Below are 140,129 nucleotides of genomic sequence, written 5' to 3' on the forward strand. Positions count from 1 at the left end.
TTTGATGTGCATGTGATAAATAAATCTCAATCTGCAGGAAAGGAATTACTACCTATTACCAGATCTTTGTTTATGAAGCGAAGAGACAGGGAGGGAGAAAAGAGAGTGGAGGTTAAAGTTGACAAGCCCACGGGATAAGCTGTTGAAGAACTGGGGGCAAAGGAGATGGGAGAGGTGACTGAGAATAAGGAGAGGGGTGAACCTTAAAAAAATCCTTTAAAACCAAACTTACTTTCCATGACCCAGATATGAAATTGGGAGTCCTGTCCGTGTATGGGAGGGAGGATATGGGGCTTTCTTTGCTGTCATTTTGTGGCTTGCTCTGTTCTGTCAAGTCTGGTGGGACTACCATGTTGACGCCGGAATGTATGGTGACACTTACGGGCTGCCCCCAGCACATCCTTAGGTTATATCGCTCGTTAATGCAAGTGACACTTTTCACTGTATATGTCGATAAATAAACAAAGCTGAGTAAGAACGACAGCTGTGGTCCAGTGACCAAAATCAAAATACCATGCTAGAAATTTGAAGCCCAACATAGAATGTCCCTGAGTACCTCGCAGGTCAGTCAGGATCTGTGGAGGGAGAAATTGAATTAATATCTGACTTTTCAACAGATGGAGAAGTTGCTACCATTGGGCTTTATAATGTTTCATACTTGCCCCGCACTGTGGGCATGCTAGATGGCGATGCAATGTGTGCTGACACTCGCCGGCTGCCCCCGGCACATACTTAGGTTGTGTTGGTTGTTAACACAAATGGTCCAGTAACTGTAGGCTTCAAAGGACGTGCGAGAACTAAATCTGAACCTTGAATATAAAATACTGCAGATGTTGGAGAGCTGAAATAAAAGGAGGAAATACTCGGCAGGTTGGGCAGCATCTGCAGGGAGCAAAGCAGAACTAATATCTCAAGTCAGAAAGGCACCTTCTGAAGATCAAAATAATGAACAGGCTAACAGTGTTCTCAGAGGCACATTTATTCACCAGTTTGTGTTACAGAAGGTTTTGGAATGCGAAGGTGTACATACGCTGGGCTCCAGTGTGCGTTTGGGACACCATCGATCCCATATTGCAGTGCTCCACAATCACCTTCACGCAGCAAAGGGTTGGGGGGAGATGGTAGGGGTTGCGAGAGAGAAGGGGAAACGATAATAATACTCAGGTATGCTTAATGATGGAAGCAGAGAGGGGGGCAGCACACAAACACACTCAAACCAACAGCACTTTCAATTCTGTGAAACTAACTCCAGGAAACCGCTTCCGCTTTGTCTCTAGTGCAGGGCTTCTTACCAAAGCAACACACACAAAATGCTGGAGGAATTCAGCAGATCAGGCAGCATCTCTATTTCAGGCCACGACCCTTCATGAAAGGTATCGGCCTGTCACATTCAATGTTCATTCCTCTCCGTAGATGCTGCCTGACCTGCTGAGTGCCTCCAGCATTTTGTGTGTGTTACCCTGCATTTCCAGCATTCCTCAAAATATCTGGTGTTTATACTTCCTACCGGAGTGCTGTGATTGAGGGTTACTTTGTTAACTCCTTGCTACAGATGCAAAGCATGACGATGGGTTTAGGTTCTAAAAGAACCTTCTTGTAGAAGATTCTACAAGACCAAGGGAAGTCTCTCAGCCCACAATGTCTATTGATAAACATTCAATACTGCCTTAGAGCAACACTTTTCGCTGCCCTTGTAATTCATTTGCTCTGTGGCTAATCCCATCGGTGATTGGCTTTTCAACATCTTAGCTAACATCTTAAAAAACTAACACTACCACCTCCCAGTTACCGTGAGGAGCTGAACTGCCTTTTCAACTCTGCTACTTAATTAATGAAATAACCCAACTAATGTCTCTTGCATAAACTAGTTTAAGTGAAAGTGTGATTCCCCAATGAGTAAACAGTTGGTTGTCCACATCAATATTTATTGTTCTTTCACTTGACTCTTAATCCCTACTATCATTACACTATCTTGATTCCTTGCACCTCTTGCTAGATCTTTCAACTCCATCAGAACATTTCCCACTATATCAAATGATTGACATCTTTCATTTTCCCTCTAAGCATACCTTATGCTAGCAAGTTCCATAGTCTGACTGCTCACTGGGTAAAATAATCTCACTTGAATTTCCTTTTTAGGTTTGTTTATTTTATATAGAGATACAGTGTGGAACAGGCCCTTCTGGCCAATGGGCTGTGCTATCCAGCAACACAGCTATTTAACCCTAACCTAATCACAGGACAATTTACAATGACCCATCAACCTTTGGAACGTGGGAGGAAACCGGAATGCCTGGAGGGAACCTCTGAGTTCGTGGGGAGGAATGTACAAACTCCTTACAGGTGACGTCGGAACTGGACACGGAACGTCAACACCCTGACCTGTAATACAGTGTCACGCTACCGTGTTGCGACACGTTGTCAAGGCGGATACAGCTAGGGGTTCATTGGTGACCTTGATGGATGGTCTTGTCAGGATATTGATCCAGGTGTCCCAGTGGTTAACATTACCGTGCCAATAACATCTAAATATTCACTTCAATGCAGCTTGAGGTCTGTTCATTCTTTGTGTAAACACTACCTCCTTTTACACCAATGCCAACTTTCAGAATAACTCGTAAACGTTTCACCTCTTGGTCTATAATTCTACTGTCTCATCCATGTAGTGACAGTGCCACTACCCAGGACGTGCCCTCTTCTCGCTGTTACCATCAAGGAAGAGGTGCAGCAACCTGAAGGTTTTAGGAGCAGCTTCTTCCCTTCTATCATCAGATTTCTGAATGGACAATGAACCCATATGCACTACCTCACTTTCCTTGCTTTCTTTTTGCAACTACTTATTTAAATATGTATATACTGCGACCACAAAGAACAAATTTCACATCACATTACAGTGATATTAAACCTGGTTCTGAAAGAAGCTAGTTAGTCACACTGTTCTATAGTATTAGATGTTCCGTAACCACTTATTATCCTATAAATGGGAAAGGTGATGATTAATCTGTGCCTTCAACTGGAATAAGTGGGTCTCCAAATTCAAAAGAACTACCAATACATCCTTTAAATATATTTCCAACACAGGAACAGTTCTACTGATCAGCCAGGCATGAAGATTGAACAAGTGAATCTGTAAGCTAATAGATAATTCCACAATAAGTCACAATGGACAAAGGAGAAGATGGATAAGAGAGGTTAAAAGGAGAGACAAAATACAGAAAGGGATGTAGAGGACCCAATGAGCAGGCTCAGGCAACACAGTGTAAGGTAGGTAATGCAACTGGGAGCTAGGTGCTACCATGGTTCCCAGAACCACTTATATAAATACTTTTTCGAGAAGCTACATTATGGAATTCTTGCGATCCTTCCACGCTCCCTCAGCACCATTCTTCATTTCTTAGCTTTCCCCTGGGCTGCCACGGCAGCCATGGCTGCCTGTACGGTCTCCTCGTCTCCCAGGAACTGCATGGGCTTGACCGGCTTCAGGTTCTTGTCGAGCTCGTACACGATGGGGATCCCCGTTGGGAGGTTCAGCTCCATGATGGCTTCCTCGGACATGCCTACCAATCAAAGAGAAGAAAGGGAAGGAGCAATCAGGAACAGGACTCCAGCTTCTCAGACCTGTTCTACCATTCACCGAGAATACAGCTTATCCCAGTTCCACCCACCTGCCTTGGTCTGATAAACTGTTAGACCCTAGCCTGACATGGGAGCATAGCAACCAAAGTCAACCATTTAGCCTCTTGAACCTGTTCCACCATTCAGTCAGACTGTTGTTGTTATAGAGGAGGTGAGGCCTGGGGCAGATCAGTCATGATCTCATTGAGTGGTAAGATGTACCTGAGGGGCCGAGGGGCCTACTCGTGTTCCTACTTTCTTGTGCCCTGTAAACATTCTCCCACAAAGATATACAATCCATCAATCTCAGTTTTATTAAATTCCCAAACCTCAGTTTACATAGACAATTACAGCAGTCCAGATATTGTGTTAACCTTTTAACCTACTCTCAGAGCACAAGACATAGGGGCAGAGTTAGCCATTCACCCATTGAGTCCACTCCTCCATTTCATCATAACTGATCCCAGATCCCATTCAACGCCACGCACCTGCCCACTCACCATACCCTTGATGCCCCAACCAATCAGGAATCTATCAACTTGGGCTTTAAATATACTCACGGATTTGGCCTCCACTGCTGTCTGTGGCAGAGCATTCCTCAGATTCACAACTCCCTGGCTAAAGAAATTCCTCCTTACTTCTGTTCTCAATTTTTTGGGTGTGACCTCTAGTTCTGGATGCCCCAACCACAGGAAATATCCTCTCTTCATCCACCTTATCTAATCCTTTTAACACCTGGTGGGTTTCAATGAGAATCCCATGCATTCTTCTAAATTCCAGTGAGTACAAGCCCAAAGCTCCTCATATGTTAACCCCTTCATTCCCGTGAACCTCCTCTGGACTCTCTCTAACGACAACACATCCTTTCTGAGATAAGGGGCCCAAAACTGTTGACAATAATCCAAGTGTGGCCTGACTAGTGTCTCATAAAGGCTCAGCATTATCTCCTTGTTTTTATATTCCATTCCCCTTGAAATAAATGCCAACATTGCATGTGCCTTCTTTAACACAGACTCAACCTGTGAATTAACCTTCTGGGAGTCTTGCTTGAGGACTCTCAAATCCCTCTGCACCTCTGATGTTTGAACCTTCTCCCCATTTAGATAATAGTCTGCACTATTGTACCTTTTACCAAAATGTATTATCATACATTTCCCAACGCTGTATTCCACCTGCCACTTTTTTGCCCAATCCTCCAATTTGTCCTGCTACAATTGTATTGCTTCCTCAGCACTACCTATCGCTCCACCTATCTTGATATCATCCACAAACTCTGCCACAAAGCCATCAAGTCCACTATCTAAATCAATGTGAAAAGCAGCACTCCCAATACCGACCCCTGAGGAACACCACTAGTCACTGGCTGCCGACCAGAAAAGGCCCCCTTTATTACCACTCACTGCTTCCTGCCTATCAGCCATTCCTCTATCCATGCCAGTATCTTTCCTGTAATGCCATGGGATTTTATCTTGTTAAGCAGCCTCATGTGTGGAACCTTATCAAATGTCTTCTGAAAATCCAGGTAAATGACATCTACTGCCTCTCCTTTGTTACTTCCTTGAAGAATTCTAAAAGATTTGTCAGGCAAGGTTTCCATTTACAGAAACCATGCTGACTTTGATTTATTTTATCATCAGTCTCCAAATACCTTGAAACCTCATCCTTAATAATGGACTCCAATATCTTCCCAACCACTGAGGTTAGGCTAACTGGCCTATAATTTCCTTTCTTTTGCCTTCCTCCCTTCTTAAACAGTGGAGTGAAATCTGCAATTTTCCAGTCCTCCAGGACCATGCCAGAATGAAGTGATTCTTGATAGATCATGACCTATGCATCTGTTATCTCTTCAGCAACCTCTCTTGGGACTCTGAGATGTAGTCCATCTGGTGCAGGTGACATTCACCTTAAGACCTTTCAGTTTCCCCAGCAATCTAACCCTTCTCTCCTCCACTGCCCTCCATTCTTCTGTCATCCATGTGCCCATGTAAGAATCCCTTAATCAGCCTAATGTATCAGCCTCTACCACTACTCAACCTATCCTCCTTAGGCATGCTCTCTAATCCAGGCAGCATCCTGGTAAATGCTCTCTGCACCCTCTCTATAGCTTCCACATCCATCCTATTACGAGGTGGCCAGAACGAAAGACAATTTCATTTAACTAGTATAGATGAGATGGGCTGAAGGGCCCCATTTCTGTGCTGTATAACTAAAGCATCCAGACTTTCAGAGTTCTTTGTTGTACACAGAATTGTTCCTGACATCACTGCTGATTTTAAGTTTTTGCCATCTTGCCCTGAGGCAATTGCCTGTCTGAAGAGGGAATGGTTCAGTCATTTCACAACACCTCAATTAATCTTCCTGACTCAAGGCATCAGCTAATTCTGTCAGCCTCAGTTAATCTCACCTTCCTCCAAGGTCAGTATGCCCTTGCAGTGATCCAACAGCCATACTCATTCTACATGTGATCTAAATAATGGAAGATAATTTCCTCCATTTAAATTCCAAGTCTCTTAGCCTTTTAAATTCTTTTGTGTACTTATCCATATAATGTCCTAACAAATTAAGGCAGTTAGCACAATGCTTTGTAGTGCTAGCTGTAAGATCAGTGTTCGATTCCCACCGCTGTCTGTAAGGAGTTTGTATGATCTCCCTGTGACCCGGGTTTCCTCCCACTTTCCAAATACATACTGTTAGTGTTAGTGAGTGGCGGGCATGTTGTGTTGGTGCCAGAAGCGTGTCAATCCTCGCTGATTTGACTTGACACAGAGGAGACATTTCACTCAATGTTTTAACGTACACGTGACAAAGAAAGCTCATCTTCATCTTTTCCGAATGTTGACTCTTCCAGGATTTCTAACAAATCCATAATAACCAGGGCAATCCGACCTCTCCCTCAAAAAAACAATAATACTTCCCTCCACGTCAACTAGAAATATTAACTTCACATTATCTTGTAGTAAATTCTACTTTTACCTCAATTTGATTGAGTTAAAATCAGGAAGCACCAAGCTCCCAACCCATGTGAAAGCTGGTCTCAGATTAGATTAATTACCTTTATTTGTCACATGGACATTCAAACACCAGCGTCAGGCACAAACTGTCAATGTTTCAGCCGAGTCCTAATGAAGGGTCCTGGCCCTGAAACAGCAACTGCTAATTTGTTTTTCCTTAAGGAAGTTTGTTCTCTCACAAAAAACATTATACAAGATTAAGCTATCGTAGCTATTTACAATTTTAAAGTAAAACGTAATGATTATTATCCAATATGCACTCAAACCCCGTTCTTCCCGGAAATCCCCCACTATGCCCATGGAGACTATGCAACTCCTTCTTCACAGATACCCAGGCACGGACGTAACCCCAGAAAAGGGGCAGGCTGTTGGCCCGGCCAGGCCCTCGAGTGCCCCCCGCCTGGACCCTGAACGGACATCTTGGCTCGGCCCAGGAGATCTCCCTAGCAACCCAGTTCCCTCTGCAGCAGGTTGCCACAGATCAGGGGCACTGGGGCTGAAGTACAGCTAGAAATCGAGGAGCAGCCCCCTCAGATGTTCAAATAGAGGGTGCGACCTCTCACACTCTATGCCAACTCCTCCCAGTCACAGAAAGAGCAGGCGGCTGGGGAGTCAGCGGACCAGCTCAAGAATCTGTCGTATGGCATTGCTCGACTCCTCTCCGTAGAGGCTACTTGACTTATTAATCGTCACGTGAACGGGTTAAGGAAATGACTTGCATTTTAACAGCGTGTGTCACCATCATGGGAAGCATCGAAGTGCTTTATGAACCACCCTCCCCGTCCCGACAGGCCTGCTGAATGTGAACTCAAGAGGCGACAGTCGGTCGCTGTGCTGGACCACACCAGGACTGGCTTACCTTCCAGATGTTTGACGATCCCCCTCAAGCTGTTGCCGTGAGCTGCAATGAGTACCCGCTTCCCCTCTTTGATCTGCGGTACAATCTCCTCCTCCCAGAAGGGCAGGGCACGGGCAATGGTATCCTTCAAGCTCTCACAGGAGGGCAGCTGGTCCTCTGACAGGTCACTATATCGACGGTCCTAGGGGAAACAAGCACAATTTGACACATCTGACAAAACCGGTTAGACAAAGAAGAGTCGGTGGGTGTCATTTACTTGGACTTTCAGAAAGGCCTTTGACAAGGTGCCATAGACAAGGCTGCTAAACAGGACCCCATAAACACAAGAGATTCTGCAGTTACTGGAACGACATAGCAACACACATAAAGTGCTGGAGGAACTCAGCAGGTCAGGCAGTATCCGTGGAGAGGAATGAACAGTCAACCTTTCAGGGAGAGATCCTTCATCAGGACCGATGAGGCTGTTCCGCAATTGCACTGTAACACCCTGGGACAGGTCTCACTGCTAACGTAATGGTCTTTCTGTAGAAGCAGTGTGTTTGGGTTATGGTTAGAGATAGCGGGTGCTTTGCAACGTGAGCCGTCCAAAGAGGGGAGTGTGCTTTTGTGTTGTGTGCCTGACCCCGGTGTGAGCTGGGGTCTTCTGTTCGGCAGGAAATGAAGAGAGAAGATGCTGGAGAGAACCGGTCGTAGGGTTTGACCCGGTGGGGGGACCGTGATTCGATGGAGCAAGGTGCCAGGGTCTACTGAGGATCGGAGAGTATGACTTTTGGGAGAATTGAGCTCCAAGTTGTGCACATTTGAATGTTTAATTATAATGGGCCCTTTTTTGTTTTTTTTTCTATATTTTGCTTACTAACCCTTTAGTTAAGACTCATAAATTCCTTAAATTGTATGCAGTGTGCTGTCTGCTATTTCTTGACACTGAGTTGTAACAGGGTTGCAAATTACACAGCAGCCACACAAACTGGGGTTTGGGGTGAGAGAGCCGCCTCACTCTCACGGGTTTGGCGGGACCAGAGTGTATATTCCCTAGACGAACGCAGCCAAGGAAACCAGGTGGTTTCATTATCATGGCTAATCCATTTCCCTTGCACCCCCAGTCTCCTGCCTTCTCCTCATAACCCTTCATGCCCTGACTCATCAAGAACTCATCAGCCTCTGCCTTAAATACAGTATACCCAATGTTTTGCCCTCCACAGCCACCTGTGGCAACAGATTCCACAGGCTCACTACCCTCTGGCTAAAGAAATCCCTCCTCACCTCCATTGTAAATAGACACCCTCCCATTCCGAGGCTGCTCCTTCCTCCAAACATCCTCTCCAGATTCACTCTGTCGAGGCCTTTCAACATCTGAAATGCTTCAAAGAGATGCTTTCTCTTTCTTCTGAATTCCGGTGAATACGGGCCCCAAGCCATCAATCAGTAACCCTTTCATTCCCAGAAACATTCTGGTGAATCGCTCCTGCACTTCTCCGGTGTCACCACATCCAGAAGAGTAAAGGTGTGGACTATTTTCCAAACAGGGGTGCAAAAGAATTTGGAAGTCCTTGTTTAGGATTTCCTTCAGGTTAACTTTCAGGTAGTAATGAAGTGCAAAGCTAGCATTCAGTTTGAGAGGACTAGAATATAAAGGCAGGGATGTAATGCTGAGGCCTCATAAGGCATTGGTCAGATTGTGTTTAGAATATTGTGAATAGTTTTGGATCCTGTATCTGGGGAAGGATCTACTGGCCCTGAGGAGGGTCCAGAGGAGGTTTTCAAGAATGGTCCAGGAGTGAAAGGTTTAACACAGGAAGAGCATTGGATGTCTCCAGGTGCTTATTAAGCAAAACTATATTAGCAATCACAAAATATTCACGCAATAAAGGGTCAATAGAGTCGGTAGAATTCAGAAGGATGGGGGGGGGGGGGGTTGGGGGAATCTCACTGAAACCTACCAAATACTGAAAGGCCTGGATGGAGTGGACGTGGAGAGGGTGTTTCCAGTAGTGGGAGAGTCTGGTTCCAAAGGCACAGCTTCAGAATAAAGGGATGTCCCTATAAAACTGGGATAAGGGGGTGGTGAATCGGTGGAATTCATTGCAAAAGAGGGCTATGGAGGCCGAGGATTAGGTTTTTTTAAGACAGAAATTGACAGGTTTTTGACTAGCAAAAAGGGTTAAGGGTTAAAGGGAGGAGGTGGAGAACGAGGGTGGGAAAAAAATCAGCCATGATTGAATGGTGAAGTAGGCCCGATGGGCCGAATGGCCTCATTCTGCTCCATCCTCTGGTCTAACTTCAGTTCTCACAAGAACGACTGAAGGTTCAGAAAGTACTTGCAAAAACAGAGCTGCATGTTTTTTTGTTTAGGTCCATGGTCAAGTTGATGAGCTCTGTTTGGAATTGACGTTGGTCTGTGACTGAATTTCCCCATTTCCATTTTGCATGTCCTACTGTAAGCATGAATCTCTCCGAGTCCCAGTCCTTTACACCGTGAATCACGGTTACAGGTTGACAGATTCATCGTTCAGTGAGTTTAGTCACAGCAGAGTAAGTGTAATGAGGCCTCCGGGCCTGCTGGGGGCGCCAGCGAGCAAAGGGCGCTGATGTTACTAGGGCACTTAATTAGTTAATCGCTGTTTTACGACTCGTTAATTGTTTAACCTTGTATTGCGTATTTTGATTGGCTAGGGGATTCTAGGTTTCTGTTTTATTGCATAGTTTATCGCGGGCTACTATCTTTGAGAAGATTGTGTCTGGGCGGTGTCGCTGGGACGAGCCGCCGATATTTTAGCGGAACTCTTATGAGTAAACCCTGCTCGCCTTCTCTACATTAGTGTGGTGAACTACATATACCTGTCTGGACAAGCCCCCCCGCTGACTGCTCCTGTGGCTCCTCCCACAGACCCCTGTATAAAGGCGATTGAGGCCTGAGCCCGGCCCTCAGTCTCCAGGATGTAGTATGGTGGTCAATTACTGCTTGTTCTTTCTTCCAACCAATATCTCGCCTCATGTCTCGGAGAGTTATTGATGGTGCATCAATTAGGGGCTATCTTTCCTCCACAGATGGGTCCAGCCAATGCCGCTGCACACCATGACAAACAGGACCTTTGGCCCATCCAGTCTGAACTCCTGCCCCGTCCTGTCGACCTACACCTGGACCACGTGCTCCTTCTATCCGTCAAACCTTGAATCTTGTAATAAAACCTGCATTCCACTCTTGCTTCCAGAGTTGAACAGGCGGGGGGGGGGGGGGGGGTACGTTTCCGGGAGAGAATACACTCCCGCCTTGCATTCAAACCACAAATCTCCCCCGACACCGAATTCCAAACCAAACCTTTCCCTTTCTGCACCTCTTGTCTTGTTTATTCCCCCCTAATTCTTTCCACAAGACATAAAAGCAGAACCAGGCCGTTCGGCCCGTCGAGTCTGTTCCACCGTGGCTGATATACTAATCTTCTCAACCCCATTATCCAGCCTTCTGCGTCACATTTGACCCTTACTAATTACACTTGGCCTCCACAGTGGTCTGTGGCAATGAGTTCCACAGATTCACCGCCCTCTGGCTAAATAAATTCCTCCTCATCTCAGTTCTAAAGGGACGTCCTTCTATTATGAAGCTGTGCCCTCTGGTCCTAGTCCCTCCCGGTATAGGAGGCATCCACTCCACACTCACTCTATCTCTATAAAATTTAATAGAGATACACCTCCCTCCCTCCCCCCCCCCCCCAATTCTTCTGAACTCCGGAGAGTACAGACCCAGCGCTATCAAACGCTCTTCAGTCCTGGTGTCATTCTCATGAATTCTCCAAACTGCTTAATACTCCAAGTGTGGCCCGACCAGTCTCTTATACAGCCTCAGCATTACATCCTTGCTTTTAATACCCTCGATTCTCTGGAAATGAATGCTGACAATGCATTAGCTTTCCTTATCGCAGGTCGAGTCGGCATTCTCGACATTTTAGGAACAGCTTCATCCCACCCCCACCCCCGCCATCAGATTTCTGAACGGATTACGAACCCATGAACACAACCTCGCTATTTTTGCCCTTTTTTGTACTAATGTATGTATAATGTATATATAGTATGTATACGTATATATACACATACGCTCTGTATATAATGACCTTGCTAATGATGGAATAGAAGTCATGATCGGATTCCATTGGAGGAGGGGGGACGTCGAAGGATCGTCTCCAAATCTTCACTTGTTTCTCCCCGTGCTTGGCCGCGGTCTCCGCCTTGTTCAGGCCGGTAAGGCCGCCGTAATGCCTCTCGTTGAGCCGCCAGCTCCTCACCACCGGGAGCCACATCTGGTCGATGCCGTCCAGCACCGCCCACAGAGTGCGGATCGCCCGCTTCAGCACCGAGGTGTAGCAGATGTCGAACTGGTAGCCGGCGTCGCTCAGAGCCCGGGCGCCCCTGGCCGCCTCCTGCGCGCCCGTCTCCGACAGGTCGGCATCGAACCAGCCGCAGAAGCGGTTCTCTTGATTCCAAGTGCTCTCGCCATGCCGGATCAACACCAGCCTGTGAGCCGCCATCTCTCCGCAGAGGATGAAAGAAGATGATCCTCTCTCTTTCCGTTAATCCTGTTTCCCACTCCTCCCCCTTCCTATTTATACCTCGCCGGCAGCTTTGCGTTTCCTGAACCCGCCTCCTTGCGTCTACAATATAAACCCAAACCGAGACTGCACGTAGCCGCTCAGGGTGACTTTCAGAACCCCATTTTACAGCACATAGCTGGATTGGACTATATACGCCGCACAGTCAGTTAATGACATGTACTCAGTGGCCAGATCGTTAAATACCTCTTGTACCTATTAAAGTGTTCGTGGTCTTCTGCAGCTGTTGCCCATCCACAGGGCGTGTTGTGTGTTCGGAAATGCTGTTCTGCAAACTATTGTTTGAGTTACTGTCGCCTTCACTCTCAGCTTGAACCAATCTGGCCGTTCTCTTCCGACCCTCTCACTAACAAAGGCATTTTCGCCCACAGAATTGCCATTCGCTGATTTTTTTGTTGTTGTTGTTTTAGCAACATTCTGTGCAAACTCTAGAGACTTGTGTGTGAAAATCCCAGGAGATCGGCAGTTTTGGAGATACTCAATCCACCCAATCTGGCACCAAGAATCATTCCATGGTCAGAGTCAGTGAGGTCACATTTATTCCCCATTCTGTTGCTTGGTCTGAACAACAAGCCACATGATAATGTCTGCATGATTTTATACATTGAGTTGCTGCCACATGATTGGCTGATTAGATATTTGCATCAACAAGCAGGGTACAGGTGTATCTAATAAAGAGGGCACTGCATTATTTGTACAGTACATCAGGCAGAAGATGTGGGAATCATACCAGCCTGGTAGAAGGGGAAAAGTCAAAGGCTATTTTCTAAGCAGGGAGAAAATTCAGAAATCAGAGGTGCAAGGGGACTTGGGAGTCATTGTGCAGGATTCCCTAAAGGTTAACTTGCAGCTAGAGTCAGTGGTAAGCCAGGCAAGTGTAATGTTAGCAATAATTTCCAGAAGACTAGAATATAAAAGCAAGGATTTATAAAAGCTGAAGCTTGGTCAGACCACACTTGGAGTATTTGTGAGCCGTTTTGGGCCTCCGATCTAAAAAACGATGTGCTGGTATTGGAGAGGACTCAGAGGAGGTTCACAAGAAGGAATCCAGGAATGAAAGGGTTAATGTATGAGGTGTGTTTGATGGCTCTGAGCCTGTATTCACCGGAGTTTAGAAAAACAAGGGGGCGATTTTCATTGAAACATGGAATATTGAAAGGCCTAGATAGATGGAAGTGGAGAGGATTTTTCATATAGTAGAGGAGTCTAGGACCAGAGGGCACAGTCCCAGAATAGTAGGATGCCCCTTTACGATAGAGATAAGGAGGAATTTCTTCAGCCAGATGGTAGTGAATCTGTGGAAGACAGGGTGATGGTTGGGACGAGAGACATTTTTGCTTGTGCTCTGCGAAGGCCATTTCCATGTTGCTATGAAGACTACCCCTGCTGCTGTGATTGGTGCCCACTAATATGATGAACCAATGAGCGAGGCTTTGGATCTTCAGCCTCAGTTTTCGGTTTGGAATGCTGTTGCTCCCTTCAATTGTTTGCATGATTTTTTTTTTGTGTCTCTTGTGCATTGAGTGTTGGTCTTGTATTTTCATTTTTATTATTCTGAATCGGGCTCTTTTGGGTTTTTGTCTTCATGGTTACCTGTGAGCAAGTAAATATCAAAGTCGTATAATTTGTGCATTATTTATAACAAATGTCCTTGAATTGAATTCATTGCTACAGATGGCTGTGGAGGTAAAGTACTGTTCCCTCGAAGCTGCATGGTCACACAATAACTCCCTTGCACGTAGCCTTTGTGCTGTGCAGCTGGAATTGTCTTTTATATAATGTTAATATAATTTTCAAATCTATGTTAATGTAACAGTGAAATGCCCTGTAATTAATCATTTATTAATATGATCCATAAATTTTCTATATGTATCTCAACATTCATCTTGAAACATATTAGAGCTTCAACATATTTACTTTGTCAGTGTTTCAAGTTGCAACACCACTACAAATTGTAACAATAAACACAGAATGGAAGTTGGTAGCACAGTCTTTCAAAAAGCAGCCAGCCTGCTGAATGCCAACGCCATCTAGTCAAAACAATTTATTTTTGTCATCGTGCCTGCCAGTGGTTTTGACTGCCTGACATTGTTTACTCGCATTGTGAGTTGTGGTTGTGTGTTTGATGTGCATATTACAAAAAAAAAATACTCATTTAAAGTGCCGCACAGTTTTCAGGTCGTGCAAAACTTTCCTGCTCAGAGCAATGGCTGGTCTATGCAGCTGTTTTTTTAAAAGAGAATACTGAGGCCAAGTTATTAGGTACATTTAAAATGGAGGTTGATATGTTCTTGATTAGTGAGGGTGTCAGAGATTACCAAGAGAATGGGGCTGAGAGAGAAAATAAGTGGCACAGACCCAATGGTCCAAATGGCCCAGCCCTGCTCTTGTGCCTTGTGGTCTAATTGGAAATGGAATTGGTTGAGTAACACACACAAAATGCTGCTTAGATTCCTAGCAACTGCAAAATGTCTTGTGTTGAATTGGTTTAATACTGTGAGATGTACCAAGGTACAATGGAAAAGGTCTTCAATACTGTTCATTCAGGTCCTGGACCCAACATGTTGATGCAATTATGAGGAAGACACACCAGCAGCTCTATTTAATGAAGAGTTGGAGGTTTGTTATGTCACCAAAGACTCTGCAGGCGTACTGTGGAAAGCAGCCTGCCTGGTTGCATCACCTAGTACAGAGGCACCCAGGCACAGGATCGGAAAACCTGCTGAGTGTGATAATCTGCTCCATCACGGGTTAAACCCTCCTTGCCATCAAGGATACCTTCAAAAAAAACTAATGCCACAAAGAGGCTGCATTTTCGGGTGATGGGTGTCCATCATTAAGAGGATATGTCCTCCACTCTTTACTACCATCAAAGAGGAGGTACAGGAGCCGAATGACACACAACATTTTATGAGCATTTCCCCCATTCTGCCATCAGGTATCTGACTAGTCCATGAACCTATTTTGCTCTCTTTTTGCACCAATTCTTATTATTTTAATTTATTTTGTGCATTGCTCCATACTACTGCAGCAGAAAGTCTACAATGATTCAGCACGTCTCTTTGCCACCATCTTCTCAAAGGCACGAAATGCTGATCAAACCAGCAGCGTTCGCACCTGCTGAAAGGGTAACGAACACAGCTAGAACCTGCCCGGGACTATTTCCAAGTGCCTTTTCCACTTGATCTGACAGTGAATGGGGCTGACTGCCCAGCGTTAACCAAACATGCGATTGTTCATGGAAATATTACCATCACCCCCGCCCTTTCGTGATGGGATACATACCGATTTATAGTCATGCGGTGTACCTCTCCGATAGCTCGTACGCAGAATTCGAGTGTCTTTCTGAGAGCTGGCCCCGCTCTGAGACAGCTGTAGACTACAAGCAACACGCACAAAATGCTGGAGGAACTCAGCAGGCCGGGCAGCATCCATGGAAATTCATAGACACTGCCTGGCCTGCTGAGTTCCTCCAGCATTTTGTGTGTGTTGCTTGGATTTCCAGCATCTGCAAATTTTCTCTTATATCATTACAACCTACAAAATTATAATACATAACCGTAAATAATAACTTGCATATTAATCTTAATCTGATTTTGTTCAAAATTCTGAATATATTTAAATGTTAATACCTAACACACACACACACACACACTCAAAGACACATACATATATGTACACACAAACAACTAGAGAGAGAGACACACACATACACTTGATGGGATATATCCGTGTGAATAATTCCATCTATGTTCTGTTGTATTTGTCGGAAATCTGCCTGGAAGAGGAGTCTGAACGTTTGGGCTCTGCTTCTGCAGTGCGGTCGTGCGCGGAGTCAGGTAGGTGTGTGGGATTTACTGTAAACCGGTGCGGACAGGGGACCGTTCTGGCTACAGCCGCACTCTGAAAATACAGGAGTCTCTGCCTCCTACACAAACCTCCGAAAGCATCTTCATTTTACCGAAACAAATCGGCAAGCACATGAACTGCATTGTCTACGCAAAAAGAGACAACGAAATGTCATTAAACGCATTTTTATCATTATGATGCATCACCAACTTTCACCCATTGAGAGCGAAGGGTTTGTTTTGGCGACTCTGTGACCAGGCCGTAATTTCACGTGTATAATACGACCATAAAATAACTCATAGACATGTTCAATCAATCGATTGTATTAATCTTCGGTTAATCTCCTTGTTTGGGATTAAAGGGTGAGGGTGAACAGCTGAAAAACTGAGCAAATCGACACAAGAACACATGAAAATAGGAACAAAAAAAGATTCTTCAGGGGCTGGAAATTCAGGGTGACACACACACATAGTGTCCCTCTCCCTCACACCCCCCCCCCCAGCACAGTGCTTTCCAGTGCAGGTGGCCCGTGTTCAATTCCTGCTGCTGCCTGTAAGGAGTTTGTACGTTCTCCCCGTGACTGTCCCACAGTCCGAAGAAGTACCAGTTGGTAGGTTAATTCGTCATTGTAATTTGCTCTCTGATTGGGCCAGGAATATATCAGGGGATTGCTGGGCTCGAAGGGCCGGAAGGGTCTATTTAGCGCTGTATTCCAGTACATAAAATAAATAGATAACTAAATAAAATGCTGGAGAAGGTCAGCAGATCGAGCAGCAACTATGGAGGGGAATAAATGGTCACTGTTTCGGGCGTACATCCTTCATCAGAACTCCCTTAAAAACAGGTGCAGCAGTAGCCCACTCAGCCCATCAAGCCTGCTATACCATTTAATACGACCATCAGTTATCCACCCTAGTTCTCAATTCCTCTTCTGACCCAGTTCTCAATTGCCTTCACTTCCATGAGCTTTCAATTAATCCAAACTGCACAAACTTGTGGGGCTAGGAACTACAGAGGTTTGCCACGTTCCAGAGGAGAGCATCCTGCAGACATGAGGTTTAAATGACGACCCCCAAAACGTGTACATACCTTCAGTGGCCACTTTATCAGGTACAGCTTTACACCTGCACATCTAACCAGCCAATCACGGGGCAGCAACCTACTGTATAAAAGCATGCAGCCATGGTCAAGATGTTCAGTTGTTGTTCAGACTAAACATCAGAGACCCGAGTTCTTTAGGCACAGAGGTTGGAAAGAGTAATGCAACAGACTTTTAACATCGCAAATCAGCAAGTTGCTTGTTATGTCTCTCCTCTTGCTGTGAAACAGGGACACCTCTTTTTCCCTCATTAGGGAGAGAGAGAGAGCCTGTGGTATGTCGGATTACTGGGTGAACGAGTAGTCTTTGGGGTACTGCAGATCTGTGTCTTTATTGATGTTTGGTTTCACGCTTGAGTGCTCGGTGGGGGGCGCCGATGCTTTTTTGCTGGTGGGGGGGGGGGGGGTTGTTGCTTTGCTGCTGCTTGTGCATGGGAGGGGGGAGCTGGGGGGCTTTGGGGTTCTAACATTTAACTGTCATTCATTCTTTGGGGCACTCCTCTGTTTTCGTGGATGGTTGCGAAGAAAAAGAATTTCAGGATGTATATTGTATACATTTCTCTGAAATTAAATGTATCTTTGAAACCTTTGAATGGCCAAGAAATGTGATCTAAGTGACTTTGACCGTGGAATGATTGTTGGTGCCAGACAGGGTGGTTTGAGTATCTCAGAAACTGCTGATCTCCCAATATTATTATTCTCTCTCTCTCTCTCTCTCTCTCTCTCTCTCTCTCTCTCTCTCTCTCTCTCTCTCTCTCTCACATTGAATTGTGTGAGAAGCAAAAAAAAATTCAGTGATTGGTAGTTATGTGAGTGAACGTGCCTTGCTAATGAGAGAGGTCAGGGGAGAATGGCCAGACTGGTTCAAGCTGACAGACAGGTGACAGCAACTCAAATAACCACACATCACAACAATGCTGTGCAGAAGAGCATCTCTGAACACACAACACTTTGAACCTTGAAGTGGATGGGCTATAGCAGCAAAAGACCATACCAAGTTCCATCCATGTACCTAATAAAGTAGTCACTGTACATACAGTATGTTCACAAACACTAGAAAATCTGCAGATGCTGGAAATCCAAAGCAACACTCACAAAATGCTGGAGGAACTCGGCAAACCAGCCAGCATCAACACCATCAAGCTGCCTTTGTAGTACGATTACAGTACACATCAACACTCAAAATGTAAATGTAGTTAGGATAAGGAATGTTTTAATAATTCTTTCAATTATAAACAGTCTGTGCAGAAATACAGATCACTTGTTGGATCCCAGGCTTGGCAAACATCGGTCAGCCATCATTAACATCACAACAGTACAAATACCCATGTTTAACCATCCCATAAACAAATATCGCACAGCTTTAATTTATATTAAGTAGATATTAATAATGATTCAATTGTATTAAATATTTCAATATAATATTGTTTAGTGATTTCCCAAAAAATTGCGAAGTGTAAAAGTTTCCCACACCCATCACCTCTCAGACAGACATGTTATCTTTGTACTCTTGTCCCCAAATGTCTGACATGGACACCATACATAATGATAAGCTCCCATGAAGTTATTAAATTCAGGATTCTGATGTACGTACATAAGTTGTTCCAAGGAATAGAAGAAATAGTTGCCTCTCGTGCTCCACTTTTAGTAATTGTTCTTTCATTATAAGTCCCCCCAGATCAGTGGGTAACCAAAACCTGGGCCTCTCTGACAATCGGCACTGGCGTACCTCAAGGATGTGTGCTTAGCCCACTGCTCTACTCTCTCTTTGTGTGCCTAGGCACGACCTAAAGGCTATCTAGAAATCTGCTGATAACACAACTATTGTTGACAGAAGCAAACACGAGGAAATCTGCAGATGCTGGAAATTCAAGCAACACACACAAAATGCTGGTGGAATGCAGCAGGCCAGGCAGCATCTATAGGGAGAAGCAATGTCAATGTTTCGGGCCGAGACCCTTCGTCAGGACTAACTGAAGTAAAAGATAGTAAGAGATTTGAAAGTAGGAGGGGAGGGGAAATGTGAAATGATAGGAGAAAACTGGAGGGGCTGGGATGAAGCCAAGAGCTGGAAAGGTGATTGGCGAAAGGGATACAGAGCTGGAGAAGTGAAAAGATCATGGGACAGGAGGCCTAGGGAGAAAGAATGGGGGAGGGGAGCACCAGAGGGAGATGGAGAGCAGGCAAAGAGTGATGGGCAGAGAGATAAAAAAATGGGGGGGAATAAATAAATCAGGGATGGGGTAAGAAGGGGAGGAAGGGCATTAGCGGAAGTTAGAGAAGTCAATGTTCATTTTATAAGGGGTTATCGGTGGGGGTGGGAGAGTCCTTGCTGAAGAACTTGTTGACAGAGTTTCAGATGGTAATAAGGAGGCGTACAGGAGTGAGATAGATCAGCTGGTTGATTAGTGTCGCAGGAACAAGCTTGCACTCAACGTCAGTAAAACCAAGGAATTGATTGTGGACTTCGGGAAGGGGAAGTTGAGGGAACACACTCCAGTCCTCATTGAGGGATCAGCAGTAGAAAGGGTAAGCAGTTTCGAGATCCTGGGTGTCAACATCTCTGAAGATCTATCCTGGGCCCAACAACATTGCCTAGATCCATCCTTGGCAATTACAAAGAAGGCATGACAGTGGCTATATTTCATTAGGAGTCTGAAGAGACTTGGTATGTCACCAAAGATGCTCATATATTTCTACAGATGTACCAAGGAGAACATTCTAACTGGCTGCATCACTATCTGGTATGGAGGGGTCACAGCACAGGATCAGAAAAAGCTGCAGAAAGTTGTAAACTCAGCCGGCTTCGTCATGGCACTAGTCCTCCCAGCACCGAGGACATTTTCAAAACACAATGCCTCAGAAAAGTGGCATCCATCATTAAGGACCCCCATCACCCAGGACATGCCTTCTTCTCATTGCTACCTTCAAAGAGGAGTTACGTACTTCTGAAGACCCACGCTTGATGTTTTAGGAATAGCTTCTTACCCTCTGCCTACCCATGCAGACTACCTCACTATCTTTTTGCTCTCTTTTTGCATGACTTACTTGTGTAGAAGGCTTGAGGGCTGGTGACCCTCTAACTACACGGGTCTAACCCTAACCCTAAACCTAATGCGAGAGTTCAAGGCCTGGAGTTTGAGGCCCTGTCACCAGTGAGTCCAGAGTTCAAGGCCTGGAGTTCAGAGCCCTGTCATCAGTAAGTCTGGAGCCTGGGGTCCCACCATTGGCAAGTTCTGGGGTCAATAGGGATGCCTGGAGGTCAGTTGGAGGGTGAGTCCCAATGGTTGAACCCCTGGGTCTGTAAGTCTATTGGGGAAATCAGAGAGGCCTAATGAGTGAGTATAGGGCCAGAGCCATCAATTCCTCCTCATACATTAACCCTTTCATTCCTGGGTTTATTCTTGTGAACCTCCTCTGGACCCTTTGGTGGTATGTGCTTTCAGGCTTTTGTATCTTCTGCTTGATAGAAGAGGGAATAAAAGTGAATGATTGGGGTGTGGGGCAAGGTCCATGAGGGTAGGTGGCTTATCTTGGCTGTTTGTTTGATCGAGCTTTCAGCAAGTTCTAGGAGTAAACTAGGAGTGAAAAGAGGTTCAGGAACAACGTAGAGGGAGTTTCACTTTGTATCTAACCCGTGCTGTCCCTGCCCTGGGAGTGTGTGATGGGTCAGTGTAGAGGGAGCTTCACTCTGTATCTAACCCGTGCTGTCCCTGTCCTGGGAGTGTGTGATGGGACAGTGTAGAGGGAGCTTCACTCTGTATCTAACCCGTGCTGTCCCTGTCCTGGGAGTGTGTGATGGGACAGTGTAGAGGGAGCTTCACTCTGTATCTAACCCGTGCTGTCCCTTTCCTGGGAGTGTGTGATGGGACAGTGTAGAGGGAGCTTCACTCTGTATCTAACCCGTGCTGTCCCTGCCCTGGGAGTGTGTGATGGGACAGTGTAGAGGGAGTTTCACTCTGTATCTAACCCGTGCTGTCCCTGTCCTGGGAGTGTGTGATGGGACAGTGTAGAGGGAGCTTCACTCTGTATCTAACCCGTGCTGTCCCTGCCCTGGGAGTGTGTGATGGGACAGTACAGAGGGAGCTTCAATCTGTATCATTGGAGTATGTGATGGGACAGTGTAGAGGGAGGTCCACTCTGTGTCAAACCCACACTGTATCTGATCCAGGAATGTTCAATAGGGCACTAGATCTTCTGGCTGAAATGGAGCATTTTTGCTTTGGACTTTGAAAAGCACTGAGGGAAAGATGCTGAACAGGGTGATGAGGAGCTGCTGCCCGAGAGGTCAGCACTGGTGCTGTTGGGTTCCACGGGCACTGGTCCAGAGTAGGAACCTTTTCCTGTCCTCAGCGTCTGTTTGCTGCTTTGAACAGCTCCTTCTGCCTGCGGCGGCCGGACACCAATCGCGCCTTTCTGCGTGCACTGAGCAGCTCTTCCTTGTAATCCTTGCTGTGCATCTGAACGTACCCCCGCGGTTCACAGAGTGTCTGTGTGACAGGGACAAGGAGGAAGGCAGCAACATAACTGTGTGAGCACGTAGATGCCATATCACAGCACAGCAACCTGCCGAGGGCAAAGTCAGTGTGTCTCTCTCCCTTCCCCCCCTCTCTCTTGCTCCTCTCTCTCTCTCCCTCTCCCTCTCCCCCTCCCTCCCTCCCTATTTCCCATTATCTCTCTGATTATTTGATGGAATTGATGGTTTTTGGCCAAGCTGATGGAGGGGCAAAGATACAAAGATAGGTGGAGGGGCAGGTAGTGTCGAGGAAGCAGGGAGTTTGCAGAGTGGTGGACAGACTAAGAGAATGAGGAAAGAAGTGGCAGATGGAACAGGGAAGTGTATGGTCATATACTTTGGTAGAAATAATAAAGGAGTGAACAGTTTTCCAGACAGGGAGAAAATTCAGAAATCAGAAGTGCAAACAGATTTGGGAGTCCCTGTGCGCGATTCCCTAAAGGTTAACTTGTAGGCCAAGTTGATAGTAAAGAAAGCAAATGCAATCTTAGCATTCATTTCCAGGATCGGAATAGAAGAGCAAGGATGTGATGCTGAGGCTTTCTAAAGTTTTGGCTAGACTGTATTTGGAGTAATGTGGGCTGTTTTGGGCCCCTTATCTAAGCAGGGATGTGCTGGCATGGGAGAGGGTGCAGAGGAGATTCACGAGGATGACCCTGGGATTGAAAAGGTTATCATATGAGAAGCCTTTGATGACCCTGAGCCTGTACTCGCTGGACTTTAGAAGAATGACTGGGTGATCTCATTGAAACCTATTGAATATTGAAAGGCCTGATAGAGTGGACAATGAGAGGATGTTCTTAATAGTGGGGGAGTCTAACACCAGAGGGCTCAAGTTCAGAATACAATGATGTCCTTTTAGAGCAGAGATGAGGATGAACTTCTCACCGGAGTTTGGTGTATCTGTAGATTCACTGCCGGAGACAGCTGTGGAGCCAAGTCATCGGGTATATTTAAAGTGGAGCTTGATAGGTTCTTGATTAGTAATGGTGCGACAGGTTATGTGGAGAAGGCAGGAGAGTCCAGTTGAGAGAGATAATAAATCTGCCTTGATGGAATGGCAGAGCAGACTCAATGGGCCAAATGGCCTAATTCTGCTCCTATGTCTTACAGTCTTATTACAAATTCTCTTTGTCTGGCTCCTTGAGTTCTCCTTCTCAATCACTACATCTCTCCTTCATCGCCAGTAAGCCCTTTTTCTGCATTGGTTTGTGCATCTCCTTCCTATCTGCTCTCCATCCTCTCATTCTCTCTATAACAGTCATTTCAATCTATGTTTAATGCCTTTTATATCCAATTTTGCTCTCTCTTCCTCCTCCTGTCTCGTTCCATTTCTGAACTTCACAGGATCTCTCTCCCTTCAGTCCCCACTTCCTATATCACCCTCTCCCTCTCAATGTGAACCTCTCTGTCCTATAGCGGTGTACAGGGAGATAGAACACAGAAACAGGCCATTTGGCCCACAAAGTGTGTGCTGACCATCAACCACCATTCATAGTAATCCACCATTAATCCCATTTCCACCCCCCCCCCATTCCTATCAATCCCCTCTCAGATTCTACCCTCACCTATGCACTAGGGATAGGGATAACCTGCAGAGAGTAATGGACTCAGCCACATGCATCTCAGGCACCTCCTTCCCCGCAGGAGATGCTATCTCAGCACGGCAACATCCATCATCAAAGATCCCCACCATCCTGGCCAAACCATCTTCTCCCAGCTACCATTGGACAGAAGCCTGAAGTCCCGCACCACTGGGTTCAAGAACAGCTACTTCCCTTCAACCGTGTAGTTCTTGCACCAACTGGCACAACCCTAATCATCACAGTTCAACAAAGCTATGACCCCTTTGGTCACCTTGCACTAAAATGGACTTTGTTTCTGTTCTAATTTGCATTACTTCTTGTATAACTGTGGATACTCATGTTCAGTTTATGTTTTCCTTGTGCATACTGTTAATATGATGCTTTATGCCTGCAATGCAAGTAAGCATTTCAGTGCACCTGTACAGTATATACCTGTACTTGTGCACACAATCTACCTCGTGCTTTTTTGGATGTGTGTGATATGTGTATATGCAATCTACCTTGCACTTTTTTGGAAGCTTTTATACCTTATTCATTTTCTTGTTCTAATTGCATTCCTTCTTGTACAAATAGTGCATAATTTATGTTTATATAACGCTGTGTATCTGAGATGCTGCCGCAAGTAAGTTTTTCATTGCACCTATGCACACACGTCCTCGTGCAGTGAACACGACTTTGATTCTGAATCTCCAGCAGGCAACTTGTGCATCTTCGGGACGTGTGAGGAAGCAGGGGAGAAGCCCAAGGGAAAACCCACACAGTCGCAAGGAACGGAGGGAACTCCATAGCTGACATGAGGGAAGTCGGCTGCTTAGGGCTCAGGGGAGCAACCTGTTTCTGTGGGGGTGAGAAGTGAGGACAACAAGGTCCAGGAACCTTGGACTACAAGGTGTTAAGTTTAGTCTAAAAGAAAAGAGGTTCGGGAAGATGAACCCGAACTGGAGTAATGTGAAAAGGAAGCGTTAAAGAACTAAAATAAGGAATTGGGGGATAAAAGAGGACAAGATAGAGAGTCATAGAGCACTAAAGTTTAGAATCAGGCCCTTTGGCCCATCCAGTTCTTGCCTAGTCCCATTGACCCACATCTGGACCATAGCCTTCTATACCCCTCCTGTCCATGTATTTATCCAAACTTCTCTTAAATGTTGAAAACAAACCCCCATCTACCATTTCCACGAGGAGCTCATTCCACACTCTCACCACCCTCTGAGTGAAGAGGTTCCCTTTAAATATTTCACCTTTCACCCTTAACCCATGACCTCTAGTTTAAGTCTCTCCCAACCTCAGTGGAAAAAGCCTGCTTACATTTACCCTATCTATATCCATCATAATTTGTGTACCTCTATCATATCTCCCCTTATTTTCCTGCACTCCAGGGAGTAAAATCCTAACCTATTTGACCTTTCTTTACAACCCTTTTCATCCACCTGGCCCCAAAGTTGTTGCGTTGACCGATTGTTAATTCAGGTATCTGTATTGAGTTACCTCAAACTGCTGGAAGAACTGCTTGTAGCCATCCTTCAGGATGTAAAGTTCAGGAAAGCAGAGCCTGGGATACTGGTTTACATTCCGATCAATCCTCCTCAGGCTCCGGCAGCTGAGGAAGTGAAACACTTGGAAAAATATTAGAGGAACAAGTGAACCGGGATATTGCAATACAAGAGATCACCGCTCTGCCACAGGGAATGGTTTGTATCATTCATTTATGACATGACTGTGTGTGTGTGTGTGTGTGTGTGTGTGTGTGTGTGTGTGTGTGTGTGTGTGTGTGTGTGTGTGTGTGTGTGTGTGTGTGTGTGTGTGTGTGTGTGTGTGTGTGTGTGTGTGTGTGTGTGTACCGTCCGTAAGGAGCTTGTACATTCTCTCCGTGACCATGTGGGTTTCCTCAGGTGCTTGAGTTTCTTTCCATATTCTAAAGATGTACATGTTAGAGTTAGTAAGTTGTGGACATGTTATGTTGGCACCAGAAGTGTGGCAACACTTGCTGGCTGTCCCCAGCACATGCTTGGACATAAATAAACACATTTCACTCTAGGTTTTGATAGTCTGATGAACATTTGACAAATAAGCTAAGCTTTATCTTTATGCTTTGAGTGCTTACATGCATGGGTACGGTGTGCGTGCGTATTGTGTGCGATCTGTGGACACTCGCACACACTGTACGTTAGGCTTAAGCAGGGTTGGGGTAAGATCGCCAGAAGAAGATGCTAAAAGACTTGTGGCTCGTCAGACGGAGAGTGGTAGCGAGGAGAGGGGAAGGTATGGGGCACTTACACGTTGGGTCCTCGCTGGGAGGAGAACTCGCAGTGAAAGATGATGACGTTGCGCCTCCTCACTGGCTGGGGTGACTGCTGGTGTGGGAAGAACGTATTGACGAGCTGCTCCTCGGTGTACAAGTTCAGTGCTCCCTGCAGACAAGACCCAGAATGAATTGGAAACCCAGAATGGAAGAAATTCTGCATTTCTCTCCTTGCTGGAGAAAGATCAACTTGCATTTCTATAGCACCTTTTGAAGGAGTTGTTACTAACTTCCTTGCAGTTGGTGAATTGCCCTGGAGTCCCTGAAATCCAGCTCCCAATCTAAACGCAGCAAGATCCCACAAGGAGTAGCGTGATAATGACCAGATGGTTAGCTTCCTGTCACGGTGTGTGCTGGCAGGTGATCAAACTCAGGTGCAGAGGAACAACAGACTCGCACGTTGAGACAGAAACGAGAGTTGATTCATCGGAACTCCAGCTGAACTCCGCTGGCTTGACCTAGTGACACTGTGAGACAAATCATTCTCGAAATACAAACAAGGACCCCGCAATGAATGCTAATCAGGAGTCCACTTTAAATAATCACAGAATGTGGAAAACCAGTGCCAGTCACTGTTTGACGTGACAAGATTAAACAGGAAGCACAGGGGCTTAAGACAACAATTAAATACAGCTGCTCGAGAAACTGAGAACCCCAACGCTCTAAGGCCCACCCCAGGGGCTTGCAGCCCTTATGGCAGCTTTTGGCGCTGTTGCAGAAGAGACCAGAATAAATGGGGATAATCCTCCTTCAAAAATGTACCAAGGTATCTCATAAGTCTAACTGAAGACCTGTGGGGTCTTTGTTGAATATCCCATGCCTATGGCCTTCTATGGTATGGGGTGGCACAGCAACATAGTGGTTAGCATTACGCTCTTGGGGTGCCAGCGAGCCAGTGAGGAATTTGTATGTTCTCCCCATGATCACCTGGGTTTCCTCTGGGTGCTCCAGTTTCCTCCCACATTCCAAAGATACACGGGTAAGTAGGTTAATTGGTCTCATGGGTCTAACTGAGTGGCGTGGTCTCGTTGGCTCAGAAGGGTCTACTACTGTGCTAGACCCCTAAGTGAAAGTACACTCCTTCCACAGCATTTTCAGTCATGCCTCACAAGTCCCAGAGTGAGACTTGACCCCACAACCTTTGGAGGTGATTGATTGACCCTTTGAACCCTGGTTCAAGTGAGGGACGCTGCCGGAAATAGGGGCAGGCCTGGTTTTCCCTTGCCAGAGATAACACTTGTATGTGTGGTTAGGTGGGGAGATGTTGGGCACGTCACAACCACAGAAGCCACAGCTCACGGCCTCTGCAAACCATTTGGTAGCATAGCAGTTAGCGTAACGCTTTGCAGTGCCAACAACCCGAGATCAATCCCCACCACGTTCTCCTGTGACCGCGTGGGCTTCCTCCCACAGTCTAAGACGTGTGGGCTAGGGTTAGCGAGTCGTGGGCCTGCTATGCTGGCGCCAGAAACGTGGCAACACTTGCGGGCTGCCCAGTACAATCCTCGCTGATTTGATTTGACACAAACAAGACTTTCCACTGTATGTTTCAATGTACGTGTGACAAATAAAGTTAAAGGTGAACAAACAGGACAGAAGTAAGTGCCCTTCGTCAGCCAGGGACTGATTATAGGAGTCCGGACATTCTGTTATAGTTATACGAGACATTGGTGGGGCTGCACCTGGAGTATTGTGTGTAGCTTTGGTCATCCCATTACAGGAAAAACTTCATTAAGTTGAGAAGAGTGCAGAGAAGATTTAGGAGAACGTTGCCAGGATTCAAGCGTCTGGGATATAGAGAGAGACTGGGCAGGCTAGGACTTCATTCCTCGGAACGTAGGAGACTGAGGAGCGACCTTGTGGAGGTGTGTTATAGAAATCACGAGGGGCAAGGTAAAGGCACAGTCTTCTCCCAGGGAAAGGGAACCAAATCACTACAGGCACGGATTCAAGGTGAGAGGGGAAAGGGACCTGAGGGGCAACTTTATGACGCAGAGTGGTCAGTAAATGGATCGAGCTGCCAGTGGAAGTGACTGAGGCAGGTACATTAACAATGTTTAAAAGACGTGTGGACAGGTACGTGGATAGGAAAGGTTTTTAGAGGGACATGAGTCAAGTCCTGGCAAAATTAGACGGGCATTTTGTTCGGTCGGACACGTTGGTCTGAAGGATCCGTTTCCACGCTGTGTGACTCTGTGACTCAAGTGAGTTGCCTGCTATGCAAATTAGTTGCCGTATTTCCTTCATCAGTGACCACACCTTGTTGCTGCAAGATATTTTGGCCAGGTTGGGCATCATAAATGCCGATGTTTAATTCCCTTAAGTACAGGCCAGAAAGATAAAAGGAAAAAAACTAAGACCATTTAGTGCTTGCTGTAGACAAGTGGCCGTCCCATCCTGGAAAAGGAGTTTAAAGCTGTAACACATCTCACCGCATCAGGCAGAGAGATACGGCAGCCCTCCCCACACCCACCTCTGACAGCGTCTATGTACGCAGAGTGCAGGTTCAAGAGCATGGTCTGTGTCATCAAGGACCCCCATCACCAGGGTCATTCCCTCTTCTCACTGCTCCCATCGGGGAGGAGGTACAGAAGCCTGAAGTCCCACACCACCAGGTTCAGGAACAGCCACTTCCCTACATCCACCAGGTTCCTGAACCGACCTGCACAACTCTAACCCTACCTCGGCTATGGAATATGACGGACCACCTCTTGCACTCCCATGGACGTGTTTGATTCTGTCTTTTATTTTTTTTCTGGTTATTATTCAAAGGAGAAAGAAAGTTTAATTAACCCAGACAGGACATCTACTAATGCCGTTTGGACTACTGTTTTACATGGCACGGTAGCGCAGTGCTTGGCGTAACTCTATTGCAGCGCCAGGTTCAGTTCCTGTTACTGTCTGTAAGGTGCCTGCACGTTCTCCCCTGGCTTTCCTTCGGCTGCTCTGGTTTCCTCCCACATTCTAAAGACGTGCGGGTTAGGGTTAGTGAGTTGTGTGGTTGCTATGTTAGCGCCAGAACCCTGACGACGCCTCTAGACTGACCCCAGCAGAATCCTCGGACGGTGTTGGCCATTGACGTCAGCAACACTTTTCCCTACAGTGTAGGAGAAGGAAGGCAAATCTTGTAGAGGGGAAATTTGATAGAGGTATACAACATTACGAGGGGTATAGACAGGGTGAGTGTATCCAGGCCTCTTCTCCTCAGGTTGGTCATAGTGTAAGGGTGAAAGGTGAACTATTTAAGGGGAACCTAAGGGCAAACTTCTTCACTCAGAGGGTGGTCCAAGTGTGCAATGAGCTGTCAGAGGAAATGGTCAATGCATGTTCAATTGATACATTCAAGAGGTTTGGATAGTTACATGGGTAGGCAAGGATTGGAGGGATATAGTATGAGTATGAGTGCAAGTAGATGGGAAGCAGAGGCAGAGGATCCAGTCAGCATGGACTGGATGGGCCAAATGGCCTGTTTCTGTGCTGTAGTAATCTATGACTTTATATACATGCAAGGTTACATGTACGTAAACACAAGAAAGTATGTAGGTGCAAACATGAGGAAATCTGCAGATGCTGGAAATTCAAACAACACACACAAAATGCTGGTGGAACACAGCGGGCCAGGCAGCATCTATAAGGAGAAGCACTGTCGACGTTTCGGGCCGAGACCCTTCGTCTGTAGGTGTTGGAAATCCAGAGCAACAGACCCAAAATGCTGGATGAAAACTCAGCAGGTTGGGCAGCGTCAGTGGGAAAGAGTAGGCAGTCAACGTTTCGGGTGAGGACCCTGCTTTGGGACTGAAAAAGAAGGGAGAAGATGCCAGAATAAAAATGTGGGGGGAGGGGAAGTAGGCTAGCTGGGAGGTGACAGGTGAAGCCAGATGGGTGAGAAAGGTAAAAGGCTGGAGGTGAAGGAATCTGACAGGAGAGGAGAGTGGACCAAAGGGGAAAGGGCAGGAGGAGGGGACACAGGGGAAGTGATAGGCGGGTAAGAGTTTAGAGTGGGGAATGCCCATGTTTATTTTTATTTTTTATAATTGTAGGCCCCTCCAGGGGATTGATCCTGCGTTTGCATCCATGTGATCAATTAAACTACCAACCCATTCATCCTTAGAATGTGTGAGGAAACCAGGGCACTTGGAAGAAACCCTAGCAATCACAGGGAGAACATACAAACTCCTTTCAGACAGCAGCCGGATTTGACCCGTGTAGCTGGTGCTGTATTAGCGGCTAGTGTAACACTTCGTCCATATGCATGTACACACAAGCAGAGTTCATGCATACACGCCACACACGCACACCTACAAAGAGCACAAATGCACACATTAACATGCACGAATAGGCACGCACGTGTAAGCAACATACCTTAATGTGTCCCCCCTCGTATTCATAAGGGTAACGACAATCCACGATCACGTAGCCATCAATAAGATGATCAAAGTCCCCAATGAGCAAAGCTGCCGCCTGCAAAACATCCCAGAACCTGTGTGAGACCACTGCTCCATCACGCAAACCAACATGTGACTTGTCAACACATACAACACGCTGGAGGAACTCAGCAGGTCGGGCAGCATCCGTGGAAACGAGCAGTCAACGTTTTGGGCCGAGACACTTCATCAGGACTGAAGAGGGAGGGGGCAGGGGCCCTATAAAGAAGGTGGGGGGAGGGTGGGAAGGAGAAGGCTGGCGGGTGTCCGGTTAAAAACCAATCAGAGGAAAGATCAAGGGGTGGGGGAGGGGAAGTAGGGAGGGGATAGGCAGGAGAGGTGAAGAAGGAATCTAAGGGGAAAGCACTCTGGGTAGTAGAAGAAGGCAGAATAATGAGAGGGGTGAGAGGCAGCTGGAGGAGGAGGCAGAATGAAACTGTGATGGGGGAAGGGAGCGGGAGGGAATTAACGGAAGTTGGAGAATTCAATGTTCATACCAAGGGGTTGGAGACTACCCAGGCGGTATATGAGGTGTTGCTCCTTCAACCTGAGTTTGGCCTCATCATGGCAGTAGAGGAGGCCATGTATGGACATATACAAATGGGAATGTGAAGCAGAGTTGAAGTGGGTGGCAACCGGGAGATCCTGTCTGTTGTGACAGATGGAGCGTAGGTGCTCGACGAAGCGGTCCCCCAATCTGCGTCGGGTCTCGCCGATGTAGAGGAGACCGCACCGGGAGCACCGGATGCAATAGATGACCCCAGCAGACTCACAAGTGAAGTGTTGCCTCACCTGGAAGGACTGTTTGGGGCCCTGAATGGTGGTAAGAGAGGAGGTGTAGGGACAGGTATAGCACTTACACTTGCAGGGATAAGTGCCAGGTGGGAGATCCATGGGGAGGGACGTGTGGACCAGGGAGTTGCGGAGGGAATGATCCCTGCGGAAAGCGGAGAGGGGGAGAGAGGAAAACAAGCGACTTGTGTTTCCCAAGTCAACAACCCCAAGGTCATTTACTGGCAGTCAGGGGCTTGTAGTGGAGACACCAGGGACCGCAGAGACTTGAATCTTGAGGGAGGAACATACCGTAGGAACTCAGCAGGTTGTGCAGCATCTGTGGAGGGGAATGGACAACTGATGTTTTGATCAGGACAGAACGATAGAGGGAAAATTGCCAGCATAGAGAGGTGAGAGGAGGTGGGGAGGTGGACAGCAAGAGCTGGGAGGTGATGGTTGGATCCAGGTGAGGAGGGGTGATGAGCAGATGGAGGAGGGGGAGAGTGGGAATAGCAACAGAGGCTGGGAGGTGATGGGTGGAGGTGACAAAGGGCAGATGGTGGAATCTATCTGGAGAGGAAGGTGGGGCATGGAACTGAGGGCAGTTGGGAACAGGGGCGGAGGAAACCCAGTGGGAGGAGTGCGTGTGGATGATGGGGAGATGGATTAGCAGAAAGAAACAGAGCGAAGGGGGCTTGGGTGTAGGATGAACTGAGTAGAACAGGAGGAGGGAAAACAGACCAAGAGCAGCAAGCAAGAAACACAGCACCATTCTATGCACAGCATGGGCTGTAAGTTATAATGACTGCATTTTAAATGATGTTGACTATGAGACAGATTATGGAGAAGCTGCTCCCTAAAGATGGTCGTTGATAATTGGTTTGGGACCCAGCCGTCCCTCTATGGATTCTATCTATACTTCTCACCGCTTCAGTAAAGCAGCCAGCGTAATCAAAGACTCCACCCAGCCCAGACATTCTCTTTTCTCCATTCTTCCATCGGGCAGAAGAAATGAAGCTTGAAAGCACGTACCCCCAGGCTCAAGAACAGCTTCTATCTCACTGTTAGCAGCTCTTGAATGGACCTCTTGAAGGAGGTCAATAACAGTGAGGGAGGGTTGAAGTGGGATGGGGAGTGAAGGAGAATGAAGAGCGAGAATGGAGGTGAGGGGGAGGATGAAGTAAGAATGGGGTCAGTAGTTGAGTGAAGGGGGGCAAAGGGAAGTGAAGGGGACAGATGGTGAAGGGAAAGTGTGGAGATGAGGGTTATTGGCTGTGTAGGAGGGAAAGATTAGACTGACAATGGGCAATACCCACAAAATGCTGGAGGAACTCAGCAGGTCAGGCAGCTTCTATGGAGGGGAATTAACACGATGTTTCGGGCTGAGGCCCCTTTTCAAGACCGGAAAGGCCTAGGCAGAAGCCAGATTAAAGAGGAGGAGAGACAGAGAAGAGAAGCTGGCAGGTGAGGTGAAATTAGATGAGAGGGGAAAGTGAGTGAGTGAGGGAGGGGAGATGAAGTGAGGAGCTGGGAGGAAAGAGCTGGAAGAGATAAAGGGTTGAAGAAGAATGACTGTGATAGCAGAGGAGAGTGAGCAATGGAAGAAAAGGAAGAAGGAAGGGCACCAGTGGGAGGTGATGGGCAGGTGAGGAGATGAGAAAGGGCAAGAGGGGAATCAGAATAGGGAATGGAAAAAGAGAGCAGGAGAGGAGAACGTACCAGAAGTTAATGTTCATACCATCACATTAGAGGCTACCCTCACAGTATATGAGGTATTACTCCTCCAACCTCAGATTGGCCCCATCATGGCAGTAGAGGAGGCAATAGACAGACATGTCAGGATGGGAATGGGAAATCAAAATGGAAGTGGGGGCCCAGTGGGACATCCTGCCTTCTTCTTAGTGGATGCATCAATGATGGAGTAGGTTTCAATAGGTCAGCACAAAATTGTGGGCTGAAGGGCCTGTACTATGCTGCACTGTTCTACGTTGTATGAGTGAGGTTGTTGAACGACCGGGTGCAGTTCTGTGTGCAGATGATACTCACTGACTGGGCAGTAATATATCTCAGGTCCTGATGCCTCCCCTCCACCGTGGGCAAAAGACAGGTCTAGATCAAACAGCAGAGAGAGACAGCAATTAGAGACCTGTCCACACTCCTCTCCCAAGCAGAGTCTCTTCCCAAGGACACCATGTCACACACACCCAGGACAGGGGCAGCACGGGTTAGACACAGAGTGAAGCTCCCCCTACACTGTCCCATCACACACTCCCAGGACAGGGACAGCACGGGTTAGATACAGAGTGAAGCTCCCTCTACACTATCCCATCACACACTCCCAGGACAGGGACAGCACGGGTTAGATACAGAGTGAAGCTCCCTCTACACTGTCCCATCACACACTCCCAGGACAGGGACAGCACGGGTTAGATACAGAGTGAAGCTCCCTCTACACTGTCCCATCACACACTCCCAGGACAGGGACAGCACGGGTTAGATACAGAGTGAAGCTCCCTCTACACTGTCCCATCATACATTCCCAGGACAGGGACAGCACGGATTAGATACAGAGTGAAGCTCCCCCTACACTGTCCCATCACACACTCCCAGGACAGGGACAGCACGGGTTAGATACAGAGTGAAGCTCCCTCTACACTGTCCCATCACACACTCCCAGGACAGGGACAGCACGGGTTAGATACAGAGTGAAGCTCCCTCTACACTGTCCCATCACACACTCCCAGGACAGGGACAGCACGGGTTAGATACAGAGTGAAGCTCCCTCTACACTGTCCCATCACACACTCGCAGAACAGAGATAGCACAGATTAAATATAGAGTGAAGCCCCGTCTACACCTGGAGCTGAAGGGAGGAGGTAGGGTTAGTAGGAAGGAGCAGGATGGGGAGTGAAAGGATTTTCGACAGCAGGTAGGGGGTGATATGCGGCAAGATTGATTGCCTGGAGTGGATTCATACTTGGGTATCTCCGATGACTTCCTTTCCATCTGAATCTGGAAAGACGTCAGTGTCAGTTTCCTGGGAGCAGAACAAGCGTCGGGTATTATAAGCCTAGAAACAGGAATTAGAAATGGGAGTCAGTATGGGAATTACATTAGGAGTCTTGTGGTTGAGTTCTGGTCACCACATTATAGGAAGGATGAGGAAGCTTTAGAGAGGGTGCAGAGGAGATTTACCAGGATGTGGCCTGGATTTGAGAGCATGTCTTAGGAAAGGTTGAGCAAGCTAGGACTTTTCTCTTTGGAATGAATAAATATGAGCATGTCCAGATAGCAATGTATAACAGGCAAATATAGAGTAGACAGCCAGCACCTTTTGCCAGGGTGGCTATGTCCTTGTGTGAGCAGAATTTTAAAGTAAACAAACAAGATTCTACAAATCCAAAGCAACTCACACAAAATGCCATTGGAACTCAACGGGTCAGGCAGCATCTATGGAGAGGCATAAAGAGTTAACATTTCATGCCAAGACTGTTCATCATGGCCTTTCTCCCTGGAAAAAAAAGTTCTGGTGAAGGGTCTTGGCCCAAAATGTTGACTCTTTATTCCTTTCCATAGTAGCTGCCTGACCTGCTGAGTTCCTCCAGCACTTGTGTGCACTACTCGTAATTCTCTAGTAAAGTGCTTGGAGGAAAGTCTAAGGTTTCTCTTCTACAGAGTGGTGGGTGGATGGAATGTACTGCCGAGGTGATGGTAGAGGCTGATACATATACGAGCCTCTTAGATAGGAACCCGGATGGATGAAAAATTGGAGGGCTATGTGGGAGGGAAGCGTTAGATTGATCTTGGATTAGGTTAAAAAGTTGGCACAACATTGTGAGCTGAAGGGCCTGTACTATGCTGATACTGTTCTACATTCTAGCTATCCTTTTATGTTTGACTGTAAACCTACTCTGTGCCCCATTTGCTGTTGAATTTAAACCCTTCCTAATTTCATGAGCATACCTCCCCCGGAGCAACTGATGGCCCTGGACCTATACTCACTTGAATCTAGAAGAATGACAGGGGGAAATCTCATTGAAGATTATTGAAAGGCGACAGTGGATGTGGGGAGGATGTTTCCTATAGAGGGGGAGTCTAGAACCAGAGGGAAGAACCTCAGATTAAAACGATGTCCCTTTAGAACAGGAATGAGAAGGAATTTCTTTAGCTAGAGGGTGGTGAATCTTTGGAATTCATTGTGGAGGCCACATCACTGGGTATATTAAAAGTGGAGGTTCTTGATGACTAAGGACATCAAAGGTTATGGGGAAAAGGCAGGAGAGTGGGGTTGGGAGGGATAATAAATGAGCCATGATGGAATGGCGGAGCAAACTAGATGGGACAAATGGCCTAATTCTGCTCCTGTGCCTTATGGTCTATATCTAAAGGATGATGGATCCTTACCGGTTCAGGTGGGGCTAGACGAGCTTGCATCTCTGCTGTCTTTCCCAGAAGTCTACAGCCCTACTGCACATACCATCTTTATAGCCGCGCATTCCTCTGACCTACAACCTTAGGCAGTGGCACCATGTGTATTTACAATGTGCCGTTAAGTATCAAAGCGTGTGGGAGACATCCTATGATGTAGGTTAATCAGGAACTGTAAATTAACATTAGTGTGGGACAGATTACTGTAAGGATGAATAAATCTGAGATTTCAACCTGAAACATTGACAATCTCTCCTCTTCCTCCCCACTCACAGTACTGGATCCACTTGAGCCTTTCCAGCTATTTGCGAGGGCAGCATAGTAGCATAGTGATTAACGTAATGCTTTACAGTGCCAGTGAGCCAGGTTCAATTCCTGCTGCTGTATGTAAGGAATTTGTACATTTTCCCTGTGACCATGTGGGTTTCCTGCAAGTTCAAGTTCAAGTTTATGGTAATTCAACCATATACATGTATACTGACAAAAACAACATTCCTCCAGACCAATGTGCACAAACAGTATATACTGTATAACTCACACACGTAACGCAAAGTAATATTGCCAGAAATAAATTAGAAGAAAAGAGAATCAGGTTTGTTATTACTGGCATTTATCGTGAAATTTAACTTAGCAGCAGCAGTTCAATCCAATACATAATATAGAAGAAGAAGAAAAAGAACAATAAATAAATAGTAAATCAATTACAGTATACATATATTGAATAGATTAAAAATTGCGCAACATCAGAAATAATATATATTAAAAATGTGAGGTCGTGTTCAAGGGTTTAATGTCCATTTACGAATTGGATGGCAGAGGGGAAGAAGCTGTTTCTGAATCGCTGAGTGTGTGCCTTCAGGCTTCTGTACCTCCCACCTGATGATAACTGAGAACAGGGCATGCCCTGGGTTCTGGGGGTCCTTAATAATGGACACTGCCTTTATGAGACACCACTCCTTGAAGATGTCCTGGGTACTTTGTAGGCTAGTACCTCCTGCCTTCTTGTAGGGGGGAAGGGGTCAAAGACATTGTTTGATAGACGGGAGGCATCACTGACATTGCTAAAGATCCTGTGTACACATGCTCCTAAAATCTTTGATGGAGACCCCATCAAGGGAGACCCCGATGATCCTCTCAGCAGTCCTTGCTGTGGTCAGGTGCCTATAATTCACATACCAGACAACGAAGCAGTTGAGTTGGCCAGGACACTCTCAATAGTGCCCCTGCAAAAATTGGTAACAACAGGGGAATGATGGAGCCTGGCTCACCTCAATCTCCTCAGTAATTGGAGATGCTGCAGTACTTCCTTGGCTAAAGAGGTGGTGTTGAGGGACCAGATGAGATTGTCCATTCCATGCATTCCCAGAGATCTGGTGTTCCTAACTCTCTCTACAGAGGAGTTGTTCATGTGCAGTGAGGAGCGGTCAACCTGCACCTTCCTAAAGTCCACCAACATCTCTTTGGTCTTGTCCACCTTGAGAGTCAAGTTGTTGTGCTTGCACCGTTCTGCTGGCCACTTCACCTCCTCTCTGTACGCCATCTCATCGTCATTGCCGTGTCATCAGCGAACCTTGTGATTCGGTTTGAACTGGATCGAACAATGCGGTGGGCTGGGCACAAGGCCCTGGGGAACGCCGGTGCTCAGCATGATGGAGCTGGTGATGCTTCTGCCAACGTGGACTGACAGTGGCCTTTCTGTCAAGAAATCCAAATTCAGTTAGCGAGAGAGGTGTTGAGACCCAATGATGACGGTTTACCCACCAGCTTCTGAGGGATGATAGTATTTAATGCCCAGCTGAAGTCAATGAACAGCGTATTGAGGCACCATTTTCCAGGTCGAACAGGACAGAGTGGAGTGCCGAGGCTATGGTGTCACCAGTGGACTGAATTGAGCAAGAAGCAAACTGGAAAGCATTCAATGTAGAAGGAAGATGGGACTGGGATTTAATGCAGTTGATAACCAGCCGCTCAAAGCAGTTCATCATTATTCACATCAGTGCCGCTGGGCCACAGTCGTTGAGGCAGGTCACAGTCGCCATCTTGGGCACAGGGTGATGGTGGCCACCTTGAAGCCTGATGGTCAGGGGACTGTTCCAGAGAGATGTTGAAGACCTCTGTTAGAACTGGGCTTCACAGTCTATCGGCAGCTGACCAGGTATGCAGTCAGACCCCGCAGCTCTGCGTGGGTTGGCCCTGGCTACGGTCTTCCTCACATCAGCTGTGGCCAGACAGAGTGCCTGCCGCATGGGGGTGTGGGTGAGGTGGGAGGAGTTCCTTCCTCACTGGCACGTCGTTCGGTGCATCAAACCCAGCGTAGAAGAGATTTAGCCTATCAGGAAGAGAGGCGGCACTGTCGTTGACGTGCAGACTTGTACTCCTGTGTGATCTGTTGCATGCGGCTCGTGTCGCTGGTGTCACAGAAATAGGTGTATATTCTCTGTGAATAATCCTGCTTTGCTCTCCTCATGGTGTGGGAAAACAAGACTTAGCAGCTGTCTTATCCCCCAAGCTCAAGGGTGGCCTACTTTCTTCACAAATTTCAAAGATGTACGGGTTAGTAGGATCCCTGGTTACTTGTGTGTAATGGACGGCACAGGCTTGGTGGGCCGGAAGGGAGAGAACGAGAGAGAGGGAGAGAATAGAAAGAGAAAGAGAGAAAGAGGGAAAGAAAGAATAATGTCAAGTCAAATCAAGTGAAGTTTATTGTCATTTAACTATATACATGTATTTAACCAAATATTGTATTAGAAATGAGAACTTTTCTTCAAACCGGGGTGTAAAGCACAGATGTTGAATAAATCCGCCAGCTGGGCTGCGCAGTCTTTCAGAACCCGACCTGGTGTATCATTGGGCCCTGCAGCTTTGCGCGGGTCGACTCTGGCCAGGGTCTCCCTCACCCCAGGTTCAGCCAGAGTGGGTGGTGGGGAGACTTCCTCGCCAGCTCTTTGTCCTGTGCATCAGACTGGGCGTGGAAGGCATTCACCCTCTCAGGAGGTGAGGGATCCTGCTTACTGACGCGCAGGGTAGGCTTGTACTCTGTAATCCTCTGAATTCCCTGCCACACGCGCCTCATGTCTCTGGTATCGCAGAAGTGGCAGTAACTTCTCAGAGACTGCTCCCGTTTCATCTTCCTGATGGAGCAGGAAGGCACAGCTCTTGCTTCCCTGAGAGCTGTCGCATTCCCCGATCCCTCAGTCGTGCAAGGTCCTCTGCAGTGAGCCATGGCTTCTGATTTGCCCTCACCCAGATGTGTTTCACTCTGGTAACATCCTCAGTACACTTCTCTATGTAGCTGGTCACAGAATCCTCATATTCCTCCATGTCAGCATGGTTGCCATAGGTAACAGCCTCCCTGAACATTCACCAGTTAGTATTATCAAAGGAAAAAAAAAAGTGGGAAAGAAGGAAATAAAGAAAGAAGAAAGGAAAGAAAGATCGATAGATCAACTCTTACCTGTCTGTCCTCAAAGTTTCTGTGGAATCCACTTTTCCTTTTTTTCTGAGCCGGGGTTTGAAGTCCTTCTGCCAGTTCACCTCGCTTGGTGCCACTCCGATTTGGAGGTGTTGTGAGAGCAGTTCCTGATTGCTCGTGGCCATTGTTCTGTCAGGATGAATACAGCAAACTACTGAGATAAGACCATCAGATATAGGAACAGAAGTAGGCCATTCAGCCCATCAAGTCTGCTCTGCCTTTCAATCATGGGCCGATCCAATTCTTCCAGTCATCCCCACTCCCCTGCTTTCACCCCATACCTTTTGATGCCCTGGCTAATCAAGAACCTATCTATCTCAGCTTTAAATACACCCAATGACTTGGCCTCCACAGCAACTCGTGGCAACAAATTCCACAGATGAGATAATCAGGAATCAACTTGGACAGAGAATCTTTCAGTGAATAGCGTACAGTAAGAAGGGCACGAGGGCTAAGAAATCGATTTTTCTGCACCAGTCATAATCTCAGATCAAGGAGAGTACAAAGTAGTTAAAGAAAAAGGCCCCTCTACACTGTCCCATCACACACTCCCAGGACAGGGACAGCACGGGTTAGATACAGAATGAAGCTCCCTCTACACTGTCCCATCACACACTCCCAGGACAGGGACAGCACGGGTTAGATACAGAGTGAAGCTCCCTCTACACTGTCCCATCACACACTCCCAGGACAGGGACAGCACGGGTTAGATACAGAGTGAAGCTCCCTCTACACTGTCCCATCACACACTCCCAGGACAGGGACAGCACGGGTTAGATACAGAGTGAAGCTCCCTCTATACTGTCCCATCACACACTCCCGGGACAGGGACAGCACGGGTTAGATACAGAGTGAAGCTCCCTCTACACTGTCCCATCACACACTCCCGGGACAGGGACAGCACGGGTTAGATACAGAGTGAAGCTCCCTCTACACTGTCCCATCACACACTCCCAGGTCAGGGACAGCACGGGTTAGATACAGAGTGAAGCTCCCTCTACACTGACCCATCACACACTCCCAGGACAGGGACAGCACGGGTTAGATACAGAGTGAAGCTCCCTCTACACTGTCCCATCACACACTCCCAGGACAGGGACAGCACGGGTTAGATACAGAGTGAAGCTCCCTCTACACTGTCCCATCACACACTCCCAGGACAGGGACAGCACGGGTTAGATACAGAGTGAAGCTCCCTGTACACTGTCCCATCACACACTCCCAGGACAGGGACAGCACAGGTTAGATACAGAGTGAAGCTCCCTCTACACTGTCCCATCACACACTCCCAGGACAGGGACAGCACGGGTTAGATACAGAGTGAAGCTCCCTCTACACTGTCCCATTACACACTCCCAGGACAGGGACAGCACGGGTTAGATACAGAGTGAAGCTCCCTCTACACTGTTCCATCACACACTCCCAGGACAGGGACAGCACGGGTTAGATACAGAGTGAAGCTCCCTCTACACTGTCCCATCACACACTCCCAGGACAGGGACAGCACGGGTTAGATACAGAGTGAAGCTCCCTCTACACTGTCCCATCACACACTCCCAGGACAGGGACAGCACGGGTTAGATACAGAGTGAAGCTCCCTCTACACTGTCCCATCACACACTCCCAGGACAGGGACAGCACGGGTTAGATACAGAGTGAAGCTCCCTCTACACTGTCCCATCACACACTCCCAGGACAGGGACAGCACGGGTTAGATACAGAGTGAAGCTCCCTCTACACTGTCCCATCACACACTCCCAGGACAGGGACAGCACGGGTTAGATACAGAGTGAAGCTCCCTCTACACTGTCCCATCACACACTCCCAGGACAGGGACAGCACGGGTCAGATACAGAGTGAAGCTCCCTCTACACTGTCCCATCACACACTCCCAGGACAGGGACAGCACGGGTTAGATACAGAGTGAAGCTCCCTCTACACTGTCCCATCACACACTCCCAGGACAGGGACAGCACGGGTTAGATACAGAGTGAAGCTCCCTCTACACTGTCCCATCACACACTCCCAGGACAGGGACAGCACGGGTTAGATACAGAGTGAAGCTCCCTCTACACTGTCCCATCACACACTCCCAGGACAGGGACAGCACGGGTTAGATACAGAGTGAATCTCCCTCTACACTGTCCCATCACACACTCCCAGGACAGGGACAGCACGGGTTAGATACAGAGTGAATCTCCCTCTACACTGTCCCATCACACACTCCCAGGACAGGGACAGCACAGGTTAGATACAGAGTGAAGCTCCCTCTACACTGTCCCATCACACATTCCCAGGACAGGGACAGCACGTTGTTAGATACAGAGTGAAGCTTCCTCTACACTGTCCCATCACACACTCCCAGGACAGGGACAGCACGTTGTTAGATACAGAGTGAAGCTTCCTCTACATTGTTAAACTAAAGAATGCGTCTGTAGTAACGCGGTCGTAAACATTTCAGATATGAAGGATTCTAATGGAATGGGCAATAATTTGTTGGGGTGCAAGAAGCAGGCATCCCACTCATGACCACTGACCAGTGAGCTCTGCTGGGTACTAGAAGCATGTCTTAGACCAGGTGAAGGTCTGATATTTTCCTACTGTCTTAGCAGGGGAGGAAAAGTGACCATAAGGACAATTAAAATATACAAATAGAACATTTTGTCTCACATTTTCCTTTTCCAGTTGACACAAACATCCTCCCGAGTTCATCCGAATTTTATCCAGAAGCCTCATCTGTACAAGTGAACCAGAGAATGTTGGATCAGTTTGGTAGTGCAGGAAAGTGAGTTGCTGACTACCGACTCTGCTGGTTTTGTGTCTGGATTCTACTTATCGCCTTTTGGTTCTCCCGAAGCCCGCAGTGTAGGAAGTTGTCAGCTAACCCCCAGTGTTTGCACTCTTCACTAAGCCACTGAGTTTTGCTATTTTGCTGTAAAGTTAAACTATACAGAAATTAGGGGACCACCTATGATGTTAGAAAATAGATTTTACAGACAGGATACTGCAAGGCATGATTCAACCCTTTGCTAGCACGCGCGCATGTATATACACACACAAACTTACACCAGATGGTACCTGATGGTTCGCATGGACTTGATGTTCTGAATGACCTGATTCTGTGCTGAACATTCTTTGATTCCCCAGAGCAAACCTCTCTGCCTTTAACACCTGCACTGTTATCCAGGTCAGAATCCATTCATTAAAAGTTTGCATCTCACTTTGCTGAGCCCTTCTGTTCCGAAAACAGCCTTTGATACTTTTGGACTTACTGAACATGTGGAACAGAAATCTGGAACCTTGGGTTGGCTGTAGCTGCAACCTCCAACCAGCAGGTGGCAGGGCAAAGCCAGCGTCCAGAGGCACCGATGTACATTAAACATGAATCCATAAATCTGCTGTCAGCAACCAGCAGAGAACAGGCACCAGGGCACTTTAAGAGCATAAGACATAGGAGCAGAATTAGGCCATTTGGCCCATCTAGTCTACTCCACCATTCAAGAATGGCTGATCCTTTCTCCCCCTCCTCAGCCCCACAATTACTGCTGTTGATATGTGATATGTTGATATGTGTTCATAGCTTACCGGCCTAGGGGTTGTCTGTCTTGTTGGAGTCCAGCTACAAGGAAAGAACAATATTATTGTTGCTAAGGTAGCCACAGTTTGACCTGGTCTCACCCGATCACAGGTATTCCCTCTGTTCTATTCATCTCTGTTCCCAGATCCTTTGCAACTTAAAACCACCTTTTTGCCCCTCTTTTTGTATTCTGATAATGGGATGGCATGGTAGCAGAGCAGCTAGGGTAACACTGTACAGTGCTAACGATCAGGGTTCAGTTCCACCGCTGTCTGTAAGGGGTCTGTGCTCTCCCTCTGACCATGTGGGTTTCCTCTGAGTGCTCCAGTTTCCTCCCACTTTCCAAAGACGTACAGGTTAGGGTTGGTATGATGCTGACACGCAAAGAATAGCGATGCTTGCGGCTGCTCCCAGCAGATCCTCGGGCTGTGATGCAGACGACGCATTTCACTCTATGGTTTGACGTTTCAATGTACATGTAACGAATAAAGCTAATCTTTTTTTAAAAAAATCTTTTAAATGGAATCACTGACTTTGCTTCTTTCTGCACAGATGCTGCCTGACCTGCTGAGTGTTTCCAGGATTTCCCTCCTGATATTACGGTCACCAGGGAATCCAGAATGGGACTAGGGTTCCCCCAGCAGATCCTTACTCCAGACCCCAGCATCTGTAGTCTCTTGTGTCTCTGGACTTAGGAAGCATAGCTTTAAGGTGAGAGGGGAAACTTTAAATGAGATTTCCATCACTTTCTTTTTTACAGAGAGTGGTGGATGGAAGCTGTTTCTCTTTTATGGACCGGGCAGTGTTCATGACTCTTGAGGTCTTGGGCAGGGCAGTGCGGCATGAATAAAAATTGCTTACACCACTGGGGACATGCCAGAACTCTTCTGCATTCTTAGGGAGCAGAGATGTTCTTCCTCAAACCTCAACATTTCAAAAGCAAAGTCAAAGTGGAGTTCACTGTCCTCTACACAAGTACCTCTATACACAGGTGCAATGAAAAACTTACCTGCAGCAGCATCGCAGGCACGTGGAGTCATTAAGCATCATTCACAAGAGAAACATATGTAAATTAAACACGATTTTTACATGAAAAAGCAGTTAAAACAAAAATAGCTGAGTTAATTTTAAAGTGTTGCTGAACTTTGGCGATGAGGGTTTTGCCATTTGGGTCAAGACCCAATGGTGGAAGGGAATTAGCTGTTTTTGAACCTGGTGGTGCTGGGACTTCAGGCACCTGTACATCCTGACCAATTGTAACTGTGAGATGTCTTCCTGTCACTTTTACTCTTGTCCCTAAAAATATTAGAAGAATGAAACGTTGGTATAATTCTGGAATCGACTCTCTGATGGTGGTGTCTGAAAAGAGGATGCTGTCCAAGTTGCATGCCATCTTGGACAATGTCTCCCATCCACTCCATAATGTACTGGTTAGGCACAGGAGTAAATTCAGCCAGAGACTCATTCCACCGAGATGCAACACTGAGCGTCATAGGAAGTCATTCCTGCCTGTGGCCATCAAACTTTTCAACTTCTCCCTCGGAGTGTCAGACACCCTGAGCCAATAGGCTGGTCCTGGGCTTATTTCCACTTGGCATAATGTATTTATTATTATTTAATTATTTATGGTTTTATATTGCTATATTTCTTCACTATTCTTGGTTGGTGTGACTGTAACGAAACCCAGTTTCCCTCGGGATCAATAAAGTATGTCTGTCTGTCTGTCTTTGGACAGTGGGAGGAAACTGAGGCACCTGGAGGAAACCTACGCAGACACTGAGGGAAAATACAAACTCACTACAGGCAGAGGCAGGAATTGAACCTGGGTCGCTGGCGCTGTAATGGCATCACGCTAATTGCTTCACTACTGTGCTGCCCCCCATAGTGTGGTATGAATATGGGAGGAATCAGATCTACAAGGTCAAGTTTATTAGTGTTCATCTATATGGCTAAATGAAACCTCGTTCCTCTGGGGCCAAGGTGCAAAACACAGTACACATAGTCGCACACAGGACATACAATTACGGCAGCACAAAGAGCCACAAAATTATTATTGGCACAAGTCCCTGAGAGGAACGGCCCGAAGACTGGTAATCCACGGGATGTTGTCAAAGAGCCACATTTCAGCAAGAACAAGTACTATCACCAAGTTAACATGGTGAGCGTAACACGTTGATGCAATCGTGAAGACGATCTACTTTGGTAGGAGTTTGAGGAGATTCAGTATGTCACTGAGAACACTTACAGAATTCTATGGACGCCTGCTGCAGAGCACCCTGACTGGTTGCATTGCAGCCTGGTACGGAAGCTCCAATGCAGCCTAGAGTAGAGGTACCAATGCACAGGATCGCAAGAGACTGCCGAGGCTTATTGCTCTGTGGCCACTGTATTAGGAACACCTGCGCACCTCATTCACGCAAATATCTAACGTGTTCAAGATGTTGTTCAGACCAAACTCAGAATGGAAGAAATGTGATCGACGTGACTTTGATGGTGGAATGCTTGGTGGTGACAGATGGGGTGGTTTGTGTATCTCAGAAGCTGCCGATCTCCTGGGATTTTGGCACACATCGGTTTCTAGAATTTCCAGAGCGTGAGCGGCAGTTCGTGTGGACGAGAGAGGTTAGGGGAGGTTAGGGGAGACTGATTCCGGCTGAGAGGAAGGTAACAGCAACTCAAATAACCATGCATCGCAATAGTGGCGTGCAATAGAGCATCAGTGAACGCACAACATGCCAAACCTTGAAGTGGAAGGGCTAAAGCAGCAGAAGATCACGAACGTACACTCAGCGACCACTTTCTCAGAAAGACTGTATCCGTCAACAAGGACCCCCATCACCCAGGACATGCCCTCTTCTCAATGCTACCATCAAGAAGACATGCACTCAACATTTCAGGAACAGCTTCTTCCTCTCCGCCATCAGATTTCTGATTAGGCAATGAACTAATGAACTATTTTTTAAACTTTCTTTTGCACTACTTACTTAATTTTTATATATATATTTCTTATTGTAATTTATAGGTTTTAAAAAATTGTTACATATGGCATTGTTCTGTTGCAGCAAAGCAACGAATTTCACGACATATGCCAGTGATACTTGACCTGATTCTGATGCTGGAGGTAACTAATAAAGTGGCCACTGGTGTAGGTGAGATACAAACATCTACAACATAAACAACACACACAGAATACCGGAGGAACTCAGCAGGTCAGACAGATCTATGCAAAAGAGAAAACAGTCGACGTTTCAGGCCAAGACCCTTCATCAGGACTGGAAAGGAAGGGGAGAAGTCAGAGTAAGGGGGCAGCAGAGTTCACAGAGGGGGAGCTGTGAGAGAAGGTTTCACTGAACTCCCGTCAAAGGGAAGATTTAAACTTCTCCAGGGTAGGCATCCTTGGAAGAGACTTCATAGTAGTAATAGTATCACAATATTAGAAAATCTGCAGATGCTGGAAATCCAGGGAACACACACAAAATGCTGGAGGAACTCAGCAGGCCAAGCAGCATCTATGGAAAAGGGTAAACAGTAGACATTCCGGGCTGAGACCCTTCATCAAGACTGGAAAGGGAGAGAAGCGTTTTGTGAGTGTTGCTTTGGATTTCCAGCATCTTCGCGTGTTTGTGACCTGTAGCATAATAAACACCTGCAAGATTACAATGCCCAGTTGCTCACAGAATACCTGTTGCTTCTTCTCTGGGTGTCCAGTCCCTGTGGTGAGCTGGGTGATCGACCTGTAAGAGTCACACAATTCATATGAGTAGCTAACGTGTTTACAGTCCGTGCTTCCAGATGTTCTGAATGTCCCTGGCATCTTTAAGACATCAGAAAGTTTTAGTCTGTAGTAGTGTGTATGGTGCATTGTAGCCTTTCCTCAAATACACACAAAAGTGAAAAAATCTTGGAAAGTATTCAGTTTCCACCCTTTGCCTCCACCCTGGAGGACTCCATAATGTTATGTAAGACTCCATAACAACAGAACGCATCGGCCAGCTTGTACAGACCTGTGGGAGTCTTGGTCTCCATAGCAACGAGCAAGGCCTCAGGGCTTGGATTCCCATTCTCAGGCGATAGCTTCAGTCTGCGCTTGGGGGTGTCACTGTGGTTAACAACATAGAGAGAACAGAGAGAGAGAGGGAGAGCATGTGAAAGATTTCAAGTATTTCAACTTACTGCATTTTAGGATGTCAGGCACACTGAATAAGGCCTGCTTCTTAACTTTTCTACCCTGAACTACTTTATATTTATAAATCATTTTCCAAAGACATAAGAAATGGGAGCATGAGCAATCTAAAGGGTCAACACTAATTTTTTTTTACAGCTGCGCAGACCAAACATTGCTTTAAGAAGGTATCTTTGTTTTTTTTTACACAGTCCGAAAACTGAGCAGCACTTTAAATTCATGTTAAGAAAGCTACAGCTGTGTGACAACATGGGCTATTTGTGCGGAAACGTTTCAGTTACTGGGTGGCCGTGCACCCGTATAAATTAGAGGGAACAATTGTTAGCACAACATTATAGAGCAAAGGGCCTGTTCTGTGTTGAAGTGTTCTATGTTCTAAAATCTGCTCCAGATACTCACTGGGTCAAGCAGCATTTGTAGGGGTGGAAGGAAATGTTAGACACAAGAGGTTCTGCAGATGCTGGAAACCTTGAGCAACACAGAGCACTAGATGAACTCAGCAGGTCAGGCAGCATCTATTTAGGGAATAAATTTTGGTGTTTCGGGCCAAGACCCTTCATCAGGTCTGGAAAATGTCTCCGCAGCATTTTTGTGTATGTTGGATTGGAACTGCTGATGTTTAAACACTCCTGACCAGTCCTGATGAAGGTCTCAGTCCAAAACGTTGACTGTTTACTGTTTTCCGTTGTTGCTGCCTGATCTGCTGTGTCCCTCCAGCATTTTGTGTGTGTGTGTCACATCAGTACAAAATGTGAACGATCCCTTTCTTCCCACAGATGCTGCTCGACCCGCTGAATTCATCCAGCAGATTTGTTTTTCCAGATTCCAGCATCCGCCATCTCTTGGGTTCCCAGGTAGACCATCAGTACCTTCAGAATCAGATTTACTATCCCTGCCCGCTATACGGTAACATTCTGTTCTGGCAGCAGTACAGTGCAAAGGCATAAAGTTACTGTAAATTACAAATTATAAAGAAAGAAAGAAACTTAAGAACGGTGCAATAAAAAGGAATAAAGAGGCTCTGTTCATTTTTCAAAAACGTACCAGTTAGTAGGTTAATTGGGCATTGTAAATTTTCCTGTGATTAGGCCAGGATTAAATTGGGTGATTGTTAGGTGACGTAGCTCAAAGGGACAGAAAGGCCCGTTCTGTGCGGTATCGCTACGAATAAATAAATAAAATGCACTTAGTGCCCACGTTATCAGGTACACCTGCTCCTTAATGCAAATATTAACCAGCCAGTCATGTGGTAGCAACTCCATCAAAGCAAGCAGACATTGTCAAAAGCAACACACACAAAATGCTGAAGGAACTCAGCAGGCCGGGCAGCATCTATGGAAAAGAGTTAACAGCCGACGTTTCAGCCCGAGACCCTTTGTCCTGCTGAAGAGTCACAGCCTGAAACATCAACTGTACTCTTTTCCATTGATGCTGCCTGGCCTGCTGAATTCCTCCAGCATTTTGTGTGTGTTGCTTGGATTTTCAGCATCTGCAGATTTTCTCCTGTTAGCCGTTGTCAAGAGGTTCAGTTGTTGTTCAGACCAGACATAAGAACAAGAAAGAAATGTGATCTAAGTGACTTTGACCATAAAATGATTGTTAGTGCTAGAGAGGGTGTTTTGAGTATCTCAGAAACTGCTGATCTCCTGGGATTTTCACACACAACAGTCTCTAGAGTTTATACCGAATGGTGTGAAAAACAAAAACAAAAAAAAATCCAGTGAGAGGCAGTTTTGCAGGTGATGTCTGGTTCCTGAGAGAGGTCAGAGGAGAACAGCCAGACTGGTTCAAGCTGTCAGGAAGGTGACAATAACTCAATTAACCACATGTTAACAACAGTGGTGTGGAGAAGAGCATCTCTGAATGCAAAACAGGTCAAACCTTGAAGTGGATGGGCTACAACAGCAGAAAACCTCAAACATACACTCCGTTGCTAGGTACAGTAGTTACCAAATGAAGTGACCACTGAGTGCAATTGTTCTGATCTTTGTTCCACTCCTTTCGATCTCCACTCTATGACTCTGAGAAAAACCACACTTCAGTTTCACAGCGGTTACAGTTTTAACTTGGACTTCCTGCAGGGTGACAGGGTAGGATGCTGGCAAGTGGAATGCTGTATGTCACGAGAGGGGTTTCAATTCCTGCCGCTGCCTGTGAGGAGTTTGCACGTTCTCCCCGTGACCGCGTGGGTGCTCTGGCTTCATTCCGAAGATGTAAGGGTGAATGGTTGTGACCACCTCTTGCAGGCTGCCCCCAGCACGTTGTCAGACTCTGTCGTTGACGCGAAACAGCATGTTTTTTGAATTGTTAATACCCATGTAACAAATAAAGGTAATCTTTCAACTTTACCCTAATGTCATGTGTGTATAATTGATCTGTATGGACAGTATTCAAGTATCACAACTGCAGACTCTGCCTCGATGTCTGCATGCCCTGGCTGTGGAATGGGTTCAGTAATCGAACTCGTGAGTATGCACGTTCCAGCCGGTTCATGTTTCAATGTGGTGGGATTTAACTCCCTTCCTCTCGTTTCAGTCTTGTCGAGCTTTGACTAAATACAAAGCAACATCAACTGCTTACTGTTGTCCTGGTTCTGGGGAAAAAATATTAGACTAAAGTTGTTTAGCTATTTAAGATTGAGCTACTGCTACCGAGCCGCAGAATCGGCATTAGCTTTAGTTTGAAAGTTCTAGTTTATGGTCCTGTTGGCCTAGAGTTAATTGTTTTCCCTTTATTTCTGCACAATTTCTATCAAAACTCTGTGAATCGCTGATCGGGTTGTTTCTCTAACTCCACCCCCTTTCCTCTCCTGCTCTGTCCTCCCCATCACTTCCCCCTCTCCTCCTCGCCCCTCTACCCTCTCCACCCCTCCTCCCCTTCCCCCACCCCCTTTCCCGTCTCCCCCACTCTCCCTCCTCCCCCCCCCCCGTCTCCCCCCACTCTGCCTCCTCTCTTCTCCCCCCCCCCACCGCCTAGCAAGATAAGTTTTGCACTGTACTTCGATACTTGTGACAATGATAAACTGGACCTCCCCCGACATTCCCATAACTTGTGCTATCCTTTATCTCCACAAGAGCCTGCAGCTTCCCTGTACCTGCTCTGACCGACTGGGCAGGGGAAACGAACGCAGGAGACCCGAGGCTGCGGAATGTGGAGCGACGGCCGGGCTCCTCCAGCCCATTTTCCGGCAAGTCCCACAGGAGCTGGCCACTCCGGCTCGGTTCTGACCAGTCCCACTGACCACCGTGACACACCGAGCATCTCCAGCACCTCACATTTCCAACATCGCCAGGTTTACTTTAAACACGGGAGATTCTGCAGATGCTGGAAATCCCGAGCACGCTGGAGGAACTCTGCAGGTCAGACAGCATCCGTGGAGAAGAAGAAACAGTGAGTCCTGATGAAGGGTCTCGGCCCAAAACGTCGACTGTGGATGCTGCCTGACCTGCTGAGTTTCTCCAACATCCGTGTTTGTTGCCGATTTGTTAGCTTTGCCTTTCTGGCCATACCTTTCCTGACAGGACAGTCCATTGAGGTTGATGGACAGGCTGGAAACGGGGGAGAAAGGCGGGTCCCCCAAGAAAGACATGGACTCTGTACCGCCTCTTCACTTCACACAGTGCTGAGCCGGGAAGCCACCTAGAAGCCCACCCGAGTGTGGAAATCAAACGGACAACAACGTGAAACGATGCTATCAAACCCAATCGCAGCTGCGATGCAACTTCCCGAGCTCTGCTGTGCCCAGTTCCCGAAGGTGACTTTTAAGAAGGTGACGCATCCCGTGTGGTTGCTAGTGTCCCAGACACAGCGTCGCTGCAAGCGGTTGTCAAGGACGCAGTTTTGATCCCACCCAGTTTTGAGAAGCACAAGGGCGCAATTTTCACGCGAGTTATCAATTGCAATTGCAACAATAAAATCCCCAAGGACGCTGCATTTACCCGGGCGATGAAAGCAAATTTCAACTCGATTACATTTTCAAAGGAATGAAAATTGACTGGACGGAGCACAAACCGAATCCGCTTTTAGTCCCAGTCGCTACTAAAGCAATACAGCGATATATATAAACACGAGAAAATCTGCAGATGCTGGAAATCCAAACAGCAAACACAAAATGCTTGAGGAACTTAGCAGGTCAGGCAGCATCTATGGAAAAGAGTAAACAGTCGATGTTTCGGGACAGGAGTGACAAGGACGCCATTATAAAAAGGTGGGGGGAGGTGAAATAGGCCGACTGGAAGGTGACATCCTCCATTCGATGAGATCTCTCCCAGTCTGAGGCAAAGACGTTGGCTGTCCATCTCCCTCCACGGATGCCGTCTGGCTTGCTGAGTTGCCCCGCCAGTTTTGTGCAGGTTGTTCCGGAGGACCAGTTGGTGGGAGGGTTGATGGCCCACCGGCTCGGCTAGTTTCCCCATGCTGGCGTTTATATGCGTGTGCGGGCCCACGAGAGCCAGGTGCCCGAGAGGTACACGAGTGGGCAGGACCGGGTGAACAGAACCGGAGTTCAAGGTCCCGTCATTGGCCGGTCCTCCGGTCGATACTGAAGGTCGACTGGAAGTGGACGCCGAATGGGCCGCTGGGTCTGCGTATCTGTGGTCCGCTGGGAAAGTCCGCGAGTCCACCGGTGTCCGGAGTCCTGTCCTGGGGATGGAAGATTGTGGTTCGGTGATGGAAGGAAGGAAAGGAGCTTGTGTTGCTGCTGTGATTCTGTTGCTTATTGTGTTCTGTCCAGCACTGTGGGCATATTCTGTCTTGCCGAGCTGTTGGCACAGGAATGTGTGGCGACGCTTGCGGGCATTCCCCGGCATGTGTTACCTTAAACACAAAATACATATTTCACTGTATGTTTCGAAATAAACGAATTCTGCATGAGCAGAATCTTGTGCTTTCACTGTGATGCATGCATCTGTGCAGGGGAAGGGATGTGCTGGAACTGCGGTGCTCCTTGCGCCCACAATAACAGTTTTCTTTATGTTTAGCATTCTTTGCCAGGATGGAGGCGAGCGGAAGTTTGGAACAGGACCGGAAGTTTGGAATCGAAGCGGAAGTGGCGCCGTCACCTGATCCAGTGGCTGGGCTGCTGCCACTGTGGGAGTCGGTCTCTGCCGCGTCTGTTCGGCCCTTCTCTCTGCCCCCATCCAGCATGGACGAGACCAGCCCGCTCCGCTCCCCGCTCCAGCAGCCGCCGGACAGCTACTTGTCCACGGCGCAGCTGGCAGAGCCTCCGTCGCCGGCGGCTCCCTCAGGGCCGGGCCCGGCCTTCGGGCCTCGGCTGTCGGGCGGGGGTCCGGGCGCGGGGGTGCGGGTGTCGGGCCCGGGCCTGGGCCTGGGCCCCTCGCCGCCCGGGTCGCCGGGGGCGGGCCGCGAGCGCGAGCGGCAGCCCTTGCTGGGCCCGCGCGCCCTCAACGAGTTCCCGGACGAGCCCGAGTTCGCCGAGGTGATCCGGCGGGCCGAGCAGGCGCAGGACCTGGGCATCCACCCGCAGCGCATCAGCCAGGGCTCCAGCGGCAGCTACTTCATCCGCGACCCGTCGGGGGTGAGTTTTCAACCCCTGCAGAGGGGGTGGGGAGGAGGATCGGATTAACCCCCGCGTTCTGTGCGGCTCCCAGTCGAGACCCTGATTCAGGACTGGACACTCCTTTGAAGGGTATCGACCGTCCACTTTCCTCCCAAGATGCTCGCTGACCACCTGAGTTATTGCATGGGCCGACCACGAACGCTGGAGGAGCTCAGCGAATCTATGGAGGCAGATGGGCAGTTGGCATTTCAGAATCAGAATTCGCATCTTCATCTAGAAATATCGGGGTGTCCAATCCTGGTGTATGGTCTTTAACTGAAGTGTTGCCTAACCTACTGAGGTCCCCGTCAGCAGCTTTTTTTGGCTTGAGGTTCTAGCATTTGCTTGAGCATTTCATTCTTGTCTTCCTCTGCCTGAGGCAGTGTGTCCCAAATTCAATGGCTGGTTTCCCTGGGTTTCACTATCAGTTTCATAGACTGGTGTTGTAGGAGGATCAGTAGAAACTATTCCAAAGTGGCCTCCCAGGGTTTAACAGGGAGTTTGTGTTCTTGAGAGTCACTGGTGTGCAATTACGGCTGGGAGGTTGCATGTAAATACGTTTCATCCAAGACTGGTTCTCGTGAATCTAATATTTATGGTTAACTTGTTTGTATGTCTCTTGGGTGTTTGTAACTTGGAAAGGGGCAGAATATTAGAATTAAGATCAGTAATTGGAACTGAATGAGAAAACTGTGTAGTTTATTGGATGATGAGTGTGTCTGATTCAATCAAAATAGATGCTACATCAGCTTAATTTAGCAAAGCATGGGACTTATTTAATAGCCTGACATGGTTCGTTGGTTCCGATTCTGAGGACTGAGGTTCTTGTGTTTGTAATAATTCAACAGGCTGAGGTAAAAAATACAAAACCAACAGGAGGTGGGGGGGGGGGGGGGAGCTCAATACCCTTTAACCTACTCCAAGATCAATCTAACCCCTAAGAAGTGTCTCAGCCTCAAAATATTGACAGTTCACTCTTTTCCTCAGATGCTGCCTGGCCTGCTGAGTTCATCCAGCATTTTGCATGTGTTGCTTTGGATTTCCAGCATCTGCAGACTTTCTTGCATTTGCCAATCTAACCCATCTCTCCCACATAGCCTTCCATTTTTCTTTCACCCATGCATTTACCTGATAGTCTCTTAAATGCCGGCTAATGTATCTGCCTGTACCACCAGTCCTGGTAGCAAATTCCACACACTCACCACCCTCTGTGTTTAAATAAATAAATAAATACATACATACATACATACATACTGGCAGCAACCCCCCCCCCCCCATACTTTCCTTCATTCAGCTTAATTTTGTACCCCCCTCGTATTTTAATCAGGTCTTTGACCTGATGCTGCCTGACTTCAGTGCAGTCCGATATTTTCTGTTTTCATTCCAACATCTGCAGTTCTATTTTTACTGTGTCTGGGCTTAGGAAAATGAGATGAAGAGAGGTTCTATCCTGTGATCCTGTTTTTGATCAAGTACAAATCAGTTGCAAATGCAAGATGCCAGTGAGCATGCTCCTCCATGTGTGGGGCACTAGTTTGCTCCATCTTCAGCTAAGTAATCCTGTCTTAACACCATACTGTCTTGTGACTTTCTATTTCACAAGTTTCTGATCAAGTGCGGGGCAAGAATCAGCTGTGGCATGCTTTTGTGAGTAAGATGTCAGTGAGTTCTCTTTTCTGTGTCTGGGACGCTAATGTGATCTGTTCAGACTGATAAAAGCTGTCACACAACAGACAACATTGTGCACATTCTCAGCATATACTCAACTCTTTGAGCTGTTTTGTCTGCTTTAGAATGCTAGAAACCCTGATAAGGATTAAAGAACACATATACAATAATTAGTCACTGCAGTAACCTAAACCATGATCTGAACTAATCTTGAATAGCAATCTCTGAAAGCTGCTCCAACCCCCTCTCTCCTCCTGCAGAATGACCAACCACGGTGTCTTTTTATAAATTCTACAAACACCCAGCTCTACCTCAGACTCAGAGTGTGTGTGTGCACCCTTAACTCCTGGTGGAGTTGTCGGGGCGCCGTCATGACAAGCTTTTTGCACCGATCTTTTTGGTGATTGCTGAAACCTGGCAGAGCCCATCCCTCTCCAGGTTTTTTTTTTATATGAGGTCGAGTTGCTAGCTTGACACTCAACCCAGGCATGGACGGAGAGCGTGCAAGGGAGCTGGCCGGATTCGAACTCGGGACCTCTCGCCCCGGAGTCTGGTGCTGATGCCACTACGCCATCAATCTCAGGTTCTTGTCCAAATTTGACACACATTACCTCAGCTAAGAATAACCCTGTTAATTAGTGCCATCACCAAGTTGCTTCTCCTGTTGTGTATTGCTGTCTCACTTGGATTCCCCTCTACTGTCCCAGTTACAGAGGGTACATTTCCATGCAATAAAATCAATGAAATATTTTACCAAGGTCGATATGATTTTCAGATTGGAATGCATTATATAAAAGAGGTAAAAGGAGATTCAATTAAAAATAACTAAAGGGAATCAGATTTTTAAAGGAAAGAGTAGGACTAATTGATTTTTGAAGAGCCTATGTAGGTACACTTTAGTGAATTGCCTTTTGCTGTGTCATTCTGCTGATATATTACTTATCATATTGAATAGCTTCATCTGATAGTGCTACTTCATGAACTTGACACACATTTTGTTGTTGTTCCCTCTTTACACAAGATAATGTGCCATGGGCATATGGTCATCTGAGGCTGTGTCAGTTCTCTTCCCCCGGCCCAGTATTGTGTCCTGAATATGACTACACCCTGGCCTTTGCTGTAATAGAATTCCTCAACCCTATTCCAAGCATATTTGTATGAGACGGTGATACATAATTGGAATTTCCTACCAGTTTTGATTTCACTTTCAACCTGCCTTATACTTGATCTTAGTGAGTGGGGCACATTTTTGGAACAGCTCCAGGTTTAGATGGAATGTGAAATCAATCTCAGCTTTATTTCCCGAATTCACTTTGCATTTTCCATCCATTGCACTGAAGCCTGGGGCACTTCGGTGGAGATCAGTAACAGGTGAAAGCTTCTGCTGTTGTGACATGCTTCCTTCCCAGTGCTACAAGTTGTTTTATATTGGTGGCTGGAAGTGTCTCAACACCATCATCATCATCATCAGCATTATGTGCCGTGTGGCATGGCGTGGCCAGTCATGCTCTTATGTCCATGATTGTTCTTGGAAGTGGTTTGCCATTGCCTCCTTTTGTTCAGTGTCTTTACAATACAGGTAACCCCAGCCAATGTCAATACTCTTCAGAGGTTGTCTGCCTGGTGTCATAGTTGCATAACTGAGCACTTAGTGTCTGCACCAGCTGCTCAAACGCCTGTCCCATGGCTTCACATGACCCTGATCAGGGGGCTGTGCAGTGCTACACCTTGCCCAAGGGTGACCTGCAGACTAGCGGTATCACCTTTGGTAGAGAGGTATCTCCAATCTGCTACCCAATACATATCACCGTGTCATGAAGAATGGCATTTCCCAAGACAATACACTCTTACTATTGTGCTCAAGTTTCAGCCTAGATTTTGTGCTCAAATCCATAGTTTGATTTGAGCTGATGGAGATGAGAGCACTGCCACTGTTCATTTGTTAGTGAGGTGAAATACCGGAGGAATTTCAGGGCCAAGGCCAGAAGGTTGCACGTGTTTAAAACTCCAGCTCCCAGGGGCATGCCCTCTTCTCATTGCTACCATCAGGGTGGAGGTACGTGATCCTGAAGGCACGCACAACTTTTTAGGAACAGCTTCTTCCTCTTCAGATTTCTGAATAGTCCGTGAACACGACCTCACTATTTTTTGTCTGTTTTGCACAATATTTTTAAATATATAGTTGTTGTAAATTATAGTACATTTTGTGTATTGCACTGTACCACTGCCACAAAACAACAAACTTCATAAAGTCTTATCGGTATTATAAACCTGATTCTGATGTTTGTCCATAATTCCAATTAAATGTTTTTATTTTGATCTTGTTGAACGATGGCTGGGGTCCGGCACATCACTAAGCCCATCACTGACCTCCTAATTAAACTTCTAGTATTACCAATGCAATAAGTTGTATTGCTCAGTCATAAGGTTCCAATTATTTATTTATTGAGATGCAGCACAGAATAGGCCCTTCCGGCCCTTTGAGCCTTGCTGCCCTGCAATCCCCCGATTTTTAATCCTAGCCTAATCACAGGACAATTTACAATGGCCAATTAACCTACCAACCAATGTGTCTTTAAACTGTGGGAGGAAACCATAGCACCTGCAGAAAACCCATGTGATCATGGGGAGATCGTACAAATCCCTTATAAGCAGGGGCGGGAATTGAACCCAGGTCGCCTATACAGTAAAGTGTTGTGCAAAACAGTACAGGTTTTGATCCATGACCTTTTGGCTTGAGTCTAACTATCATTTAAGTTGGTGCATGATATAGATTGGTGCTCCCCCAATGTCGTGCACTTTCAAGACTTCCTTGTATGTTAGATAATAAACTAAGATGGTGTGGTGGAAGTACTTAATGTAATGGCTTTTTGATTTTGAATGTGGTCTGGTCTATATTTATCCCTCAATCCACATCATAATGATAGATTACCTGGTCATCTCATTTTGAGATCCTACTGTGTACAAATTGACTTCTGTGTTTGGTCGACTTTTCGGGCTGAGACCCTTCAACAAAGTTTAAAGCACATTTGTTATCAAAGTATGTGTGCAGTATACAACCCTGAGATTCGTCTTCCTACACAGCCACGAAACAAAGCAACACCATGGAACCCATTCAAGGAAAACATCGAACACCCAATATGCAAAAAAAAATTGAATCACGCAAATGACAAAAAACGAGTGAGAAACACAGAATATAAAACATCAAATCACAGTCATTGAAACAGTCTAGGAATGTTCAGTTTAGTGCGGTTCTCTTCAATTTAGTGCTTTGTCGTTCACTGACTGCAGGCCGCTGGGCCAGTCTGCCCGAACAAGATTGCACAAGATAGTAATTAAAAAGAATAACCAGAAGCCAGAAACACATAACGTGAACTACAGAGTCCAATCCACAAACTACGTCTATTAAACCTTGCCCAAGTCCCAAGACTCAGGCAGCATTGATCGCGAGGGTATAGATGAGACAAAAGACTAACTGAAATGCAGCACAAGTGTGGGGTGACTGTGAAAGAAATAACTTTACATCCAATTCCCTCTCCCTAACGACACAAAGGTTGGTGGTGTTGTAGATAGTGTAGAGGATTGTCAAAGATCGCAGGGAGACATTGATAGGATGCAGAAGTGGGCTGAGAAGTGGCAGATGGAGTTCAACCCGGCGAAGTGTGAGGTGGTACACTTTGGAAGGACAAACTCCAAGGCAGAGTACAAAGTAAATGGCAGGATACTTGGTAATGTGGAGGAGCAGAGGGATCTGGGGGTACATGTCCACAGATCCCTGAAAGTTGCGTCACAGGTAGATAGGGTAGTTAAGAAAGCTTATGGGGTGTTAGCTTTCATAAGTCAAGGGATAGAGTTTAAGAGTCGCAATGTAATGATGCAGCTCTATAAAACTCTAGTTAGGCCACACTTGGAGTACTGTGTCCAGTTCTGGTCGTCTCACTATAGGAAGGATGTGGAAGCATTGGAAAGGGTACAGAGGAGATTTACCAGGATGCTGCCTGGTTTAGAGAGTATGGATTATGATCAGAGATTAAGGGAGCTAGGGCTTTACTCTTTGCAGAGAAGGAGGATGAGAGGAGTCATGATAGAGGTGTACAAGATATTAAGAGGAATAGACAGAGTGGACAGCCAGCGCCTCTTCCCCAGGGCACCACTGCTCAGTACAAGAGGACATGGCTTTAAGGTAAGGGGAGGGAAGTTCAAGGGGGATATTAGAGGAAGGTTTTTCACTCAGAGAGTGGTTGGTGTGTGGAATGCACTGCCTGAGTCAGTGGTGGAGGCAGATACACTAGTTTAAGAGACTACTAGACAGGTATATGGAGGAATTTAAGGTGGGGGGTTATATGGGAGGCAGGGTTTGAGGATCGGCACAACATTGTGGGCTGAAGGGCCTGTAATGTGCTGTACTGTTCTATGTTCTAAGGTGGCAAAATGAATGTTATTAATTCATATCTAAAAAAGTCGTCATAATTCTGTGAATGCAAATTCCGACCAAGATTCACATTACTAAGGGACAGATTTAGAATTGAGGGTGCATCCCAGAGAACGTGGAAATGATGGCTAGTTTAATTTGAATGAATGAGCATGAATGGGTTGTCTTGTGGTCTGCAAACATCTGGTTTAATGGATGGGAACTGGGATTAGTTTCACAGCTCATTGTTGAATTCAGACTTGCTGTTTAGAGTGCAGGGAATTCTTGTTTTCTGTGCTATTCCAGAATGTACACATCACTGTGTGGCAAGAATGCTGACTCATTACAGTTTTTTGGTGAGACTGAACTGACTGCAATCAGTCATTCACTTGTTTGATCTTGTGACTGTGGCAGCCTTTTCTATAGCACAGAACAATACCTGATCCACTAAATTGGCATTAAACATGATCAGTGAGCCTTTCTTCAGTGGTCAGCAAGTTTTTCAAGGAGATTCTTGGAGATGAGATTTATATGTTATGTTATAAGCTTTTAGAGAAGCATAGTCTGATTAGGGATAGTTAGTATTGGTTTGTGAGGGCAGGTCATGCCTCATGAACCTGATTGAAGATGTGACAAAGAGCATTGATGAAGATGGAGTAGTAGATATGTTGGATATGGAGTTTAGTAAGGCATTTGATAAAGTTCTCCATGGTAGGCTGTAACTCTGTTTAGACCACACTTGGAATATTGTTTTCAATTCTGGTTGCCTTTTTATAGAAAGGATGTAGAAACTTTAGAGAGAGGGCAGAGATTTACTAGAATGCTGCCCGGATTAGAGGGCATGTCTTATGAAGATAGGGCGAGCAAAGGCTTTTCTCTTTAGAGTGAAGGAGGGTGAGAGGTGACTTGAAAGAGGTGTAGAAGACAAGAGGTGTAGATTGAGTGAATAACCAGAGATGTTTTCCAGTGCAGAAATGTCCAATAATTTTAATTTTAAAGTGATTAGAGGGAAGTGGGGGGGATGTCAGAGGTAATTTTTCACACAGAGGATGGTGAGTGCTTGGAATGCCATGTCTGAGATGGTGGTAGAGGAAGCTATATTAGGGATATTTAAATGCTGGATGATAGAAAAATGGAGGGCTATGTAGGAGGGAAGGTTTAGATTAATCTTTGAGTGGCTTAAAGGTTGCCACAACATCATGAGTCAAAACCTGGTACTATGCTGTAATACCACTTTAGAAAGTAGAGTGGTAGTATTGCTTTTTCTGATGGGAAGCATTTCTGGGTTGATCCTGCTGCTTATTGAGTCTTTAATATTAGATCCTTAGAAACCTCTGAGGTTTTTGTATTTTCTAGTTATAATCAACAGCTGTTCATACCTTGGAAGTCTCTTGATAGGACAATATGTTCTCTCCATCCACAGGACATTATAGGTGTTTTTAAACCTAAAAACGAGGAACCATATGGACAGCTGAATCCCAAGTGGACCAAATGGCTGCAGAAGCTGTGTTGTCCGTGTTGCTTTGGCAGAGACTGCCTCGTTCTCAATCAGGGCTACCTCTCTGAGGCTGGGGCCAGCCTGGTGGACCAGAAACTGGGACTTAACATAGTACCAAGGACTAAGGTAGGACTTCAGCTTATGTGCATTTTCTATTCCACTTTACTTTTGATTATTGTGTCCTTCCCTTGTAGTGCAGCTCAATGCTCGTGGCAATTCCTGTCCCACAAGTGCAGAGTCATTACCTTGATAAACCATTACAGATAGCCTGCAGGTATTTGATTTTATAAGCAGCGGTTCCAGCCTAAGCTGTCATCTAATCACTTAAGACCAACCTGAATTGATTTCACTGGCTCCTTGCTCATATTCTCATTACAGATTGAGTACCCTTTTTCTGAAATTCCAAAATCCAAAAACCCCTGTGCCCCACAGACAGTTCTGATAAGTGACTACACATACGTGGTGAACAGAAGTTAATGAAAATAGAGCACACTGCATCAAGTGAAAAATGAAGATCTTGATTGTATATGGAAAGAGTGGATTGTCAGCTTCGGAGTGATCATATGGCACTTCACAGAATGCTGATAGTGAAACAAGCAAAAATCTATCACCACAAACTGAAAATTGAAGGTAATTGTAAATATTCAGCAAGCTGTTTGCAGAAATTTAAGAAAAGGCGCAGCATTGAACTTTTAAAGATTTGTGATAAAGCATCTGCTAATCACGAAACAGCATAGAAATTCATTGATGAGTTTACCAAGATCATCATTGGTGAAAATCTAACATGCTGAGCGGCTGCATCAGTACTTATGTGTGCTGAACAAGTCCTGAGGAAGTGTCTTGGCCCAAAACGTCGACAGTGCTTCTCCCTGTAGATGCTGCCTGGCCTGCTGTATTCCACCAGCATTTTGTGTGTGTTGCTTGAATTTCCAGCATCTGCAGATTTCTTCATGTTTGCTTTTTAAGTGTAAGGCGAAGACTGCTTGCCAGATGTTCAGAGTCAAAATGATGGCAATCTCAAGCTATCTCATTACATATTCCAAAATCTGAAATCCAAAACACTTCTGCCCCAAGTGTTTTGGATTAGGGTACTCAACCAGTTCTATTCTAGTTCAGAGCCTTGAAGGCTGGTTGTCTCTACATCAGGACAACACCAAATTGATCGCAACACACAAAAATGCCGAAGAACTCAGCAGGTCAGGCAGCCTCTATAGGGAGGAATAAACAGTTGATGTTCCGGGCTGAGACCCTTCATCACAACTTCTGATTCAGAGTACTGGAGGAAAGATGGCACTGGCGAGGTGCAGCAGCATTTTCCGGGCGATAAACAGAACTACAAACATTCTACTAATTACACTTCTTCTGGTCTGTGATCACTGCAGTCTGTAGCCTGTAATTTTCCTTTGGGTCTCGTTTTTTTGAGCTGTCTGTACATCCTGGTGTTTTTTGTGGTATTCTGAAAGATTTGGCAAATTGAGCTCTTGAGAATGCAAGTATGGCCATGGTGGCCATTGCTGGAGTGAATTTGGATCCGGATTGAAACTTTGGGCTGGATCGAAACGATGGGACCCAGACTTGAGAGCAAAAAATAATGTTTAGCCAATTGAAGCGCCAAGCCAGATTTAAAAGATCAAGGCATCAAGGCAGAGGGCAAAGGACAAATCACTGTTCAGCTCACTACTCCGGGAGGCTTTACTTGCCTCACCACTGAACTGACTCTGCAGCTTTGGCCTACAGCCATCAGGCTCCTGTACCGGCTGCAGCACTGAACCCGGCTCTGCAGCTGTGGCCTGCAGCCATCGTGGACTCACTTTCAGGAGCACTGGTTCTTGTTTTGTGTGTTATTTGCTTACTTTATTTTTATTGCTTGCAGGATTTGTTCTTTTTTTTCTCCCACATTGGATGTATGCCAGTCTTTGTTTTTTTTGGTGTGTTTTATTGTGTTCTTTGTTTTGTGACTGCTTGCAAGAAGATAAATCTCAAGTTGTATACGTGTATACCGGTATGTGTTTTGTATATCAGTGCTTTGTTTTAGGGCTGTTAGCATTTCTATCACACATGTTGAATTGGCTTTTGGTGCTTCTGGTAACATTCATAGGACCATATGACAATATTTTATACACTGCAGCTAATTTTCTCTCAAACTCCTGGAAATCTCAATAGAATAAAGTTAGTGTAACATGGCTATCTTAGCAACTTTTTGTCCTCATTGCAGATTGTACACAACTTAACAAAACGCCATTGGTTATGTAGCAAGTTTACAACTGTTGAAAGAATCTAATAGAACAGGTTTGATACCTAGGAATACAGAATTAATGTTTGAAAAATGGCTTTGGGGTAACAAATCAGCCATGATCTTGTTGCTAGGTGGACTGGGCAAAAGAAGTGAGATGACATCCTCCTGTTCACTGCAGCTATCTGAACTGGGTTGAGAGTTAAGATTGCAAACTGTTCTTAAGGCTGTTTTCTTTTTCTCTCTCCAGGTGGTACGGTTAGCAAGTGAAACTTTCAATTACAATGCAATTGACCGGGTGAAATCCCGGGGAAAGAAGCTGGCACTCGAGAAAGTGCCAAAAGTGGGACAGCGGTTTCACCGGATAGGCCTACCTCCCAAGGTACAAAGTTCTGATTAATAACAGCATTTGATCATGTTGGTTGCTCCTTCTGCACTAAATCATGCGTTTATTCTATTTAATTGTGATATGGGCTAAACATATCCGGCTAAACATGAGACCGGCTTAGGTAGGCACCTTGATTGGTGATGAAGAATTGGGCCACAGGGCCTGTTTCTGTGCTGTATGATGCTGTGACTGTGTTACTCGCGTGACCTCCCCTCCAAGAGGACCACAACCTTGTCATGCCTCAGCGACCTGGAGAGCTATGTTGGCTGGAGGCTCTTTGTAGGGTCACCCATGCCAAACAGGTCAAAGGGTATAGGCCGGACTAAGAGTGGTCCACTGGTCCTCCAGGTTTGGGGGTTCAGCTCAGGGCCGACAACTGTGACTGGTCAGAAAACAATTGTTAAGGAAATAGCAATAAAGAATCCTTCTATACAAACAGAGATAAAGGATCTTCATTGCTGCCCTAAATGCCAGCAGGCTAATGGGCAATAAGTAAGCAAGTCACATGACTTCTGATAGCAGAATGTCAATTCTAAGACAATATATTGTTCCAAACACCCACCCATCCCCAGTGCTAGTCGGTTTACATTGGTTCCAGTTCCATCAAATTTTGATTTTTACCATTTAATTCAGTCTTTAGCTCAGCAATCTGAGATTCACCTCTTTGAGATTATTGTCTATTTCCAATCTTGGTTGCTGTGTCAGTAACAGTCATGTGAGTAAACAGTCAGTCCACTTCCTCAATCTTGCCTCTCCAAATAATCTTCTCAAGGCTTGTTGTTAATCAGGAGAAAGAAGCTGTGACAAGTATAACACTTTGGTTCTGGTGTAATTTTTTTCCCCTTAAGTTCAAAGTTCTAAGTAAATTTACATATAATGTCACCATGTACTACCGTAGTGGTTATTTTAAAACAAACCAAAACTGCTAAGAGACGAGCCAGGGTACTCGACACTGATGCAATTCCAAATATCGAAATTTCAAATTGAAAAGGTACGTTTGATCCTTTATTACAAAACCAGCAAAGATGAACGATCTTGTAACAAAAAAACTTAACAAATCTAATTAGTGATATAATGGTCTAACTTTCAGTCTAATAGTATTCCAATTATTGGTCAAAAAACCCATTCTCTGTGGCTCAACTCCTCTCCACTAGACTAGACCAAACAACAAACTAACCAACGAGAATATGTAACTACCTGTATACTCATTTACTTCTACCATGCCCTAACCCGTAATAAACGTGCCAAAAACTACAATGCAGACAGAAAATAAATGCATGGCTCTAATGGACAGAAATTAAATACATAGCTTCTACAAATATCCTGAGATTCATTTTCTTGCCAGCATTCACAATAACTACAAAGAAACATAATAGAGTCAATGAATGACCTCATATGACAAAGATGGTCAAACCAGTGTGCAAAGGACACTAAACTGCAAATACAAAAAGAGGGAAAAAAACAATAATAATAACTAAATAAGCAATAAATAACATAAAGGTTCCTCTGGACCAAGATGCACAATACAGTCAGTACATATAACACGCACAACACTAAGTAATATTACCACAAATAAATTAACAAATAATAAAATATATTCCAGAAGATGGACATTTACATCTGCAGGATCCAAACTGCCTGATCATTTCAGAATATTTTCCCTGCTTCTAAATTTGACAGTAAAAGTGGAGTTTCTTCTACTCTTTTCCCTTCAGGTCGGTTCCTTCCAGTTGTTTGTTGAAGGTTATAGAGATGCGGATTATTGGCTGCGCAGGTTTGAGGCAGAACCTTTGCCTGAGAAGACAAATCGACAGCTTCAACTCCAGTTTGAGAGGCTGGTGGTGCTGGATTACATAATCAGAAACACGGGTTAGTGGCTTTTTTGAAGTTGCTTTCCCTTCTGCTGCAACTGAATGATGACTTCCCCTTTATGAGTGTGTGCGCTTAGGCAGTGTGTGACAGCTCTAAAGGCCAGCGTTGGCAATGTTGAAGCTTGCTCTTACAGTTGTAGTGCAAGTTTTTGTTTGGTCAGGGCTGGGCTGGATTGGCTGGTGGCAGGAGTGTACATGTCAGAATTTGATCCATGCCCCTCTGATCTGCATTCTCAATACATCTGGTTTCTTCATCCTTCCTTTCCAGTCCAAATGAAGTGTCCCCTCCATAGATGCTACCTGACCTGTTGAGTTCCACCAGTGTTTTGTGGGTCTCTGGATTTCCAGCATCTGCAACACCTCTTGTACTTTTGATTTGCAGCAAGGTCTCGTCGATGTATGTCTACCCTGATGAAGTTTAAATGCTCTCTTTGACAGGGGTTCATTGACACTCTCACTGTTACCTCTGTGATCTCTGCTGCCCTCTGACTCTTTAACCATGTGCTCACCCACACTTGCTACCATTCTGTCTTCTCTATTCCTTTCCAATCCTGATCAAGGGTCTCGGACCAAAGCATCAGCTGTTTATTCCCCGCCACAGAATCTGCCTGACCTGCTGAGTTTCTCCAGCATTTTGTGTGTGTTGCTCTGACCTGCATTTTTAGTCTTGCTTATGTCTGTCTTTGTTTCCACTCCATCTTGTTAACAAAAGTACAACTTTGAAAACAGCACATCACCATGGTAACCTAGGCCTCACACTGTTAGATATTCCTTTTACCCTATCTACCCATCTGTTCCCCTCCCTTCATCTCAGAACTAACTTGCTTCCTCACTCTCTGTTCTTTGATCGGAAATGCTATCTGTTTCTCTCTTCACAGATGCTGCTTGACCTGTTGAGTGTTTCCAGCGTTTTCTGTTTTTATTTTCAAGTTCTTGCATCTATAGTTAAGTTTAAGACCATATTAAAGTATTTGCTGCTCAGAAGGAAGAGGTACTAAGATAGACCAAAGCTTCTAACAAATTTAAACAAAGTTAATGTTAATTGTTTTGCCTAGATCTATGGGAGTAAATTGTTATAAGATGGTAACCATTGAAACTCATGGAAAAAATAGTGATGGTGAAAGTTGAGGTCTGGGTATGGTTTTGATATGACATATTGCAAATGTGTTTCCAGGTGGTGTTTCTCCTCTGGCCATTTGGAAAGTGTGTGCACTGCAGTTCCACTTTTAATTCCACAACCACTGAGCACGTTTCCACCCTTATGCTACAAATGACTCATGTTGGTGTGTGTTTTACTAGACAGTAAAGGAGAGAGCAGCAGTTCCTATATAGTCGAAAGGTACTGATATAGATTTCAGTTTTAGCTGTATATTGAGGAAGGCCATTGTCCCATGATATGAAACATGTAATCCTCATTTCAGAATTCCTCAGTGAAAATGGGCTGGCTTGAGAGGAGTGGGTGCCATTCCCACTGTGGTCAGGCTTTGGATTGACCTAAATTTCTGTTGTGACCTGTATCTATATTCAGTTTGATGCAGAAAGGATGTTAAAGGCAAATTCCTTCCTACTTCTTGAAAGATCCTTGGATAACTGCTGGGATTTTCATTCTGAAGCTGCACAGATCCTCTGGTGGTAATGTTGCAGCTTTCTCTGATGTGTCATTGAAGAATGCATTTATATTTTGTAATTGTCGAGTGATGGTTAGGAGCTGAAAGTGAGTGTGCGTTACTGCTATGTAATCTACTTGTTTGATGTCAGTTCTCAAGATTAGTACTGCTATACTTCATGTTATACTAACACTGCTATACTAACAACAATGTTAGACCCCAGTTTGTTATTGATTATAAGGAGGGTGGCTAAAAGTTCCCCTATCATTACAACAGCTTTGTACAAACAGCCAAATGTATTTTGATTCTAACACAAACCCATGTATATCCTGGTTCCAGTGGTTGACTTAAGCCAAATGAACTGTTGACTTGAGATGAATGATTACATTGTTCTTTGTCCCTGTGAATTTCAAGAGATGTTAATATCTTAAAGGTGTGTGGAAAAATGGCATTAGACGGTGTGTGTTGACAAGTAGAATCCACAAAGTTCTTCACTAAAGTCTCTCTTTCCTTAGATCGTGGTAATGATAACTGGCTGATTAAATATGACTGTCCAATGGATGGGGCTAGTTTGAAGGTGAGTAGTTTTTTTAAATTGTTGGTATTGGACAGGTCTTCTTATGGCGTGTATATATAAAACTTCACAACAGGATAGGAGTGGACTGTTCAACGTGTCTATTGGTATTTGTATTTCTTCTGCACCTCTCTGCATCCTTCCTCATTTTGCTGTCTCATATTCTTTCTGCCTTGTACTTAACCCAACTTCTTAAGTAGCTTGTGCAGTTTGCGTCAATTTTTCTGCACTCTCAGGTAAAGAGAACTGTGAAGAATTTTTCTGCTGTCGTAAATTGAGTGTTACTAGTTTTCCTTTCCCCATAACTGGAAAACTGTTTCTTCTGAAATCTTTCATTATCTTAGACACCTATCTGACACCACCACCCTTTAGGATTTTCTCCTGCCCCCCCCACTACCTGATAATCCTGCACTTGTGGGATTGCTTTTCTGTTACGGTCTTCATAAATAATCTTGCAGTGATAAAATCTATATGGCAACCAAATTTATGCCCAGTACTCGTTGTAGAACCACAATACTGTGTTTAGAGCAACTTCTCTACAGTCTAACCCTATCCCTCTCAAAATAAACCACCACTATTTTATGGCCCATTATGGCCTTGCCTCTGTCTGGCTGCTTCCTCTATAGTTTTCAGGGCTCATGACTTTAAATGCACATCCCTTTAAATGTCAATGAAAGAAATTTTAACTGCATGGAAGTTAAAATAAGCATGCAAATTAGGTTAAAAGATCAGTGAGTCAAGGATGTTTTATTAGATTTATGAAAATCTTTTAGACATGAGAAAGTTATATAGAAATGAGAATGACATTTTCCAATGGGAGGACTTGCCATTCACACTTAACAAAATAAAGACATAGTAACAAAGGCAAGCGTGCTATTGGATGGAATGTAAAACAAAGCAAGTGGCCTTAAATCCAAAATACCAAAAATAAACATGATCTAATTGCTTTGTGGGAACTGTACTTGGAGAGTTGAAAGCTTAGTATTCGAGGAGTTTTGACATTTAGGAAGGACAAACCAAAAAAAACCAGCAAAGGATGTCTGTGGAGGACGATCTGTAGAGTGGGAAGATATTATCTTGGTTTGATGTCAAATTAAAATTAGTCTGAGTTGAGCTAAAAAAAAATAGTTGGGATAACTTATAGGAGTTCATATAAATGTTTAAAAGCATATAACATAGAACAACAGTACAGTACAGGAACAGGCCCTTCGGCCCATCACGTACTGAACTAATTCATGTTAGAAATGGCATGATCAAAAAGTTAAAGATATGCGTAATGTGTATTTGTTGCACAAGGCAAGTTAGAGTATGAATTGGTGAAATGTAGACAAGGTGGCTTGTTGGATCAGTGTGTTGAGGAAGCAACCAGGGTGATGGTTGTTTTGGGTCTTGTTTTGTGCAATGAGGAAGGGTTATATAATCTCATTGTAAAGGGATCTTTAAGGAAGAATAATCACAAAATAATATTTTACAAGTGACATTGTAGTTCAATCTGAAACTAGTATCATAAATATGAAGCAAAACTGATATGAGAGAAAAAATGTTTCCTTGCTCCCCACTGCATGTGATATACTTGTCAGACCCAGGTTTATTATCACTGACATATGGCATGAAATTTGTTGCTTTGCTGCAGCAGGACAGCGTGATACATAAACTAATACAAGTTACAAATATTGCATAATATAAATAATTATGAATATGAATAATCGCATGCCATTCAGAAGCCTGATGGCAGAGGGGAGAGCAGATGGGGCCCCATCATTTGTTCACAGGTCTTTGTGGTTGTCAGCTAAGACTCCAACAGTCGGAGTGGTCTAATCAGTTCATTAATAATGCTGCCTCTCTAATTTAACATTTGTTTGTAAATTGGAATTGGTTTCTTAATGTCACACGTAGCGAGGTACAGTGAATAACTTGATATGCATGCCATCCATGCAGATCATTTCATTATAATTCATTGAGGTAGCAGAGAAAGGAAAACAGTAACAGCAGAGTAAAGTGTTATAGTTACAGAGAAAATGCAGTGCAGGATGACAAAATGGCCATAATAAGATAGATTTTGAGGTCTAGAGTCCATCTTGACGTAGTAAGAAGCCATTAGAACCCGTACTTGAGTGTGGTGCTACATGCTTTAAGGCTTTTGTATCTTCTGCTCCATGGGAGGGAGGAAAAAGAGAATGTCTGCGATGGGTGGGGTCAACACATTAACAATGAGAGTGTGTACAAAGTCAGTGGAGGGCAGGCTATTGTTTGCAATCTGCTGTGTTGTTCCTTGCAGGATGCTGACTGGGTTGTAGTGAAAGAACCTATTATAAAGATTGCTGCAATAGACAATGGATTGGCATTCCCTCTGAAACACCCAGACTCCTGGCGGGCCTGTAAGTAAATCGATATGCTGTTGTAGAATTGAAGCAGAATAAGTATTTATTTAGAGATGTAGATGCAGATGCTCTTCTGGCCCAACGAGCCTGTGCTACCCAATTACACCCGTATAACTAATCAACCTACTAAGCTGTATGTTTTTGGAATGTCAGAGGAAACCAGAACACCCGGTGGAAACACGTGATTATGGGGAGAGCATTCAAGTCAGCAGAGTTTCACAGCTTAGAAGCCATTTTATCCACCCCCCCCACCCCCCAGGTCTGTGCTGCCTCTTTGAAGGCTCATCTAATCAATCTCAATCTTCACCTTCTCTTAAATACTGCAAACTCGCATTGAATATGTACAAATAAATGTTGAATATGTCCTTTAGATCTTCCTTGCTGCCACTTCAGTCCTCTGATTCTATCCCTTATGGCTAGAATCCTAGCGTTGACTGGGTGAGAAATTTAACCAAAGATTAAAGATGCTGATCTTGTTGTGACTTCATACTTCTGATGTGTAGGCAATCTTCTCCATGAACCAACCACTGGTCACTCTTCTTAGTCATTTTTGTAATTTCTGTGGTAATTGGAATTACTGAGATTATGGGAAAGATTGGCAACACTTGATCTAGTTCCAGTCAGCCGCAATGGGTTTGAATATCTTTCTTTTCAAAAGGCCTGATCATTCACAGCCTTTTTGGACTAATTCTGTTTGTATTTTTGGATGGATGTAAGGATTGGATGTGGAATATTTCCAGAAAGATAGGTGCCAAGAATGACAGAAAACAATGAAGTATAAAGGCGTTGCATAAAATTAACACAAGGGGGTTGTGCAATGACTAAGAAGAGTGGCAAGTGGACCACATCAGGAGAAATATGAAAACAGAACAAGATCAACATCTTTAACCTTTGGATAAACTTTTCACCCAGTCAACACTAGGAACCTAGCCGTAAGGGATAGAATCAGTGGACTGAAGTGAGAACAAAGAGAATCTAAAGGATATGTACAAGTATACATGCACATAAGGATACATGTACAAGTAAATTCAGCATTTACTTGTACATGTATTTCAACGTGTACATTGAAACATATAGTGAAATATGATTTTTGTGTCATTGAGCAATGCAGCCCGACTATATGCTCAGGATGGTCTGCAAGTGTCCCTATGCTTCTAGCGTCAGTGTAGCATGTCCGCAATTTAGTAACCCTAATCCGTGCATCCTTGGAATGTGGGAGGAATCCAGAACACCAGAGGAAACCTACCTGATCATGGGGAGAATGTACAAACCCCTTACATGAGCATTATTCATTTATTTATTTTATTGGTTTGAGGTACAGCCCAAAAATCCTCTCTGCCCAATTATATCTGTGTGCCTACTAGTCTGTACATCTTTGGAATGTGGGAGGAAACCAGAGCATTGGGAGGAAACGTGCGATTATGGTGAGAAAGTACGAAATTACAGACAGTGGTAGAATTGAACTCTGGTTACTGGCCTTGTAAATGTATTACGCTAACTGCTACGCTACTGTGCTGCCCCTAAATAACAGACTTACAACTTTAAAGAGCTTTGTAGGCGTCAAATAAGAGAAATGGACCAGTAGGAGATGTTTAGATAGGGTCCATTGTCTTCAAATAACTGTTTGAAAAGGCAACTGACAGGACCAAAAGTGATTCTAGAGGTATCTTTCTCAAAGGGGAGGTTATCATTGTTGTTAAAGGTGTTAGATGTGTTCATAATCTCTTTTGCTTATTATTAACCCATTGGAATGAGATTTAGGCAATGTGACCTTGTTTGTCTTATCACTGGCAAGTGGCTTGTTTGATCGTTACATGCAAAGGAACATTTAAAATAAAGTGTAAGGAAGTTCTTTTACCTCATTTTTAGATCCATTTTACTGGGCCTGGCTACCTCAAGCAAAGATACCATTTTCCCAGGAAATTAAGGACCTCGTTCTTCCAAAGATTTCTGACCCAAACTTTGTAAAAGATTTAGAGGAGGATCTTTACGACCTCTTTAAGGTTGGTATCTTTCAAAAACAAAACACTCTACATTTGGCTGTCAGAGGACAACAGGACTTGATCCTTCCATGTGAAGTCTCCAGAATGCATAACTGTCACAGGTTGGAGAGTGCAAACCTTGGCAAAAGGTACACGTATGTTTGTTCCGTATCTCAGGAGCCATAGTTTCATTATTTGTAATGACTGTGATGACAGGATTGAGTTTTCTTACGTTGTACCTATGCAGGTAAGGTGCAGAAACCTAACACTGTGGGAAGCAGTTTGCTGATGACATTTTCACTGTCCATTTGAATTAAGAGAATTATTCTGCAGAATAACAAAAATCTGAACTGATTCCACAACCTATGGAATTGTTTTCAACTCATGTTCTCAGTATTAATTTTCTATTTGCACAATTTGCCTTCTTTTGCACATTGATTGTTTGACAGTCTTTATGTTTAGTTTTTCATAAATCCTACTGTATTTCTTTGTTCTCTTGTAAATTCCTACAGAAAAATGAATCTCAAGGTAGTATATGGTAATATACAGTACTGTGCAAAAATCTTAGGGGCATGTCTATAGCTAGGGTGCCTAAGACTTTTGCACAGTACTGTTAGTAATTTTATGTATTGTACTGTACTGCTGCCACAAATAAAAATCATGACATATCTGAGTGATGATAAACCTGATCCTGATATTGTAAACTGAGAGTGGGAAGGGGGCAGGGAGAGGAGAATCATTGTTAGGGAGAAGGGAGGGAGCAGGATGCACCAGAGAGACATTCCATAATGATCTATAAACCAGTTGTTTGGAATCAAATGATCTTGTCTGGTGTCTCAGGGCTGGGTGTGTCTGCATCTGTACCACTCACTCACCCTGGCACTCCTCGTCTGTCACCTGGCCCACATCCTTCCTACATGTTGACAAGTACACTACTGTGCAAAAATCTTAAGCACCCTAGCTATACAGGATATACTGTATTTCCCTTGGACCTCTGCACAGTATTGTATATGTACTTTGATAATAAATTTTACTTTGATTTGAAATATCTCTCTGACAAACTGAGATGTCTGAAGAGAACATCTTGAGTTGTATACTGTCAATATTTGGTTCAGTGGTATGCCTGTCAGACCAGTTGAGTGTGATTCTTGCTTATCCTTATTTATCCTACACCTGCCCCTACACCTCCTCCCTCACTACCATTCAGGGCCCCAAACAGACCTTCCAGGTGAGTCTCTTGGGGTTATATACTGTGTTTGGTGCTCCCAATGTGGCCTCTTGTATATCGGTGAGACCCAACGTAGATTGGGAGACAGCTTCACCAAACATCTGTGCCCCATCTGCCAGAACAAGTGGGATCTGCCAGTGGCCGCCCGTTTTAATTCCACTTCCCATTCCCATTCTGATATGTCCACCTATGGCTTACCCCTGTCGGGCTAAGGCCACACTTAGGTTGGAGGAACAACACCTTGTATTCTGTTTGGGTAGCCTCCAACCTGATGGTATGAACATCGATTTCTCAAATTTCCAGCAATGCCTCTTGCCCCCCCCCCCCCCCCACCCTGCCTTTATCATCTCCCATCCCTTGTTCCTCTCTTCCGTTATCTCCCTGCCTACCCATTGCCTCCCTCTGGTGCTCTTCCCCCTCCCCCCACCTTTTCTTTCTTCCATGGACTTCTGTCTCTTTCACCAATCAATTTCCTAGCTCTTTGCTTCATCCCTCCCCCTCCAGGTTTCACCTATCACCTGGTGTTTCTCTGTCCCCTCCCCCCACCTTTTAAATCTACTCCTCAGCTTTTTATCCCCAGTCCCGCCGAAGGGTTTCAGCCTGAAATGTCAACTATTTTTTCCATAGATGCTGCCTGGCCTTCTGAGTTCCTCCAGCATTTTGTGTATGTTGCTCGGATTCCCAGCATCTGCTGATTTTCTTTTCTTTCTTGCTGATCATATTTTTTTAATTGCTTTATATTTTGCTGCTAAAGTAGGCAGGGCCATACTGAATGCTCCCTGCCTGCAGTTCCAGGAACAGATTATTGAGGTTTTAGTATACGTAGATTTAAATACCGTCTAACATGTTTTGCACTCAATCCCCAAACATTTCCCTGTACCCCTTTTGCAGTGGTGTGGTTTCCTGAGAGCTTGTTTGAAGTCTCAAAAGTTGATACTTTGTGGAGACTGCTTCAGAAATGCCCAGTTCTGTTATTTTCTGATTTTAAAAAAGTGCACTGAATAGTTTAGTTTCTACTTTCCAATATAGGAGCTATGGCCTATAACTTTGTCTGTGGAATTCTTTAGCAGTGATTTTAGGTATATACAGGATGTGAGGGCTTTGTACAAGTTTAAAATATCTTTTGCTCTTACATTTGCAGGAAGATCCTGGTTTTGATCGAGGACAGTTCTACAAACAAATTTCTGTCATGAGAGGGCAGGTGAGGCATTGCTTGTATCTCCTAAAACTGCCTATAGTGTACTTGTGAAATTAATCAGCTATAGCAACCTTATAAAGAAAGGCAGTGCACAAGGGTCCCCGAGAGAATGCCCTGTGGGTCAAGGCGTGAGTTATTGAAAGCCCAGCATGAAAATTGAGGTTGGAGGTTTCCACATCGTTCATGAGTCTGAATGTATATACATTTTGAAAGTGGAGTTAAGTGTATAAAATATCTTTTGAGACTCAATGTTGGAAAGTTACCATGTAATAATAGGCACAACTACTGAGAGTGCCCTTGCAGAGTTATCCTTGGCAGTCAGCCACCTGTGATCTTTCTCTTCACCTCTACCACAGCAACCACAATATAGGGCTTCAGTTCTGTTGCCCTGACACGGTTAGCTTGGGTTGTGAGCCCAAACTGTACCATGCAACTCGATCCTTAGTAGAGTTTGAAACCTTTTGTCTACATGCAGCTGTGGCAACCAGAACAAGAGGCACCTGTAATTATCAAGCTGCCTCCCACAGGGCATTAGTCTGACCACATTTGGAGTATTGTGAGCAGTTTTGGGCCCCACATCTAAGAAAAGATGTGTTGACATTGGAGAGGATCCTGAGGAGGTTTACAAGAATGATCCCAGGAATATATGAGGAGCGTTTAGTGGCCCAGAGCCTGGACTCACTGGAGTTTAGAAGAATGAAAGGGGATCTTATTGAATATTGAAAGGCCTAGATAGTGTGAAAGTGGAGAGGATACTTGCAGTAGTGGGGAAGTCTAGGACCAGAAAGTCTAGCCTCAAGAAAAGGATGCCCCTTTAGAACAAAGATAAGGAGAAATTTCTTTAGCCAGAGGGTGATGAATCTGTGGTATTCATTGCCGTGGATGGCTGTAGAGGCCAAGTCATTGAGTGTATTTAAAGAGGAGATTGATAGGTTCTTGACTAGTAAGGGTATTGAAGGTTATGAGGAGAAGGCAGAAGAATGGGATTGGGGTGGAATAAATCAGCCATGATGGAAAAGCAGAGCAGACTCGATGGACTGAATGGCCCAATTCTGCTCCTGTGTCTTGTGGTCTTACAGCTGAAAGAAATGTAAGACTGCCTAACAGCTGAACGCAGGTGCTGTAATTTGTCACTCCAAAGAACTGGTGGTGCCTCACTAGGTATCTTGTTCACACTTCTGAACACTTTCCATATGCATGAATTTAGCAGGTTCTAATATTTTTAATCAAAAGTCACTGAAAGCAGTGAGACGTCAAATGGAGTTTTAATTTTTTTTAGCTTTGAAAATTAAAAGTAAAATTGGATAACAAATGGATGGTATGACCTATATGTTACTGCAGGATCTAATCAAAATGGTTCCTAATTGACTGAGCAAGGAATTTGGATGATCAGTAGATGACTGTGAATGTGGTGGAAAAAATGCAACCCTTGCACTTCTGCTAAATGCCCCTCACATGCCAATGTCATTGACATAGAACAGTACAACACAGTTCAGGCCCCTTGACACAATGTTGTGGCGACCTTTTAATCCACTCTGAGATCAATCAAATCCTTCCCTCCCATGTAGCCCTCCATCTTCTATCAGCTATATGCCTATCTAAGTCTCTTAAATAACTCTAATCTATATGTCTCTACCACCACCTGGGCAGTGCTTTTCACACACTTACCTCTCTGTGTAAAGAACCTCTGACACACCCACTCCCTACACTTCCCTTAATACATGAGTTATGCTCTCTTTGTATTAACTATTTCCACCCTTGGGAAAAGGTGCTGGCAGTCTACTTTCAACGCCTCATACCATCTTGGACACCTCTATCAAGTCACTTTGTCCTCCTATGCTTAAAGATAGAAGCCCTAGCTTGCTTAACCTTTCCTCATAAGGCATATTCATTAATCCAGGCAGTAAATGTTCTGAATAGTATTTTTTTTAATTGTAAAAGACATTAGTGGACTAGACTCTGTAGGTGTGATGATGCTTCTGAACAGCTGTGGTTCCTGATTTTGAGCCATTGATCTGAAAGTCCAAAAGGCTTGGGTTGTAGTAGGCAGACTGAAATAGTACCTGATGAAAACAATGCTATTCAAGTTTCTCATCTTGTTGGGGAAAAATTCATACTGGAGGTAATAAAGGACAGCTTATTAAAGCAAAAAAAAGGCATCCTACAGTTGCAAGAAAAAGTTTGTGAGCCCTTTGCAATCATCTGGTTTTCTGCATTAATTACTCATAAAATGTCTGCTCTTCATCTAAGTCACAATAATAGACAAACACAATCTGCATAAATTAATAACACGAACAATTGTACTTTTCACATCTTTATTGAACACAATGTGTAATCATGCACAGTACAGGCTGGGAGAAGTATCTGAACACTCATTTAATAACTGGTAGAACCTCTTTTAGCAGCAATTACCCCCACCGAATGTTTCTTGTAGCTGTTGATCAGATTTGCACAGTGGTGAGGAGGAATTTTAGACCATTCCTCCATTCAAAGCTGCTTCAGTTCAACAATATTTCTGGGATACCTTGCATGAATGGCCCTCTTCAGGCCATGCCACAGCATCTCACTTGGGTTAAGGTCTGGACTCTGACTTGGCCATTTCAAAACACCATTTTTTTTTCTATTTAAACCAGTCTGTTGTTGATTTACTCTTGTGTTTCGGATCATTGTCTTGTTGCATCATCCAACTTGTATTGAGCTTCAGCTGACGGACTGCTATGACATTCTCCTATAAAATGTCTTGATACAATTTTGAATTCATTGTTCCCTCAACGATTGCAAGCTGACCAGGCCCTGAGGCAACAAAGCAACCCCAAACTATAATGCCCATTCATTTTGGCATTGGTGTGCAGTCCTTTTTCGTTCAAATATAGCGGTGTTTTTTGCCAAGAAATTCACCTTTTGTCTCATTTGTCCACAAAACATTGTTCCAGTAGTGTTGTGGAACACCCAGGTGTTTTTTTTTTTGCAAACTTGAGATGTGCAGCAATGTTTTTTTTTGGAGAGCAGTGGTTTCCTCAGTAGTGTCCTTCCATGAATACCATTCTTGTTCAGTGTTTTTCTTATAGTGGACGTAGGATCAAAGACTTTAGCAAGTTCCAGAGATGGCTGCAGGTCTTTTGCTGTTACCCTTGGGTTCTTTTTCACCTCCTTCAGCATTGCACACTGTGCTCTTGGTGTGATCTTTGCAGGATGCCCACTCCTAGGGAGAGTAGCAACAGTACTGAATATCCTCCATTTGTAGACATTTCCTTTTACTGTGGACTGATGAACACTCAGGCCTTTAGAAATGCTTTGTAGCTGTTTCCAGCTTCATGCATCTCTACAATTCTTCTTCTCAGGCCCTCTGAAAGTTGTTTTATTGGCATGGTGCACATGAACAGGACTTTCTTGAGAAGAGCAGGCTCTGTCAGTAACCTGACTTTGTGTGTCTTTTTTTTTTATATAGGGCAGGGCACCTCTACAACCCATACATCCAATCTCATCTCATTGATTGGAAAACCTGACTCCAAATAGCTTTTGTAGAAGGCATTACCCCAGAGGTTCACATAGATTTTTGAACCCAGACTGTGATTGTTTAAATGGTGTACTCAGTATTGCAGAGAAGAAGTACAATTGTTTGTGTGTTATTAGTTAAAGCAGAATATGTGTGTCTGTTATTGTGACTTAGATGAAGATCAAACTACACTTACAAGTAATTAACACAGAAAGCAAGGTAATTGCAAAGTGTTCACAAACTTTTTCTTGCAACTGTAAATACTAGGTCTGAAAAAATGCTTGTAATGGATTAGGCAGTCTCTATAAAGAGAAAAGCTCTTCATACTATTTCAGTAATAGAAGGTCTTGATGTTAATTCTCCATTGATGCAGCCTGCCCTTCTGCACCCAGCCAGTGTTTTCTTCTGGGCCCTCCGGCAAAGTAGGGGTTGAAAGCCGTCTCCTGAAGTTGATTGTGTAAAGAACTCAAACACAGAAACACTTAAATACAAGAGATTCAGCTGATGCTGGAAATCTAGAGCAATACACACAAAGTGCCGGAAGAACTCCACAGGTCACGCAGCACCTGTGGAGATGTATAAACTGTTGATGTTTTGGGCTGAAATCCTTCATGAGTACTAATAGAAGCATACTTGTAATTAATCTCATGTTGTTTCCAATCTGACATTGTTTTCTCTTCTCTCTCCATCCCAATCCCAAGATTTTAAATCTCACGCAGGCTCTGAAGGATGGGAAGTCACCTCTGTTGCTCATTCACATCCCACCTGTCATTGTTGAAACAACGCGAAGCCACCATCGTAGCAGTGACTTGTATACACAAAGCTTCCAGAGCAGAAAACCTTTTTTTACATGGTGGTAGCATGGCCGAATATAGGGAGAGAAACCCTGTTACATGCACTGATTGACAGTCCTGATAATTCGCATCTCCTCTGCTCCTTGCTGATGAGGACTCTGGGCTCACTTCACGTGTGGAGAGCGAGAGAGGTCAGCTTTGTCTGTTGTCCTATGTATGACCATTGCACAAGATGCCACTACATCTCTGAGAAATGTTGAATGAAGGGGATTCTTCTGAGCGATTTGCACTTAATTCAAGCACCCTTCCCTGAAATTATCCATTGTTCCTCAATTCCTCTGATGGCTCAGATGCTTGGATACCACTGGACTCTGTAATGCTGCTTCTGTTGAGCTAATTTATGATGTTTTAGGCACAGAATTTTCTTGGTGTGTCTTATCTTTGCCCTTTTCACTGAGCCCCAAAACTGGAAGTTTTTTTTTGCACTAAAATGATATTGGTTCAAATTGCAACCTAGTGCACTTCATGATAAAATAGGTACAAGTTAGAGCTGGAATAATCTGCTATAATCATGGTCCATCCCATTCCACTTTACAGTGTATTTCTGCTTTTACAGAGGAAAGTGCATGTAGGATAAAGGAGAGCTGTGGATACAAGAAGCGATCATGCTGTACTTGTGAAGAAAATCTGTCATAGAAGACATCGGCCTCTGTCAGCTGGCGTGTGGGCGGGTAGCTGCACAATCACTTAATCTCTCCATCCGCTTGCAACAGTCTGAATCCCAGCCAGATCAAAATGTTTCTCGTTGCTGGGTTTGCAACCCTTTGGCCTTAAATCTACAGCATGAGTTTGCAGTTCTGTAGATAAAAATTGCACCCGTGGCACCCTCCTCCTGCCCTCTTCCCCAACCTTCTATTTTATTACATTGTACATGTCCTATCAGGGGAAGGGATGTGCATGTAAAATGGTATTCAGTCTACATAGCTTGATTGTGATCAAGGAGTAATCTAACTGTAATCAGAAGCTAATATAGCATGTATATATATACATATATATATATATATATAAGCCAAAATAATGGCTAATGCAAAAACTTTGCACAAGGGTCCTGTAACTGCCCACTGTTTCTAGTGCACCACTTCTTGGCTTTAATGGTTTTTATCTTGCTGTGACTGAAGTATGTTCAGCAGATTCCTATTCAGGTTGGAAATATTCCTCTTTGCCAATCTTTCTGCCTAACAGAATGCTTTGTTCTTTTGCTTTTCCAAACTTCAGTTTACTGTTTTGGAGCACTGATGCCAGAGCAAGAGGAGGAGATTCAGATCTTTTAAATTGTCAGCTCTGTGGGTGTCCAGGTGCTGGGTTGTGGATATCGTGTCCTTTTCTTCATTTTCCCTCTCTCCCTGCTTTCTAATTGGGTGGGAGGTGAGGGGGTGGAGTAGATGGGGTTGCCAGATATTGAGCAGAGGGCATGTCGACTGTATTCAAAGAGAAGTTATGTTCTATTTAGGTAATCTGATGGTCTCTCTAAGTAATCTGTTCCTCTTGCTTGGGCAGCTGCCTCACCCCCTCTGCTTGTCACCTACAGCGAGGTTTAAAGACTCTAATATTCTGTGTCATTGTAACATGAAATGATCACTCCACAAGAGGAGATAATGACCTTGATATTTTTTAAATGGTTAACATGAGGAAAAAGCTGCTTGGGCATTGTTTGAATTATGGACACATCTTTATAACTAGACTCTTAACTGGTTTGATTGAAAAACTGGCTGACCTGTATCTGATATATTTAAACAACAATTGAAATGGTGCCCGTGTCCTATATTCCTCTTGTGGTGAACCAGAAGTACTTAGATTCCAGGGAGGCATATTTACCTTGTTGCCCTTAACATCACCCATTCCTGACTTTTGAGAGGGAGCATGAGAGAAAGAAAAGGTATCTGCGATATCCTTTGTCAGACTCAGGATTGAAACGTACATATTAACGCTGCTGCAGTATATAAGGTTATTTCAGGAGTTCCGACTGGTCTGGATTGTATGCTTCCCTCGTCCAGTGATTATTAACACTCAATCCCGCATCTTTACAGAATCGACTCCCTAATTATTATTGAGAAAGGATGGGGCCAGGTATGTGATGTACTTTCTAAACTTGCATTGATCGTCTAGGTTGAAGGCAGGTAGTCAACATTTGAAAGCTTTTCTGTTTTTTGAAATGTTTTGTCATCCACATTTAAAGAAATATTCCACTAAAGTGAGGCAGTCGCAAAAGTTGTAAGGCAGTCTATACACTCCTTTTCCTTTGTCATTGACCACTTTAAATATTAGGTATGCATTGATGTAGCAATTATGTTACCTCCTTACTGTAGGGCCTAGTGTTGCTCAGTTGGAATATGTAGTATACCCTTCACTCAGACTAAACCTAATTAATGTGGGAACACAAGTGGTGTTTGCTTACTAGCCAATCCTTTTTGTCTTTGTCAGTGGAAAACGAACCTTCTTTAATTGGACGTGGCCAGTCTCCACTTTGACCACGTGAATACTTTAAGGAAGAAAAACTATGCAATTGATGTGGGATTTTCATTGTACCAGCTTTTTTTTTGTCGGTGTTACAAGCTTGTCCATCCCATCTCTCCCAGCCTTTCCACATTAAAGGTGAAAGGGAATGTGGGTGTTCATTTTTTTTTGTTTACCAAAGGAGGCTGTTGGAGATGGGAAAACCAAAATCAGTGCAGTTAGTGCTTTGGATCATCTGCTGTGAAATTTAATTTAGTAAAATTGAAGAAGTGAATGGTTTATTCCTGGTTGCCCCTAACTGAAAGCCTACTTGGAATTGGGAGAGGCGGTGGAGAGTTAATGCACAATTGTTGATTTGTCCATAGCCTGGTATCTACCCTGGTTTTCAGTAGTGTCACTTTGAATTTACTCAAGTAGTCTGAGTCTCTGTCATGCTGTATGTCAAGATTTTAGTTTATAAATCTTTATATGGTAACATCTGTACTGTCTGACCTTTTTAGCTTCAAATTTTCAATGTTTTGGCCAAGTTGTCTGTCCGTTCACTGGGTGATCTTGTTTTACACTCTGACTGAGTTAGCAACAAAACTTCACTAAAGAATTTCTAAAAATATCCTTGTACAACCACTTAACGTGAACAAAGTAAGCAGTGATATGTTTTATTTTCATGAACTCTAGAAAGATTTTCAGGCAACACAGAGTGTCTTAGTTGCAAATGACTGAATATTATGTATATTGTGGTCACTAATGTTTTGATTAGTGATCTGTGTAAAATGGACTAGCTAGCTATTGTGGGGTAGGATACTGTGTTCAGCACTTTGCAAAATAAGTGAGCACATTGGGTGACAGTGAAGAAAGATGAGGTGAATTGCACAGTTTCTTGCTTCATTCCTGGGGTGATGTTTGAAAAATTGTTGGAATAAATCTTCAAAGTACATTGCACAATTTTGAATCTAGTAGACATTATTTTAAAGCATTATAATTAGATGACAAATTTAAATTAGTCAGCATTCTTCTAAGAATTAAACTTCATCTCATCATTTTGTGACTCTCTCCCAGTGAGATGGAGAATACGCACTATCTAGAACACGGACAATGGATGGTCACACACATAGTCTGATTTAACTTTCCTTGGGTGTTTAAGCCTAACACATATTTAGGTCTGTCATTTAAATTATTGCTTGGGTTTAATACTTGCAATCTACATCTGCCAATCGCTGGAGTAACTTTTAGTAATTCTGTATGGAAATTCTATGTGAGGAAGTCTTTAATGGGTGCATGTGTTATGGTGGGGATGACTGAATACAATAAAACTGTATTCTAGTCCAGTTAGGACTGATTTTAAAATGACTACCCCAAGGGTCTTTTTGCTTGCATTAGCTGAAGTCGCAGCCTTATTGAATGTGGGGTGAGGATAGAGAATGGAAAATAAAGTTAGGAAATCTTTGAGTGATTTTAGTTTTAATTTTGTAATGGGACATTGAACTTTTAATATAACCATGGCTGATCTAATGGGAGAGATGTCCTGGTGTGTACATTTCCTTTTCCCCATCACAGCCATTTTCCTAGAAAGTATATATATGTACTTAAACTTCAATCTTGTACCCTTCAGAGAAAAACATTGTCAACTTAGTCATTTTAGATGCAGAGTGGCCGCTTGGATAGAATTCTTGTGGTTACCACTCTACAGAGATAAAAGCAAAATGTAATGGGCAGTACCTCAAGTTGTGCAATTTGTTGAAGTCTCATTAGTTCTGTGTAACTTCTGATGCCCTTCCCTCCCTCTTAATGTCCCCCTTTTCATAATGTGCAGCTTCTTTCAAGGAGTATGTCCTACCGATCCTCACTAGAGCTGACCATGTTTTGGGGCAAACTTTTCTGCTGATATTTGTGTTCCTTTCCTCTTCCCCAGGTATTTCTCACCTCTCCCAGTAGAATGTGCTTAAAATCTGTGTTTTCAAGCAAAAAAACTTCTCTTTAAAGTGGCAGATTTTATGATGTACCAATTCCCCCCACTCCCAAAAAAAAGCTTTAAATCTCTCTACAAATCTTCATATGACTCATTTGGGACAACACCCACAGAGTCTTGCTCTTTACAATTAAGAGGGAGGTATCCATTTTTATCCCTTTAACTCTGTCTAAGTATTATATGCATTTGATTTATCAGTCATCAATATGTATATTTATTATTTTTTGATGAATGCAGTTCTTATCTCCGCCACCTTCCACATCTTTCTGCATTCTAAGTGTGCTCTGAAAATGACCATTTGAATACTTATCCGTGTGGATTAATCCTCTAAAAGTCCCATGCATTTTCTGTTGAGGGCCAATGGTGGTCTCACCACATGCTCTCTTATGCAAAATAGTTTGAGGTGAACAATCAGCTGTTCATGTGTCTTCCCAAATAAGTAGCCATTTTGCTTAATGATCCAGCGTTTGGTTAGTCGCATGTTTCTGTTAGTATATTAATCAAAAGCTACATGTACACTGGTTTGTTCCATCTTACCCATGTCTTCTCAGATGCAGATTTGAAACTGTTCCAGGATGGCTCGTATTTTGCTCTTGCCCCAAATGTGTGCTGCAGCTTCACACCTTGTAGAACTTTATGACCCCTTATTATCAGATTCTTGCCCTCTGGTAAAGAGATGGATGTGAGAGCTTGATTCTCCAATTCCTAATATTGTTTGTTGAGGGTAATTTGTGCCCCCTGATATTGGGGGGGGGGGGTGGTTGGAGTAGGTGGTTGATGATTTCAATCCTGTCATTGTTATCTCCCGTAGCAACCATCAAGAACTCCACGGTCAAAATGAATCCTGAGTCAGTCCCATCAGAATACTTTGCCATTTTGTAAAACCTGTGCAGTTCCATTTCGACAGCGTTTGATTTGTTTGTTCCCTTTGGCATGTAAGGGTTCTGGTGATGGTAAATGTAAGAATTGGAACAATTCTCTTCATTTGATTTGTTGTCTGGCTCCTTTGCAATATTCCGCTCACTTAACCAGCTAACACACAATTTGCAGTTTCACCACTGCCTGTTTTAATGAGATTTCTTTCAGGTTTGCAGAGGAATATATTTAAAGTTACCTTGGAGAATTTTTTTGCAAGTTAGGTTTTATTTTGAGTCATTCTATATATAGTGTTGGAATACAGTTAAATATGAATCCTGCGGCAGATAATAGTTATGCCATTTGGGGAATGAACTGTATTTTTATCCTGCTTGGATGCAAACTTCTGTAGAAAATTCCTTCAAGCACCTAACGATCTCACAAGCTATCTGGTCACTTTCAGACTCACATTTGAGGGTTGGAATGGAGAGTCCTTGTGGTAAAGTGCTCCAGCTCAGTTTTCAACTCTGTTATTGAACTAGCAAACCTTTACATTGGTCAAAAACTATTATGCAAGTCTCTGAACACAGTCTTCAATTGTCCATTATGTGGGCAGGGGGTTGGGGGGGAATCTATGATAAAGGTACTGCTCTGGTATTCATTATGCCTTAAGATATGGAATTTATTTTTTTAAAAGATTATTTAAACTGCATTATCTAAAGTATATGTGTGGCACTATGGTGTGTACCTGCCGACAGGGGTGGTCTGCTGTGAATGTGGGGCTCTCGAGATGACTACTAATGCCATCAGTGTATAACTGCTTCTCCTTATCAATCCACTCAATAGGCCATTCTTAATCTCTGCACTTCCTTCGGAAGTTCTGGAAAGGAACTGGAACTTTGTCTTAAATAGGTTGGTGAGCTTTTTATTTCTGTACCCATCGTTCAATGAAGAGATTTTGAAATTGATACCTATCCAACATGCTTAGATTGTTGGCTCCCTTTCCAATCAGCCTTGCTTATCTCTCCTGTCAGGGAGCTTAAGTTAGTTGTGAGTAGCATCATGACAGTTTAAAATCTGCTTTTAGCACCAGTGGAATGGAAAGACAAATTTTTCACTATGTTTCAAGTTGCCAGCAGGGGATGCCAAGCGTGGTATAACACTATTCGACTGTATCGGACCATTACTTATCAGAGAAGCTGTTAATGATTAATACTTCTGCCAGTTTAAACTGCTTTATTTTTTTTGCTTGATACTGAATCTGTAATGTATTGTTCTGATAAAGCACTGTATACTCTGTAATGTATTTAAATATATAAAACAAGAACCAAATAATCACTTTCTGCAAGTATAAATCTGCCAAACTACTGTTTAGCATTTGATAAATTTTCTAACGTGACCTGTTTCAGCCCTCTGTTTATATTATTTGTAATGTTAATGATATGATTTGGGGTGACTGAGGGGGAAAATATGGGACCCAGTCCAGGGTGGTTAGATAGGCACGTGGATGAAAGAAAAGTGAAGGGCTATGTGGGAAGAAAGGGTTAGATTGAGTAGGTTTAAAGGTCAGCACAACATCATGAGCTGAAGCAACACACACAAAATGCTGGTGGAACACAGCAGGCCAGGCAGCATCTATAGGGAGAAGTACAGTCGATGTTTCGGGCCGAGACTCGGTCCTGACGAAGGATCTCGGCCCAAAACGTCGACTGCTTCTTCCTATAGATGCTGCCTGGCCTGCTGCATTCCACCAGCATTTTGTGTGTGTTGCTTGAATTTCCAGCATCTGCAGATTTCCTCATGTTTGCATCATGAGCTGAAGGGCTGTATTGTGCTATGTTCTATGGTTTTTGAGCCTATCGTTGGAGTGATGACCTTGCACCATCAGACCAGAGCCCTTGACAAGATTGGAGCCAATCCTGGGCAAACCATGATCAATTGTCATCTTCTGATAGAGAGGCTTGTGAGTTCCTGAAACACCAGGAGCGATGCCATCTGGAGTTTAGTCATCTGGTGCATAGCTCTTGTAGGGTCAAAGGTGGAGGTTCCAGACAGAGAGTGATCAAACCAAGACTTCAGCAGTGGAGCTGGTAGAAGATGATGGCACATCACAATGTGGTATAGGTAGAGGAAGGCTGCAGCAGTGAAGGGTACCCTGTTATCTCGCATTCCATGCCACTGAACTCTGACCCCGATTTGTCAAGGACTGTGTAGTGGCTGACCGTGCATCAGCCTCCCAGTGTTAAAGTCATGCATGGGCATTCTCCACTAGGGCACCAATAGACAACCTCTCAGGAGCACATCTTAATCAACTCAAGTGATCACACTACTCCTGCTTAATTGTTGTTAACCTCAAACAGTGCCATCTTAGATTCTTGTCCAGAAGTGCAGGATATGTTAGCAGATCCTGAAGTATTGCACAGCACTGAGGAACAAATGACTGATCCTTGCCCATTAGCTCTTACTTATTCCTACCAGATTTGTGTCGACAGCAGATCTGGATACATTGTACTTGGTTTTCTCTAAACTATTGATCCCATCTCTCGACAAGTTCCAGACTCCCATCACTATGGGTGAGGGAGAAATGCTCTATCTCTCCTAATACTTCTGTCAGTAACTTCAAATTCATACCCCCAACTCTCTTGGGGAAATGGATCTCTCTTATTTACTCTGTCAGCCTCCCTTGCCCCCATAATTGTATAGATATTAATTAAATGGCTCCTTTGCTTCAACTTCATCCTTTCCAATCTTTGCTCATAATTGCAAATTTTCCTGTTTTGGCAACATCCTTATAGACCTCATCTGCATCTTTCCAACTTCCCTGTAATGTACTGACTAGAACTATTAGTAGTAATTGTGTATAGTGAATAGTAGTACTTGGTTAGCATGGATGAGTTGGGCTGAAGGACCGGTTTCCTTGCTGAATAATAGACTACTCAAGCTCTATTCAGTCCTCTCATAGACATTGCTTGTCATTGTGTGTTCTGTGCCTTGTCAGACATAAGCAGAACATCTATATGCCCAATTTAACCACCACTTTGACCTGTACCACCACTAAGGATTAGTGGAAACAGATCCCAATATTTTTCTTCACTTTTCAATCCCAGGAGTGGTGGTGGAGGGAGGTATAGAGAGGTCACTTAAGAAACACAGAAAACCTACAGTGCAATACAAGCCCTTTGGCCCACAAAGTTGTGCCAAACATGTCTCTAACTCTTGTTAGAACATGTCCGAATCTCTTTAGAAAGACGTGGATGATAGAAAATGGAGGTCTATGTGGGAGGGAAGGTTTAGGTTGATGTTAAGAGTAGGTTAAAAGGTTGGCACAATATCGTGGGCTGAAAGGCCTGTACTGTGCTGTAATGTTCGGTTCCATGATATTTATTGTGTATTGCACCCCATTTTTTAAAGATTGTTTCATTTGCCATTTTTATGCCCAGCTGAGTAGACCAGCTACACTTTCCTGCAGTATAAAGTTTTAAAAAATATATGCCACAGTAACCACACAGCCCAGTTTATATCACTGTGAATTAATCTAACATTTCTCTTTTACTTTGAAGTCATACAGATCTATGTACAATATATAACTGGAATAATCTTTGAGTACTAAAGCTGCAGAGCTAAATTTGGATCCAATTTGATGCTTTCCCATGATTCCAGCGGGCTGTTACTTTGACCTGTCTCTTAATTTTGGAACTTGTTAAATATTCTGCTGATATCCATGTGGACCATGTCAAACATACTGCCATCATGAATTATTGTTGCCTCAAAAAAAATAATACCTGTTACAAATCCATTGCTGCTCTGAACGCCAGTGGCATAACAGGCAGTAACTAACTAACTAACTAACTTATAAATCCATGATTAATTGCTGCCCTTTAAGTGAAGATTTATTCCATCCATTGCAACATAGATGCAAATACAAAGAAGGTTATTTTTCAATAGGAGTTTGAGGAGATTTGGTATGTCACCAAAGACTAGCAAATTTCGATTAATGTACCATTGAGAGCATTCTAACTAATTGCATCACAGTCTGTATTGAGGTGCCATTTATCAGGATTGGAAAAAGCTGCAGAGGATTGTAAACACAGCCAGCTCTGTTATGGGCACTAGCCTCACCACCAACGAAATCTTCAAAACACAGCACTTCAAAAAGGCAGCATCCATTATTTAGGAACTCCACCACTTGAGATATGCCCTCTTCACATTACTACCATCAAGGAGGAGGTACAGGAGCCTGAAGATGCACATTAATGTAGAAATAGCTTCTCCTTGTCCTGATAAGGGGCTTCTGTCTGAAACATTGGCTCCTTATTCCACTCCATTGATGCTGCCTGACCTGTTCAGTTCCTCCAGCACTGTGTATTCTCTTCCTCTGCCACCAAATTTCTGAATGGTCCTTGGACACTACCTCACTACTTTGCTCTCTTTTTGCACAAATAATTAATTTTTTTATATAAACGCAAGAAATTCTGCAGATGCTGGAAATCCAACACACACAAAATGCTCGAGGAACTCAGCACGCCGTGCAGCATCTATGGAAATGAATAAACAGTTGTTGTTTTGGGACGAGGCACTTCGCACTAAAACATCGACTATTTATTTCCATAGATGCTGCCTGACTTGCTGAGTTCCTCCAGCGTTTTGTGTGTGTTGCTATTTTTATATATTTCTTATTGTAAAATAGTAATTTTTAAATGTATTCACTCTACTGCCACAAAACAACAAATTTCATGACATATGCCAATAATAATGAACAGTCTGATTGATAAGTATGGCTTCTAACGATTTGCCTAACACTAAGGCTGTGCAGGCATGTAATTGATTTTCCCCTTCCTACTCCTGTTTTAAACAACTTTAGCTGTCCAAACCTCTGGTGACATTCCTGTATCCGAGGATGATCATGAAACTGGTTGAAAACTCTCCAATTCCAGTCCTAGCCTTGCTGGGTTTTTTTTTTAACAGCCAAGGATATATTTAATTGGAGCCCTATCATACTTGTTTTTTTTAAAGTATATTCATTCAATTCAACATTTTACTCCTGCTTATCTAACTGACATTGGCATCAACCGTGCTGTGAAGATGGATTGCAAAATAGAACCACATTCTCTGCTTCCACATTTTTACCATTTTGGTCCTTATCAGAGCCTATTCGTCCATTTACTTTTGTAATTTTCCTTTTAATTTCACTCCTACATGCTATTTTTCGTGGCTTTTGTCTAAGGACTAGATGGGTTAAATATCATAAATGCTGTGGTATTTATGACACTGATGCTGAGGGCTCAGTGCACCTGTTTTAATTTATATTCTGCCTGGCATTTTAACTAAATTTAAAAAACAAAGCAGTGATGGAAACAAATGTAATTAACATTTCATGTCAATGTTACTTCAATAGAACTTGGAATTGTTGAGCATTTCATGAATATATGGTTTGGAAATAGTTCATAAGTATTGAAGGAGTGTATAAATTGCTCCAGCCTTTATTTGTCTTCTGTCTCTTATGAGTCAGTCATGCAGCATGAAACCAGGCCCTTTGGCCCTCTGAGTCCTTACTGTCCAACAAATAGTTCCACTTTATTCTCCCTATATCCTAACAACGGGAAGCTTATGGTGATCAATTAACCCACCCGACCACACTTTGGGATGTTGGTGTATGGGGCAGGTGGGTGAAAGGAGTGCCACACATTTATAGAGAGAATGTGATAACTCCTCATGAACAGCACCGAGGGTCAGTCAGGCTTTAACCTGGGTCACTCGAATTGTGAGGCACTGGCTCTACCAGCTGTGTCCACTTCCTCTGGCTGCCTTCCATCATAAACCAAACTGATGCTACTTGTGGGGTTTCTGAGCCAAAGTTGTTCTTCAGATTGGATATCTTTAATCTTTGTTAATTATCCATGCCCACTTCCCCTTCTTAACTCTTCTAAAACAAGTACAGTATTACCCAACCTTGACCATCTGCATCCTTTTGTGTAATGTCTTATCATGCAACCGTTACGATGGAAGTTAATGGAACATTCTTTTCGGCTGACTAAGATGAACAGGCCGGTGCAAGAACTCTATCAAGCTGTTGTCAAGAGAAACATCTTACTCAAGTTTTGATAGAGCACCTAGTTTTCTCATTTTGAGTGTAGTAGTACAACATTTCAGGCCGAAACATCAACTGTACTCTTTTTCCCCAAAGGTGCTGCCTGGTCTGCTGAGTTCCTCCAGCATTTTGTGTGTGTTGCTCGGATACCATCTGCTGATTTTTTTCTTGTTTGTGATTTGAGTGTAGTAATGGCCTTTTTGTGCCCTGCTCTCTTGTTTTTTAATGTATAAATACTAACTCAGCCAATACTGAGAATGGGTAGCATTTACTGTAATTTTAATTGGGAATTCAGCACGGTAACAGGCCTTTCCAGCCCAACGAGCCCATATCTCTCCCCCCATCCCCCAATGACACCCATGTAATTAATGAACCTACTAACTCACATGGCTTTGGAATGTGGGGGGAAACCCCAAACTTGTAGGAACAGTTCAGGAGCAGTTATTACCCCTCAACCGTCAGGCTCTTGAACTAAAGGGAATACCTTCACTCAACTTCACTTGCCTATCATTGAAATGTTCCCACAAGCTATGGGCTCATTTTCATTGACTCTTCATCTCATGTTCTCAATATTTATCGCTTATTTATTATTATTTCTGTTTTGTTGTATCTGCACAGTTTTGCGTTTTGCAGACTGGTTGAACACCCAATTTGGTGCGGTCTTCCATGTATTCTATTATGGATTTGTTGAATACACCTGCAAGAAAATGAATCTCAGGATTGCATATGGTGACATATATGTACTTTGATAATAAATTTACTTTGAACTTTGAAACCTACAGGGTCAATGGGAGAATGTGCAAGCTCCTTTCAGAGAGCGGTTGGAATTGAAACTGGTTCAATGGCACTAATAGCATTATGCTGACCATTATGCTTCAGCAATGCTACTGCAGAAGTCAATAAAATTAATCTGTTAGCCCCGATTTCTTTAAACCTTGAGCAGTAATGACCCTGATAAAAGGCCATTCATCATCATTCCATCATCATGACCTTGGCAAAAGGCCATTCCATCATTACTACTGAAAGCTTTGTTTTTGATTGCAACATTGTGCTGATGATCCCAGAAGCTTCATGGTGAAAGTACAGGATGTAACACACTTAATGTGTAATTTCATGGTGTGCCACACGCTCAGTGAGAGAATTTTTTAATCTATCCAAGATTTAGTGATGGAGATTTATTGACATTTTACCGCAAATGCCTATTGCCACCTTTTTAATTAAAAGCTATTTTAAAATAAAGACAGCTTTATCTAATACTCTTGGCACCAAATCTTCAAGCCTCCCCCCAAGTTTTGACAGAATGTCTCCATGCTGAAGTGGTGATGGTTTCTCTTTCCACAGATGTTGCCTGAACCGCTGAGTGGTTTTTCAAACATTTTCTGCTGGTCTGTTTGATTTAAATTTCAGATTCAGAATCACTTATTTATCGTACATCGACACAAGCAGCGCTGGGTGCAGCCCACCAAGTGTCGCCACACTTCCCGGGGTCCACCATGCTGACAGTGTTCAGCAGAACAACACAACAAACAGCAACAGCAGAGCAGCAAAACAAAATAGATACCTAGCATTCGGCAGGTTCACACTCCCTGCTCTCGGCCATGTTGTCCAAACTCATATTCTTCTTTATCTTAGGAGTAGATCATAAGGTCAGCACAACATTGTGGGCTGAAGGACCTGCACTTTACTGTTCTGTTTTCTGTTGCACAAGATGTTGGTGAGGCCAGATTTTGAGTATTGTGTGCAGTTAAGGTCACTCCGACAGGAAAGATACCAGTCAAATGGAAAGAGTGAAGAGAAGATCTTTCAAGACTGTTGCTGGAACTTGACCTGAGTTAAAGGGTTAGGAATTTACTCAGTGGAGTGTAGGAGACATGATAGAAGTATACAAATTAGGAGAGGTATAGATAGGGTAAATGTAAGTAGTCGTCTTCCACGTCATGGGTGAATGGTGAAATATTTAAAGGGAACCTGATGAGTCCTTTCACTGCGAGTGTGGAACGAGCTGCTAATGGAAGTGGTGGAGTTGGTAAAATTGCAACATTTAAGAGAAGTTTGGAATATATTTACAATATTACTGAAAAATTGAATCCACTACACACTTCCCTGCTTAACTATAAATTCCAACTCAATGCAGAATACATCTCAACTCAAATATGCTCTGTAGTCATTACAGTGCCCATAAAAAGTATTCACTGCCCTTGGACGTTTTCATTTTTTAAAAAATTACAACGAATTGCGGTGGATTTAATTTTGCTCTTGATACTGATCAACAGAAAAAGACTTGTCTCAAAGTGAAAACGTCTCTACAAAGTGATTTAAATCAATTACAAATATAAAATTATTGACTGCATAAGTATTCACCCCCCCCCTTTTTTAATATGACACACCAAATCATCACTGGTGCAGAAGTCACATAATTAGTTAAATGGAGATGTGTTTTTGGAGGCCTGTGTGCAGTCAAGGTGTTTCAATTGATTATAGTAAAAATACACCTGTATCTGAAATGTCCAACTGCTGGTGAGTCAGTATCCTGGCAAAAACTACACCATGAAGACAAAAGAACAACCAACTCAACAAAAAGGTTATTGAAAAACACAAGTTAGGAGATGGATACAAGACAATTTCCATGTCACTGAATATCCTTTGGGAGTACAGTTAAGTCAATCATCAAGGAATGGAATGAGTATGGCACAGCTGTAAACCTGACTAGAGCAGGCCGTCCTCAAAAACTGAGTGACTGTGCAAGAAGGGGACTAGTGAGGGAGGCTACCAAGAGACCTATAACATCTTTGGAAGAGTTACAAGCTTCAGAGGTGGAGATGAGAGAGATGTGCATATAACAGTTTCCCGGGTGCTTCACCAGTCACAGTGGTAAAGAGAAAGCCACTGTTGGAAAAAAAACTCTCATGAAGTATCGGCTAGAATTTGGCAGAAGGCATGTGAGAAACTCTGAAATCAGCTTAAAGAAGGTTCAAACACGAGGAAATCTGCAGATGCTGGAAATTCAAACAACACACACAAAATGCTGGTGTAACACAGCAGGCCAGGCAGCATCTATAGGGAGAAGCACTGTCGATGTTTCGGGCCGGGACCCTTCATCAGGACTAACTGAAAGCAAAGATACTAAGAGATTTGAAAGTAGTTGGGGGGAGGGGGAAATGCGAAATTATAGGAGAAGACCAGAGGGGGTGGGATGAAGCTGGAAAGGTGATTGGCAAAAGTAATACAAAGCTGGAAAAGGGAAAGGATCATGGAACGGGAGGCCTTGGGAGAAAGAAAGAGGGGGGAAGCACCAGAGGGAGATGAAGAACAGGCAGAGTGATGGGCAGAGAGAGAGAGAAAAAAACAAACAACTACATATGTCAGGGATGGGGTAAGAAGGGGAGGAGGGGCATTAGCGGAAGTTAGAGAAGTCAATGTTCATGCCGTCAGGTTGGAGGCTACCCAGCCGGTATATAAGGTGTTGTTCCTCCAATCTGAGTGTGGCTTCATCTTGACAGTAGAGGAGGCCATGGATAGGCATATCAGAATGGGAATGAGACGCAGCATTAAAATGTGTGGCCACTGGGAGATTCTGCTTTCTCTGGCAGACCGAGCATAGATGTTCAGCAAAACGGTCTCCCAGTCTGCGTTGGATCTCACCAATATATAAAAGGCCACACCGGGAGCACCAGACGCAGTATACCACACCAGCCGACTCACAGGTGAAGTGTCGCCTCACCTGGAAGGACTGTCTGGGGCCCTGAATGGTGGTGAGGGAGGAAGTGTAAGGGCAGGTGTAGCACTTGTTCCGCTTACAAGGAAAGTGCCAGGAGGGAGATCGGTGGGAAGGGATGGGGGGGGGGGGGGGGGAACGACAAGTGGACAAGGAAGTTGCGTAGGGAATACCTGGACTATTCCTCTTCCCACCCTGTCTCTTGCAAAAATGCTATCCCCTTCTCACAATTGATCCGTATCCGCTGCATCTGCTCTCAGGATGAGGCTTTTCATTTCCAGGACGAAGGAGATGTCTTCCTTTTTTAAACAAAGGGGCTTCCCTTCTTCCACCATCAACTCTGCTCTCAAATGCATCTCTCCCATTTCCCGCACATCTGCCCTCACCCCATCCTCCCGCCACCCCACTCGGGATAGGGTTCCCCTTGTCCTCACCTACCACCGTACCAGCCTCCAGGTCCAAGGTATAATTCTCCGTAACTTCCGCCACCTCCAACGGGATCCCACTACCAAGCACATCTTTCCCTCCCCCCCTTTCTGCTTTCCGCAGAGATTGCTCCCTACGTGACTCCCTTGTCCACTCGTCCTCCCCATCCCTTCCCACCGATATCCCTCCTGGCACTTACCCTTGTAAGCGGAACAAGTGCTACACCTGCCCTTACACTTCCTCCCTCACCACCATTCAGGGCCCCAGACAGTCCTTCCAGGTGAGGCGACACTTCACCTGTGAGTCGGCTGGTGTGGTATACTGCGTCTGGTGCTCCCGGTGTGGTCTTTTATATATTGGTGAGACCCGACGCAGACTGGGAGACCGTTTCGCTGAACACCTACACTCTGTCCGCCAGAGAAAGCAGGATCTCCCAGTGGCCACACATTTTAATTCCACGTCCCATTCCCATTCTGATATGTCTATCCATGGCCTCCTCTACAGTCAAGATGAAGCCACACTCAGGTTGGAGAAACAACACCTTATATACCGGCTGGGTGGCCTCCAACCTGATGGCATGAACATTGACTTCTCTAACTTCCATTAATGCCCCTCCTCCCCTTCTTAACCCATCCCTGACATATTTAGTTGTTTTTTTTCTCTCTCTCTGCCCATCACTCTGCCTGTTCTCCATCTCTTCCTCTGGTGCTCCCCTCCCCCTTTCTTTCCCCCGAGTCCTCCCGTCCCATGATCCTTTCCCTTCTCCAGCTCCGTATCACTTTCACCAATCACCTTTTCAGCTTCATCCCACCCCTTCCGGTCTTCTCCTATAATTTTGCATTTCCCCCTCGCCCCCACTACTTTAAAATCTCTTAGTACCTTTCCTTTCAGTTAGTCCTGACAAAGGGTCTCGGCCCGAAATGTTGACAGTGCTTCTCCCTATAGATGCTGCCTGGCCTGCTGTGTTCCACCAGCATTTTGTGTGTGTTGTTTAAAGAAGGTTCTATGGTTTGATGAAACCAACATTTAGCTTTTTTGCCATCATACTAAACAATGTTTAGTGTAAACCAAACACAGCACATCATCAAAAATACACAATCCCTATCATGAAGCATGAGGGTGGATGGATCATGCTGTGGGGATGCTTAACTGCAGTAGGCCCTGGAATGCTTTTGAAGGTAGAAGCTAAAGTGAATGCAGAAAAATACAGGAAAATCTTGGAGGGAAAACCTGGTGCAGTCTGCAAGAGATCTGTGACTTGGGAGACGATTTGACAATGACCCCAAGCATAAAGCCAAAGCTACACAGAAACGGCTTAAAAACAAAGTTAATATCCTGGAGTGGCCAAATCAGAGTCCAGACCTCAACCAAATTGAGAATTTGTCACAGGACTTGAAAAGGGCTGTTCACTCATGATCCCCATGCAGTCTGACAGAGCTTGAACAGTTTTGTAAAGAATGGGGAAAAATTGCAGTGTCCAGATGTGCAAAGCTGATAGAGACCTATCCACACAGACTGAAGGCTGTAATTGCTGCCAAAGGTGCACCTACTAAATACTGACTTGGAGGGGGTGAGTAATTATGCAATCAATTTTTGTTTTGTTTTGTATTTGTAATTAATTTAGATAATTTAGTAGAGATCTGCTTTCACTTTGACACAAAAGAGTCTTCTTCTATTCATCAGTGTCAAAAAAGCCAAATTAAATCTTCTGTGGTTCAATGTTGTAAAACAATAAAACATGAAAACTTCCAAGGGGGTGAATACTTTTTATAGGCACTGAATATGTGTATATATAGAGTATCAGTATACATTTACTCTTTCCTGACAAGGGAGTCACTCTGCTTGGCAGGTGAGGCTTGTGGCTGTAAAACAACCTCAGGTTCTGGGGCCTCCTCCGTGGTGTTGGAGTTTGCTGAGACTGCAGGAAGTGGTTGTGACAGCCATTTATCTAACAATGGACTCTGCTCTCCTCAACTGATCGATGTGCCATCTCCAATAACATCAGATACAATCTCCACTTTGTAGGAAAGTGGTCCAGTTCTGTCCTTAATCTTCTCAAGAACCCACGTTGAATATTTCTGTAGTCCATTGCCAAGTCTGCTTGTCTAGGGGGTGAAACAGCAAACCTCCTTGTTTGAGGAGCCCACAACTTGTCTCAGCTGTTTATCCCACATACTCCTGTTTGCAGAATAAGTACTCCTGTTTGAGTACTGTTGGAGGCGACAGCCTACCTGAGGGAAGCAACAGTGGCCTTGCCTCTGGCACAGAGTCTGGCCCTATGGCTCAGAAGGGTAGGGAAAGGAAGAGGAAGGCAGTAGTGATAGGGGACTCTATATTTAGGGGGTCAGACAGGCGATTCTGTGGACACAGGAAGGAAACTCAAGATTGTAGTTTGCCAGGGTCCGGGATGTTTCAGATCGTGTCCAAGATATCCTGCAGTAGGTGGGAGAACAGCCAGAGGTCGTGGTACATATTGGTACTAATGACATTGGTAGGAAAAGGGAAGAAGTCCTGAAAAAAGACTACAGGGAGTTAGGAAGGAAGTTGAGAAGCAGGACCACAAAGGTAGTAATCTCGGGATTACTGCCTGTGCCACGCGACAGTGAGAATAGGAATAGGATGAGGTGGAAGATAAATGTGTGGCTGAGGGATTGGAGCAGGGGGCAGGGATTCAGATTTCTGGTTCATTGGGACCTCTTTTGGGGCAGGTGTGACCTGTACAAAAAAGATGGGTTGCACTTGAATCCTAGGGGGACCAATATCCTGGCAGGGAGATTTGCTAAAGCTACTGGGGAGAGTTTAAACTAGAATTGTGTGGGGGGGGGGGTGGTTGGGAACTGAACTGAAGAAACTGGGGAAGAGGAGGTTGACTCACAAATAGAGACAGCTTGTGGACCTGGTCAGGTGTCAGATCTCTCACTGGGAGAGCATTTTGGAAATAGTGATCATAATTCTATCTCTTTACAATAGCATTGGAGAGAAATAGGAACAGACAAGTTAGAAAAGCGTTTAATTGGACTAAGGAGAATTATGAGGCTATCAGGCAGGAAAATGGAAGCGTAAATTAGAAACGGATGTTCTCAGGGAAAAGTACGGAAGAAATGTGGCAAACGTTCAGGGGATATTTGGTGTTCTGCATAGGTACGTTCCAATGAGACAGGGAAGTTATGGTAGGGTACAGGAACTGTGGTGTACAAAGCCTGTAATAAATCTAGCCAAGAAGAGAAGAAAAGCTTACAAAAGGTTCAGAGAGCTAGGTAATGTAAGAGATCTAGAAGATTATAAGGCTAATTGGAAGGAGCTTAAGAAGGAAATTAGGAGAGCCAGAAGGGGCCATGAGAAGGCCTTGGCAGGCAGAATTAAGGAAAACCCCAAGGCATTCTAAAAGTATGTGAAGAGCAAGAAGATAAGATGTAAAAGAATAGCACCTATCATGTGTGACAGTGGGAAAGTGTTGTATGGAACCAGAGGAAATAGCAGAGGTACTTAATGAATACTTCAGTATTCACTACGGAGAAGGATCTTGGTAATTGTAGTGATGACTTGCAGCAGACTGAAAAGCTTGAGCATGTAGATATTAAGAAAGAGGATGTGCTGGAGATTTTGAAAAGCATCACATTGGATAAGTTGCTAGGACTGGATGAGATGTATCTCAGGCTACTATGGGAGGTGAGGGAAGAGATTGCTGAGCCTCTGGCGATGATCTTTGCATCATCAATGGGGATGGGAGAGGTTCCAGAGGATTGGAGGGTTGCGGATGTTATTCCTTTATTCAAGAAAGTGAGTAGAGATAGCCCAGGAAATCATAGACCAGTGAGTCTTAGCTCAGTGGTTGGTAAGTTGATGGAGAAGATCCTGACAGGCAGGATTTATGAACATTTGGAGAGGTATAATATGATTTGGAATAGTCAGCATGGCTTTGTTAAGGACAGGTCGTGTCTTATGAGCCTGATTGAATTTTTTGAGGATGTGACTAAACACATTGATGAAGGAAGAGCAGTAGATGTAGTGTATATGGATTTCAGCAAGGCATTTGATAAGGTACCCCATGCAAGGCTTATTGAGAAAGTAAGGAGGCATGGGATTCAAGGGGACATTGCTTTGTGGATCCAGAACTGGCTTGCCCACAAAAGGCAAAGAGTGGTTGTAGACGGGTCATATTCTGCATGGAGGTTGGTCACCAGTGGTGTGCTTCAGGGATCTGTTTTGGGACCCTTACTCTTCGTGATTTTTATAAATGACCTGGATGAGGAAGTGGAAGGATGGGTTAGTAAGTTTGCTGATGACACAAAGGTTGGAGGTGTTGTGGATGGTGTGGAGGGCTGTCAGAGGTTACAATGGGACATTGATAGGATGCAAAACTGGGCTGATGGAGTTCAAGCCAGATAAGTGTGAAGTGGTTCATATGATGGCAGAATACAGTATTAATGATAAGACTCTTGGCAGTGTGGAGGATCAGCGGGATCTTGGGGTCTGAGTCCATAGGACGCACAAAGCAGTTGCGCAGGTTGACTCTGTGGTTAAGAAGGCATATCGTGTATTGGCCTTCATCAATTGTGGAATTAAATTTAGGAGCAGAGAGGTAATGTTGCAGCTATATAGGACCTTGGTCAGACCTCACTTGGAGTACTGTGCTCAGTTCTGGTTGCCTCACTACAGGAAGGATGAGGAAGCCATAGAAAGGGTGCAGAGGAGATTTACAATCTCCTGGATTGCCTGGATTGGGGAGCATACCTTATGAGAATAGGTTGAGTGAACTCGACCTTTTCTCCTTGGAGCGACGGAGGATGAGAGGTGACCTGATAGAGGTGTATAAGGTGATGAGAGGCATTGATCATGTGGATAGTCAGAGACTTTTTCCCAGGGCTGAAATGGTTGCCACAAGAGGACACAGGTTTAAGGTGCTGGGTAGGTACAGAGGAGATGTCAGGGGTAAGTTTTTTACTCAGAGAGTTGTGAGTGCGTGGAATGGGCTGCTGGCAATGGTGGTAGAGGCGGGACAAGGAGCTTAGAAAAATAGAGGGCTAGTAATTTCTAATGTAGGGACATGTTCGGCATAACTCTGTGGGCTGAAGGGCCTGTATTGTGCTGTAGGTTTTTTTTGTTTCCATATTTCCTTCTGAGATTGGGTTTGAGGAGATCCAAGTGTGAGTGCAGGGGACGACCCAGGAACAGCAGAGCCGGTGAGTTATTTGTTGTGAAGTGTGCTGCATTGCTATATGCAAGGAGGAAATTCACCAGCTTCTGATTCAGTGTAGTGTGTTGAGCTGACATTGCTCGCAATGCATTCTTTAGATTCAGGATAAGCCTCTCCACCAAGCCATTTCTAGTTAGTTAGTATGGTGTAGATGTATTATGTCTTTCTCAGTCATTCCTGAAAATGAATGGAATCTGTTCTGCAACAAGCTATGGTCCATTGTCACCGACTAAGTGTTCTGGAACACCAAATCCTTGGGAAGAGGCTTCTCACACAGCACTGAGCGAGGCTGCAGTGGAGGTCATTGGGAACACTGGCCACATTGTACCTGCGTTCAAGAAATTTGTGCCCATGAATGGTCTGGCAAAATCCATATGAATCCTCTGCCAGGGTAATGCAGGTCATTCAGAGTGATGCAGAGACACTGGTCTTGGCATTGGAAAACTCCCATGCCACCAGTCAAAACATTGAGCCAACGCTTTCATTTTGACCACAATCAGATGACTAGTATGTAGCTCCTCCAGGTGCAGATCCATGGTCTCTCGAGAACTCTAGTTCTCAGTTTGGATGGTACAATAACTCTCAATCCCCACACAAGCCAACCCCTGTAAAGGGCAAATTCATCCTTATACTGGTAAAAATGAGGGGAGTGGAATTTCTACTGCACATTCCAGCCACTTTGGGTTGCCATGTAGATCTGAGATAATGTGAGCTGTTTTCTGGTTTCCCCTTGGATCATCTCTTCTGTAAAAGGGAGCCCTCCATTGCATTTGGGAGAATACATACAGGGGAGTGTTTATTTTTGTAATTTTTTCAGGTATTTCCTTTCCCAAGGGGTAGATTGGATAATTCATCAGCGTTTCCATGATTAGTTGTCCTCTTGAATTTGATCTTTAATAGTGTCCTCCAGGAAAAAGAGCTCACATCTGAATTTATTCTGCTGCTGTTTTTGCAGTGAAAATAGACACTAGTGATTGTTCATCAGTAGTAAGGGTAAACTCTCTCCCACTGGTTGAAACTTTTACACCCTAAACCAGACTCGAGGCCTCTCTGTCAATCTGTGCATAATATTTCCCTGTAGCAGTAAGTGAACATGATACAAAGGCAATGGGGCGATCACTTCCATCACTCATAACATGTGACATGATTGCACCTGTAACATAAGGCGAGGCGTCACAGGAAAGCTTCACTGGTCAACGTGGATCATAATGTGTGAGAGTATTTGGCATCATCCTTTCCTTTGCCTTTTGGAAAGACTCCTCACATTTCTTTGTCCGTTGCCATTTCTTCCCAATCTGTAGTAATGAGTTCAAGAGTTGGAGCACAGTTTTGGCAGGAACCTGTTCTGGTAACTGATAAATCCTAAAAAGGGCTGCAACTGTGACATGTCCTTTGACCTTTGGACATCCACCACTGCTTGATTTCTTTCAGCATACTTGTATAACCTTATGTGTCAATGGTGTGACCACAGTAAGTGATGCTTGATTTAAGTAATGCACAGTTGCTGCATAGTTTTTTGACTACATAATGCTGTAATCTTTTTAACGCTGTCTAGAGATTTTGGAAATATTTCTTGTGATGCTCAGCAGTAACGATGTCTTCCAGGTAACACCGAGTGCCTGGGTAGTCTTGTAGCACCTGACCCATAGCTTTCTGCCAAAGTGCAGGTGCAGATGGTACTCCAAAAAATGCCTGTTATAGTGATAGAGCCCATCAACATCTGTAGGTAGGCCTCACCTAACTCCAGTCTACTGAAGTGTTGGCCTCCCAAAAGTTTCAAAGATCTCCTGTATCTTGGGCAGACGGTATTGATGTGCTTTCTGTACTGGGTTGATAGTGACCTTAAAATCACCACAGATCATTACAGGCCCATTTTTCTTTGCTATCAGGAATATTGGCATTGCCCATGGGCTTCACTCACCTTGGAAAGAATTCTTTCAGCCTCCATGTGAACTAGCTCACTGGCTACTTTATCATGGAATGTATATGGAACTGGACAGGCTTTGCAAAACCTGAGTATGACAGTTTCATTTAACACTATTTTAACCTTGATCTGCTTGAGTTTTCCAATGCCATTTTTGAGCATTGCTGTGGCATCATCCAGTGCCTTTCTTAATTTGCTTTCAGTTGACTATTACAGGGTATGAGACATGTAAATGGTGGATGGATCTCTAATCAAGTTGTTGTTCTCTCAGCCAATCATGGCCCCATAGTGCTGGCCCACCTGTTTTCACCACATACAAGCCCAGTGGATTGTTGGTTGTTGTATTTCACTGTTACAAATGTCATTTTCACAGGTCACCATGAAGTTCTTAGTTGGATGTCTGCTAGCTTCAGTTCAATATCTTTGAAATGCCATTCAAGCTCGTTTTGTGGAATGATTATAACAGCCAAGCCAGTGTCCAATTCCATTTTAATTAATTTGCCATTCACTTCTGGTGTAAACCATATTGTTATTATCAGTGTTTATGGACCCGTGAATTTCATACATTTTCTGCCATCTTTCAACTCAACTGTCTCTCTCTCTCTCCCTCCCCTTCTGAAGAAACACGTGCTGCACTTATTTAAAAACTCTAACATCTAGCTGCACTTCAACAGGTAGATATCATCTTGGGTTTGTTTTAAAACTTACTATAGGCCACAGTTATGCTTTGAAAACTAATGGAAAGAAAAACACGAGTCAGGATGAGTATGTACTTGGTTTCTTTTCTTTAGTGGGGTGTGCACACATGATGTGGTGGTGTATTGATGCATGTCATTCACGTATTTCTTACATATAACACAATGATTTATGCAGACAAACAAGGAAGGCTTAATCAAACAATGTATTTTCAGTATTACTCAAATATTACTTAAATTTGAGGAGAAGCTGAAGTCAGATGTATCAGTATTATAGTGGAGTAAAGGGAATTACAGAGGCATGAGAGAGGAGTTGGCCAAAATTGATAGGAAGAGAACACTGCAGGGCAGCAATGGCTGGAGTTTCTGAGAGAAATTTGTAAGGCGCAGGATAGATACATCCCAAAGAAGAAATAGTGTTCTAAAGGCAGAATGATGCTACCATTGGCTGACAAGAGAAGTCAAAGCCAACATAAAAGCCAGAGAGAGGGAATATAATAGAGAAAAAGTGCGTGTGTTTGTGTGTATATATGTATGTATATGTCTATATATGCAGTTATTTATATTTTCATGTACATTTATTTTTGGTGTGGTTGTACTGATATCCTATATGTGCTTGTATGTGTATGGACTAGGCTTCAAGTTGTGGTGTCACCTGTTTACGATTGCCAAGGAGAGGGATCAGCACCAGTGTGATCCACCAGGATCAGTGTGGTGTGGTGTCCCTCCCCACCCCCCGTGTTCATCGGTAGAAGATAAACACTTTTGTAAAGATTTCTGTGATGTTGGATGGCTTGCGTTTGGACTCCTTAATTGAATGGCTGTATCTTCTACCTCACGTGTGCTAGGTGTGCTTTGCGCTGTGTGTGACTGTTGGTACTGTGTTTTGCACCTTGGCCCCAGAATTACGCTGTCTCATTTGGCTGTATTCATGTAGTTGAATGACAATTAAACTTGAATTGAAAAGTTTCTTAAGGTACAGTATATAAAGTGTAAAAGAGAAGTGAGAGTAGATATTGGACTGGTGGAAAATGATGCTGGAGATGTAGTAATGGCCGATAAGGAAATAGCGGACAAACTGAATAAGTATTTTGCATCAGTCTTCACTGTGGAAGACACTAGCAGTATGTTGGAAGTTTAAAGTGTCAGGGGACAGACATGAGTGAAGTTGCCATTACTAGGGAGAAAGTGCTTGAGAAACTGAAAGGTCTGAAGGTAGATAAGTCTCCTGGACCAGATGGTGTACACGCTAGGGTTCTGAAAGAGATAGCTAAGAGATTGTGGAGGCATTTGTAATGATCTTTCAAGAATGAATGGATTCTGACATGATTCTAGAGGACTGGAAAAGTGCAAATGTCACTTCACTTCTAAGAAGAAAGAGAGGCAGAAGAGGAAATTATAGACTAAGTCTGACCTCAATGGCTGGGAAAATGTTGGAATCGATTGGTAAGGATGTGGTTTTGGGGTGCTTGGAGGCACATGATAAAGTAGGCTGAAGTTAGCATTGTTTCCTTAATGGAAAATCTTGCCTGACAAATTTGTTGGAATTCTTTGAAGAAATAACAAGCAGGATAGATGAAGAAGAATCTGTGTTTGTTGTGTACTTGGATTTTCAGAAGGCCTGTGACAAATTGCATACACAAGGCTGCTTAACAAGTTAATAGCCCATGATATTACGATAAAGAAACTAGCATGGATAGAGCATTGGCTGATTGGCAGGAGGCAAAGAATGAGCATAACGGAGCCTTTTCTGATTGGCTGCCCGTGACTAGTGGTGTTCTACAGGGGTCTGTGTTGGGTCCGCTTTTTATGGACAATGATTTGGATTATGGAATTGTGGCCAAGTTGCTGATGATACAAAGATAGGTGGAGAGGCAGTGGTGTTGAGGAAGCAGAGATGCTACAGAAGGGCTTAGATAGATTAGGAGAATGGGCAAATAAGTGGCAGATTAAATATATTTTTGGGAGTGTATGGTCATGTACTTTGGAGGAAGAAATAAAAGGGCAGACTATTTTCTAAATGGGGTGAAAATTTAAAAGGACTTGGGAGTTCTCGTACAGGATTCCCTAAGGGTTAATTTGCACATTGAGTCAGTGGTGAGGAAGGCAAGCACAGTATGAGCATTCATTTTGAGAGGACTAGAATACAAAAGCAAGGAGGTAATTTTGAGGCTTTGTAATGGATTAGTAAGGAGTATTGTGGGCAATTTTTGGCACCTTATTCAAGAAAGAATGTACTGTCATTAGAGAGGGTCCAAAGGAGGTTCACAAAAATGATTCCGGGATTGAAAGGCTCATATGAGAAGCGCTTGATGGCTCTGGGTCTCTACTCACTGGAATTCAGAAGATTGAGGAAGGATCTCATTGAAGTTTATTGAATGTTGAAAGGCTTTGATAGAGTGGATGTGGAGAGGATGTTTCCTGTGGTGGGAAGTCTCAGACCAGAGGGGCAGCCTCAGGATAGAGGGACGTCCATTCAGACTGGAGGTGAGGAGGTGTTTCTTCAGCCAGAGTGGGGGCCAAGTCATCGGGTATATTTAAGGCGGAGATTGATAGGTTCTTGATCAGTCAAGGCATGAAGGGATAGGGGAGAAGGCAGGAGATTGGGGCTGAGAGGGAAATGGATCAGCCATGATGAAATGCCAGAGCAGACTTGATGGGCCAAATGACATAATTCTGCTCCAATATCTTCTAGTCTTATGGAAATATTGAATAGACTACAGATTGGCACTTGGTGTGCAGGGTTATGGTCCAGGTGCAGATTGATGGGACTAGGCAGAAAACAGTTTGGCATGGGCTAGATGGGCTGAAGGGTCTGTTTCTGTGCTCTAGAGCTCTGTGACTCTATTATTCTATCTCCCTACTTGCTATAGCCTCAGTTGTCAAATACAGCAACACAACTTCTGATTACCCTCCAGTCTCCATTTCCATTAAAACATAAGATTTGGTTGTTTTTAGATCCTGTTCGCTGGATCTCAATTTTCTCTTCACTTGATTATGCACTTCTGGGATGTTTTATTCCATGAAAAGTGATGTTGCAGCAAAACATTTTGTTCAATAAAAATATTGAAACTCTGAACCCTGTCCAATCCAGTTACCAGCTGCTTCCCCTCTGCTGTTAGATTTCTGTCTATGAACACTACATTATTCCTTTCCTTTGTATTTATTCCTTTTTGTAATTTGCAGTAAGTTTACATCTTTGCACTCTACTGCTGCTTCTGATTCAATAAGACGACTATTTTCCTAAATCCCACAAATGGCCAAAAAGAGTGTCTTTAACAAAAGTGCATTAATGAAGTTTCAGTAGTTTGAAAGGAACATATCCTTCAACTCAATCATTCAAATTCTTTCTATTTTTTAAAATAATCCCATATACTGACCATCCTTCAAATGCCCTGTTGTGCTTACGTTGAGTCACTTTAGATGCTCCCAGTGTTCACAGTACATAAATTCTATGTCAGGGCCCATTATTTAAAAACTTTTCAACCCTTCACTTCTAACAACAGCTTTGCACAAGTTAATGCCCATGTAACCACTATCAAAGTGGATCACATCATAATCCTGAGAAAACCATTTAACTTCTTGCCAAAGGAGTTTATAATTCTAGTCTCAGCACATTAAATCCTCCCTCTCTAGATTTTAACTGAAGTTATTAGTTGAGATTAGCCATCCAGATTGAGGTTTTATTCAGTTCATTGCATGACCAGCAGGTGGCAGGCTTACATGTAACTTCTACATCTGCCATCTTCTACGGGATCCTACCACCAAACACATCTTTACCTCCCAGTACCCCCACCTTTCTGCTTTCCGCAGGCATTGTTCCTTCTTTGATCTCCTTGTCCATTCCTTTGTCCCCACTCTTTTCCCTCCTGGCACATATCCCTACAAGTGACAGAAATGCTACACCTCACACAAAATGCTGGTGGAACACAGCAGGCCAGGCAGCATCTCCTTCTAGATGCTGCCTGGCCTGCTGTGTTCCATCAGCATTTTTTGTGTGTTGTTTGAATTTCCAGTATCTGCAGATTTCCTCGTGAAATGCTACGCCTGTCTGTTCCTCTTCACTCTGATCTCCGGGGTCCCAAACAGTCCTCCCAGGTGAGGCAACAGTTCACCTGTGAATCTGTTGGAGTATCCAGTACTCCTGATTCAGCCTACTCGACACTGGTGGGAACCAATGTAAGTTGGAGGACTGCTTTGTTGAGCACCTCTGCTCCATCCATCAAAAGTGGAATTTCCCCGTGGGCAACCATTTTAACTCCTATCCCCGTTCCCGTTCCAACATGTCACTCCATGGCCTTCTGTTTTGCCTCTATTCAGGGTGGAGGAGCAACACCTCACTCTCTCTCTAGGTAGCCTCCAACCTGATGGCATGAACGTTGATTTCTGATTTTGGCAATTTTTCCCCACCCCTTTCCCTCTTCTTCAATTCCACTGACCTCTTCTCCTCACCTGCCTGTTAACTCCCTCTGGTTCCCCTCCTCCTTCTCTTTCTCCCATGATCCACTCTCCTAGCAGATTCCTCCTTCTACAGTCAACCACCTGACTTCACCTGTCACCTGCCAGCTCCCCTCCATCCACTCCCTCACCTTTTTATTCTATCATCTTCCCCCGTCCTTTCCAGACCTGAAGGAGGGTCTCACACCAAAACACTGACTGGTTATTAATCTTCATAGATGCTGCCTGACCTGCTGAGTTCCACCAGCATTTTGTCTGTGTTACACATGCTTGCATGTAAGATAGAGACGGAGTTCTATACAGGTGTCCCCTGCTTTACATATATTCGCTTTATGCCACTTCACATTTACAAAAGACCTACATTAGTAACCTGTTTTCGCATTACAAAGAGGATTTTCGCTTTTAAGAAAAATTTTCCCATATAAATTAATGGTTCTTCACTTTACGCCATTTCAGCTTAAGAAAGGCTCTACCTTTGTAAGGGGGGGGGGGGGGGGGACACCTGTATTTCAAATCAGGTTTATTATCTCCAGCCCATGTCATGAATTTTAATTGTTTTGTGGCAGCAGTACAGTGCAAAACATTTTTTAAAAATTACAAACGGGAGATTCTGCTGGAAATCGAGACCAACACACGCACAATGCTGGAGGAACGCAGGAGGTAAGGGAGCACCTGTGGAACTGAATAAGCAGTTGACATTTTGGGCTGAGACCCTTTCTCAGGACTGGAAAGGAAGGGAGAAGATGCCAGAATAAAAAAAAGGTGAAGGGAGGGGAAGGAGGACTAGCTAGAAGGTGTTAGATGAAGCCAGGTGGGTGGGAAAGGTAAAGGACTGGAGAAGAAGGAATCTGATAGGAGAGTGGACCATAGGAGAAAGGGAAGGAGGAGGGGATAGGCAGGTGAGGAGAAGAGATAAGAGACCAGATGGGAATAGAAGAAGAGGGAGTTTTTTTTTTCCGTAAGGAGCAAGTAATGTTCATGCCATCAGGTTGGAGGCTACCTCAATGGAATATTAAAATGGTTGGCCACCAGCGAATTCCAATTTTGACGAATGGAGCGGAGGTGCTCAAGAAAGCGGTTCCCCAATTTACATTGGGTCTCACTGATGCAGAGGAGGCTTAATTGAGAGCACTGTACACAACAGATGATCCCGACAGATTCACAGGTGAAGTGTTGCCTCACCTGGAGGGACTGTTTGGGGTCCTGACTGGAGGTAATGGAGGAAGTAAATGGGCAAGGTGTAGCAGGGATAAGGGCTGGGAGGGAGATTAATGGGGAAGGACAAATGAACAAGGGAATCATGGAGGGTGCAACCCCTGCAGAAGACAGAGTGGGGTGGAGATAAAGATATATTTGGTGGTTGGATCCAATTTAAGATGACAGAAGTAATGGATAATCATATGTTGGATGTGGAGGCTGATGAAGTGGTAGGTGAGGACAAGAGGATCTCTCCTTGTTAAGGCGGCGGGAAGAAGGGGTAAGTGAGAATGTCTAGGAGACTGCAGAAATGCAGGTGAGAGCAGCATCAACAGTCGAGGAAGGGATACCCCGTTCTGTGAAGTAGGAGGACATCTCAGATGTCCTGGATTGGAAAGCCTCATCCTGGGAACAGATGCAGTGGAGACTAATGAACTCAGTGAAGGGCTTTAAAGGAGACAGATTGGGAAGTAGTATAGTCAAAACAGCTGTGGGAATCAGTAGGCTTATAAAAGACATCTGCAGACATCTTGTCTCTGGAGATAAAAGCAGAGAGATTGAGAAAGGTGAGGGTGGTGTCAGAAATGGACCAAGTGAATTGGAGGGCAGGGTGGAAGTTGGAGGCAACGTTGATGAAATTGACGAGCTCAGCATGGGTGCCTGAAGCAGCACCAATGCAGTCATCACTAGCGCAGGACGAGTTGGGGAGCATTGTGATTCCCTTTTCCATTCTTCCCTCCCCACTAATCTCCCTCCTGGTATGTATCCCTGCAAGCCACAGGAACACTACCTTCTCCCCTACCCCCATTTAGGGCCCCAAACAGTCCTTCCAGGTAAGGCAACACTTCAACTGAGAATCTTTTAGGGTCATCTATTGTACCTGCTGCTCCTGATGTGGCCTCCTCTGTACTAGTGAGACTGACAATAAATTGGAATACCACTTTGTCATCTGCTAAAGGTGGGAGTTCCTGGTGCCCAACCATCTTAATTCCTGTCCACATTCCAATTCCAACACTTCCTCTTCTGCCACGGTGGGACCACTCTCAGGGTGGAGGAGCAACATCTCATATTCTGTCTAGGTAGCCTCTAACCTGATGGCTTGAACATCGATTTCTCCTGGTAATGCTTTTTCCCTCCCCTCCCCTCATCTTCTATTCCCTACTCTGGCCTCTTACTTCTCCTCACTTGCCCATCACCTCCCCTGCCGCCCCTACTTTTTCCATTTCTCCCACATTGTGCTCTCCTCTCCTATTCAATTCCTTTCTTCTCTAGCACTTGTCCTTTCCCACCTATCACCTTCTCGCTGATCTCCCTCCCACCCCCTCCCCAGCTTTTTATTCTGCTTCCTCCCCCTTGCTTTCCAGTCCTGATGAAGGGTCTTGGCCCAAAACTATGAGAGTTCATTCATTTCCATAGATGCTGTCCGACCTGCTGAGTCCCTCCAGCATTTTGTGTGTGTTGCATAATTTTATTTAGAAATGCAGAGCAGATTTAGCCCTTCTAGCCCTACAAGCCGTACTACCCAGCAGCCCTTAACCTAATCATGGGACAATTGACAATGACCAACCAACCTACACGGTCTTTGGACTGTGGGAGGACCCAGAGAAAACCCATGGGGATGCGTACAGACTCCTGACAGAGGACACCGGATTGAACTCTGAATTCTGATGCCTCGAGCTGTAATAACATCACACCAGCCACTGCACTGCTATGCTGTCAATAGTGAGGTACATTCGTGGTTCATCGACCATTCAGAATTCTGATGGCGGAGGGGAAGAAATTGTCCCTAAGATGTTGAGTGTGTCTTCAGGCTAATAAGTCTAAACGTTTTGAGAGGTATAGATAGGGTAGTCAGAATCTTTTTATTATCCCCAGAGTAGAAATGTCAAGTACTAGAGGACTTGTATTTAAGGAGGGGGTGATGGGGGGTAAAGAGTTTTGTTTTTACAGAGAGAATAGTGGGTGCCTGAGTAGGTGGCAAGAGGTGATGGTGAAAGTAGATTTGATAGTGGCACTTAAGATGCTGATAGACACACTGATGTGCAAGGGACGGAGGAATTTGGATCATGTGCAGCCAATAGAGATTTAGATTCACCTGGCCTCGTGTTTGGTGCAGACATTTGTGGGCCAAGGGACCTGTTTCTGAGTTGTTTTGATTTAATGTTGTTGGTGCCGGAATGTTTTGCAACATGTGTGAGCTGCCCCCAGCACATCCTTACGTTGTGGTTGTTAACCAAAGCGACACATTTCATTGTATGTTTCGATGTACCTGTGATAAATAAATCTATACTTTTCTAACTTGTATGGCGAGGGAGGAATGACAGATGCGCGTTCTGCGTCCTGACAGGAGAAAAGCATAACTGGCCGTCGGGATCAGGGAATGAAGTGACATGGGGAAGATAAACAGGGCCTGCCTGTGCTGCCTGAGGTTTTTGTTGCCACTGGTATTTTGATAATCTGTGTGAGGCCGTGGGTCGTTCTCCAACATGCAGAGCCACAGGGTTGACACAGCCATCACAGAACAGAGAGTGTGCTGAAATGAAAACAAAGTTCTGGAAACGCTCAGCAGGTTGGATAACGTTTGTGGAGAGGAAAGCATAGCTAACGTGATCTTTCTGAATTAGAATACAACCCTGTCTACGGTTGCAGAGAAGTGGAGGGTTGAGAACAACCCTACCTTTGCAGAAGACAAAGAACATTGACTCAGCGGCCACATTATTAGGTGCCTACTGTACCTAACAAAGGGGCAACTGAGTGAATGTTCATTGTCTTCTGCTACTGTAGCCCATCCACTTCAAGGATTGTGTGTGTTCAGAGATGCCCTTCTGCACACCACTGTTGTAACGAGTGGTTATTTGAGTTGCTGTTGCCTTCCTGTCAGCTTGAACCAGTCTGTCCATTCCCCTCTGACCTCTCATTAGCAAGATGTTTTCACACATAGAATGGCTGTTCACTGGCTTTTTTTCTGTTTTTCGCACCATTCTTTGTAAACTCTAGAGACTGGTGATAATCAGCAGTCATTCTATGGGTCAGTCACCTTTGATCACATTTCTTTTCCGTTCTGAGATTTGGTTTGAGCAACAGCTGAACCTCTTGACCATGACTGCATGCTTTTATGCACTGAATTGCTGCCACATGATTGGCTGATTAGATATTTGCATTATTGAGCAGGTGTACATTTGTTTACTGCCCATTACACTGCTGGCAATCAGCAATGAAGGTCTTTCATCTCTGTCTGTCCTTGGCCACTCAGACATAGATGGATCCTTCTTATTTTACCAGTCATGGTTGTTAACCCTGAGCTGAACTACCAAGCCTGGAGGTTCCCCTCCTCCTCCCACCCCCCTCTCTCCCCCCTCCCCCTCTCTCCCCTTCTCTCTCCCTCTCTCCCCCTCTCTTCCCCCTCTCTCCCCCCTCTCTCCCCTCTCTCTCTCTCTCTCTCTCTCTCTCTCTCTCTCTCTCTCTCTCTCTCTCCTCTCCTCTCCTCTCCTCTCCTCTCCTCTCCTCTCCTCTCCTCTCCTCTCCTCTCCTCTCCTCTCCTCTCCTCTCCTCTCCTCTCCTCTCCTCTCTCTCCCACCTCTCTCTTTCTCATCACACTGCTTCAAATTCTCTCCACTATCTGATCTGTCCCCTCATGGACACATGCACTGGCTTGCAATCTTCACCCCTTATCTCTACCAAAAACTATATCGGGGAGATGGATGGGGGTGGCAGGATTTTAACCAGTGTGTGTGCTTATCGCTGTAAATTAGCCCTGCAACAGGAAGATGAATATTGGATCTTTCGGACAAAAAACAGGTAAAATAGCCTAGAAAAGAGGAAGAGGGAGAGAAAGAGACAAGAGAAAATAACAGAGAAAGGAAAATTCAGGAGTCTGAGCTCACTCAGAGTGAATTGAGAAATAAATCTGCTTTAAAACTTCTTCCTCTCACCTTAAATCCGTGCCCTCTTGATTTTGGTGCCATGGAGAAAAGGATACTGACTGCCCTATTTTATTTGTCCCATAGTTCTCTCTACAATTCCAGCTGCCTCTGGATTGACAGGCAGCATAATTAAAGACCTCTCCCACCCTGGATATTCTCTCTTTGCCACTCTCCCATTGGGAAGAAGACACAAAAGTTTGAAAACGTGCACTACCAGGCGCAAGGGCAACTTCAGTCACGGTGTTATGAGACTCCTGAATGGACCACTTACATGATAAAGATGAACACTCTATCCACTTCTGCATGGCCATAACACCTCATTGTCTACCCGCGCTGTACTTTATAACTGTAACGCTATATTCTGCATTGTGTAATTGTATTTCCTTTTGTACTACTGATGAATGTACTCCCACTTTGCAAAGATGTGAGGGTTAGTAGGTTAATTGGTCACATGGGTGTAATTGGGAGACAGGGGCTCGCTGGGCCAGAACGACCTGTTGCTGTGCTGTATCTCGAAAAAAAAAGTAAGATGTAAAATAATACCACTGCTCTTTTCTGACATTTCTCCATTTCCCATTTGAAAGCCAGATCTGTCCCCACTGCCCCTTTTGGCTAGAGATTCCAGATAGGGCGCTACGGTAGTATAGCGGTGTACTGTTACAGCGTGGGACTTCGGAGTTCAATTCCGTCGCTGCCTGTAAGGAGTTTGTACGTTCATCCCATGACTGCGTGGTTCTCCTCCCCCAGACCAAAGACCTGCCAGTTGGTAGGTTAAGTAGTCATCGTAAATAGTCCTGTGATTCGGCTGGGGTTTAAATAGTTAGGTTGCAGTTCATTGGGCCAGAGGGGCCTGTTCCAATGTACATCTCTAAATAAAAATAAATCACAACAGCCTCCTGCATTAGAATGAGTCTCAACCATCTTCCTGTCAGCTTCTTTTGACGATTACCTCAAAGTATGAGCCCCGTGGTTAAGACTATCCCAGCTGTTTTCATTATAACATTGAGGCAGGACGAGGAGAAACAATAACTGAATGCAGAATAAGGTGCAGACAGCTGTGGGGAGGGGGGGGGGGTGCAGTGCAGACAGACAGTAAATGCAAGGGCCATAATGAGGTAGACTGTGAGATCAAAAGTTCACCTTTATCCTACAAGAGGTCTGTTTAATAGGCTTATAACAGTAGGATGGAAGCTGTCCTGGAGAATGTCTCTTTAGGCTTTTGTCTCTTCTGCCCAGTGGGCAGAAAGAAGTCCAGCGAGAAGAAAGTGTGTCTGGGGTGGGGGGGGGGGTCTCTAATTATATTGACTTCTTTAAAAAGAAAGTGAGAAGTGTAGAAATAAAAATCATTAACGAGAGAAAATCTGCAGATGCTGGAAATCCAAGCAACACACACACACACACACACACACACACACACACACACACACACACACACACACACACACACACACACACACACACACACACACACACACACACACACACACCTGGAGGAACTCAGCAGGCCAGGCAGCACCTATGAGGAAAAAAGTACAGTCAGCGTCTCGGGCCGAGATTCTTCGGCAGGACCTATCTCCTCGCTTGCCCGTGGTGAGAAGTGTAGTCAGAGTCCACAGAGGGGAGATTGGTTTCGGTGGTATGCTCAGCTGTGTCCGTAACTCTCTGCAGAATAGAATAGGATGCTTTCTATAGTGCATCTGCAAAAATTGGCGAGCATCACCGTCGGTGTTCCTCTTTGCGCCTTGTGGCGTATCAGGTGGCAACCTTGCCGTTCCTTTAGCATTTGTTTGTTTTTTTTGTTACGAGGCCGAGTTGCTAGCTCGACGCTCATCCACGCACAGGTGGAAAGCATGCAAGGGGCCGGCCAGATTCGAACCTCGAAGTCCAGGAAGATGCCAGTACACTACCGGCCAGCTATAGAGAGTCATTGGGTAGATGTTGAATTACCTTACCTGCCAACTGATCTGAATCTCACCAAGGTAGAAGATTAAGTTGGAATGGCTTTCCTTCCATTTCCATTGTGGTTCCATCCAGTCTCAGGCAGAAAGGAAAGCCAAGTGGTACGAAGAAAATGTATTTATCACCAATCCTTTATGTGCCTGAGGGTCTGTACTTGCTCCATATCCTTCTGTGAGTGTGTGCTTGTTTAAGCCCATCCATCTCTCCCAAGACACCAGAAAGACAGAGGTAGCCTGAGCTTATTGATTCCATCCTCTAGGGATCTTCTCCTTGCTCCCCCTCCCATTCTCTGGCCAACCCATGATCTTTGACTGGTTAGAGTATTCTACCAATCAGCTGGCCCTCCTTGTGTTGTATCTTACCTGACCCATAGTTCCATATTTTCCATTTTCGAAGCAATGCAGCAGGCCATTCAGCCCACAGTCTGTGCTGGCTCACAGGTCAATTTTGAAGCAATGCAGTGGAATTATGTCATTCAGCCCATTGAGCCTGCTCTACCATTCAATCATGGCTGATTTATTTTCCCTCTCAACGCTGCTCTGTTGCCTTTCCCCCATAACCTATGGCAACTTTGCTTTTCGAGAACTATCAACCTTCACTTTAGACATATACAGTGACTCGGCCTTCACAGCCTTCTGTGGCAATGAATTCCACAGATTCCCTACCCTCTGGCTAAAGAAATTTCTCCTCATCTCTGGTCCAAATGGACATCCTTGCATGCTGTGCCCTCTGGTTCTAGACTCTCCCACTATAGGAAGCATCTTATATATGTCCACTCTATCTAGGCCTTTCAATATTAGTTGGGTTTCAATGAGATCTCCCTCATTCTTCCGGGCTCAATATTTGTTAGGTTTCAATGAGATCCCCATGAACTCCACCCGTCACCCATACTCTAGGGGAAATGTACAGGCGGTCAATTGACTCACTGACGTGCACATCTTTGAAGTGTGGAAAACCGGAGAAGCAGGAGGAAGCCCACAAGGTCACAGGGAGAACACGGAAACTCCACACACCATCCGGATCGAACTGGGTTGCTAAATTTGCAAGGTGCACCACTGTATCACCTTTGTCTTTCCTGAAGGTGCCGGGGAACTAGTCCAGCTCAGACAGTGAACACCATCCATATATACATACAGATTCAGAGCAGCTGTAGGGAAATTGTCCTCGCAAATCCACCCACCTATAGGATCATGATGGATCTGAATGCAATCTCAATTCTGCATTTCCATCTATCTGCAGTAACCTTTCATCCATCACTTTTCAAGAGCCTTGGAAGTATTCAGACTGCTGGGAATTTAGATCCATAATTCCTTGCAAGTGGTTTCACAAGAAGATGGGGATGTAAGACAGCTTTTGGCATATCAGCCTTCATAAATCAAAGTATTGAGTACAGGAGTTGGGATGTCATGTTGGAGTTGTATAAAACATTGGTGAGAGCATATTTGGTCACCTACCTACAGGAGAAATATCAATAAGATTGAAAGTGTTTAGAAAATTTACAAGGACATTGCCAGGACTTGAGGTCCTGAGTTATAGGGAAAGCTTGAATAGATTAGGACATTATTGCCCAGTGTGTAAGAGAATGAGGGGGGAATTAGAGGCTTAGACAAGGTAAATGCCAGCAGGCTTTTTTCCACTGAGGTTTGGTGAGAGTAGAACTTGAGGCCGTAGGTTAGAGGTGAAAGGTGACATGTTTAGGGGAACCTGAGGGGCAATTTTTCACAGAGGGTGGTGAGAGTGTGGAATGAGTTGCCAGCAGGAACAGTAGATTTGGGTTCAATTGCAACATTTAAGAGGTGTCTGCATGGATGGGAGGGCTATGGTCCAGGTGTGGATCAATGGCGCTAAGCAGAATAACAATGTGGATGGACTAGATGGGCTGAAGGGCCTGTTTTTGTGCCACAGTGCTCTATGACTCTAGTCTCTGTTTCCACTGCCCTCTGGGGGTGGGGTGGGGGGAAAGGATTCCAGAGACCTGGAAAATTCAGGGAGACAAGCATTTCACCTTATCTGTGTATTATGTCGATAACCCCTTATTTCTACACAGTGACTCCTCAGTCTAGAATTATCCCACCAGAGGAAATATCCTGTCTGTGACCACCCAGTCAAGGCCTGGTCAAAACCAGCCTCCCCTCCATGGCTGGTCTACACTTCTTGCTGCCTCAGTAAAGCAGCCAGCACTATCAAAGACCCCCCTCCTGTCCCGGACATCTCCCTATTCCCCTCTCCCCTCGGACAGGAGCAAAAAGAACAGCTTCCACCCCGCTGATATAACACTACTGAATGCTCATGCAATAGAACGGACTCTCGACCTCACATTTCACCTGGCCCTATCTATACCCCTCAATTTATACGCCCAGTCTCCAGCACTCCAAGGAGTAAAGGCCCAGCCTATCTGACCTCGCCCTATAATCCTGGCATCATTCCTGTAAATCTTGTCTGTACTCTTTCCAGTTTAATTAAATCCTTCCTACTCATTGGGACAAGGTTGACCGACCCTGGTGCAGGTTTTCGACTTGAATTAATTTTCCTTCACGCATGCTGCTCGACCCGCTGAGTTCCTCCAGCAGCTTGTTAAATATTGCAAGTCTTTTTTTTCTCTCCGCTCGTTTTGCATCACAGCGATGTTCCGTGTTCCCGCTGCGCCCAGCAGACACACAAACAACACACACACACACACACACACACGGGCACAACTTTCCGGGAGTGCTCAGACAGGGACAGACCCCTCGCCTACTTTCCCTACACCACCCCCCAACCCCGCACCAACCTCACCCAAACCGAGCGTGGCCGCAGCGGACTCCCTCACGCTCATATTCCCAGCCCCGGTGAAACGTGAACTGTCCAGTAATTAGTAATCTTGGGAATTATGATTCCACGCAATATTCTTCCGACAGTAACGGGAACGTCGTCTGGCAGACTTTCCGAGGAGTGGGTCTCTGTTTCTCTCGGCAACACAACAGATGATGAACAAGAGATTAAAAAAACACCTTCTGATAAACAATTCTTCTTTCGCGTATAGTGTGTACACAGTGTTCCGGTGCACCAGGCTCAATCTCACACACTCAGACACACATATATAGAAACACGGATACAAATACACACGCATAAATACACAAAAACACACATACAAGTACACACGCACATAAGTACAGAAATACATGCACACATTCACACGGAGGAAGACAGACACACACATACACATATATACATTCACACAGAGACAGGCACACACACAGACACACGCACGTTTACACACACACTCACACAGAGACACACGCACGTTTACACAGATAGGCACACACACACACACACACACTCACACAGAGACACGCACGTTTACACACACAGGCACACACACACACTCACACAGAGACACACGCACGTTTACACAGACAGGCACACACACACACAAAAGCATTCACAGACACATGCACACACGCTCGGACCACGGAGCGGGCAGGTTGTGCTGACTGCTCGTCCTTACTGTAACCTGCTGTTCGTGTGGGTGTGCAGGGAGGGAGGGGTGTGATTGGCAGTCGCTGCCCCGCGTTAGATGAGTCGGGGTTGTGTGTTCGGTGGGCGGGGTCGCCTCTGCTATTTGTGGTCACGTTGATGGATGTGTGTGACGCTTTTATTGTACAGGCCGTCAGATGCAGCTCGTAACCCAGTGTATGTGTGTGTGTGTTTGCAAGAGACAGTGAGGCTGCGAGATTCACCACTGGGGCCAGTCTCAGCCGTGAAGATCACGGGATCCCGGATAGCAGCGAGCCGGCCTCCCCTTCTATTGTGTTATCGAGGGCGTGTGACCCTCCTGCGCTGGGTGCGAAGTGGGTGCAAGTAGCTGGGACTGGATTGCGCCTCTTCACTATGATCTGACGGAGGCTAAAGGACCTCTTTCCCCTCTCATCTCTCTCTCTCTCCCTCTCTATCTCTATCTCCCACTCTCTCTCTCTCTGTACCCCCACCCTAGCCACACGCACACATCCCTCGCAGACACCATGGACAGAAGCCGGGAGTTGCCCAAGATCATCAGGACTGGGATCCTGCTGCTGGTCGCCTGCGGGATTGGGACAAGAGCCTGTCCGGCTCTCTGCAGCTGCGTGGGCACAAGCGTGGACTGCCACGGGCTGGGACTCAGGACCATCCCCAAGAACATCCCCAGAAACGCAGAGAGACTGTGAGTATGGAAAACCGCCTTCCCTTCAGACCCGGGGACTAGACGTGGGGAGGAGGGGGGCCGGGTAGGAATGGGGTGTACATCCTTTGTAAGTGATCGGATCACAAACTTCACAACCTCCCCGCCGCCGTTCAAAAATAATCTAGTGCCGGATGGTACTGTATGTTTCAAAGGCTGAAAGGGTGAGCAAGAGATGGGAGGGGGGGAAGTAGTATTCATGTGTCCCTTCTCCTCCTGTCCTCCCCCCCCCCCAGTTCCTCTGCGGACCCGCTGAACACCCGGAATGCAGAGCCGACAGAGCGCTTCACTGTCCGAGGTGCCGCTGTTCACAATAAGACTCAGCCCGCTGCCTCGGGTTCAAGGTTCCACACCGCTATTTCCATCCGTAGATAACCCCGAGCCAGTCACTAAATCAGTCAGTTTGGGATCTCACTTTGCGAGAGAGAGAAACTGGACGCCTTTCAAAAGGGGATCCCGTTGCCCGGTCCTTTGAAGTTAGGGAATGCCTCAACTGAGAGAAAATAAAACACTGTTTTTATAGGCGTGTTTCCTAGCGGGATGGCTTGTGTGTGTGTGTGTGTGGAGCGGAGTGTTCACCGAAGGAGTTCTCCCCACTCCCCCACCGCCCCAAGACAATCCCACCCTAACAGACATCCAAGCAGCCTGTGGTAACGTGGGGTGGGGAGGGTGCTGGGGTCCTGTCTTTGGAATATCGCCTTGACTGCCCGCGTGTCGTTGGGCTAACGCTTAGGGAATCGCCCCTCCCCACGGTTAATCCATCAAAATTCAGGATCAAGGGTCGTGTTTCATTCCAATGCACAAAAAATTTGCTGGAGGAACTCAACGGGTTGGGCAGCATCGATAGAGGGGAATAAACATTGACGTTTCGGGCTGAAACCCTTCATCAAGACTAGAAAGAAAGTCAGGAGGGAGCTGGAGGGGGAGGAGCTGGATGATTGAGGGGAAGAGGGAGATGGAGGAGCTGAGGCAGAGTGAGTTCCTGTGGAGGAAAGAATCGTCCCGGGACTCGTCGCAGGTTTTTGGAACAACCTCCCCACTGCCTTGCCTCAGATCCTGTAGTTGTCTTCGTTAATTCATCGTTGATTATGATACTTCCGGATCATTTCCCTTGTAACATGCATTTCAGATCATTAAAAACCTTCCTTTGTCTTTGGCTCATGGGGACCAGGACGAGACCATTCATCTTAAGCATCTGCCCGCGTCTACTATCCAGTTGGTTTGGGCCTTTGTTAGCAGCCCCGCGGACTACCCCTGGCTCCATCTCTCTGCGTGGAACTCTGTCCACGCTCTCCTGGTGCAGGAGGAATGTCAATTTACAGGCTGCCTCTTTCTCCCCCTCTCCCCACCCACGGTCATTATTCAGCCGCCTTTCATCTACCGAGTGTCCACTCGATGTTTGACTGTGAGGACAGTCACGGACTGGCGTTCACTGAGAAGCACCCACAGCCTAGCCTCTTCCTCTCTCTCACTCACGCACACAATTTCATTCAAACATTGTCTTTTTCTCTCTCTCTCTCTCACTCACTCACTCACACACAAATTTTACAGACACTCGCTGAATCAAGCGCTTTTTTACACACACGCGCACCGATTCTTATAGACACGGGGTCATGCAATCTCGCGCACACATCTTACACACAAATCTCGCACACTCACACGCAGACTGTCACACACATTCTCATCCTCTCGCTCCTGCAGTTACCCGCTCTCCCACGGTCACCCTCACCCCAGTCCTCCTCTCATTTCCACCCCCACTCGCACACGGGAAGGAGCTCACTGCTTTAGAAGCCCTCCAGACCACAGGAATCCCGCAGTCGCGACCGCAGACATCAGCTCCAGCAGCCTAGGGCTCAGGGGTTCCAGAGTACGTGGGTCTGCGGCCAGCCTGAGGTCACGACACGCCAACCCCAGACCTCGGTGGAACTCGCAGACCTCTCTCGGGATACCCACCCCGGTTGGCAGCGGGCTCCCAGGACACGGAGGGCAGTGGAACTTTTCATTATTGCCCTGATATTGCTGCTTTCAACGTCCGCAAATATCATTTCAGATCCCCCGATTCGCTCCCACCGGTAAGCCACTCGGGGCTCTGTTATTCTCCATGTAAACACCCAAACATTTTAATTGCATTCTAGCCTATAACTCGTTTCCAGAAGTCTGTTACTGTATCCATTAAACCCCGTAAACCCCGGGTTTGACCCCAACCTGTAACTTATTCCTTGTTCCCGGGGTTATATTTTTTTAACCCTTACCCACAACTACTCAAGATATTTTATTTAACTTCCAGCCTCCAACTTCCTTCCTGTTATATGATGCTTTCTATATAACCCTATTCCAAACTCCTCATATGAATTCCAGTTGGTAACTCACAGCCAGGGATCTGTTTTTCTATATATAAACCCCTGAACTACTGGATCAGATACAAGCCTGCAGCCCAATCCCAGGGATCTGTTATTCTACAAATAAGCCTGGGCACTCTTGGATCAGATTGCAAAGTCTAAATCACCCCAGGGATCTGTTATTCTATATATAGACCACCAGAAGCTCTGGATTAGATCCCAGTCCGTAACTCATTCCTGGGGGATCTATTATTCTATCTGTTAATCCCCCTAAACCCTTGGATTAGATTCCGGTTGGTAATTTAGTCAAAGGGATCTATTATTCCTCAAATAAAACCCCTGAATCTTTGGATTAGATCCCAGTCTGTAACCCATTCTTGGGATCTGCTTTTATATATTATGCACCAGGAGCTCTTAAATAGATTCCAACCTCCAACTAACTCGGGGCTACATTTTCCTCTATGATATTCTATTTATTTAGCTGCACCGCCCCCCAACCAATCCCCCAGATTTAACCCTAGCCTAATTATGGGACAATTTACAATGACCAACTAATCTACCAGCCAGTAGGTGGACTGCGGGAGGAAACTGGAGCACCCGGAGGAAACCCACGCGGTCACGGGGAGAGCGTACAAACCCCTTACAGGCAGTGGCGGGAATCGAACCCAGGTTGCCTCTACTGTAGAGCGTTATGCTAACCACTATGCTACCGTGCTGCCCGATATGGACACCCCAAGCCTGTTATTCTATTAGAGACCCCATGAACCCTTGAATTAGTTTCCAGTCTGTAACTCACTGGCAAGCATTTACGTACAATCCTTTCCTGAGTCCATCATGTGGTTTCACTCTATAACCCACTCCCAGGTATTTCTCATTCTCCATATAACCCCGTTCCCAAACTCCTCGTGTGATTAGATCTCAGCCTATAACTCATTCCTAGGGATCTGTTATTCAAGGATCAAGCATCAGCGATCAACTTGATTTGATATATCATATACGTTTACAGGTTTTAGAAATTTGCTGTGATGTGTTGGTGCGACGCGCAATGATGAAAGCAACATTCAACAATTATAAAGAATAAATAATTATATATAAAAGGATAATAAAGTTAGAGGTTAAAGGATGGATATGGAAAAATATACATAAATTAATGTATTTACAAATAAACACATGTATTTACAAAGTAAACAGCATTATAAAAAGTGGTTTGAGTGCCAACAGAGCAGTGACAGGGGGAATCGATAGCAGGGGGTTGAGGGTTAACTAGAATGGTTGATCAGATTAACTGCCTGGGGAGAAAAAGTTTAAAATGGTGTGAACATTTTGTTTCAATTGGAAAAAGCTCTCTCCTGAACCCCAAAACTCTTGGATTAGATCCTGGCTTGTGACTAACTTCCAGGGATCTGTTATTCTATATGGAAACCCCCTGAATTTTTGGATTAAGGCCAAGCCTGTTGCTAACTCCCAGGGATCTATTACACCATTAATGTTTGTAATTCTATACGTAAACATCATGCAATCCACAAACTGGGTTCCAGCCTAGAGGCCATTCCCAGTTATGTTATCCCATGTACAAATCCTCTCACATCCCCTACGGAGACTCCTCATGGTGCTCCAGCAGCCTGAGAGTGTTTTTATAGGAAGCTGCACGATGCCGTGTGTGATTCTGCCTCAGTACTGTGCTCTCTGTTAGTGCCCCTCGTGTAGGGGTGAAATTGCGTTGCCCTTGTTCTCTCTGGGATTTACTTTCCTGTCACTGCAGCCCTGCTCAATTTATCCTCATTGGGCGTGCTCCCTAATCCAGGCGGCATCCTGGTAAACCTCCTCTGCACCGGACTTGGCACAGCAGAGTTCCTCCCGAATGAATTCTCCATGGACTGACATGTTGATGAGCTGGTGTGCGGGGGCTGCCCAAACATATCTCTCACATCCATAATGCGGGGAGGGTTGTAGATGCATTTCCTTCCACAAGATGAATGCATTGAATGCTGAGGGTGGAGGAAGGAAGGGCTACAGGACTCGTGTGGTCAATGATCAGGGTGTCTTTTTCTGATCCATTGCTGAGTGTGTGTGTGTTGTGTGGACATGCACATGTCTGTTTATGTATTTATGTGTAAGTGTGTGTGTGCATCTATTATGTGGACACGCACATGTCTATGTATGTATTTGTGTGTGTGTGTACGTGTGTTGTGCGGACACACACATCTCCGTCTATGTATTTGTGTGTAAGTGTGTGCACGTGTGTATGTCTGTTGTGTGGACACTCACATGTCTCTGTATATTTTGAATGGGGTGTGTGTTATAACATAGAGCTCTGCAGCACAATACAGGCCTTTCAGCCCACAATGATGTGTTGATTCGTTAACCTATCCTAAGATCAATCAATCACATAGCCCTCCATTTTTCTTTCACCCGTTAGTCTATCTAAGAATCTCTTAAAGGTCCCGAAAAGTATCTACCTCTACCACTAGCCCGGCGGTGTTTTCCATGCACCTGTCACTCTCTGTGTAAAAATCCTGCCTCTCACATCCCCTCTGTACTTCGCTTCAAACACTTTAAGGCCCCCCTCATATGAGCCATTTCTACGGTGGGATTAAAGTCTCAATCTATGCCTCTTATTATTTTGTACATCTCCATCAAGTCACTTCTCATCCTCCTTCGCTCCAAAGAGAAAATCCCTAGCTTGCTCAACCTATCTTCATAAGCATACTCGCTAATCCAGACAGCATCCTGGTAAATCTACACTACACTCTCTCCAAAGTCTTTAATATCCTTCCTGTAATGAGGTGAGTATTGGGAGTACATTCTTGCTTCTGTGTGTGTATGTCTCTCTCTCTCTCTCTCTCTCTCTCTCTCGCCTTTCAATGTTCAAGAGGTTTCAATGTGAAACCTGTGCATGTGTGTGTGTGTGTGTGTGTGTGTGTGTTTGCGCCTGTACGTGTATGTGTCTCTGTGTGTTTGCGCCTGTACATGTGTGTGGTTTGTATCTCTTTTTCTTTGTGTATACATGTCTTTGTATCTTTACATACACGTGTGTGGGTCTATTCTGATAGGCTTGCCTTTATTGTTACTGATAGTCCCAAGGTTGAGGTGATGCACCAATATATGAGGTCATGTTCACTGTACAGGGCAGAGAGAGTGACTCAGGTTTAATATCACTGGCGTATCTTGTGAAATTTGTTCTTTTGCAGCAGCTGTACCTTGCAATACATAATAAAAACCTAGAAATTACTATAAAATACTATATATATATAAAAAATTAAATTATATAAGTAATACAAAAAGCAAAATATAGATTGAGGTTTCATGGGTTCATTGTCCATTCAGAAATCTGATGGAGTGGGGAAGAAGATGTTCCTGAGCTCTTCAGTCTCCTGTACCTTCTCCTTGATGGTAGCAATGAGAAGAGGGTATGTCCTGAGTGAGGGGTTCCTTAATGACGGATCCCGCCTGCTTAAGGCATCGCCTTTTGAAGGTATCCTCAGCGGTGGGGATGCCAGTGCCCTTAATGGAGTTGGCTGAGTTTACAACTTCCTGCAGCTGAATTGTGACAGCTCTCAGCTGGGAGAAAGTCTGCCTGCAAGCTGGATGTAAAGACTCTTAAATGACTATTCAAGCTAGCAAGGAGAGGTCTGTCATCTCTTTCCCAAATATCTGTTTCTGCATACAAACCCCACATCTTCTCGGTTTGATTCTAGATTGTAACTGAATCCTGATGGGATCATGCTGTGTATTACTTTGACCAATGTAGGGGGACCATAGCCTCAATGGGGAGAAAGGGCATTACAATTTGTTTCTTACAGGCACTGAGAAAGGTATTCATTGTATAGAGAATCAGTATATTCAACAAAGGACAGATAAATTTGGTAAATTGGTTTATTATTTTCAAATGTAATGAGTTACAGTGAAAAAGTTGGTTTTGCATGCCATCCATACAGATCATTTCATTACAACATTGCACGGAGGTAGTACAAGGGAAAGCAATACAGGAATGAAGAATCAAGACTCTTTATTCTGTCCTGATGAAGGGTCTTGGCCCAAAACATTGACTCTTTATTCTTCTCTATCGATGCTACTTGACCTGTGGAGTTCTCCAGAATTTTGTGTGTGCTACTGTGGATTTCCATCTGCAGGATCTCTTGTGCTTACAGATTAATCTGCATTTGGTTTCTGCAAGCATTGACAATACCACATCGTGGTACAGGGACAGTGTCAGGCACAAGTATTTACACTTTCCTACCGCTCATCAACCCTTTCCTCTCTTCATCCGCACCTCCACTGCTCATGTTTTCTGACCTTCTGATGGTGGTATTTGATATTGCTTGAATAATTGTGGCAGAATTTGGGCTGGGTGCACACCGACACACCTGCAGTATAATAATATACTGAAATATTATAATACTTCATACTGGATTTAGCTTAGATATGGTACTGACTGCTGCAGAGGAAAAGTTCTTATCTTGCTGGGTATAAAGAAAGCATAGCAGTTAATATAATGCTGTACAATGCCAGTGATTGCACGTGTGGTTGAATCCCCACTGGTACCTATGGAGAGTTTGTACTTTCTCTCCAAGACCCTGTGGGTTTCCTCTGGGTGCTCCGGTTTCCTCCCACATTCCGAAGGTAGACAGGTTAGGGTTAGTAAATTGTGGACTTGCTAGAAGCATGCAGGCTGCCCCAGCACACCCTTGGACTCTTGTTCATATTTGATGTAAATGCTGCATTTCATTGTATGTTTTGATGTACATATGACAAATAAATCTAAACTAATCTCACAAAGTGATACATCCCTACCTTTCTCAACTATTCCCTCAGACATTAGGCTCTATAATGAGACAACCTATAGCTGGAGAAGTGATGGGCCCCTCTTCTTAGACTGTTTGTGGTAACTTACTTTTTATTCTTTCTACTTCTCTTCTAATATTTATATATTAGTGCATTTGGTAATGCTATGGACACTGTAATTCCTTTGGGATCAATAACGTATCTATCTATCTATCTGTCTATCGACATATTAACATTTCTTTTTGCATTGCTTCCTGCCACATCCCAACAACACGCAGGTTAACTGGCCACTGTAAGATGCCCCCAGTGTGTGAGTGAATGAGGGGTAGAATCTGAGGGGGGTGGAATAGATGGGATCGATGGTCAGTATGAGCTTGATGTGTCGAAGGGCATGTTTCTGCACAGTATTTCCCCAGGACCTGGGAATGGACTGCGAGCCGCGGATGGAGTTTAACAGTCCTTCATCTTTTTCACTTCACAGGGAGCTGAATGGGAATAACATCACTCGGATCAGCAAGAGTGACTTCACGGGACTCAGACACGTCCGCGTGTTGTGAGTATCACAGGCAGCAGCTTAAGCAAAAGACCACAAACATTCCCTATGCTTGAACAAAACGCACGATCAAAGGATTTGAAGGCACGGCCACACGAGCAGAAAGACTGGAATTATAGGTTTAGAAATTCTCTGTAAAATTCCACTGCAGGGGGCTTTACTTGTTTACTAATGAATTAAAACCCATAATTGTACACACTGGGTAGTCACGTGGAATGGGCTATGGTTCAGAGCACAGACACAGTTAGGCTGGCAAGGACAGTGTGTGACAGATGGACAAGCCAGCGTCAACAAGTTGGGAAACATCTTGCATCATAAACAATGGGACAGTGTAGAGGGAGCTTCACTCTGTATCTAACCCGTGCTGTCCCTGTCCTGGGAGTGTGTGATGGGACGGTGTAGAGGGAGATTCACTCTGTATCTAACCCGTGCTGTCCCTGTCCTGGGAGTGTGTGATGGGACGGTGTAGAGGGAGATTCACTCTGTATCTAACCCGTGCTGTCCCTGTCCTGGGAGTGTGTGATGGGACGGTGTAGAGGGAGATTCACTCTGTATCTAACCCGTGCTGTCCCTGTCCCGGGAGCGTGTGATGGGACAGTGTAGAGGGAGATTCACTCTGTATCTAACCCTTGCTGTCCCTGTCCCGGGAGCGTGTGATGGGACAGTGTAGAGGGAGCTTCACTCTGTATCTAACCCGTGCTGTCCCTGTCCCGGGAGCGTGTGATGGGACAGTGTAGAGGGAGATTCACTCTGTATCTAACCCTTGCTGTCCCTGTCCCGGGAGCGTGTGATGGGACAGTGTAGAGGGAGCTTCACTCTGTATCTAACCCGTGCTGTCCCTGTCCCGGGAGCGTGTGATGGGACAGTGTAGAGGGAGCTTCACTCTGTATCTAACCCGTGCTGTCCCTGTCCCGGGAGCGTGTGATGGGACAGTGTAGAGGGAGCTTCACTCTGTATCTAACCCGTGCTGTCCCTGTCCTGGGAGCGTGTGATGGGACAGTGTAGAGGGAGCTTCACTCTGTATCTAACCCATGCTGTCCCTGTCCTGGGAGCGTGTGATGGGACAGTGTAGAGGGAGCTTCACCCTGTATCTAACCCGTGCTGTCCCTGTCCTGGGAGTGTGTGATGGGACAGTGTAGAGGGAGCTTCACTCTGTATCTAACCCGTGCTGTCCCTGTCCTGGGAGTGTGTGATGGGACAGTGTAGAGGGACCTTCACTCTGTATCTAACCCATGTTGATTGATTTCCTTTGTCGAATGCCTGCTGTGTTCCCACACTAGGGTTGAGGGATGCAGAGAGTCAGGGTGGTGAAGAATCCATTGTATTTGTCAGGGTATTGAGTATGGAAAGATGAGATGTTTTCCTGCCGTTGCCCAGGATGTTGGTGAAGCTGCACCCCAGAGTATTGTGTACAGTTTTGGTCACCTTGTTATGGGAAGGACATCATTAAGCTGGAAAGAGTGTGCAGAGAATGTTTATGAGATGGCTGCCAGGAGGCTTGAGTTTTAGGGAGAAGTTGGGCAGCCCAAGTCTTTATTCCTTGGGACATTGGAGACTGAGGGGTGATCTTACAGAGGCGAATAAAGTTATGAAGGGGCATAGAGCATGTCTTTTTCCCAGGGAAAGGAAACATAGAGAGGGGCGCAGGTTTAAGGTAAGAGGGGGAAGATTTAAAGGAGACTTGAGGGGAAACTTCTTCACCCAGAGATGGTCAGGGTTTGGTGCCTGAAACATTTGATCCAGGTACTGTACATTGACAATATTTAAAGGATGCTTAGGCAGGTGCATGAATAGGAAAGGTTTAGATAGACATGGGCCAAAAATGGGCAACTGGGGCTACTGTAGATGGAATTCTTCGTCGGCATGGATGAGTTGGACTGAAGCTAACCTGCAGGACTCTGTGTAGACTACAGTCCATAAACTATTTTCTAAACGGGGGAAAATTCAGAACATGGAGGTGTGAAGGGTCTAGCAAGCCCTTGTGCAGGATTTAAAGCAAGCATGCAGGTACAGCAGGCAGTGAAGAAAGCTAATGGCATGCTGGCTTTTATAACAAGAGGAATTGAGTATAGGAGTAAAGAGGTCCTTCTGCAGCTGTACAGGGCCCTGGTGAGACCCCACCTGGAGTATTGTGTGCAGTTTTGGTCTCCAAATTTGAGGAAGGACATTCTTGCTATTGAGGGAGTGCAGCGTAGGTTCACAAGGTTAATTCCCGGAATGGCGGAACTGTCATATGTTGAAAGATTGGAGCGACTGGGCTTGTATACACTGGAATTTAGAAGGATGAGAGGGGATCTGATTGAAACATATAAGATTATTTAGGAATTGGAATCGCTGGAGGCAGGAAGCATGTTCCCGCTGATGGGTGAGTCCAGAACCAGAGGCCGCAGTTTAAGAATAAGGGGTAGGCCATTTAGAACAGAGATGGGGAAAAACTTTTTCACCCAGAGAGTGGTGGATATGTGGAATGCTCTGCCCCAGAAGGCAGTGGAGGCCAATTCTCTGGATGCATTCAAGAGAGAGTTAGATAGAGCTCTTATAGATAGCGGGGTCAAGGGATATGGGGAGAGGGCAGGAACGGGGTACTGATTGTGTATGATCAGCCATGATCACAGTGAATGGCGGTGCTGGCTAGAAGGGCCAAATGGCCCACTCCTGCACCTACTGTCTATTGTCTATTGTCTATTTCCTAAAGATTAACATGTAGTTTGAGTCAGTGGCGAGGAAGGCAAATGCAATATTAGCATTCATTCGAGAGGACTAGAGTAAAAAGCAAAGATGTAATCTGAAGCTTTATAAGGCATTGGTCCGACTTAACTTGGAGTATTGTGAGCAGAATTGGCCCCGTATCTAAGAGAGGATGTGCTGGCATTGAGGTGGGTCCAGATGAGGTTCACAAGAATGATCCTGGGAACGAAAGGGTTAACATATGAAGAGCATTTGATAGCACAGGACCTGTACTGGCTGGAATTAAGAATAACGAGGAGAGATCTCATTGAAACCTTTTGAATGCTGAAAGGCCGAGACAGAGTTGACATGGAGAGGTTGCTTCCTATAGTAGGGGAGTCCATGACCAGAGGGCACAGCCTCAGAATATAGGGTCGTCCATTTAGAACAGAGATGAGAAGCAATTTCTTTAGCCAGAGGTTGGTGAAAATCATTGCCCCAAATGGCTGTGGAGTCAAGTAATTGGGTATATTTAAAGCAAAAGTTAATAGGTTCTTGATTAGAAAGGGTTTCAAAGATTACCAGGAGAAGGTACAAGAACGGGGTTGAGAGGGTTAATAAATCAACCATGGTGGAATGGCAGATGTGACTCGAAGGGCCAAATGGCCTTGTACTGCTCCTATGTCTTATGGTCTTCTGGTCCATGACTCTGCATTGACCCTGATGTTCATGTTCCCTCCCTCCCTGCCAGGCAACTCATGGAGAACCACATCAGTTCAATCGAGCGTGGTGCTTTTGAGGACATGAAGGAGCTGGAAAGATTGTAAGTGCGAGGTTTATTTATGTTCGTAGCTTATGGTAACTTGATGTCTTCACAGTACACTACTGCCTCAACACAGCAAATTTCACGTTGTATTAGTCAGTGAAAACAAACCTGACTTTTATTCTAAACCTACACCCCATAAATCTGTTAGTATCGAGAGAGCCATCAGTCTGCGGAATACACTCAGAGACTGACCTTGCACGGCCCTCTTCGAGGAAGAATGCTCTCTACTCAGGATTCTGAACATCCCCCAAGGTCAGGGAAACAAGGGAATGCGAGAGGATAGGAGCAGAGTTAGGCCATTCAGCTCCTCAAATTTGCCCTGCTATTCAGTACAATCGTGGCGGATCGGTGCTATCCTTAACTCCTTCTGTGCCATTTCTCCGTACCCCACCCCCGTTCTTTGATCTGTCAGGTATTTGTCCACCTGCACTTCAATATCATCCAGAATCCTCCACTCACCGGGGCCGAGAGTTTCCACACTCTCCACAGAAGAGTTTCCTACATAACTGAGTTTTAAATGACCGGCCCTTTTGAAACACCAATTCTTCATCAATTAAAATGTTCTACATATTAATGAGATCACCTCTCATTCTTCTAAACATCAACGAGTGCAGGCCTAGTGTCCTTAATCTCTACTCACAATGCCAGGAATCGATATACTGCAGAGTGATCTTGCATCCTTGGGTATGGAGACCAGATTTTTATACAATATTCCTGAGGCCATCTCCCCAGGGCACGGTATAATTGAAGCAATCATTTCTGGGCTTGTTCCCAAATCCTGCTGCATTAGAGACCAATGTGCTCTTGGAATTGCCTGCTTCCTCTGCATGTTAACCGTCAGTGATTCATGAACAAGGACACCCAGGGCAAGTTTCTTCAGAAACTGGTGTAGCCTCACAACAATTGATGTGTTCAGGGGTGATAGGATGAAGTGACGGGGTTGGCCCTTGCATGAGAATTAATCATTTTATCCTGGTCATTACTACCAGGACTAGGACAGCACGGGTTAGATACAGAGTGACGCTCCCTCTACACTGTCCCATCACACACTCCCAGGACAGGGACAGCACGGGTTAGATACAGAGTGAAGCTCCCTCTACACTGTCCCATCACACACTCCCAGGACAGGGACAACACGGGTTAGATACAGAGTGAAGCTCCCTCTACACTGTCCCATCACACACTCCCAGGACAGGGACAGCACGGGTTAGATACAGAGTGAAGCTCCCTCTACACTGTCCCATCACAGACTCCCAGGACAGGGACAGCACAGGTTAGATACAGAGTGAAACTCCCACCCACTGTCCCATCACACACTCCCAGGACAGGGACAGCACGGGTTAGATACAGAGTGAAGCTCCCTCTACACTGTCACATCACAGACTCCCAGGACAGGGACAGCACGGGTTAGATACAGAGTGAAGCTCCCTCTACAGTGTCCCATCACACACTCCCAGGACAGGGACAGCACAGGTTAGATACAGAGTGAATCTCCCTCTACTCTGTCCCATCACAGACTCCCAGGACAGGGACAGCACGGGTTAGATACAGAGTGAATCTCCCTCTACTCTGTCCCATCACACACTCCCAGGGCAGGGACAGCACGGGTTAGATACAGAGTGAAGCTCCCTCTACACTGTCCCATCACACACTCCCAGGACAGGGACAGCACGGGTTAGATACAGAGTGAATCTCCCTCTACTCTGTCCCATCACACACTCCCAGGGCAGGGACAGCACGGGTTAGATACAGAGTGAAGCTCCCTCTACACTGTCCCATCACACACTCCCAGGACGGGGATAGCACGGGTTAGATACAGAGTGAAGCTCCCTCTACACTGTCCCATCACACACTCCCAGGACAGGGACAGCACGGGTTAGATACAGAGTGAAGCTCCCTCTACACTGTCCCATCACACACTCCCAGGACAGGGACAGCACGGGTTAGATACAGAGTGAAGCTCCCTCTACACTGTCCCATCACACACTCCCAGGACAGGGACAGCACGGGTTAGATACAGAGTGAAGCTCCCTCTACACTGTCCCATCACACACTCCCAGGACAGGGACAGCACGGGTTAGATACAGAGTGAAGCTCCCTCTACACTGTCCCATCACACACTCCCAGGACAGGGACAGCACGGATTAGATACAGAGTGAAGCTCCCTCTACACTGTTCCATCACACACTCCCAGGACAGGGACAGCACGGGTTAGATACAGAGTGAAGCTCCCTCTACACTTTCCCATCACACACTCCCAGGGCAGGGACAGCACGGGTTAGATACAGAGTGAAGCTCCCTCTATACTGTCCCATCACACACTCCCAGGACAGGGACAGCACGGGTTAGATACAGAGTGAATCTCCCTCTACACTGTTCCATCACACACTCCCAGGACAGGGACAGCACGGGTTAGATACAGAGTGAAGCTCCCTCTACACTGTCCCATCACACACTCCCAGGACAGGGACAGCACGGGTTAGATACAGAGTGAAGCTCCCTCTACACTGTTCCATCACACACTCCCAGGACAGGGACAGCACGGGTTAGATACAGAGTGAAGCTCCCTCTACACTTTCCCATCACACACTCCCAGGGCAGGGACAGCACAGGTTAGATACAGAGTGAAGCTCCCTCTATACTGTCCCATCACACACTCCCAGGACAGGGACAGCACGGGTTAGATACAGAGTGAATCTCCCTCTACACTGTTCCATCACACACTCCCAGGACAGGGACAGCACGGGTTAGATACAGAGTGAATCTCCCTCTACACTGTCCCATCACACACTCCCAGGACAGGGACAGCACGGGTTAGATACAGAGTGAATCTCCCTCTACACTGTCCCATCACACACTCCCAGGACAGGGACAGCACGGGTTAGATACAGAGTGAAGCTCCCTCTACACTGTCCCATCACACACTCCCAGGACAGGGACAGCACGGATTAGATACAGAGTGAAGCTCCCTCTACACTGTCCCATCACACACTCCCAGGACAGGGACAGCACGGGTTAGATACAGAGTGAAGCTCCCTCTACACTGTCCCATCACACACTCCCAGGACAGGGACAGCACGGGTTAGATACAGAGTGAAGCTCCCTCTACACTGTCCCATCACACACTCCCAGGACAGGGACAGCACGGGTTAGATACAGAGTGAAGCTCCCTCTACACTGTCCCATCACACACTCCCAGGACAGGGACAGCACGGGTTAGATACAGAGTGAAGCTCCCTCTACACTGTCCCATCACACACTCCCAGGACAGGGACAGCACGGATTAGATACAGAGTGAAGCTCCCTCTACACTGTTCCATCACACACTCCCAGGACAGGGACAGCACGGGTTAGATACAGAGTGAAGCTCCCTCTACACTTTCCCATCACACACTCCCAGGGCAGGGACAGCACAGGTTAGATACAGAGTGAAGCTCCCTCTATACTGTCCCATCACACACTCCCAGGACAGGGACAGCACGGGTTAGATACAGAGTGAATCTCCCTCTACACTGTTCCATCACACACTCCCAGGACAGGGACAGCACGGGTTAGATACAGAGTGAATCTCCCTCTACACTGTCCCATCACACACTCCCAGGACAGGGACAGCACGGGTTAGATACAGAGTGAATCTCCCTCTACACTGTCCCATCACACACTCCCAGGACAGGGACAGCACGGGTTAGATACAGAGTGAAGCTCCCTCTACACTGTCCCATCACACACTCCCAGGACAGGGACAGCACGGATTAGATACAGAGTGAAGCTCCCTCTACACTGTCCCATCACACACTCCCAGGACAGGGACAGCACGGGTTAGATACAGAGTGAAGCTCCCTCTACACTGTCCCATCACACACTCCCAGGACAGGGACAGCACGGGTTAGATACGGAGTGAAGCTCCCTCTACACTGTCCCATCACACACTCCCAGGACAGGGACAGCACGGGTTAGATACAGAGTGAAGCTCCCTCTACACTGTCCCATCACACACTCCCAGGACAGGGACAGCACGGGTTAGATACAGAGTGAAGCTCCCTCTACACTGTCCCATCACACACTCCCAGGACAGGGACAGCACGGATTAGATACAGAGTGAAGCTCCCTCTACACTGTTCCATCACACACTCCCAGGACAGGGACAGCACGGGTTAGATACAGAGTGAAGCTCCCTCTACACTTTCCCATCACACACTCCCAGGGCAGGGACAGCACAGGTTAGATACAGAGTGAAGCTCCCTCTATACTGTCCCATCACACACTCCCAGGACAGGGACAGCACGGGTTAGATACAGAGTGAATCTCCCTCTACACTGTTCCATCACACACTCCCAGGACAGGGACAGCACGGGTTAGATACAGAGTGAATCTCCCTCTACACTGTCCCATCACACACTCCCAGGACAGGGACAGCACGGGTTAGATACAGACTAAAGTTTCCTTTTCTCCCTTGGTAAGGGCCTTCTGATTAGATTTTCAGAAGACCTTTGACAAAATGCCTTACAAGTGGCTGCTTAACAAATTAAGAATACATGGTATTACAGGTAAGATATTAGCATGGATAGACGATTGGCAGGAGGCAAATAGTGGGAATAAAGGAAGCCTATTCCTCTTGGCTGCCGGTCCCACAGGAGTTAGTGTTGGGACTGCTTTTTTTCATGTTAAGCGTCAATGATTTGGCTGATGGAATTGATGGCTTTCTGGCCGAGTTTGTGGATAATACAAAGAAAAGTGGAGGGGGAGGTAGTGTAGGGGGAACAGAGAATGCACAGATGGACTTGGACAGATTAGGAGAATGGGCAAGAAGTGGTAGATAGAATATACTGTAGAGAAGTGCATGGTAATGCACTTTAGTAGAAGGAATAAAGGCATGGACTATTTTCTAAATGGGGAGAAAATTAAAAAGCAAGGATGTAATGCTGAGGCTTTATAAGGCATTAGAGTGCACTTGGAGTATTATGAGCAGATTTGGACTTTGTCTAAAAATAGATGTGCTGGCATTGGGAGAAGTCCAGAGGAGATTCATGAGAATGATCCCAGGAACAAAAGGGCTAACCTGTGATGGTTTTGAGTCTGTATTTGCTGGAGTTTAGAAGAATGTGTGGGGATGTCATTGGAATCTATCAGGTATTGAAAGGTCTGGATACAGTGGATGTGGAGAGGATATTTCTTATAATGGGTGAGTCTAGGACCAGAGGGACATCTATTTAGAATGGGGAATTTCTTTAGCCAGAGGGTAAACTCGGCTATGGAGGCCAAGTCACTAAGTATACTTAAGTAGAGGATAGCAACTTCTTGATTAGTAAGGGCATCAAAGGTTATCGGGAGAAGGCAGGAGGATGGGGTTGAGAGCGATAATAAATCAGCCATGATGGAATTTCAGAGCAGACTCCATGCGCCAAATGGACTAATTCTGCTCCCGTGTCTGACACTGGAGAATCCCACAATCCCGGGGCAAGGACAGCACAGGTTAGATAGTGTTCATGTGTCCATGGATCAGCCAGAAATCTGATAGCAGAGGGTGAGAACCCATTCCTGAATCATCAAGTGTGGGCCTTCAGGGTCCTGTACATCGTCCCTGATGGTAAAAATGAGAAGAGGGCAGGTTCCCAATGGTGAGGATGCTTAGTGATAGATGCCGCCTTCTTGAGGCACTGCATTTCGAAAATATCCTTGACGGTGGAGACAGGCGGAGGTGGTTGATCCTGTGCACTGGGGCCTCCATGCCATACAGCGATGGAACTAGTCAGAATGCTTTCCAACGAACATCAGTAGAAAATTGCAAGTGCTTTTGGTGACATACTGAATTTTCTCAAACCTGTAATGAAGTAGACCTACTGGCATGCCTCTGTCATGAACATTGATTTCTCTGACTTTTTACAGTTTCTCTCCCCTCCACCTTTTTTTCCATTCCCCATTCTAGCTCCCCCCTTACCCCTTCTCTTCCCCTTACTTGGCCATGACCTCCCTCTGGCGCCCCTCCACCTTCCCTTTCTCCAATGGTGCACTCTCCTTTCCTATAAGATTCCTTCTTCTTCAGCCCTCTACCTCTTCCACCTATCAGCTCTCAGCTTCTCACTTCATCTTCCTTCCCTAACTACCCACCTTCTCCTTCACCTGGTCTCACCTATCACCTGACAGCTTGTACTCCTTCCCCTCCCCCCCCCCCCACCTTATTCTGGCTTCTACCCCCTTCCTCTCCAGTCCTGATGAAGTTCTCAGCCTGAAAAATCTATTGTTTATTTTCCCCCCGTAGATGCCACCCAACTTGCTGAGTTCCTTCAGCATTTTGTGTGCGTTGCTCTGAATTTCTAGCACCCGCAGAATCTCTTGTTGGAAAACGCTCACAGCCCACTGTTCCATGAACATAGTAGGTGCTTAAAGGATCGGGCATTGAATAGTAGAAGGTCTCTAACCAGCCATGGGCATCGGGTCCGGTGAACTAGACTCCAGTAAGATTCAGGGACAACACATGCGAGGTGCCGGAGGAACTCAGTAGGCCAGGCAGCATCTGTAGAGGGAAATGAACAAACTATGTTTTGGGTTGAGGCCCTTTATCAGAGATGGAACAGAAGGAGGAGGAAACCAGAATAAAAGGGTCGAGGGGAGGGGGAGGAGCACGAGCTGGCAGGTGGGAGGGGGAAGGTGGATGGGTGGGGAGTTGGAATGATCTGAGAAGCTGGGAGGTGATAGGGTTGAAGAAGATGGAATCCCAATAGCAAAGTGTTTGGAGCAGATGGGTTTGCAAAGCATTGGTGAGGTGGCTGTAATTATCCACAATCGCTCTTTGATGTTTTTTCCTGAACGCTTCCCTCTCTCTCCGATTCTAGACGCCTGAATCGTAACCAGCTGCATATCTTGCCAGAACTGCTCTTTCAGAAGAATCCCACTCTGCACAGACTGTGAGTAACAGCCCTCCTTGTTTATTCCATTGAATCTTGATAATGTGTGCTGGCATCAGTGCAGGATGCATCAGATGGTGATATAATGTTGTACGTTGATTGTCGTGTATAAACTCTCTCTCATTCTATGGCTCTGTACTCTCGGTATTAGTATCTGGTACAACACAGAAAGCAGAACACTGCAGCACAGAAAGGCCCTTCAGCCCACAATGTTGTGCTGACCCTTTAACCTTCTCCAAGATCAATCTAATCCTTCCACCCCCACATAACACTTCACTTTTCTTTCATCCCCACACCCCTCTAAGTCTCTTAAATGTCCCAGATGTATCAGCCTCTATCACTACCTCTGGGCAGTGTGTTCCACCTCTGACCTCTGACATCCTTCTTTACCTTCCTCCATGCACCTTAAAGTTATATTCAAAGTTCAAAGTAAAGTTACTACCAAATATGTATTCCATATACAACCTTGAAATTCACTTTCTTGCATTTTCTTCTGCTTTGTATTATCCATTTCTGCCCTGGTCTACAGGCTTCCTGCTATACATCAGCCTCAGTGTATCACAATTAATCACTCACATATAACACTCTGCTTAACACCCCATCCTCACTGTAAGACTATCTTTTCTAATGCACTATTTTAGGTGCCTCGCCGGTTAGCTCCCTCAATGCACCAATCTCTGTCTCATTTGCAATGAAATTATCGTCTTCCCCGTGGTATCTTTCATTGTTGAATTAACAGCCTAATATGTTTTTCATTATAACCTATAGACCTGTCTCATTCAGTGAAGACGCTGTTGTGTTAACAGCCAAGTGTGAATCCTATAATTAGACAGACTAGTACCCTCCTCTTCCTCTCATCAAGTGTTCCCCAAGGCTACAATGTACACAGGGCCTGTCACAAAGGATTCTTTGGAATTATATATACCAATTCGTGGCTGCTCAATTATTTGGAATGTTACGGAAGGAATAGTTGGCTGGCAGCTGATTACAGGAGTTCAAAAGTGTTTGATCAATGAAGGAACCTGAAGTTCAGGGAAATGCACTGTGATGTGTTGCTAGCATGAGAAAGATGGGCCAAATGGCCCCTTTTGGGACTATTTTAGTGAGATCAGAGAATTGTACTGCGTAACAAACAATCGTATGCGTAAATGGTCCTTATATTCAGGCAGCGCAGAAGCATAGTGGTTAGTGCTACAGTTTACAATGCCAGCTGTAAGATCAGGGTGCAGTTTTGCACATTCTACCCCTCTGGGTACTCCAGGTTCCTCCCTCGTTCCAGATGTGTACAGGTTAGGGTTAGTAAGCTGTGGGCATGCTCTGTTGGTACTAGAAGTGTGGTGACCCTCCCAATACAATCCGCGGACTGTGTTGGTCTTTGATGCAAATGACGTATTTCAGCAGACGCAGACTGGGAGACCATTTCGCTGAAAACCTACGCTCTGTCCGCCAGAGAAAGCAGGATTTCCCAGTGGCCACACATTTTAATTCCACGTCCCATTCCCATTCTGATATGTCTATCCATGGCCTCCTCTACTGTCAAGATGAAACCACACTCAGGTTGGAGGAACAACATCTTATATTCCATTTGGGTAGCCTCCAACCTGATGGCATGAACAATGACTTCTCTAACTTCCATTAATGCCACCCTCCCCTTCTTACCCCATCCCTTATTTATCTATCTATCTATTTGTTATTTTTTCCCTCTTTTTTTTCTCTCTCTGTCCCTCTCACAATCACTCCTTGCCTGTTCTCCACCTCCCTCTGGTGCTCCCCTCCTCCTTTCTTTCTCCCTAGGCCTCCCATCCCATGATCCTTTCCCTTCTCTAGCTCTGTATCCCTTTTGCCAATTACCTTTCCGGCTCTCAGCTTCACCCCACCCCCTCCGGTCTTCTCCTATCATTTCGGATTTTCCCCTCCCGCTTTCAAATCTCTTACCTTCTCTTCTTTCAGTTAATCCTGACGAAGGGTCTCGGCCCAAAACGTCGACAGCGCTTCTCCCTGTAGATGCTGCCTGGCCTGCTGTGTTCCACCAGCATTTTGAGTGTGTTGTTGTTTGAATTTCCAGCATCTGCAGATTTCCTCGTGTTTGCATATTTCAGTGTATGCTTTCATGCGCATGTGACAAATAAGGCTAATCTTTTAAAGATTCTGCAGATGCTGGAAATCTGGAGCAGCACGCACAATATGTTGGAGGAACTCAGCAGGTCAGGCACCACCGATGGAGAGGATCATCCCCCCCCCCCTCCCCGAGCCCTGATGAAGGGTCTCAGCCCAAAACTTCGACTATTTCTTGCCCTCCATGGATGCTGCCTGACCTGCTGAGTTCCTCCAGCATTTTCTGTGTGTCGCAGCAACCAAGCAATCTGCTGGGGGAACTCAGTGAGTTGAGATCTAGATCTAGGCCTCATATGGAGCCAGTGATCATTAATGGAGAATGTGTGGAGCAGGTTAAGACCTACAAGTATCTGGGAGTACAGTTAGACGAGAAGCTAGACTGGACTGCCAACACAGATGCCTTGTGCAGGAAGGCACAGAGTCGACTGTACTTCCTTAGAAGGTTGGCGTCATTCAATGTCTGTAGTGAGATGCTGAAGATGTTCTATAGGTCAGTTGTGGAGAGCGCCCTCTTCTTCGTGGTGGCGTGTTGGGGAGGAAGCATTAAGAAGAGAGACGCCTCACGTCTTAATAAGCTGGTAAGGAAGGCGGGCTCTGTCATGGGCAAAGTACTGGAGAGTTTAACATCGGTAGCTGAGCGAAGGGCGCTGAGTAGGCTACGGTCAATTATGGAAAACTCTGAACATCCTCTACATAGCACCATCCAGAGACAGAGAAGCAGTTTCAGCGACAGGTTACTATCGATGCAATGCTCCTCAGACAGGATGAAGAGGTCAATACTCCCCAATGCCATTAGGCTTTACAATTCAACCGCCAGGACTTAAGAACTTTTTAAAAGCTATTATTAATGCTTTTTGAGATAGTGATTTAGAATCATATCATATTTTTTACTGAGTTAAGTATTGTATGTAATTAGTTTTGCTACAACAAGTGTATGGGACATTGGAAAAAAAGTTGAATTTCCCCATGGGGATGAATAAAGTATCTATCTATCTATCTATCTAGCAGTGGTGGTGTGGAGTGATGAGGGAGGGGCGGGGAAGAGAAGCTTCAATGATTTGAACAATTTGAGGTGAAACCTTGCATCAAGACCCGAAGATTTAGTCGTAGTGTTAGTGTCACATGGCAACAGAAGAGGCCCTTTGGCCCATTGTATCCATTCTGGCCACCCAATATTGATGTCAAACTGTAGCTAGAGGAGAAAATGTACACACAACGTGGCTGCACAGTCTCCTATGTGTTTCAGTTTACCCCCTGGGCCTGGTGCCAAGACCCTGTGAGGCTGAGAACGTTTATGCAAGCGTTTAGGGTGGCACGGCAGTGACAGTTTACAGCACCAGATGTAAGATCGTGGTTCAGTTTCTGCTGTCTGTCTGTAAGGAGTTTCTACATTCTCCTCGTGACAGCCCAACACTGTCAGGTATGGGGGGGTGGGGGGGGGGGGTGGGGTTGCGCAGCTACTGCACAAGACCGAAAGAAACTACAGAGGGTTGTAAATTTAGTCGGCTCCATCTTGGGTACTAGCCTGCAAAGTACCCAGGACATCTTCAGGGAGCAGTATCTCAGTAAGACAGCGTCCATTATTAAGGGCCCCCAGCACCCAGGGCATTCCCTTTTCTCACTGTAGGAGGTACAGAAGCCTGAAGACTCACACTCAGCGATTCAGGAACTGCTTCTTCCCCTCTGCCATCCGATTCCTAAATGGACATTGACCCCGTGAACACTACCTCACTTTTGTAATATATATTATTTCTGTTTTTTTGCATGATTTTTAACCTATTCAATATATGTATACTGTAATCGATTTATTGTTTTTTTTTAAATTTCTTCTATATTATGTATTGCATTGAACTGCTGCTGCTAAGTTAACAAATTTCACGACACCTGCTGGTGATAGTAAACCTGATTCTGATTCTGATTCTGACCATGTGGATTTCCACCAGGAGCCCTGATCTTTTTCTCCCACATTACAAAGACTTCAAGGTTATGTCAGTACCAGAAGCATGGCGACACTCCCAATATAATCCTCAGACCGTGTTGGTTGTTGACGCAAATAATGCATTTCACAGAATACTTTAATGTTTCTATCTACTTATAACAAATTAGTCTAATCTTTAATCTTTATCTTGTGTCTTTATATAGGGTACTATGGTAGTGTAGTGCTTAATGCAACACTATTACAGCTAGCGGTGTCAGAGTTCAGAGTTCAATTCTGGAGTCCTCTGTAAGGAGTTTATACGTGTGTGTGTGTGTGTGTGTGTGTGTGTGTGTGTGTGTGTGTGTGTGTGTGTGTGTGTGTGTGTGTGTGTGTGTGTGTGAGAGTGTGTGTGTGTGTGTGTGTGTGTGTGTGTGTGTGTGTGTGTGTGTGTGTTCCTGCTGCTCTGGTTTCCTCCCACAGTCCAAAAATGTACAGGTCAGTAGGTTAATTGGTCATTGTAAATTGTCTCGTGATGAGGCTAGGGTTCCATCGGTGGATTGCTGGGCAGCATGGTTTGTTGAGTTGGAAGGGTCTGTTCCATGCTTTATCTCTAAATAGAATAACTTAGATGCGTATATAGGCTGTCGTGGACTCCGATGGGCAGGTCTCCAGGAGCTATGACACTTGGGACTCGGAGTTAAGAAGTTTACTCTTTTTACTGTGGTGAGATGGGTCTGGGAGCTGTCTGCCTGTCCTCAGTGATCTCGGCCAGTGCTTCATGAGGTTCAACTAAGCCTGGGGTGAGTGTAGGGGTCAGTGTTTCAAACAGCCGTCCACCATATCATACAGTCCCTGATTCACACAGCTTGAAGCATGCCCTTCAGACCAACTGGTCCAAGATTCCCATCTCAGCTGGTTCCATATTCCTTGAAACATTTCCTATCCATGTCACAGTCTGAGAATCTTTTAAATGTTGCTAATATACCTGCCTCAACTACTTTCTCTGTCTGGGTGGAAAATTCTGCCACTCATGTTTCTCTTCACACCTTGAACACTCGGGAAAAGACCATGCATGGACGCTATCTATGTCCATTGTTATTTTATATACCTTTTACACCTCAAAAACATCATACTCCTACACTCCAGTGAAAAGAGTTCCAACCTACTCAACCTCTTTCCGTAACTCAGTCCCTGGAGTCCCCTCTGCATTCTCTTCAGCTTAAAATGACATCTTTCCTACAGCACGGTGACCAAAACCCAATGCAATATTACAAATGTGGCTTTACCATTGTCTGCAACATGACGTCCCTACTTCTCGACCATGCCTTGCCAAAGTCTGCGTGCCTGAGGAGAACCAGAAGTTTGATCTGGGATGAGAGCTTCCCAAGCAGGAGGTGAGGGAATGGTTGCTTTACAAGGCATTGGTCAGCCTGCACTTGGAGTATTGTCAGCAACTTTGGGTCACTTATCTATGAAAAGATGTTTGGGTCCAGAGGAGGTTTGTGAGAATGAGCCTGGGAATGGAAGGGTTAACGTATGAGCAGCATTTTGTGGTCATGGCTTTGTACTCACTGGGGTTTCGAAGAACGAGGGGTAAATCTCATTGAAGCCCATCAGATATTAAAATACTCTGAGGCACAGCCTCAGAACAGGAGGATGTTCCTTTAGAGCAGAGATGAGGAGGAATTTCTTTAGGCTGAGGGTGGAATTCATTGCCACAGTTGG

At 45.1% G+C, this 140,129-nt stretch overlaps 4 protein-coding genes across 11 annotated transcripts in view; 2 read left to right on the forward strand and 2 right to left on the reverse strand.

Moving 5' to 3' along the window:
* Positions 1-1,352: 1,352 nt before the first annotated feature.
* Positions 1,353-12,093, reverse strand: LOC140715173 (phosphoglycerate mutase 1). The gene is made up of 3 exons (XM_073026978.1): positions 11,595-12,093; positions 7,486-7,666; positions 1,353-3,557 (listed from the first exon to the last, which is right to left on the reverse strand). Exons 1-3 carry the CDS (start codon positions 12,006-12,008, stop codon positions 3,388-3,390), a joined length of 765 nt encoding a protein of 254 aa, XP_072883079.1. The 5' UTR covers positions 12,009-12,093; the 3' UTR covers positions 1,353-3,387.
* Positions 12,094-18,242: 6,149 nt separating this feature from the next.
* On the reverse strand, positions 18,243-51,154 carry cdc25d (cell division cycle 25 homolog d). Of its 6 annotated transcripts, none has more exons than XM_073026984.1 (12): positions 50,690-51,154; positions 46,117-46,211; positions 45,795-45,846; positions 42,121-42,154; positions 41,206-41,271; positions 38,518-38,664; positions 33,613-33,705; positions 32,682-32,744; positions 29,800-29,898; positions 25,413-25,546; positions 24,624-24,735; positions 18,243-21,526 (listed from the first exon to the last, which is right to left on the reverse strand). In XM_073026984.1, the coding sequence occupies exons 2-12, from the start codon at positions 46,136-46,138 to the stop codon at positions 21,386-21,388; spliced, it is 963 nt and encodes a 320-aa protein (XP_072883085.1). In that variant the 5' UTR covers positions 46,139-46,211; positions 50,690-51,154; the 3' UTR covers positions 18,243-21,385. The 6 variants fall into 6 exon arrangements, 5 of the variants coding, with proteins under 5 accessions (XP_072883085.1, XP_072883082.1, XP_072883084.1 ...); XM_073026981.1 differs by having other exon boundaries at positions 49,805-51,154; XM_073026983.1 differs by lacking the exon at positions 50,690-51,154 and adding an exon at positions 48,246-49,088.
* A 67-nt stretch (positions 51,155-51,221) lies between these two features.
* On the forward strand, positions 51,222-83,915 carry pi4k2a (phosphatidylinositol 4-kinase type 2 alpha). The gene is made up of 9 exons (XM_073026979.1): positions 51,222-51,831; positions 59,355-59,555; positions 61,913-62,044; positions 63,766-63,919; positions 66,044-66,105; positions 68,381-68,480; positions 70,353-70,486; positions 72,835-72,894; positions 77,089-83,915. The coding sequence occupies exons 1-9, from the start codon at positions 51,289-51,291 to the stop codon at positions 77,245-77,247; spliced, it is 1,545 nt and encodes a 514-aa protein (XP_072883080.1). The 5' UTR covers positions 51,222-51,288; the 3' UTR covers positions 77,248-83,915.
* Positions 83,916-115,481: 31,566 nt separating this feature from the next.
* LOC140715178 (slit homolog 1 protein-like) overlaps positions 115,482-140,129 on the forward strand; it is a 322,282-nt gene continuing 297,634 nt past the window's right edge. For 2 of the 3 annotated variants that reach the window (XM_073026998.1, XM_073026997.1), the window contains exons 1-5: positions 115,482-115,561; positions 116,072-116,278; positions 123,902-123,973; positions 127,392-127,463; positions 134,300-134,371. In XM_073026998.1, coding sequence (XP_072883099.1) covers positions 115,530-115,561; positions 116,072-116,278; positions 123,902-123,973; positions 127,392-127,463; positions 134,300-134,371 — 455 coding nt within the window. In that variant the 5' untranslated portion in view covers positions 115,482-115,529. The remainder of the gene's footprint in view (positions 115,562-116,071; positions 116,279-123,901; positions 123,974-127,391; positions 127,464-134,299; positions 134,372-140,129) is intronic. The other variant, XM_073026996.1, reaches the window with a different exon arrangement.

Source organism: Hemitrygon akajei, chromosome 23 (genome assembly GCF_048418815.1).
Source record: "Hemitrygon akajei chromosome 23, sHemAka1.3, whole genome shotgun sequence".
In the NCBI taxonomy this organism is placed as follows: Eukaryota; Metazoa; Chordata; class Chondrichthyes; order Myliobatiformes; family Dasyatidae; genus Hemitrygon; species Hemitrygon akajei.

Coding starts and splice junctions, on each gene's coding strand:
- cdc25d (XM_073026980.1), bottom strand. CDS start 46,810: ATGCTGCCTGACCTGCTGAGTTCATCTAGTGCTCTGTGTTGCTCAAGG. Junction 41,272..42,120: donor GACAGACAACCCCTAGGCCG/GTAAGCTATGAA, acceptor TCACTTGTACAG/ATGAGGCTTCTGGATAAAAT. Junction 38,665..41,205: donor GTCAACTGGAAAAGGAAAAT/GTGAGACAAAAT, acceptor TCATCCTGACAG/AACAATGGCCACGAGCAATC.
- pi4k2a (XM_073026979.1), top strand. CDS start 51,289: ATGGAGGCGAGCGGAAGTTTGGAACAGGACCGGAAGTTTGGAATCGAA. Junction 63,920..66,043: donor TTACATAATCAGAAACACGG/GTTAGTGGCTTT, acceptor CTCTTTCCTTAG/ATCGTGGTAATGATAACTGG. Junction 72,895..77,088: donor TTTCTGTCATGAGAGGGCAG/GTGAGGCATTGC, acceptor CCCAATCCCAAG/ATTTTAAATCTCACGCAGGC.
- LOC140715173 (XM_073026978.1), bottom strand. CDS start 12,008: ATGGCGGCTCACAGGCTGGTGTTGATCCGGCATGGCGAGAGCACTTGG. Junction 7,667..11,594: donor TCTATTCCATCATTAGCAAG/GTCATTATATAC, acceptor TGTTTCCCCTAG/GACCGTCGATATAGTGACCT. Junction 3,558..7,485: donor GATCGTCAAACATCTGGAAG/GTAAGCCAGTCC, acceptor TTTGATTGGTAG/GCATGTCCGAGGAAGCCATC.